At 45.9% G+C, this 130,800-nt stretch overlaps 5 protein-coding genes and 1 non-coding gene across 14 annotated transcripts; all 6 read left to right on the plus strand.

The window, feature by feature from the left end:
- Positions 1 to 10,452: 10,452 nt before the first annotated feature.
- On the plus strand, positions 10,453 to 21,346 carry PORCN (porcupine O-acyltransferase). Of its 5 annotated transcripts, XM_025982374.2 has the most exons (16): positions 10,603 to 10,739; positions 11,055 to 11,167; positions 11,403 to 11,575; positions 12,888 to 13,080; positions 13,422 to 13,465; positions 13,854 to 14,035; positions 14,116 to 14,246; positions 14,362 to 14,379; positions 15,851 to 15,865; positions 15,963 to 16,088; positions 16,251 to 16,351; positions 17,497 to 17,573; positions 17,669 to 17,732; positions 17,844 to 17,929; positions 18,914 to 19,024; positions 20,921 to 21,346. In XM_025982374.2, the coding sequence occupies exons 3-16, from the start codon at positions 11,440 to 11,442 to the stop codon at positions 21,020 to 21,022; spliced, it is 1,386 nt and encodes a 461-aa protein (XP_025838159.1). In that variant the 5' UTR covers positions 10,603 to 10,739; positions 11,055 to 11,167; positions 11,403 to 11,439; the 3' UTR covers positions 21,023 to 21,346. The 5 variants fall into 5 exon arrangements, with proteins under 5 accessions (XP_025838158.1, XP_025838160.1, XP_025838161.1 ...); XM_025982373.2 differs by lacking the exon at positions 11,055 to 11,167 and having other exon boundaries at positions 10,453 to 10,739; XM_025982375.2 differs by lacking the exons at positions 11,055 to 11,167; positions 14,362 to 14,379 and having other exon boundaries at positions 10,453 to 10,739.
- An 814-nt stretch (positions 21,347 to 22,160) lies between these two features.
- Positions 22,161 to 26,924, plus strand: EBP (EBP cholestenol delta-isomerase). Its single transcript, XM_025982377.2, has 5 exons — positions 22,161 to 22,448; positions 23,373 to 23,691; positions 25,530 to 25,566; positions 25,695 to 25,825; positions 26,428 to 26,924. Exons 2-5 carry the CDS (start codon positions 23,391 to 23,393, stop codon positions 26,643 to 26,645), a joined length of 687 nt encoding a protein of 228 aa, XP_025838162.2. The 5' UTR covers positions 22,161 to 22,448; positions 23,373 to 23,390; the 3' UTR covers positions 26,646 to 26,924.
- Positions 26,925 to 30,284: 3,360 nt separating this feature from the next.
- On the plus strand, positions 30,285 to 46,653 carry TBC1D25 (TBC1 domain family member 25). 2 transcript variants are annotated; one of them, XM_072743287.1, is made up of 6 exons: positions 30,285 to 30,662; positions 32,250 to 32,359; positions 33,261 to 33,466; positions 44,321 to 44,448; positions 44,591 to 44,779; positions 45,058 to 46,653. In XM_072743287.1, the coding sequence occupies exons 1-6, from the start codon at positions 30,315 to 30,317 to the stop codon at positions 46,417 to 46,419; spliced, it is 2,343 nt and encodes a 780-aa protein (XP_072599388.1). In that variant the 5' UTR covers positions 30,285 to 30,314; the 3' UTR covers positions 46,420 to 46,653. The 2 variants fall into 2 exon arrangements, with proteins under 2 accessions (XP_072599388.1, XP_072599389.1); XM_072743288.1 differs by having other exon boundaries at positions 33,312 to 33,466.
- Positions 46,654 to 53,548: 6,895 nt separating this feature from the next.
- Positions 53,549 to 57,272, plus strand: RBM3 (RNA binding motif protein 3). Of its 4 annotated transcripts, none has more exons than XM_025982512.2 (7): positions 53,549 to 53,670; positions 54,265 to 54,384; positions 54,803 to 54,909; positions 55,555 to 55,660; positions 55,758 to 55,857; positions 56,291 to 56,376; positions 56,702 to 57,272. In XM_025982512.2, the coding sequence occupies exons 2-6, from the start codon at positions 54,282 to 54,284 to the stop codon at positions 56,349 to 56,351; spliced, it is 477 nt and encodes a 158-aa protein (XP_025838297.1). In that variant the 5' UTR covers positions 53,549 to 53,670; positions 54,265 to 54,281; the 3' UTR covers positions 56,352 to 56,376; positions 56,702 to 57,272. The 4 variants fall into 4 exon arrangements, with proteins under 4 accessions (XP_025838297.1, XP_072599391.1, XP_025838299.1 ...); XM_072743290.1 differs by having other exon boundaries at positions 56,291 to 56,372; XM_025982514.2 differs by having other exon boundaries at positions 56,294 to 56,376.
- Positions 57,273 to 64,798: 7,526 nt separating this feature from the next.
- On the plus strand, positions 64,799 to 73,408 carry WDR13 (WD repeat domain 13). Its single transcript, XM_072743289.1, has 10 exons — positions 64,799 to 64,829; positions 66,975 to 67,054; positions 67,745 to 67,985; positions 68,652 to 68,761; positions 68,881 to 69,011; positions 69,473 to 69,780; positions 70,598 to 70,778; positions 70,886 to 71,027; positions 72,626 to 72,744; positions 73,144 to 73,408. The coding sequence occupies exons 1-10, from the start codon at positions 64,824 to 64,826 to the stop codon at positions 73,326 to 73,328; spliced, it is 1,503 nt and encodes a 500-aa protein (XP_072599390.1). The 5' UTR covers positions 64,799 to 64,823; the 3' UTR covers positions 73,329 to 73,408.
- Positions 73,409 to 93,636: 20,228 nt separating this feature from the next.
- Positions 93,637 to 93,740, plus strand: LOC112907313 (U6 spliceosomal RNA). Its single transcript, XR_003232751.1, has one exon. It is a non-coding gene; the product is annotated as a U6 spliceosomal RNA (small nuclear RNA).
- The last annotated feature ends 37,060 nt before the right edge of the window (positions 93,741 to 130,800 follow it).

Below are 130,800 nucleotides of genomic sequence, written 5' to 3' on the forward strand. Positions count from 1 at the left end.
AGAGGAGGGAATGAAAATCGAATTGGAAGCAGACTCTGCATGGAGAACAGAGCCTGACACGGAGCTCCATCCCACAACCCAGACATCATGACCTGAGCCAAAACCAAGAGTTGGACGCTTAACCAACTAAGCCACCCAGGCACCTCTCTTCTATGTGCTTTTTAAAATGTCCTTTTTACAACCCAAATGGAGGGGATTTGGCATCTAACAAAAATGCATACATGTTTCTCTTTTGCCCCAGCAATCCCACTTCCAGCAATTTGCCCCTGAAGATATACCTCCAACAGTGTGAAACTATATAGGCATTGAAATATGGTTAATAGGGGATCCCTGGGTGGCGCAGTGGTTTAGCGCCTGCCTTTGGCCCAAGGCGCGATCCTGGAGACCCGGGATCGAATCCCACGTCGGGCTCCCGGTGCATGGAGCCTGCTTCTCCCTCTGCCTGTGTCTCTGCCTCTCTCTCTCTCTGTGACTATCATAAATAAATACAAAAAAAATTAAAAAAAGAAGTATGGTTAATAATTGCAAAATATTGGCAAAAATATCAGTTCTTATACATAGGCAGTGGTTGAATAAACTGTGGTACATTAGTTCAATGGAGTCCTACAAAGCCGTAGAAAGATCAATGCTATGAAATGATGAGGAGAGATTCCAGGACATATGTTAAGTGAAAAAAGGAAAGTGCACAGAAGTATCTGGCCCTAAAGGGTATTATGCTGAGTGAAATAAGTCCCACAGAAAAAGAGAAATGCCATATGATTTCACTTTACATGTGGAATCTAAAAAAACAAAATAAACAAACACAGAAATAGACTCATAAATACGAAGAACAAACTGGTGGTTGACAGAGGGGACAGGGACGGGGGATGGGTGAAATAGGTGAAGGGAATTAAAAAGTACAAGCTTCCAGTTATAAAATAAATAAGTCACAGAGATGAAAAGTATAGCATAGGGAACATAGTCAATAATATTGTATGGTGACACATGGTATGTACACTCATCATGGTGAGCATTGTAAAATGTATAGAATTGTCAAATTGCTGTGTTGTATACCTGAAACTAATATAACATTGCATGTCAACTACACTTCAGTTACAAAAAGAGAAAAGTGGGGCCTGTGCCTGGTTCAGTCAGTATAACATGAGACTTAATCTTGGGGTTGTGAGTTCAAAGTCCCACACTGGGCATAGAGCTTACTTAAAAAATAAATAAATAATTTTTTTAAAAAAAGAGAAAAGTATCTACAGTATGCGACCCTTCATGTAAGAAATAAGAGGATTTAAGGAAACACATGTATTTGCATATCTTTACAAAAAGAAACATAGGAAGGATAAACCAACAACTATTAAAGTTGGTTGCCTAGAGATGCTGGGAGGGAGCAGGCTAGAAAGAATAGAATGGAGAAGTGATACTTCCTTGAGTATACTGGTTGGTATATTTCTGACTTTTGAAACCATGTTAATGTTTTACACACTTAAAAAATAAATAAAATTGGGGCACCTGGGTGATGCAGTCAATTAGGAGTCTGACTCTTGGTTTTGGCTCAGGTTGTGATCTCAGGATAATGAGACTGAACCTTATGTCCAGCTCCACGATCAGCACAGAGTCTGCTTGATATTCTCTTGCCTTCTGCCCTTCCCCTCTAAAATAAATAAATAAATAACTTCTTAAAAATTAAAAAAAATAAAATTAACAAGGATGGAGAGGATACTAAAAAGGACAAATTAACCTCCACTGTATTTCATTTTTTAAAAGATTTTATTTATTTATTTGACAAAGAGATAGCATGCATGCAAGCAGGGGGGGTGGCAGGCAGAGGAAGAAGAAGAAGCAGGCTCCTTCCTGAGCAGGGAGCCCGACTCAGGGCTCAGGGTTTGATTCCAGGACCAATCCCAGGACTCTGGGATCACGACCCGAGCCAAAGGCAGATGCTCAACTGTCTGAACCACCCAGGAACCCCACCTTTACTGTATTTCAAACACAGCCTCACTTAAGGAGAGCAGGAAGAAGAACCAACCCAAGTAACTTTTGAATATGGTATCCATTAGGCTAAAGACAAAAAAGACTGTGACAAATATTGACCTTTAGTTGGTAGACTTGTCTTCCTCAGTAGGATTACCTAGTGAATCTGAAACTACTGAATGTGTATCTTAGGATTGAGATAAGTAAATTCTTGTGGATAAAGAGAATCAGGATTCTCACTGCTGGAGAAGGGAGTTAAAAATACAGACAAGGAAAAGGCTAGGATGAACATTCTGGTGTTGGATTGTTATTGTAGATGCAGTGGGAACTCGTAGATTTTAATATATAAGCAGAAAGATAGATGTGTGTATGGAATTACATACGTGTGTGTATGGATTCACTATGTATATGCATCTATATTTACACTCTACCTCTGTTCTCTGAGAGGGCCTAGCATCAGCAACACCATAGAAGCAATGAGCACTTCTAGTACCTAGATCTTGGTTTCCTAAATGCCATTCTCCACTAAAAGGAGAAACAAAAAATGGCTGACCCCCAGGGCCATGACTGGGAAAGTACAAGATAAGCCTGAAACACTCCAATGTGCTCTAAAGGAAAGATGTACTCAAAAAAATGATGGAGATATGTCAAAAGGACACAGGAACCAACTGGAGGAGACTCCCATGGCCAAATCTAGAACAATTTGAGCATTAAAATAAATAATGAGAGTTCTGTTCAACAAATGGTGCTGGGCAAACCGGATATCTACATGCAAAAGAATGAATTTGGACTCTTACATCACATCATATACAAAAATTAACTCAAAATAGACCAAACATCTAAATATAAAGGCTTTCTTAGAAGAAAGCTTCATGACATTGAGTTTGGTGATGATTTCTTGGATATGGTACCAAAAGCACAGGCAACAAAAGAAAGAATTGGTAAATTGGCTATATCAAAATTAAAACCTTCTGGGGATGGGATGCCTGGGTTGCTCAGTGGTTGGGCGTCTGCCTTCAGCTCAGGGCGTGATCCTAGAGTCCCAGGATTGAGTGCAACATCAGGCTCCCTGCATGGAGCCTGCTTCTCTCTCTACCTATGTTTCTGCCTCCCTGTGTGTGTATCTCTCATGAATAAATAAATAAAATCTTTTAAAAAACCCAAAAACCTCTGGGGTGCCTGGGTGGCACAGTCAGCTGAGCATTCAAGTCTTGGTTTTGGCTCAGGTCGTGATCTCAGGATTGTGGAATCAAGCCCTACCTCAGGCTCTGTGCTTGGGATTCTCTCTTTCCCTCTTCCTCTGCCCCTCCCTCTTGTGCTCTCTCTCTCTCTAAAATAAATAAATACAATCTTTTAAAAACTTAAAAATTTCTGTGCATGAAAGGATACAATCAACAGAGAGAAAAGGCAACCCATGGAATGGAAGACAATATTTGTAAAATATATATCTGATAAGAAGCTAATGTGCAGAATAGATAAAGAACTTCTACAACTCGACAAAAACAAAACACAAACAACTCCATTTTAAAATGAGCAAAGGACATTTCTCCAAAGAATATATATAAATGGAGCCAATAACCACATGAAAAGATGCTAAACATCATTCATTATTAGGGAAATACCAGTCAAAACCATAGTGAGATACCACCTCACACCCATTAGAATGGCTACTATGAGTAACAAAAAACAAGTGTTGGAGAGGATACCTTTGTTGGAACCCCTGTGAATGGAATGTAGGAATGTAAAATGGTACAGCCACTGTGTAAAACAGTATGGTAGTTCCTCAGAAAGTGAAATATGGAATTACTATAGGATCCAGCAATTCCATTTCTGAATATATACCCAAAAGAATTGAAAGGAGGGACTCAAAGGGGAGCCTGGGCGACTCAGATGGTTGAGCATCTGCTTTCGGTTCAAGTCATAATCTTAGGGCCCTGGGATCGAGCCCCACTTCAGGCTCCCAGCCCAGTGGGGAGTCTGCTTCTCCCTCCACCTTTCCCTCTGCCTCTCCCTCTGCTTGTGCTCTCTCTGTCTCTCTCTCTCAAATGAATAAATTAAAAAGTCCTTTTAAAAAAATAGGGATTCAGAGGTATTTGTATACCCATGTTCATAGTAGCATTATTCACAATAGCCAAAAAGTGGAAGCAACCCAAGTGTTTATGGATGGACGAATGAGTAAACAAAATGTGACATATACATACAATGGAATATTATTCAGTCTTTAAAAGGAAGGAAATTCTGACACATGCCTGAACCTGGAGAACATTAGGCTAAGTGAAATAAGCCAGTCATGAAAGGGCAAATACTATATGATCTCATTTATATGAAGTACTTAAAAGAGTCAAATTTTTAGAGACAGAAAGTAGAATGGCAGTTGCCAGGGGCTGGAGGAGGGAATCCTGGTATTTAATGCATAGAGAGTTTAAGTTTGGGAGGATGAAAAATGTTCTGCAGATGAATGGTAGCGTCGGTTGTACAAGAATGTAAATATACTTAATATTACCAAACTGTACACTTAAAAATGGCTAAGACCGTAAACTCTGTTGGGGCACCTGGCTTGCTCAGTCAGTGGAGCATGTGACTCTTGATCTCGGGGTTGTGAGTTCAAGCCCCACGTTGGGTGAGGGGTTACTTAAAATGTTTTTAAAACGTTAAAAGAGGGGATCCCTGGGTGGCTCAGCGGTTGAACACCTGCCTTCGGCCCAGGGCGTGATCCTGGAGTTCCGGGATCCCTGCATTGAGCCTGCTTCTCCCTCTGCCTGTGTCTCCCTCTGCCTCTCTCTCTGTGTGTGTCTCTCATGAATAAATAAATAAAATCTTAAAAAAATAAATAAAACGTTAAAAGATAGTAAACTTTATGTGTGTTATATCACAATTTAAAAAACTATGCTCAGTGAGAGAAACAAGACACAAAAGATAATGTATCATATGATTTCATTTATATGAAATGTCCAGAATAAGCAAATCTATAGAGACATGAAGAGGTCAATGACATTGTCTAGGGCTGCCAAGGGCAGATGAGGAGTGACTGCTAATGGGCACAAGGTTTCTTTTTGGGGTGATTGAAATGTCCTAAAAATAGATTGTGGTGATCTTTATACCAGTCTATAAATCTATCTACCATTGCATTGTACAACTAACACAGGTGAGAGTTTTATAGTACTTAAATTATATCTCAATTAAGCTACTTTCATAAAGATAGGAACTGACATTAATCTTTAAATTAAAAGAACTCATGACTCTCATACTTTTTTTAAAGATTTTATTTATTTATTCCTGAGAGCCACAGAGAGAGGCAGCGACATAGGCAGAGGGAGAAGCAGTCTCCCCGCAAGGAGCCCAATATGGGACTCAATCCCAGTATGTTGAGATCACACCCTGAGCCGAAGGCATCCCATGAGTCCCATACTAATACAAATAAACAAATTAATAAATAAAGACATGGGAAGGAAGGGAAAACTCTTCCTTACCATAAAATCCCAGCTATACATGTAAAAGAAAATCATCACTTGGCCACCATCATAGTAGTAATTGCTTTGGGTAAGAATTACCAATGGATGCTAAATTATTTTTTAATATTTTATTTATTTATTCATGAGAGACACACAGAGAGAGAGAGAGAGAGAGAGAGAGAGAGCAGAGACACAGGCAGAGGGAGGAGCAGGCTCCATGTAGGGAACCTGACGTGGGACTCAATCCTGGGTCTCCAGGATCAGGCCCTGGGCTGAAGCCTGAGCCACTCAGGCTGCCCCTGGATGCTAAATTATTAAGTAGAAATTTGAGGAACAGTAGAAGAGTTACATAATCTCAAAGTATGTCCTTACAAGGTACTCATTTATTTTTAAAATATTCTTTCTTTCTTATTTTTAAAATTCACATAGCATATTATTAGTTTCAGAGGTAGAGTTCAGTGATTCATCAGTTGCATATAACACTGAGTGCTCCTCACATCACGTGCCTTCCTTAATGCCTGTCACCCAGTTACCCCATCCCCCCATGCCCTCCCCTCCAGCAACCTTCAGTTTGTTTCCTATAATTAAGAGTCTCTTATGGTTTATCTCCCTCTCTGATTTCATCTTGTTCTATTTTTTTCCTGCCTTTGCCTATGCTCCTCTATTTTGTTTCTTAAATTTCACATATGAGTGAAATCATATGATAATTGCCTTCCTCTGATTGACTTATTTCACTTACCATAATACCCTCTAGTTCCATCAATGTCATTGTAAATGGCAAGATTTCTTTTTTGATGGTTGAATAATATTCCATTACACACACACACACACACACAGACACACACACACACACATCTTCTTTATCCATTCATTTATTGATGAACATCTGGACTCTTTCCATAGTTTGGTTATTATAGACATTGCAGTGATAAATATTGGGGTGCAGGTGCCCCTTTCAATTACTACATTTGTATCTTTGGAATAAATATCTAGTAGTGCAATTGATAGGTCATGGGATAGCTCTATTTTAAACTTTTTGAGGAACCTCCATATTGTTTTCCAGAGTGGCTATACCAGCTTGCATTCCCACCAACAGGGTAAGGTTTCTCTGCATCCTCACCAACATCTGTCATTTTCTGACTTGTTAATTTTAGCTGTTCTGAGAGGTGTGAGGTGGTATCTCATTGTGGTTTTTAAAAAAGATTGTATTTACTTATTTGACAGAGAGAGAGCACAAGCAGGGGGAACAGGAGAAGCAGGCTCCCTGCTGAGCAAGGAGCCTATATGGGGCTCGAGCCCAGGGCCCTGGGATCATGACCTGAGCCAAAGGCAGACACTTAACCAACTGAACCACCCAAGCATCCCTCTTTGAGGTTTTGATTTGTATTTCCCTGATGCCAAGTGATGTTGAGCATTTTTTCATGTATCTGTTGCCCATTTGAGGTCTTTTTGTTTTTTTTTAAGATTTTATTTATTCATGAGAGACACAGAGAGAGAGGCAGAGACATAGGCAGAGGAAGAAGCAGGTTCTCTACAAGGAGCCCAATGTGGGACTCTATCAAAGGACCCTTGGATCACAACCTGAGCCAAAGCAGATCCTCAACCACTGAGTCACCCAGGTGTGCCCTGTTGGCCATTTCTAAGTCTTCTTTGGAGAAATGTCTGTTCATATCTTCTGCCCATTTCTTGATTGGATTATTTGTTCTTTGGATGTTGAGTTTGATAAGTTCTTTATAGATTTTGGATACTAGCCCTTTATCTGATAAGACATTTGCAAATATCTTCTCCCATTCTGTCTGTCGTCTTTTTTTTTTTTTTTTTTTTTTACTATTTCCTTTGCTGTGCAGAAGCTTTTTATCTTGATGAAGTCCCAGGAGTTCACTTTTGCCTTTGTTTCTCTTGCCTTTGGAGACATGTCTAACTGGAAGTTGCTGTGGCTGAGGTCACAGAGGTTGCTGCCTCTGTTCTCCTCTAGGATTTTGATAGATTCCTGTCTCACATTTAGGTCTATACAAGATACTCATTTAATTACAAAGGGGAAATAGTACCTTTACAATTGAGAAACCTGGAAGACACCACCTTAATCAAATGATCAAAGCTAACAACAATTTTGCAATTAACCAATACTTTGAGCTTTCAGATATGCTGAGAAGAACGCAGTCACTGCTGTGGAATTCCTGCCAAAAATGCATAATCCAAATCAAATTCTGAGGAAACATCAGATAAACCCAAATTGAAGGACATTCTTTCAAACTGCCTTGTGCTCTTCAAAAACATTAAGATCATGCAAGTTAAGAGAAGACCAAGACATTGTTCCAGATTGAAAGAGATTAAAAAGACCTGATAACAGAATGTATCTTGTGACCTAGGATTTCCTTTAACTATAAAAAGACATGAGTGAAATAGGTGAAGGGGAGTAAGAGGTACAAACTTCCAGTTATAAAATAAATAAGTTAGAGGAATGAAAGGTACAGCATAGGGAATAGAGTCAATAGTATTGTAATAACATTGCATGGTGACAGATGATAACTACACTTATAGAATAGTCAGATCACTGTGTGTACACCTGAAATTAACCATAACATTGTATATCAACTATGCTTTTTTGTAAAGGACATTATTGACACATTCACTAGGATGGCTATAATCAAAAAGTCAAATAACAGTGACTGCTGGTAAAGATGCGGATAAATTGGAACATTCATACTTTGCTGGTAGGAACAGAAGAAAATGAACTTGTTCTTAGGAAATTCATATTAAAGTATTCAGTTGAAAGTGTTTCATACCCTCAACTACTCCCAAGTAGTTCAGAAAAAAATACAGATAGATATAGGGGCACCTGGGTAGCTCTGTTGGTTAAGCATCTGCCTTCAGCTCAGGTCATGATCTCAGGGTCTTGGGATGGAGTCCCACATCAGGCTCACTGCTCAGCACGGAGTCTGCTTCTCCCTCTTCCTCTGTGCTCTCCCTCTCTTGCTCTCTAATAAATAAATAAATCTTAAATAGATAGATAGATAGATAGATAGATAGATAGATAGATAGATATAGATGATAGATATATAGAAGCAGAGACAGAAAGAAACAGAGATAAATGTGTTATTATTATGAGACTTGGTATTTTTTCCCATCTAATAAGTGAAAAATGGGATCTCGTTGTCTTAATTTGCATCTCTTTAATTATGGGGAGACCATTTAAAATGCCCCAGAATCCATAATCTGGAATGACCACAAAGGCTAAAAGATTTAACAGATATGCCCACCCTCTATAAAGCTCTAGTGATAAAAATATGAAACACCACATCTAGTAGAGGTGAAATGGTATCTGTCGTTTTAATTATGCATTTCACTGACAACTAAAGAGATCAGGTTATCTTTTCGTATATTATACATTTTGGTCACTCCAAGTGTCCTCTGCTGTGCATTACCTATTTGTGTCCACTATCCATTTTTCTAGCGTGTTGTTTGACTTTTTCTTATTGATTTGTAGGTATCCTTTAGATGTCCTAGAGTCTATATGCTAGTTCTTTGTCACACACATCAAAAGACTAGATGGAAACAATCAAGTCTGTGAAGCTCAGGGTCACCTGTAGTGAGGATCTTCCAGTTTAAATGCTAGGTCTTACAACTAACGGAAATATTTCTGGCCTATGCTGTGGGTCATTCTTGACTCTACTCGAGTATGTTTGAAAACTAAGGAAGAAGGGCATCTGGGTGGCTTAGTGGTTGAGCCTCTGTCTTTGGCTCAGGTTGTGATTCTCCTGGTCCTACCATAGAGTCCCGCATCAGGCTCCCTGTAGAGAGCCTGTTTCTCCCTCTGCCTAAGTCTTTTCCTCTCTGTGTGTCTCTCATAAATCAATCAATCAATCAATCTTACAAAAAACTGAGGAAGAAATTACAATGATAATTCAAAAATGCATGGTCTGTATTAAGGGAGAAGAATTAGTGTTTGTGCATCTGGACTATAATTATTCAATATATATATATATATATATGTTCTTGCTGTGTTAAACATTTTTCACTTGTAATACATGAATATTAATTTTATGAGTTAAATGTCTATTTAACTTTATGTTAACATCTTTTAAAGAGATAAGGCATCCATTTCTCTTCAACTGCTACTGGTATTTCCAAGCAAAGAAGTGGTAATCCCCCTCTTCTGTTTAACAGAAAGGCACACTGAAGCCCAGGGAGTGGCTTGCCCAGCTCCATACTGGCAGGTATTAATCTGATTAGATCCTGTTTTCCTTAGCTCCTCAGGTCACGGTGGGGTCCAGCTTGACATGGGCTTCCTTCTCTCTTGCTACTCATGCTAAACATGCAGTATGTGCCCAATAAATGCCCCTTTGTAATAATAAACCTTTATCAGCCTAGGGACAGAGGGGAGTGTCCAGGCACTGCAGGGTAAGGAAGGTAGACAGCAGGTGTTGCATAAATCCTCAGTGTTGGTGCAGATAGAACCCAGTAGATTGTTGGGGGCACTGGAAGTGCCTTTTAAACATGCTCTCTCCCGATCGATGCCCTGTACTAGCCTCCCAGTTCACAGGAAACACTCACTCCTTGCTGGGGTCACCCTCAGGCCAGGAGTGAGTCCAGTAGGGAGTAATGCAAGCATATCAGTTCTCAACGACAAGCCAAGTGCTCACGAGGAATCCCTAGGGGGAGTCCAGGCACCTAATTCCCACTCCTAGGTGACACAGTAATTATGCTTCTGGCCCGTCTCTGGGGGGTGGGCAGCCTTGGAGATTCCTTTAATTCCCTCACCGGATGGGGAAGGAGAGATCTCGATTTATTTTCCCATCTGTGAAACCAAGGGAGGGGGTGTGTGACAAAAGTGGCCAGAAGACCTGCGCGGGTGGGCAGTTTGGCCGGGAGTGGGCTTTCCTTCTCTCTCCCCATCTTTCCCATCTCAGCTTCCACGGATTATGAATTTGATGATTTGAAAGTTTCTTCCCGGACGGCCAGGAGACCTCGCGGCGCTAACCCTCAAGGGGCTGGGACAGCCCCAAGAGGCCGGATAGCTGCCGGCGCAAACGTTCCGCGCGCCGACGTCCTCCCGCGCCCGGCTGCTCTCAACCTCCCGCTCCTCCTTCCCTCGATCCTCTGGCTCCCCTCCTCCTCCGTCCCCGCCCCTCTCCTGCCCTCTCATTGGCCGAGCTGGCCGGCCGGGCCTCCCCAGGATTTAAAGGGCCCGCTCTCCGCGCCGCCCAGGGAGCCGCAGCTGGTCCCGGCCTTGCGGCCTGCGGGGGAGGCTGCCCGGAGGAGGCGGCGACGGTGGCGGCGGCAGTGCGTCCCCGGCCCCCAGGACCGCGGCTTCCTTCCTGCCAGGTAAGTCGCCGGCAGTGCGCGTGCGGCTGCCCCGCTCCCATCCCGAGCCGGCCTCCCCGCGCGGGTCTGCAGCGCGTGTCCTGGGGCCCCCTCTCCATCACCTTTCCCACTGCTCCAATTGCTTCATCCCCTACTGCCAACTTCACCTTCCTGCAGCTCCCGGGCCTGGGCAGAGCTTTGTTGGCCGCTGCAAGAGGCCAGGTGGGGGTGAGATGGGGCGCTCAGGGGATACAGGACACCCCCCACATCTGTAGAAGAAGAAGATGCACACGGCCCCCGAGTGTCACAGGATCTCCCTCTTTGCCTTCCACACAGAGTGACTCTACCTTGGAAACCACGGAGCGCCCCCCCATTTGATATGTGGGCCTAGAATGTACACCATTCAATTACATCGGACCCGGACTGTTCACAGCATACAAGAGACACAGGTCCTTCCTTCACCACCACAGGTCATGGGCTGTGTGTGTGCACCCAGGACACCCATCCACACACACAGTTCGTGGCTCAGTCTGATGTACCTGACATTCACACCCTCCCTCAGTCCCCTAGTACCGTATCTCCACACAGACAGCCCCAAACTGAAAGCTGAGTGTTCAAGTCCATCCTTTGAGCTAGTTCTGCCCCATGGACATCCTGGCTCCCTCTGTGTCCCCACTTTGACAGGTCTATCCATCTGTCCATCCATCCGTGGGGGTCCGCAATGGCCACCTTCAGCCGCCAGGAATTCTTCCAGCAACTGCTGCAGGGCTGTCTCCTGCCTACTGCCCAGCAGGGCCTTGACCAGATCTGGCTGCTCCTTGCCATCTGCCTTGCATGCCGCCTCCTCTGGAGGCTTGGTAAGTGCTTGCCACACTGTATGCCCCCACACCAGGCCATATCATACGTACCACATTCATCCATCCTAAGCCAACATTTTATCCTGCTGCATCTTGCCATGCCAAGCCAGACTCCAACATATCTAGCCCACCACATCCCAGCAGCCCCAGTGCCATTCCACTATACCACATCCTACTATGCCCAGCCACCCCATGCCCCACACCACATCAAGTTACAGCCTGCCATGGCAAGCCACATCTTTCAGTATACCTGGGTTCTGAGATTCTAGAAAGCTGAGGTTCTTGGATCTTGGGATCCTGAAATGTCTACATCCCAAGGTTACAAGATTTGGGAATGCTAATGTCACAGGGCTATGGAATCCCAAAGTACCATGTTACAGGGCTTGGGCATTCTGACAAATTGAAATTCACACATTCTAGGCTTCCAAAAAGCTGGCATTATGGATTTCCAGAAGCAGGGCATGATGAGATTTCTGGATTGTAGGAATCTGGAATGTTTCCACAATTGTGGCAAGCCTATATCCAAATGACAAGATTCCAAGTTCCAAAGGTTCCCATAGGATGCTGAGAATTTTGGAAATCTGGGATTCAAGGGTTCTCTACTTTCTTTTCTTTTCTCTTTTTTAAAGTTAATTTTTTTTGTCATCTGTACATGCAACGTGGAGTTCGAACTCATGACCCGAGATCAAGAGTTGCACGCTCCACCCACAGAGCCAGCCAGGCACCCCCCTCCCTATTTTCTTTTATTTTAAGTGGATGGTTTTTTCCCCCCAAGTTCATCATTTTGAAATATTTCAAAGTTACTTAAAAGTTAAGCTGAATCATGTTATGAGCACCCATATATGCACTACCAGATTCTCCAACTGTCAACATCATGACATGTTAGCTCTTTCTATCTACCTATCATCTTCCTGAATCGTGTGAAGAATGTGTTGACACTTCACCCCAAATCTTTCAGTGTGTGCCCCCAAAGAACAAGGACATCCCCCCCCCAACAAGCACACCCTCAACCATCACCCCTCAAGAAATTTACTCTGGGTCCAGGAATAATTATCTAACATAAGTAGATATTCCGATTTCCCCCACGGTTCCCAAAATGTCCTTTATAGACCTTTCTTCTTAAACCCGGGCCCTGCCACCCCTCCGGCTTCCCAACCCCCACTTCGGGCCCCCTGCAGTCTCACCACATTCCAGCCTCTAGGCCTTTGTCCATGTTGTGCCCTCTGCAGAGATGCCCTTGCTCCCTACCAGCCCACCCAACTTCCCTTTCTTGTTCTCTCTCTCTCTCTCTCTCTCTCTCTGTCACCGGAAGGGTTGCCGTCCTACCTGAAGCATGCGAGCACCGTGGCAGGTGGATTCTTTAGCCTCTACCACTTCTTCCAGCTGCACATGGTTTGGGTCGTGCTGCTCAGCCTCCTGTGCTACCTCGTGCTGTTCCTCTGCCGACATTCCTCCCATCGAGGCGTCTTCCTCTCGGTCACCATCCTCATCTACCTGCTCATGGGGTATGGGTGTGAGTCGTCATCCCCGCGCCCTCGGCAAAAGGGCCAGCGGGCCCCCAGGCTACAGCTGGCGAGGCTGTCCAGGACAGGGAGGGCATAGGGTATTCCTGGAGGTGGAGAGGTGCAGGAGTCTGGGAGACTTGTTCTTTCTGGAGGCTGCACAGGACAGGCTGGGCTTGGGCTCCCCCTGGAGGAGGGAGTACTGGAGAATTATTCCTCCAGGAGATTGTGCAGGAAAGGTTGGGGAGGGGGATAGAACCTTCTCTGCACCTTGGTTTCCCTGCTCCGTGGTCTCTGAGACCATGGGAGTCATGAAGCCAAGACCACCTTTTTTTTTTCCTTAGTGAGATGCACATGGTGGATACCGTGACATGGCACAAGATGAGAGGTAGGCAGCCCTGGCCCTTTCACCTGCCCCAGTCCTCCTATCCTGCTCCACAGCTCCAAATGCCCCAACCCTGTCTTTCCTTCCCCACTTTTCTCCCATATCTGCCCACCCCGGTGGATGTGCAGGCCTCTGATTCCCCTTATATCTATGTCTCTCTCTCCCATGCCTTCCCCCTCCCGTCTGTCTGTCCTTTCTCCCATACATGCCTGGCACTTGAGTAAGGGCATCTGCTTGTCCCGGGCCCACCTGCTCACCTGCCTGTCTGACACTGGGCCCACCTGTCCACCCTTGTACTCCTCTTTTCCTCCCTGTTCTCCCCTGGTGCACCCTACCCCCCCACGTGGACCTGCTCTTCGCCTGTCCACTTGACTGTGGGCGCCACACATAGGGGCCCAGATGATCGTGGCCATGAAGGCGGTGTCTCTGGGCTTCGACCTGGACCGGGGCGAGGTGGGTGCGGTGCCCTCGCCCATGGAGTTCATGGGCTACCTCTACTTCGTGGGCACCATCGTCTTTGGGCCCTGGATATCCTTCCACAGCTACCTGCAGGCTGTCCAAGGCCGCCCGCTGGTGAGGTCCTGGGTGGACAGGTGGGCAGGGACTGCGGGAGCCACCACGGGGCAGTGTTCATGGAGCCTTGATCCCCGCAGAGCCGCTGCTGGCTGCAGAAGGTGGCCCGGAGCCTGGCGCTGGCCCTGCTGTGCCTTGTGCTGTCCACTTGTGTGGGCCCCTACCTCTTCCCATACTTCATCCCCCTCGACGGTGACCGCCTCCTTCGCAAGTGAGCACAGCCTTCAAGGCCTTTACCCAACGGTGCGGGGGGTGGGTAGGGACCTGGGGTCGCCCCAGCTCTGAGCCTGTCTCTTAATTCTTCTATCTGTCTTCTGTTACTACAGCAAGAAACGCAAAGCCAGGTAAATGAGGGCAGGTGCTAAGGGCAACTGGGGCCGACTGGGGGCTGGGGGCACAGTCTGTGGCCGGTTTGTTCTGGGAGTCCGAGACTGTCTGACCGTCTATCCCGTGACTAGACAGAAACCATTTGACCAAGATCGGCTCTGTGACTCTGTGTGACTGACTCTCCAACACAAAACTGAGTCTGGCTATCCACCCATTCCATTGTTGGGGGGGAAGTCACGTGACTACCGTGGGGAGGGACGAGTATGTATCGGTGGGTGATGTCGACCTGACTGTGACTCTGGCGAGGGGTGTCTATGGGTTGTTTGCCTGTCAGACACTCACTCTCTTGTGGGACTGGTGTTCTGGCTGTCCAGCTGTGCCACTGTCAGTGATGGGATGTGTACCTGTCACTGGATCAGGTAAAGTGGGGTCATCTGAGACTCTGCCTGGAAATGGGTCCAAACTATATAGTCTGTTGTGTGCCTGTGTATGATGAATTCTGCCTGTGAGTCTGCCTTCTCTGGCTGCCTGGTGTTGTCTAGCTGAGGGGCCGTGACTAAATGGTTGTCTGTGCCTGTCAGTGGGACTGACCATCTACCTCTAGCATGACTGTAGGATTTCATCCAAGCTGTTTGAGTTCATGACCCAGGGCCCCACTCGCTGGCCACTGATCATGTCTGATGCTGAATGAGGCTCCCAAAGGGTGGAATGGCTTGCCCAGTGTCACCCAGCTCCACAGCCAGGCATTACTCCCAGGCCTGATTCCAGAACTTACACATTTTCCTGGATGCTGGCTGTTTTTCATCATGTCTGATTGTGCAACTGAGAGGATGACTGTCTCGAGGGTAGCAGGGTACTTGGTTTGGTGGTATCTGTGCCTAAATAAAGGACTCTGGTGTGTCTTATGGTCACTGAATCCGACTGGAGAGCTATGAGGCTGGGAGTCTGATGGTGTTTGTGTCTGGCCACGTGGTTGTGTCAGTGTGTAGCATGTTGAGTTCAGGCCTCTGACAGTGTGGCTGCTGGGTCTGGATGTCTGGCCACATGAGGCTATAGGACCATGTCATTTTTTTTAAAAAGATTTTATTTATTTATTTGAGAGAGAGACAGTGCACGTGCACAAGAAGGATGAGGGTAGAGGGAGAAGGAGAAGCAGTCTCCCTGCTGAGCAGGGAGCCCCACTGATGTGAGCACTCGATCCCAAGACCCCTGGGATTGTGACCTGAATCGAAGGCAGATGCTTAACCAACTGAGCCAACCCAGGTGCCCCAGGACTGTGTCACATTGCAAGGCAGCTCACACATCTGTTTGAGGCATGTGAAACTAACAGACGGTGTATGTATGCGTGTGACTATCATAGTACACCTCTTTTGCTGCCATGTTTGTCTTGTCTTGTCTTGTCTACAAACAACTCCAGCCCGCCTCTAGGTCCTCTCTGACTCTCTTTCCTTTCTCCTCTGCTGCCTTCCTGACCCCCGGGGGCCCTAGGGGCACCATGGTAAGGTGAGTCTGCAGAGTGGGGCTGGGGATGCTGACATGAGGTGGGTGTCACGCTGTGGCCTAGGAATGATCCCTCTCTCCCCTACTACTTTCTCCCCAGGTGGCTGCGAGCCTACGAGAGTGCTGTCTCCTTCCACTTCAGCAACTATTTTGTGGGCTTTCTGTCCGAGGCCACGGCCACGTTGGCAGGGGCTGGCTTCACCGAGGAGAAGGATCACCTGGAATGGTGGGGAGGGCTGGGGGGCCCCCTCTCCCACAGGGTGCTGCCTAGAGGAGCTTCAGGGAGGGGGGAGGGAGTCCCAGGGGAGGGAACAGCCAAGACAAAAGTATGGAGGTTCAATGGATGGGTGAGACCCCGAATGAATTTGTATGTCTCTTTTGCCTACAGGGACCTGACGGTATCCAAGCCACTGAACGTGGAGCTGCCCCGGTCCATGGTGGAAGTTGTCACAAGCTGGAACCTACCCATGTCTTATTGGCTAAATAACTGTGAGTCCCCACGCCATCATTCCAAGAGAGTTGGGAGTCTTCAACCAAGGCCCTTTCCCGTTCATATAACAAACATTTACTGAGAACCTATTGTGTACTAGGTACTGGAAATACTGCAGTGACCAGAAAAAAACAAAAACAAAAAACCGAAGTGCCTGCCTCTGGGGAACTGGCATTTTTGTAGGGAGAGCAGACAGTAAGAGAAAAGAAAATACAAAGTTCAAGTGGTGTCAGGTGCTATGGTTAAAAAAAAAAAATGAAGCCGATAAAGATGATCTGGGAGTGTTGGCAGGAGTCCAGGGCAGGGGGAGTGTTGCAATTTTAAATAAATTAACCAGAGAAAGTCCCATGGAGGAGGTGACATTTGAACAAAGACCTGAACAAGATGAAAGATTAAGCAGTGCCAATGTGTGGGGGAGGAGTGTAACAGATGGTGGGAACAGCCAGTACAAAGGCCCTGAGGCAGCACACCTGGCACATTTGAGGAATAGGGAGGAGACCAGTGCAGTGGGAGCAGAGTGACCAAGGGGATCAGTGGCAGGAGGTGAGGTCAGAGAGCTGACAAGGTCCTGTTCCTGTAAGGCTTCACTGGCCATGGGGAGGATTTTGGCTTTTTCTCTGAGAAATGGAGCCATAACAGGGATCTAAGCACAGGAAGACTAAGGCCTGGCTTGGGTTGTAACAGGACTTTCTGGCTGCTATGAGAGCAGATGGGAAGCAGACAAGGGTGGTGGAAGCAGTGAGGAGGCCCCTTCAGTAGTCCAAGCAAGCAATGGCAGTGGTGGCAGTGGATGTGGAGAAGAGGGGTCAGATTCTGGATAAATTCTGAAGGTGGAACTGACAGGCTTTGCTGAGAGTTTGCTTGTGGGAATGGAGGGAGGGCAGCGCAAGGGTGATTCTAGATTTTGTCCCTGAGGAACTGTAAGAGTAGAGTTGACATTGGCTGAACTTGAGGACACTATAGGAGGAGCAGGTTGGGTGGGAAGATCAGGAGGTAAGTTTTGGACGTGTAGTTTGAGGCCATTATAAAGATTTTTGTTCTGGGGGGCTCCAACAGGTTGTGGGTTCCTTGCTTTGCCCTATAGCCCCCCAGGAAGGGCAGAGGGGATGCCAAGAGACTCTTGACCTGCATCTCCCCCTTCCAGATGTTTTCAAGAATGCTCTACACCTGGGGACCTTCTCAGCCGTGCTGGTCACCTATGCATCCAGTGCCCTCCTGCACGTGAGCTGGGCAGAGCGGGACATGGGGTTGGGAGAGCTGGACAGGGTTGGCAGGGCCTCCTCCTTATTCACCTCCTTGCCCCCTGGGCCTTCCAGGGCTTCAGCTTCCATTTGGCTGCGGTGCTGCTGTCCCTGGCATTTATCACTTATGTGGAACACGGTGAGTGCAGAGCACAGCCCAGCAGATGGGATGGAAGGTAGGGGCAGGGCTAGAACCACTATCCCCTGAGGCTAACCTGACCACCCCCTTACCTCCTGGCCCCTACCCTAGTCCTCCGGAAGCGCCTGGCTCGGATCCTCAGTGCCTGCGTCTTGTCGAAACGGTGCCCACTGAACTGTTCGCACCAGCATCGCTTGGTGAGGGTTCAGCCTGGTCAACCTTATGCCCAATACTCCCCCTCAAAAATGTTACTTTGGGGTGCCCAGCTTCCTCTTCTGGTGCCTGAGCCATCCCCGGAACCTCACTTCTATTCACTGGCACCCATTTCATTCACAAACATTTATCAAGCACCTGCTGTATACACACCTGGCATTTGTTCCCCACCCCATTCCCCATGAACATTTATTGAGCACCTGCTGGCATCAGGCACTGCTCTAGGCCTCAGAGACACAGTGGTAAACAAAACTGTTTGTCCCTATGGGACAAACATTTTAACAGATGAGACCGTACATGTGTAAAGAGTCAGTAAAGTATAATAGTTTTTTTTGGATTGTGATTAATGCAAGGAGAAAAGACAAAGGGAAAGGACAGGAAGTATGGAGGGGGGTGAGTGGTTTCGATTTTGAATAGGGAGGTTGACTTTTGAGTTCTTTAACTGAAGGAGATGGGGAAGAGAAGCGTTCCAGGCAAGCGGTGTAAAAGCTCGGAGATGGGAGAGAGCCTGGAATATTTGTCGAACAAGGAGACCAGCATGGCTTTAACAGCCAAGCAAGAGGGGGAGAGTGGTGGGTTCTGTAGGTCATGGTGGGGATTTGTTCTTTTCATTGTCTGCAATGAGAAATCCTGGGCCACCTCAGATATCTCTCCCACCCAGCAACTGATATTTATCACCATAAACCCCCAACTCAAGCCCCTCCATTTTTCCTCCTCTGCCTGAACATTCACATCTCCCTGCCCCAGATGCCCTCACGCTAATAGTACCCTCATCCTTGAATACCTCTTGAGCACCCATGGGAAGATCCAAACCATTTTTCCTACCACAGGGGGTGCCCTGTACCCTGGATGTCCTGATTCCTGGGACCCACTGTGCCTTGTGCATTTACCTGGGCTCCCCTGCCCAGGTGGGGCTGGGGTACAGTGAGCAGATCCAGCTGCCAAGCATATCCATCTGTCCCCCACAGGGCCTGGGGGTACGAGTCTTAAACCTGCTCTTTGGGGCCCTGGCCATCTTCCACCTGGCCTACCTGGGCTCCCTGTTTGATGTCGATGTGGATGACACCACAGAGGAGCAGGTGAGGTGGGACCCTGGGCTGGAGGTTACTTAGGGATGTGCTTCCTACTCATGGGAACCATGAGAACAAAGGTGAAGAGGGCGAGGCATTGAGGACCTCGTGTCACGTGTCTAGCTTGTGAAGCTAGTGTTCCTTGGTCCTTCTTTCCCATGGCCCTTCTGGTTGATTTGTCCTGTTAGGGCTTTTATTAGAGTGAAATGTGCAAACTATGGTTTTTATTTTTACTTATAAAATTTATGTTATAGAGATGGAGTGAAAAATCCAGGTTTTACTTTTTAAAATATTTTTATTTATTTGAGAGAGAGAGAGAGAGAGAGAGAGAGAGAGAGAACATGAGTAGGGGGAGGGGCGGTGGGTGAGGGAGAAGCAGGCTCCCTGCCAAGCAAGGAACCTGACTCCACTCTGGGCTCCATTTGGGGCTCCATCCCAGGACCCCAGAATCATGACCTGAGGCGAAGGCAGCCTCTTAACCGATTGAGCCACCCAAAGGGCCCCAGGTTTTACTTTAAAAAAAAATTAATTCTTTCACCATATATTTATTTAGGTAGAATTCACAAAGTTTCTTTCTCCTTTAATTAAAGAAGTATTTTTACTCAGGTCAAGTGTGCAAACTCTGGATTCTGCTTTAAAAATGTACATTAAAATCTATATACTATTTTTATTCATGTGGAGTATGCATATTCCAGATTTTCCTCCTTTCTAAAGGAAAGACAATTTTTAAAAAATACTGTTTCTTCCTGTGGTTCCTGCAGGATCCAGGTTTTGCTTCTCTTTTAGTTGAATTTTTTATTTTTAATTGAAAATAAAACTTTTATTTCATAGTTTGTCATTAAAAACAATGTTTAATCTTCACTCAGGTTGAGTGTGCAAAATCTGGGTTTTATTTTTATTAAGACATTTAAAAATAGTTAATGCACATATCACAAAGTTCAAAAACAAAACAGTATCCAAGATTTTCAGGGAAAAGTCTTGCTCCTACTGTCTACTTCCTGCCCTCTTACAGGTAACTACTTTTATTCATCTTATTAAAATATCCTTTTAAAGTGTAAGCTCAATAAACAAATATAAATATATATTTTAATTCCCTCCCCCACCCCAGTTTTTATCCTAAAGTGACTCATGAATGGTACTGTTCTGCATGTCACTTTTTTCACATAATAATTCTTGAAAATCTTCCACATAAGTATGTGGCATGTCCTCATTCATTTGTTTCCATTGCGAGGATATGACAACATCATACAGTGTAGTTTGTCCCTTGTCACTGAACACCCAGATGATTTCCAGCCCTTTCCTATTGCAAGTGGTGCTGCAGCAAGTAATAATACCCTTGTACCCATTGTGGATTCACACAGGTGCAGTCAAAACTATAGGATCTATTCTTGATAGTTACAATGGAGAAGTTACCTTTTTGCCTCCCACCAGCAATGTGTGACCATACCTGTTGCCCTACCGACAGAGTGCCTCTCAGACTTCCTGGATATGTTTGCCGGGTTGAGAGGAAGAAAATTAGGAATGAGGCTAAGTATCTTTTCATATGTTTAAGAGCCACTGGGGTTTTTACTCAGTGAAAATGGCATACTCCCCTCCTTTGCCAGTTTTTTTAATTCTTTTTGAAAAATCAATTCCTAGAAGCTCCTTCTGTATTAGGGAGAATACTGGTCAGAGAGTGGAATTGCCTTGTTTTGTTTTTAAAATAATTTTGAAAGAAAAAGAAAACATGAAAGAAAAAAAACCCACCTAAATCTGCTTATCTTTCATATGTACCCAGTCTCTTCTCTGGAGCCTTACCTAGGGTGACCATGGAGTCACAGAACTGTCCTTGAGCAAAGGATGGGTTTTCCTGAGGCCTTTTTTTGTTCTTGCCAAGTGGGACTGTCACTTCTTTCTCTCCCACAGGGCTACGGCATGGCATACACTGTCCACAAGTGGTCAGAGCTCAGCTGGGCCAGTCACTGGGTCACTTTTGGATGTTGGATCTTCTATCGTCTCATAGGCTGAGGCACCCCTGTGGACCCACATAGCTTCCTCAAGACTCCTCCTCAGGGTGCCAGCCCTGATGGGAGATGAGGGAAGGCCCTATCTCTAAGTCTTGACCCCTCTCCATCCTTGACCCCCCTGACACCCCTACACACACACACACAATTTCCATGCCTGTCGATCCCCACTACACCACAAGGCGGGAAGGGGGTGGTCCCTGCTGGGGCCTAGAGATGGAGGATGCTTGGGGAAGCAGAGAGGGGGAGATCCAGGGCCTCCCCGCCTTCCTTCTCCCTTTTTATATACAGTTTGTTATTGTCAAATAAAAGTAGGAAAGATACAAAAGGCTCTTTCTTCACTGCTCAGTGGGGAATAGGATCGACTGAGGAATGGGCACAGTATGGATAAAGGTTAGGAATTGGAAATCATGAAGAGGGAGCAGGTTGTGATCACTTTCTGGTTAATTTGTTATTGCTCAGTTTTGGATGATGAACCTGAGGACTGCACAGCTTGATTTCAGTGGAGCCAGGACAGACTAGATAATTGGATGGGGCGCGGGGAAGCTGATAGTTACTGGCTGAAAAACTGATTGGTTATTCTGACTAGGACGGGGAGGGAGAAAGCAAGACAGATGAAGAGTTCATGCTTATTGGTCCTTAGGACTGAAGCTTGTGGGTTCCTGTTTGTTAGGATAGGTCTGGGTTCTGATTGATTGCCCGGCCTGGGGTGCCTGCTGGCTTAAGAGTTAGGGAGTCGGGATTGCCTCTTCAGAGTTGGCAAAGGCAGACTGAGGGGTCTCAATGACAAATGGCCAGCAAGGCTGAGGAGCCTGGGTTTTGACAAGTTCTTCTGACTTTATAAGTCGGGAGAGGTGGAGATGGCCGCTGAGAAGCTCTGAGCGTCGAGGGAGAGGAGAGAGGCAGTGTACAAGATGTGCTCTGCCTGTCGTATTAAGGTTTTTTTTGCTGGTTTGGGCATTAGGATTGAAGACCGGTCCAGGAACTCATTGATTGCTCTGTCTAAAAAACGAGGGCAAAGGTGAGCGAACCCAAAGCAATGCTGACTCAACAGTAGATGAGGAGGATAAACACCCGGTTTCCGATAAGACTGACAATGGGATAGGGGAAATCAAAGCCAAGACTCGCAGCAGACCCGGCTCAGCCCGAAAACGCCCACCAACCTCCGCGGGTCCCACCCTTCCTGCAGCTCCTGACCGGGCTTCAACCAACAGCGAAAATGGCACCACGCACGGGGGTGGGGCCGGCGGCACACAGGGAGCTCCTATTGGTTAGGAACGGCACTGGCCGCCTTCTCAGCCCCTCCATTGGCCAGCTCCGTAAGGTGAGGAACCTGTGAGGGGGTGAGTCGGGAACGGGATTTTACGCAGCCAGCAAGCTAACTTAGATCCGGGAGTGTGTGAGAGAGGCTGCCGCGACCGCGCCGCTGGGTGAGTGTCCTCTGCTCAGCCTACCACTCCGTCCCCTAGCTCGCTACTGCTAAACAGCCGGCCCTCCGCGCCTGCGCGAGACCCTTCCCGCCGCCCCCCCAAATGCGGGCGCGCCACACACACTCCCACACTCCCAGTCTCCCACCGCCCACCGAACGCGCCTGCGTGAGACACCCCCCCACCCCCGCCAACCGCGCGGTTGCCCAGACGACAGAAGATCTGCCTTCTCATTGGACAGCTAGCCTAGAGGCTTCTAGTCCTAATTGGTGGTCTCTGTGTTTGACCCTCGTTTTCCTGTTTAGACCTATGCACGGGACCCCTGCCTTCCGCTTCCCTCTTCCTCGCATGTTGGTGGCCTTAGGGGCGATTTCAGGAAGGGTCTGGCTCTCCATACACTGAACCCGGGGGTTGTAATTCTGATTAGTTTTCTCTCTTCTGTCCTGCAGTTTCCAGGACTATGGGGAGGGGATAGATTTCTGTTGAAAGATGCTAAACCCTGACCCCTGCAGTGTAGCCCAGCCTGGTCGCTGTGTCTCCCCCAGCCGACTGTGACCCCGGAGGGCGGGGACCACACCAGGCTCCTGTGTGTCCCCTATCAGGGTATGACCAATGAGGGCAGGGACCAGGCCTGGTACCTTTATATTCTCCAGCAAACTATGACCCCTGAGGGCTAGAACGTGGCCTGGTTCCTGTGTCTTCCATATCACAGGACTCCTAGAGGACTGAAACAGCCTTATAGTGATGATTTTAAAACCGCATATAATTGGACTATTTTTAATCCAGTGTATTCACTGATAATTTTAGTCCATTTACATTTATTGCGATAATAAACTATTTGGATTTAATTTTATGATCTCATTGTGTGCTTTCTATATTTGTTCAAGTTCTCTATTTTTTTTCTCCTTTCTGCTTATCCACACACAGCCATCAGCCTACAAAGACATGACCACCAACGCCAGCCCCTTGCACCCATATTGGCCTCGGCACTTGAGGCTGGACAACTTTGTGCCTAACGACTGTCCCACGTGGCATCTCCTGGCCGGCCTCTTCTCTGTCTCTGGGGTCTTGGTTGTGACCACATGGCTGTTGTCAGGTCGTGCTGCGGTCATCCCCCTGGGGACTTGGCGGCGACTGTCCCTGTGCTGGTTTGCAGTGTGTGGGTTCATTCACATGGTGATTGAGGGCTGGTTCAGCCTTTATCACGAAGACCTTCTTGGAGACCAAGCTTTCTTGTCCCAACTCTGTGAGTCCTGAGTTCTTTGATGTGCTGTGGGAGGGGTTTTTCTGGACAGGGATTGGCTTAGATGTTCATCCACCCACCAACTCTAACATTAATTTATTTTACAAATTTATTTAACTTTTTTGTTGGATGTATATTCACATGGGTCAAAAAAACAAACCATTTAAAGAGATGTGCGGTGAAAATCTACCTTCTGTCCACCAAGTTTCTGTAGTTATTAATCAATGTTAATAATTGTGTATGTTTTCTTCCAGGGCTTATTTACACAAAAATTATACAGATAAGCCTCAGTTTGCTATTGTAAAAGAGGGATAACAGTAATACCCAAATATATGTAAGTCACTTAGAACAGTGTTGGCAGGGGTGTCTGGGTGGCACAGTTGGTTAAGTGTCTGACTCTTGGTTTCGGCTCAGGTTGAGATCTTGGGGTCACAGGAGATCAAGCCCTGCATCAGGCTCTGAGCTCAGCACAGAGTCCGCTTGAGATTCCTGATGCACAACGTGCTTGCTCTCTTTCTCTCTCCTTCAAATAAATAAATAAATAAATAAATAAATAAATAAATAAATCTTAAAAAGAAAGACTTTAAGAACAGTGTTGGCAGACAGTAGATGCAATAACTGTTTATCATCATCATCATCATTGTTTTTTCCCCCTGCTGTGTAAACATATGGTAATATGGTATATACACTTCTGAATTTTGCTTTTTTAAAATGAGGTCACGCTTCATCAGCTCACAAAAGGCTTTCAAAGCATAGATGTTACAGAATTATTTGACTTGTCCAGTATTTATGAGTATTTCCCACCAGTCTTTTGCTATTGCAAATTTATTCCCTTTTGGCCTCATGAGTAAAACTGCCATTCTTATATAACACCTTGATCTAACACAAGTCTGTGTGGAGACCTGCTTTCATTTCTCTTGGGTAAATATGAAAGAGAATAATGGTAGATGTGTGTCTAACTTTATGAAAAACTGCCAAAACTATTTTTAAAATTGGCGGCACCGTGTTATTCTCCTAACAACAGCATGTGGAAGTTCTAGTTCCTTCACATCCTTGCGGACACTTGGTATGGTCAGGTGTTTTCTCAGTTTTATTCCTAGTGGATGCGAGTGATATCTCGTTATGGTTTCAATTTGCTTTTTCTTTTTTTTTTTAAGATTTTTATTTATTTATTTGAGAGAGAGAGCAAGCATAAGCGGGGGAGGAGGAGAGGGAGAAACAGACTCCCAGCTGAGCAGGGAGCCCAATGCAGGGCTTCATCATGGGACCCTGGTATCATGACCTGAGCTGAAGGCAGACATTCAACCAACTGAGCCACCCAGGCTCCCATTAATTTGCTTTTTCTTAATGACTAATCAAAGTTTTGAGCATGTTTCATGTTTATTGACCATTTGGGAATCCTTTTTTGTGAAGAACCCATTCTTGTCTCTTGCCTATTTTTATATTGGGTGGTCTTTTTATTAATTCTCTGCTCATTATTTCATTCACTCATCTGTTCACCTTTGTGCTTGCTCACTCGCTTGTGCGTGCTCTCTCATACTCACTGACTCACTCGCTCATTGGCTACTTCACACACCCCATCACCTACACTTCCCTTCTTTTATTCCACATTTATTGAACACCAGACAATCATAGCATTACTTATTGTTCTGTGAGGTTTGTACACATTATCTTGAGTACATCTGTTCACCTTAGAATCCAGACAGCTACCCCATTTCACAGATGAGGACACTGAGGCATGGAGAGGTTATAAAGCCCACCTTACATGGGCCCTCAGCTCTCACAAGTCTGAGTTCCTTTTCTTACCTTTATTCCTCATGTATGTTTCTTATCTTCTTCAGGGAAAGAGTATGCCAAGGGAGACAGCCGATACATCCTGTAAGTGTTTGCCTCCATCAAGGAAGACCTGCACTGATTTAGGGTGGTTGTGAGTCAGGGAACACTAATGGGGTGCCCTGTGGGTAGAGCACAGTGATGCCAGTATCCCCCAATCCTTTCTCCCACAGGAGTGACAACTTTACGATATGCATGGAGACCATCACAGCTTGCCTTTGGGGACCACTCAGCCTGTGGGTGGTGATTGCCTTTCTCCGCCAGCAGCCCCTGCGCTTCGTCTTACAACTTGTGGTCTCTGTGGGTGAGGAGAGGGCCCACACTGGGTGCTGGAGGGCCTGATGAGGGAATCCACATATACAGAGGCATCCCTGCAGGGTACATCTCTCAATTGTGCCTATCTGGGGCTGAGTCAGGCTGAAAGATGTCCTCCTAAGGTTCTGGAAAGCCATGACCATCTCAGTCTGTGTTCTCAAGTGGGAAGGGTTCATTTCTCCTCCTTCATCACAGCATTCCCTGTGAAGGTTACATGAGGTGGCAAGGAGCCCCTGGATCCTCCAGGATTAGGATTCTGAGCTCAATCTGATATTCAGTCCTTTTGTGTTCTTAAATTGCTAGCTTTCTTTTAGTTCTGGAATCCTGAGCTGTCTTGAATTAAGGATTTGGGGTTTCCTTAAGTTCTGGAGATAGGACCTCTCCTGAGTTCAGAAATTCTCGGCTTCTGATTTCTGGAATTCTCACTTTTCTAATTCTTCAAATTTTCAGCTATGTGATTTCAGAATTCTTAGCTCTTGAAATTTGAGAATCCTGAGCTCTGAGACCTTAACAATGATGATGACGTAGGAAATGCCTTGGAATAGCTTTTCCTCCTCACTGGGTTTCTCCTTCCCCTTCTGCCTCCCACAGGTCAGATCTATGGGGATGTGCTCTATTTTCTAACAGAGCACCGAGATGGATTCCAGCATGGGGAGCTGGGCCACCCGCTCTACTTCTGGTTTTACTTTGTCTTCATGAACGGCTTGTGGCTGGTGCTGCCTGGAATCCTCGTGCTAGATTCTGTAAAGCAGCTTGCTCATGCCCAGAGTGTGCTGGATGCCAAAGGCACAAAAGCCAAGAGCAAGTAGAACTAATCAGTAGTAGGCTGGGCTTGAACATTGGCTGATGAGGAACCCTCCACCAGGAAGAAGAATCCAGTCCTTACTCCCACAGGTTGGAGGAACAAAGCAAATTGATCTGTCAAACTCAAGCTAATGGGTAAGGACCAGAAGGACCAAAGGCAGGGGCAAGAAAGGAGTTGTGTGGAGCTACTGCCAGGAGCCACTGGGACAAAGGTGCAAAAGAACCTAGGAGGGCCATGATGGTGGCAGTTTTTAAAATCAGGAAATAAAAGATCTTGACCCTAACACTGACAAATTTGTAATTACTAACCCCAGAGATGCCCTATGATTGACCCCACAAGCCCCTCCCTCACCCATTATACAGACCACCTTTCTCTCAGCCATAGACCACCCCCATTATCATTACTTAGACCTCCAATCTATAACATCACAAACCCCCTATCACTGACCTCATAGATTCCCGTGATGACCAATTAGATCCATGAGACACCCATTATCTCTTTTAAGAAGTGATGATCCACTTGGTGTTCTCTCCAGAACACACTTTCTCATTTTTTGCAATATGGGCAGGCTGAGAACTTTCCAAATCTAAGTTTTTCAATTTATTCAGCCTCTCATATCCTGATCAGGCACCCCACAGATACCCCATCAATAACTCCACAGATCTTTCCTCACTCACCTCAGACTTCCCCATTACTCATTCCAAAACACTCCACCATCACTTACCTCAGAGACCCCACGAAACTCACACAAGACCGATCACTCACTTCACATACCCCAGTCACATACCCTACAACCCCCTGACTCACCCCATAGACCCCCACATCATGTATCACACAGACCCTCCCACTCTTCCCACAAATCCCCCATCATTGACCTCATAGGCTGTCATTACATAACCTATAGACCCCCATAACTCACCTTGCAGAATTTATTTATTTTTTATTTATTTTTTATTTTTATTTATTTATGATAGTCACACAGGGAGAGAGGGAGAGAGAGGCAGAGACACAGGCAGAGGGAGAAGCAGGTTCCATGCACCGGGAGCCCGACGTGGGATTTGATCCCAGGTCTCCAGGATCATGCCCTGGGCCAAAGGCAGGCGCCAAACCGCTGCGCCACCCAGGGATCCCAACCTTGCAGAATTTATTACCTCATACCCCACAGGTCCCCAATCATCCCATAGCTCTTCCATTGTTCCCATTGCTCACCTATATCCTGTCATCCCACTGACCTCCTATCATGTAGCCACAGATTCCCATCATTTACCCAACAGATACCCCTCTCTCTATAGACCCACCCCATCACTCTTCCCAAAGTCTCTCTGTCATTAACCTCATAGACCTTAAGTCATAAAACAAATGGGCACTTGAGGAATTTTGAGGAGATGACAAAGAATGAAAACACTGTAGATACCTGTAGACTGCCTGCAGTATAGCTTTTGAGAAATGCTTCACTGTTCAAGCCAAAGCCAGGCACAGCCCACCTTCTGTCCATTACACTTACTCTCCATGCCACTTACTATCCCTTTGACCTTGAGCATGTTTCTGCCTGACCTTCAGTGCTCTCCTCTGTAAAATTCTTTTTTTTTATTTTTTTTAAGATCTTATTTATTCATTCATGAGAGACACAGAGACAGAGGGGCAGAGACACAGGCAGAGAGAGAAGCAGGCTCCATGCAGAGAGCCCGATGTGGGACTTGATCCTGTGCCCCAGGATCACACCCTGGGCGGAAGGCAGGCCTAAACTGCTGAACCACCCAGGCATCCCTCATCTGTAAAATTCTAATAATAGTACCTACCTCATTGGGTTTTTATGCAGATTCAATGAATTAATATATGTAGACTATCTGGCATACACTTTGTATTTGTTGAATGGAAGAATAAATAAATGAAAGAGAAAGTTCTCCCAGGACTATGAAAAGAACCTCTTTTTTTTTATCTCCTTGCTTCCAGTAGTATCTTTCCATCCAAGGCTCTCTCCACAACCAAGACAGGCATCTGACCACATCATACCCCCATTTAAAACCTGTGCTCTTAAAAATTAAATTAAATTAAATTAAATAAATAAAATAAAACCTGTGCTCTTGGGACGCCTGGGTGGCTCAGTGGCTGAGCATCTGCCTTCGGCTCAGGGTGTGATTCTGGGGTCCGGGATTAAGTCCCATATTGGGTTCCTTTCGGGGAGCCTGCTTCTCCCTCTGCCTGTGTCTCTGCCTCTCTGTGTATCTCTCACGAATAAATAAAATATTTTTAAAAAATAAACAAAACCTCTGCTCCAATGCCATCAGGATTGAACTCCAGAATCCAGACTACTGTTTTACTCATCCCACCCTATGATAATTTTAATGAGAAGCACACTCTCAAATTCCTTATTTCAGAAAATCCAGCAGAGCCATAAGAAGTAAAGTTTTTTACTCAAAGCGCATGGGTCAAAAGATATGTGCCAAAAACCTTTCTTTGGTTTTCAAAAAAAAAAAAAACTCCATTATTTATACCTTCTAGAAAATTGACAACTATCTAATATTAATACCAAGGAAACTATTTAAGAAGATACCAAAATAGGGACGGCTGGGTGGCTCAGCAGTTGAGCATCTGCCTTTGGCTCAGGGCGTGATCCTGGGGTCCTGGGATGGAATCCCATGTCAGGTTCCCTGCATGGAGCCTGCTCCTCCCTCTGCCTGTGTCTCTGCCACTCTGTGCCTCTCATGAATAAAGTCTTTAGAAAAAAAAAAAGAAGAAGATACCAAAATAGGGTCGCCTGGGTGGTTCAGTGGGTTAAGTGTCTACCTTCAGCTCAGGCAGGTCTTAATCCCTGCGTCCTGGAATCAAGCCCCACATGGGGCTCCTTGCTCACTGGAGAGTCTGCTTCTCCCTCTCCCTCTGCTCCTCCACCCCCTTCGTTCTCTCTCTCTCTCTCTCAAATAAATAAAATCTTTTTTTAAAAAGATACCACAATAGAATTGCAGACTTTTCTAAAAAGTTAAGAGTAGCATTCATACAACACTGCAACAATAACAAGTCCAGGCATCTTACAGGACTTCTTTGTTAGAAATTACACTGGTAAGGGCAGTCTGTATTTTGTCCAAACCAGATGGATGTGCAATGAAGTGAAAAGAATGCCTTCATGTATTTTGATTTGAGAAGTCTAAAATATGTTCATTCAGATATTAGTGGACACACACTGTTTAATAATAGGACTGACTGCAACGTGTTGCGAGGATTAAATAAAATGAAGGCAAACTTAAAAAGCTAGGACCTCCAAAGAGTGTAAAAACGGATTTTTTGGAAAGTTATTTATTGAAATATGTCATGCAGATAAAAACTGCAGAAGTCACAAATGAACAGCTCCATGAATTTTCATATGGTGTAAACTATTTTTAAATGATTCTGGAAAAAGGATTATTTTTCCATTCAGCCGACTTGAAGCGAGGGCTACAGGCGGTTTGAAATACATGACATCATCTGCTAAGCAGAAGCGCGAGGCGAGTGGGGCGGGGCGTGGAGACTGACGTCACCGCACAGCAGCTTCTTTTCCCCGCCCACTTCTCTCGCCAGAATAGATTGTCTGTTACACGCGAGCGAATCCGGAAGTGAACTGCCCAAAAAACCGAACCGTAGGCGGGGGGAGGTGGGACCTCAGAAGGCGCCTGCGCAAGGCTGGAAATGAGGCACAATGCTCAGGTTTTGGAGGCGGGACACTTGGCAACAGCATCTGAAGCGCATGCGTAGAGGCCATCTCCACCCTGTGCTTGTTGGGAGGGGCAGTGGGGGAGCGGGATCGCACGGTGGCCTCTGCGCCTGCGCCAGGGCGCAAGGTGGGGCCGCCGGCGCCGGGACTTCGGAGTGCGCACAGTGGTGGGGGGCAACGGTCAACCGTCGCCCTGAGGCGGCTGGCGGCGGGATGGCGTCGGCCTCTGGATCCTCGGACTTGGCCGGCTCTGGAGCGCCCCCACCTGGTGGGGGAGCCCAGGCGGCGGCGGCTGAGGAGGAGGAGCGAGAGGTGGTACGGGTCCGAGTCAAGGTGAGGCTGACAGTTGGTCGGCCTGCCTGCCTGGGGTGCCCAGGGGAGGGGAAGGCGGTGACTCTCCTAGGTTGGAGGGCGGGGCCCGAGATTTGGGGTGTTAACCTGAGGGGCGAGGCTTGAGGGCAGAGTGATGGTGATGGGGACGGGCGAGGGGGGAGGCTGGACCTGGAAATGTTGGGCAGGGCCTGAGAACGTAGGCATTGAAAATGGAGGGATAGGGGCCTAAGGAGATAGGTGGAGATAATGGGTAGAGAGGAGGGACCATAGGGCTGGAGGAGGGGCCTTAGTAGTCGAGGCGTGAGGGGGGCTGTTGGTGTCTGAAAAGGAGGTGCTGAAGTGAATTAACATGTATGTTGAGACTGCACTTTTGTGCCAATTTACAATCTCACCCTGGATGAGCTTACTACATGCATCTCGGGAAGACCGCTAAATAAGTGAGATGTTTTGGACAGTGGTGAATGTCGTGAGGAAGTAACTAAAAAGCTTCTGAACTAGGGAGTTACTTTGGCCACAGTTGTAGCGGGAAGTCCCTAGAGAGGTACTGAAAGAGCAGAGACACCCCCCTTAAAAGGAATCGTCCATGTGCCTATAGGAGGATGAGTGGAAGCAGAGAGACCAGCAAGGGCAACGGCTGGGAAGTGGGGATGAGCTTGGCATATTCCCTTAGGTTCCCATATTGCTGGAACAGGTAGGGAGTAAAACGAAGAGGTAAAAGGGAGGCAGATTGTGAAGGGCCTTTGACATGTATTCTAAGTAATAAAGCTGTTGCCATAGCTGCAGGAAATGAAAACGGTGGCTAGGACTAGGGTGGTGGGACTGGTGTTGATGAAAAGAAAGTAGATTCTGGAAAGAAGTAAATGGATCAACTCAGGGTAATACAGGAGGCTCTAATGTAGAGGTTTGGGAATTCAGAAAAGAGAGGATGCCTGAGCTGTGTCTAGCCGGTTGGAAGAAAGTAGGAAGGACTTTCCAGACAGGGGGATCCACACAAGCAAAGTCTTGAAGCCAGGATGTGTTCAAAATAACTTCCAAGCAGTTTGGTAGTACCAGAGTGTGGAGTTCAAAAAAGCTGACTGAAGACAGGCTGGCCAGAGTCCTATAGGCTTACCTTCTGGGAACCCTGGGGTTGCCTTTGATGAGATTTAAGCAGGGTAGTATGAATTGTAGATACATGAGCTAAATTGGTGCAGCATGGAGTATTGATTTAATGGGGGCCAGACTGGACATGGTGATCCTGACAGCCATCGTTGCAGGGGACAAAGAAGGATTGGGTGCTTAGACTATTGCAGTGGCCTCCTCCTCACTGGACTGCTGCTTTCTCCCTTGCCCCCCACAGTCAGTTCTTCTAAGAGCAGTCAGAGGATCCTGTTAAAAATCCTAAGTCAGATCACATCCCTCCTCTGCACAGAACCCTCCAAGTCTTCCCCCTTAGAGCAACAACCAAAGCCCTCACCAAGGCCCGGAACCCCTGCCTCCATCTGCCCCCCGCCCACCACTTGTCTGACCTTGCCTCCTATCCCTCACTCCACTTCAGCCTGGTGATGCGTGGCCCCTGGTGGCCCACCCTGTGTCTTCTCTCCCCAGAAGTGTGACAGCTTCTTGCCACCGGAGTTCCGCTCTTTTGCCGTCGACCCCCAGATCACCTCACTCGATGTATTGCAGCACATCCTCATCCGAGCCTTTGATTTGAATGGGTGAGTTATGGGTTACTGGGGGACCGACCATGGGGCCACCCACCTCAACAGTGGTTGTTTGGCATTTTTGTTGTTGTTTGGTAGGGTTTTTGTTTGTTTGTTTCATTATTACAAATAATACCATAGTGAACTCCCACATTTGCATATCCTGGAATATTTGAGGAAATCTAGTCATAGGATAAATTCCTAACAGTGATATTACTGGGCTAAGGGTGTATGCTTTTTAAAATTTTCAGAGAGTGTTTCCAAAATGCATCCTGGACAGGTTTTTGCCAATTTATAATCTCACCAGCAGCATATAAAATGCCTGTTTCCCTTGGAAACATTGCTTATTAGAAAACATTGGAAAATTTGCCGACCTGATAGATGAAAAGTGGTGTCTCTTGGGGACAGGTATGATGGTTATTTTGTTGTGGTTGTTATTTTGGAGAAGTACATGTACGTGGTAACAAATTCAAGGAGTACAAAAGTGATGTGTACTTAGGACGTTTCCATGGTTACAGTAGTTACCAACATACTTCATTACATAGTTGCACAAGTGTATCTGAAGAACAAGTACTTAGTTGTTTTTTTATCTTTTTTCTTAAACATTTTTTTTTGTTGTGAAAGGTAACAGACAGATTGCTTTATTTTTTATGCAATAGGAAGGCTGTTTTCTTTCCACTTCTATCCCTTAACTACCCTGTTACCCTCCCTAGAAGGGACCGACATTGCAAGTTTTCAGTGTACCCTGTAGATACAAGCAGGTGTGTATCTGTTATCTGTGTTTGTATAAAAAAGTGGAGATAAACTATCTGACCTCAGACTTCCCACCATCCTTGGCACAGTACCCAATACATAGTAGGGAGTTGTTTGACTTCATCTCTGCCTTCCCTGGCTTTTTGTGGAAACTGGCCCTCAGGCCTCCAGGGCACAGGGGGCACTTGAGAGCTGCCACACCTCCTCTGTCCAGGAAGAAGAACTTTGGCATCAGCTACCTGGGTCGGGATCGGCTAGGGCAGGAGACTTACCTCTCACTCCTGTCTGACTGGGACCTCAGCACAGCCTTCGCCACAGCCTCCAAACCTTATCTGCAGCTTCGGGTGGACATTCGGCCCACCGAGGACAGTGAGTACCTGGCCCCCTGGGGCCACTGCTCTGGGACCCACCCTTTCCCCATAGGATGACTCCACCCCTTCCAATACACTCCCTCACAATGAGCTTGAGAAAAAGGTATCCTAAGTCCATATCCTGGCTTGGCCACTGGGCCTCAGTTGCCTCACCTGTAAAGTAGAAATAATGATATCTTAGGGCCATCATGAGGATTAAACAGGGAAACTCACGTAAAATGCCTGGAACAATGTATGGCAGCGAGGAGAGTGCTCAAAAAATATTAGCTCTAGGTGGCCCAGTTGGTTGAGCATCCAACTCTTGGTTTCAGCTCAGGTCATGATCTCAGGGTCATGAGATGGAGCCTGTGTCAGGTTCTGCACTCACTGTGGAGTCTGCTTGAAATTCCCCCCTTTCCCTCCCCCCTCTCTGAAATAAAATAAATAAAAGTATTTTAAAAATATTAGCTCCATGGGACGCCTGGATGGCTGAGTGATTGAACGTCTGCCTTCGGCTCAGGGCATGATCCTGGAGTTCTGGGATTGAGTCCCGCGTCGGGTTCCCTACAAGGAGCCTGCTTCTCCTTCTGCCTATGTCTTTGCCTCTCTCTCTCTCTCTCTCATGAATAAATAAATAAATCTTTAAAAAATAAAAAATAAAAATAAAATATTAGCTTCAGGGGTGCCTGGGTGGCTCAGTTAAGCGTCTCCCTTTGGCTCAGATCATGATCCCAGGGCTCTGAGATCAAGCCCTGCATCTGGCTTCCTGTTCAGCAGAGTCTGCTTTTCCATCTCCCACTGCCCCTCCCCACTACTCCTGTATGCGTGCATGTGTGCACGCTCTCTCTTTCTCTCTCAAGTAAATAAAATATATATATATATATATATATATATATATATATATATATATATAGTAGTTCTAACAATAAGTATCCTATTATGTTTCCTATTATAACATATAATCTAGTAATATAGGTAATAATTATATAATGCAGCATAACAATAGAGATGTAATATTGTATGTTTCCGTTATAATAACACATAATTAGGGATGCCTGGGTGGCTCAGTGGTTGGGCACCTGCCTTTGGTTCAGGTCATTATTCTGGAATCCAGGATCGAGTCCTACATCGGGCTCCCTGCATGGAGCCTGCTTCTCCCTCTGCCTGTGTCTCTGCCTCTCTATCACAGTCTGTGTATCTCATGAATAAATAAATAAATCTTTAAAAATAATAATAACACATAATTATAACAATGCTGATTATGATAATGATGATTGTATTTATCCATTCATTCATCCTGCACTCATGTTCACCCATTCATTGTTCCTTTGATCTCTCAGCCACTTCCTCTCTTCTCATATTCGTTCCCTGACTCTTACATGTGTTGGTCCCTGGGAATGCACAGATAAATTAAGACATGGGCCCAAAAAATTTGATTATGAACCATATATTAGATGATAATATTGTATCAATGTTAAATGTCCTAAGTATGGTAATAGCATTATGGTTATTCAAGGAAAATGTCCTTGGTCTCAGGAAAAACACAGTTAAGCATTAAGGGGTAAAGTGTCATGATGTCTGCAAATAATTCAGCAAAAAATAATATGTATTGGAAAAAAATATATGTATTGGGGTGCCTGGGTGGTTCAGTCGGTTAAGGGGCTAACTCTTGATTTCAGTTCAGGTCATGATCTCACAGTCCTGGGATTGAGCCTCATGTTGGGCTCTGCACTGGTTGGGAGTCTACTCAAGCATTCTCTCTCCCTCTGCCCCTCCCCTCCACGCACTCTCTCTCATTTCTCTCTCTGAAATAAGTAAATAAATCTTTTTTTTTTTTTTAGTAAATAAATCTTTAAAAGAAAACCACTATGTAGAGGTGTCTGGGTGGCTTACCTGCCCCGCATCATCGGGCTGCCTGCTCAGCAGGAAGTCTGATTCTCCATCTCCCTGGCCCCTCCCCCCTGCTATTGCTCACATGCTCTCTCTCTATTGCTCTCTCTCAAATAAAATCTTTAAAAAATTAAGATAAGGGATCCCTGGGTGGCGCAGCGGTTTGGCGCCTGCCTTTGGCCCAGGGCGCGATCCTGGAGACCCGGGATCGAGTCCCACGTCGGGCTCCCGGTGCATGGAGCCGGCTTCTCCCTCCGCCTGTGTCTCTGCCTCTCTCTCTCTCTCTGTGACTATCATAAATAAATAAAAAAAAAAATTAAAAAAAAATTAAGATAAAATAAAAGAGGGACACCTGGGTGGCTCAGCAGTTGGATGTCTGCCTTTGGCTCAGGGCATGATCTTGGAGTCCCAGGATCAAGTCCTACATCGGGCTCCCTGCATGAAGTCTGCTTCTCCCTCTGCCTATGTCTCTGCCTTTCACTCTGTGTGTCTCTCATGAATAAATAAATAAATATCTTTTTTAAAAAAGATAAAAGAATAATAAAAAACAATATGTGTCTATATGGAGAAAGCAAAAAGAAGCAAATGTGGCAAAAAATGAACAGTTAGGGGAGCTAGATGAAGGATGTATGGGTTTAACTTTATTGTAGATTTGAAATTTTTTAAAATAAAAACTTGGTGCCTCGATGGCTCAGTCAGTTAAGCATCTGTCTGACTTTGGCTCAGTTTGTGATCTTGGGGTCCTGGCATCAAGCCCTGCCTTGGGCTCTGTGTTCAGCAAGGAGTCTGCTTTTCTCTCTCTCTCCCTCTGCACCTTCCCTCACTCGTGCTTGCTTGCTCTCTCTCTCTCTCTCTCTCTCTCTCAAGCAAATAAACTATTGCAGCTCCTAGGTGGTTCAGTCAGTTGATTTTCCAACTCTTGGTTTCGCCTTGGGTAATGGTCTCATGGGTCACGGGATCGGGCCCCACATCCGGCTCCACGCTCAGCAGGGAGTCTGCTGGAAGATTTTTCTCCCACTGACCCTCCCTCCACTCTGTCTCTGTCTCTCTCTCTCTCTCTTTAAAATGAATAAATAAATCTTTTTTTAAAATAATAAATAGGGCAGTGCGGGTGGCTCAGCGGTTTAGTGCGGCCTTCAGCCCAGGGCCTGATCCTGGAGACCCGGGATTGAGTCCCATGTCAGGCTCCCTGCGTGGAGCCTGCTTCTCCCTTTGCCTGTGTCTCTACCTCTCTCTCTCTGTGTGTGTGTCTCTCATGAATGAATAAAATCTTTTAAAAAAATAAAAATAAAAAAATAATAAATAATAAATAAATCTTTAAAGGGACACCTGGGTGGCTCAGTGGTTGAGCATCTGCCTTCAGCTTAGGGCATGATCCCAGTCCAGAGATCAACTCCCACATTGGGCTCCCTGCAAGGATCCTGCTTCTCCCTCTGTCTTTGTCTCTGCATCTCTCTGTGTGTGTCTCGTGAATAAATAAATAAAATCTTTTTATTTATAAGATTTTATTTATTCATGAGACACACACACAGAGAGAGAAAGGCAGAGACACAGGCAGACAGAGAAGCAGGCTCCATTCCATGCAGGGAGCCTGCTATGGGACTGGATCCTGGGTCCCCAGGACCACACCATGGGCTGAAGGCAGCACTAAACCGCTGAGCCACCTGGGCTGCCCTAAAATCTTTAAAAATAAATTAATAATAAAATTAAATTAAAAAGTTGGAGAGTAGGGGGATCCCTGGGTGGCGCAGCGGTTTGGCGCCTGCCTTTGGCCCAGGGCGCGATCCTGGAGACCTGGGATCGAATCCCACGTCGGGCTCCCGGTGCATGGAGCCTGCTTCTCCCTATGCCTGTGTCTCTGCCTCTCTCTCTCTCTCTCTCTCTCTCTCTGTGTGTGACTATCATAAATAAATAAAAATTTAAAAAAAAAAAAAAAAAAAAAAAAAAAAAAAAAAAGTTGGAGAGTGAAAGTCATGGTTCCCAGCCTCAGGGAATTTACATGCCCATTTGGGATGAGAGGTAACATTATAAATAGCTAACATGTGTTGAACACTCAGGACCATTCTACACACGTAATATTTATTCATTAGATTGTCAAAACAATCCTACAGGGTAGGCATGATGGTCATCCCTACATTATAGATGAGGAAACAGGCTCAGAGAGGGGAACAGGACTTGTGCATGTCACACAGTTAGTGGAAGAGCAGGATTTGAACTCAAGTGGTGGCTGAACTAGTCCAGAGTCCTTGCTCTTAACCATTTTATTTTATGAAATTGTGGGCTTATTAAGATTAGCAGCCTAGAGAAAGAGAGAGGTGGAAAGAGAGGAAAAAACTGGAGTCAGAGAGAAAGATAGTGACAAAGATGGGCAGAGACAAACAGAAAAAGACAGGTAGCTGGAGACAGGAACTTTTGCCAGAGTAGCCCTGTGTGCTTGGATCACTCACTTAACTAATTCCCCAAGCTTTGGTTTCCTCACCTATAAAATGGACACAGTGACACTCCTTTGGTAAAGAAATCAAATCTGTACAGCTAATAACATGAAGAAAACCCCAACTGTATAAGAACTGAGAGGAATGCAAATAAAGCAGAGAGACAGACACTTATCAATTTGACAAAAAGACATTTAAATATTCTTTTTAGAGGATTGACTTTGTTTTTTTTTTAAGATTTTATTCATTTATTCATGAGAGGCAGAGACATAGGCAGAGGGAGAAGCAGGCTCCCTGCGGGGGCAGCCTGATGCAGAACTCGATTCCAGGACCCTGGGATCACAACGTGAGCCAAAGGTAGATGCTTAGACACTGAGCCACCCAGATGCCCCTGACTTTCTTTTTTTGAGATTTTTTTAAAATTTATTATAGTACGAGCAGAGGGAAGGGGCAAAGGCAGAGGGAGAAGCAGGCTCCCCACTGAGCAGGGAGCCCCATATGGGGCTTGACCCCAGTACCCGGGGATCATGACCTGAGCCAAAGGCAGACACTTAACTGACTGAGCCACCCAGGCACCTTGAGAATCCAACTTTCCAGTTATTGATGAGTCCATTCTTTTCCTACCATTGTCTCATCTACCAGATTCCTGCCTGCATTTGGGAAACAAACCTATTTCTGAACTCCTGGTCGTCTTATATTGATCTCTTTGTTAAATCCAAATCAGTTCCATGTTGTTTTAATCACAAAGCTTTATGACATGTTTTAAAGTTTTCCTTTTTAAAAATGTTTCTTAAATATTCTTGTGCACTTACTGTTCTTCTCATTTAATAGAATTAGCTTATCAGTCCATTAAAATTCTAATGGGAATTTGATTGAAGTTGCATTTTTTTAAAGGAATTAATTTTTAGGGATGCCTGGGTTGCTCAGTGGTTAAGCATTTGCCTTTGGCTCAGGGCATGATTCCGGGATTGAGTCCCACATCGGGCTCCCTGCGAGGAGGGCTTCTCCCTCTGCCTATGTCTCTGCCTCTCTGTCTGTGCCTCTCATGAATGAATAAATAAAATCTTTTTAAAAAGAAAGAAATTAAAAATTAATTTTTAATTAATTTTAATTACCCAGTAAATACATTTTCCTTATGAAAAATGAAAACATTTCAAATAATGCTGAAGTCTCCTGGAACCACTGTGCCAAATCTTGATCCCCTACCCTTTTGCCCTACAGGAATCATTATGATTAGCTTGATGAGTAATATTGCAGCTCCTTACTCATACACATACACATGTTTATCTACATATAAACATAAATATATTCATATCATATTTGTATATAACCACAAATGGTATATGTTTAACATAAATGGTCTCAAACTATATAAGTATCCAATAGATAGGGCTGTTATTATAAATATTATTAATGATATTCCTGTGATCATGTTCATGACCGAAAGCACCAGGCATGTTGTGACACCTTGGATGGCCAGTCCCCTTTCTGGGAAGAAGTCAGTTTCTGTCACCTCTACAAACGGAAGATTACCAAGCCTAGACCTTCAACCAATTTGTGTTATTGTGATACAAATCCTCTTTATCATATTGTCATATGTACTGCCAATATTTTTTCCCAGCTTATCTTTTGTTTTATGGCTTTGCTTATAGTGTCTTTTTCTTTTGTCCTATTGAAAACTGAAATTTACATGCAGTCTTTTTTTTAAGATTTTATTTATTTATTCATGAGAGACACAGAGAGAGAGGCAGAGACACAGGCAGAGGGAGAAGCAGGCTCCATGCAGGAAGCCTGATGTGGGACTTGATCTTGGGACTCCAGGATCAGGACCTGGGCCGAAGGCAGGCTCTAAACCGCTGAGCCACCCAGGCGTCCCTGCATGCAGTCTTATACATAATATCTATCTCTTCCTTTATGACTTCTGAGTATCTCCCCTTACTTTGGAACATCTTCCCATCCACAAGTTTATACAGATATTCTCCTATGTTTTCTTCTAATATGCTTATTATTTTATTTTTTTACATATAAATCTCTACTCTGTGAACATTGTGATAAGTACACCTAGTTGTTTTCAAAAAATTCCAGAAAAACAGTTATGCCAGCATCATTTATTAAAGAACCACCTTGTTTACACTGATTTGGAATGACACTTTTATTATACACTGAGTTGCCATGTGTACTTGGATTTATTTCTGGGCTCTCTGTCACATTCTACCCATTGGCTCCGTTTGTCTATTTCTGTGCTGACATCATATTTTTATCACACTGGTTTTGTGGTTAATTTTAATAAGGCAAGCATTGCCATCCTCCCACTATTCTTTTTCTTGGCTCTTCTTTTTCTTAACTATTCTTATTTTTTTTAAGATTTATTTATTTATTCATTCAGAGAGAGCGAGAGAGGCAGAGACACAGGCAGAGGGAGAAGCAGGCTCCATGCAGGAAGCCCGATGTGGGACTCGATCCCGGGTCTCCAGGATCACACCCTGGGCTGCAGGCAGCGCTAAACCGCTGCACCACCAGGGCTGCCCCTTAACTATTCTTAAATGTGAATTCTTCCATATGATCCTTAAAGTAATTTTTATCCAGTTCCAGGAAAAACCCAAGTAGATTTCTGATTGGCATTGCACAGAATTTATATATTAATTTAGGGTTTGGGAAGTTTGACAATGTTATAGGAAAATGTAGTATGTATAGCATATATCATGTAATACCACAAGTAGGGCCTGGGACAGCACTCCATAGTGAAACATTTGGATGCTTCTTCAGGGAAATATGTACACATTCACACTTAGTAGGTTATATTAAGACTATATATAGTTCAGATCAGGCTTTGCCACTGGATGAGATTGTGCTTATAGAAATCCTTTGCCCATTCTATTAATGGCTTCTTTCTTTTCTTAAGCAATATAGAATGTCTCTCTTTTCCTGTAATACTTTTGCCCTTGAGCAGTGCTTTTTCTGACATTCACATGGCTGTGCTTGCCTCTGTTGGTGTTTGCCAAGAATACCTTGGGTTTCTTCAGTTTTCAACCATTCTTTGTCACGTAATTTTAGGTATGTCTCTCACAAAAACCCCATACCAGGATTTATGCTTTTTTTACTCAATTGACAGTTAAACTGTTTTCCCTCCAGTCTCTCCCACCCTCCCAGGCCCTTGAAATGGAAGCTTTGGAACACTTTTATTTTTTAAATTTTTTTAAGTTTTTATTTATTTATTCATGGGAGACACACAGAGAGAGGCAGAGACATAGGCAGAGGAAGAAGCAAGCTCCCATGGGGAACCCGAAGCAGAACTCAATCCCAGGACCCTGGGATCATGACCTGAGCCAAAGGCCGACTCTCAACCACTGAGCCACCCAGGCATCCCATGGAACACTTTTAATTCTTACTTTTACTCTGATCCCTAACCTTTAACTTCTGGGTTTGGTTTAGATATTAATTTCTATATATACATATATACATACATATATATATATATATATACACACACACACACACACACACACACACACAGACGTGTGTGTGTGTATTTTTTGTAATGATTTCTTTTTCAATTCCAGGCTATCATTGTTTTTTCTTTATAGTAGATCACTTATGTTTCAGTAATCCTAATGTAATGCTTAATATTATAAACTCCCAATCACAGTACCTTTGTCATTTCATGTTTAACTACACATATTAAAAACTTGTAGCCTGTCGCCATTTACCTTCCCTTTTGCCTTCCCCCACTTGGAGCCTGCATTGTGATTCGGGAGTCATTTGTTTAAAGAACTTCTTGTTCTCCAATAAGGTGCAAGGGTTGGATGTATTCCAGTGACGAAAAACGTCTTTCTCTGGCCAAGATAGATATGTACTGTCTTGGCTGGGTGGGTGGAGCCCTTGCATCTCAAGGCTTTCTTCTCAGCGCTCCATGGGTGCTGCAAACCACTGTCTTCTTGCTTTCAGAGTTGAGGAGCAGAACTACTTGCATCTTGCATCTCCTGGACTTGTCCTCTCCTCGATTTCACTCAAATCATCAAGCTGTAGCTCTGCACCTTGAAGGGGTTCTTCTACTTGGTCTTTCAGACCATTAGTTTGACCACCTTCATTTTATCTGTTAAGTGTTTTAATGTTTTGGGGGTGCTTGGGTGGCCCAGTCGGTTAAGTGTCTGCCTTCGGCTTGGGTCATGATCTCAGGGTCCTGGGGTCGAGCCCTGCGTCAAGCCCCCTACTCAGTGGGGAGCCTGGTTCTCCCTCTCCCCATTCCACACCCCTGCTCATGCTTGCTCTCTCTTTCTCTCTGTCAGATAAATAAATAAAATCTTTTTTAAAAAAGTGTTTTCATACTTTGGAAAGACCACTCTGGCAGCTGTTGGGAGGGAGTGGAGAGGAGCAAAGAGGCAGTCTCAAGTGAAAGATGTGGTGGCTCAGACAGGTGACAAGGTAGAGATGAGAGAAGAGGTAGAATTGAAGTATGTTCTGCATGCAGAAGCCACAGGGCTTAGTGACAGTTTGGCCCTGAGAGTTGAGAGAGTGGGAGGCAGTAAGGATGTCTCTCAGGTTTCGGGCTCAAGCAGATGAACAGATAGAGACACTGTTTACTCCCATGAGGAGCAGAGGAGGAGGCTGTATCCAGAGTGGATCTTGGGCTCTCCTTTTGTTCTTGTTGTTTTGTTTTAAAGATTTTTTATTTTTTCATGAGAGAGACAGAGAGAGAGGCAGAGACACAGGCAGAGGGAGAAGCATGATCCTGCAGGAAGGCTGATGCAGGATTCAATCCCAGGACCCTGGGATCACAACCTGAGCTGAAGACAGACGCTCAACCACTAAGCCACCCAGGTGCCCTGGGCTCTCCTTTTGGACCCCTTACATTTTCTGTGCTCTGTAAGACATCCAGAGAGAGGCAATGACATCCAAATATGGCCTAGGGTTTGCTTCTCCTTCAGCTCTGTGGGAGAAGGTATAGTGGACTCCATCGACAGGCTGCTTAGGAACAGCATTTGCCTGCAAATGACAATGGCTTAAATCAAAGTTGACTTGTTTCGTAGAGTTTGAAGTCCGTTGGACAGGGGTACCTAGGTGGCTTAGTCGGTTAAGCACCTGCCTTTGGCTCAGGTCATGAAACAGGGTCCTAGGATGGAGCCCACCCAGTGGGCTGTCTGCTCAGTGGGGAGCCTGCTTCTCCCTGTCCCTCTGCCTGCCTCTCTGCCTGTTTCTGCGCTCTTTCTCTCTGTCAAATAAATCAAATCTTTAAAAAAAGAAAGAAAGAAACCTGTTGGGACATTGCTGTGGTCAGATTAGCAGCTCTGTGGCACCAAGGCTGACATCTTTTCAGCGTCTCAAATTTCCCTTCACATGGCCACTGCTACTTCAGCCATCACATCACATTTGAGGTGGGAAGTAAAGATGCAAGGGCAAGGAAAGAAGAGAGGGAAGGGATAGACTTCTACTGGTGTTTCAAGGGCCAGAACTGGGTAGAGCCAGTATAACACTATTTCCTCTGTGTATTATCTATGACATTCCTGTTCCACAAATACTTCTAAAGTCTGTCTAGGCTCTGGAACAAGGTTCATATTCAGCCCTACCATTTCCTGGCTGGAGAATCTTGGCCAGTTGTTAATCGTTCCAACCTTTTTTGTCATCATCTACTAAATGAGAATGATCATGGTAATCTATACCAATTGTGGGATGGAGACTAGCATGAATATAAGATTAAGAGTTTGGGCCCTCAAGCTTTGGGTCTGCGCTTCAAATTTAGTTCTTTCACTCACTAGCTGTGAGGTCTTGGGCAACTATCTTATAAAGACTGTGCCTGTTTCCTCATAGAAAGAATGGTGTTAATAATAGCCTAACTGGGGGTGCCTGGCTGGCTCAGTCAGTAGAGCCTGCAACTCTTGATCTTGGGGTCCTGGGATTGAGCCCCATGTTGGGTATAGCTGTAACTTAGAGATAAAAATCTTTTAAAAATATTTGAAACAATAATAATAATAGTGCCGAGTGCCTAAGTGGCTTAGTCCGTTAAGTGCCTGCCTCCAGCTCAGGTCATGATCTCAGGATCCTGTGATTGAGCCCTGCATCAGGCAACCTGCTGGATGGGGAGTCTGCTTCTCCCTCTCCCTCTGCCCCTCCACTCCCCCCTGCTCATGCACATTCTCTCTTTCTCTCTCGCTCTCTCACAAACAGATAAAACCTTTTTTAAAAAAATAACAGCACCTAACTCATGGGAAGGATATGAATATTAAATGAATCAATATTTGTAAAAGGCTCAGAACACTTCTTGGCATAAAGTGGAGCCCTTTTCATAATGGTTGGCACATAGCAAGTGCCACAAAACTATTAATTTATACCATTAAAATACTGCTTAGAGTCTGCTGAGCCATTCTGTGGGACAGTTACCACCAAAGAATTATTATTCATGGTTTTATGTTTTTCCTGATTTAGATGACATGGGAAGAGAGGATGGAAGTCATTCATTGCCCGATGGGTGGCCTGGCTTTGGTAGGAGAGGAACCCAGCCCTGACGTTTGGGACTCTAACGCCCATTCTTGTATTGCATCATTCTGTGTACCTAGGCCCTCTCCTGGAAGACTGGGACATAATCAGCCCCAAGGATGTCATTGGTTCTGACGTGCTCCTGGCTGAGAAAAGGTCATCGCTGACAACAGCTGCCTTGCCCTTCACGCAGTCTATCCTCTCTCAGGTGATTTCAGGGACCCCTGTGGCCAGCTGTAGGGGGAGGGCAGGCCTACCCAGCACCCCAGATTCTGACCAATCTAGGTGGTTGGCACCTTCCCCTAGCCTGCCCAGCTGACTAGTGGTGTTTCTCCTTCCTTCTGTCACAGGTCGGCCGCACCTTGTCTAAGGTCCAACAGGTGCTGAGCTGGTCGTATGGAGAAGATATCAAGCCCTTCAAGCCACCCCTGAGTGATGCTGAGTTTCACACATACCTGAACCATGAGGGCCAGCTCTCCCGCCCCGAGGAGTTGCGACTGCGGATCTATCATGGTGGTGTTGAGCCCTCTCTACGAAAGGTGAGCCTCCTCGGTCACTCATTGGATCCATCACTCCTGCAGTCATGCATAGCTCATGAGATGCATGCGGTGGACCACACTGTCATGGGATGGCTTGGAGAATGTTCCAGGGCAGCAAGCTCTCCTTCAGGAGGGGCTAGGAGGCCAAGGTGGGAAGGCAGACTTTTCTGAAGGAAGACAAAAGCCCCAAGGCAGCAGGGTGGGTGGTAGCAGATATACACTGAGATGTGGTGGCTCATTTGTAGAACCTCAGCCTTACCTCCTTTGCCCCTGGCCAGGTGGTATGGCGGTACCTATTGAACGTATACCCCGATGGGCTGACAGGCCGTGAGCGGATGGACTACATGAAACGCAAGAGTCGCGAGTATGAACAGCTCAAGAGTGAGTGGGCACAACGAGCAAGCCCTGAAGACTTGGAATTCATCCGCAGCACAGTCCTCAAGGATGTGCTGCGTACAGACCGGGCCCACCCCTACTATGCGGGGCCTGAGGATGGCCCACACCTGCGGGCACTGCACGACTTGCTTACCACCTATGCTGTTACCCACCCACAGGTGTCCTACTGTCAGGGCATGAGTGACCTTGCCTCACCCATCCTCGCTGTCATGGACCACGAAGGCCATGCCTTTGTCTGCTTCTGTGGCATCATGAAACGCCTGGCCGCAAACTTCCATCCCGATGGCCGCGCCATGGCCACCAAGTTTGCCCATCTCAAGTTGCTGCTGCGGCATGCCGATCCTGACTTTTACCAGTACTTACAGGAAGCTGGTGCCGACGACTTATTCTTCTGTTACCGCTGGCTGCTGCTTGAACTCAAGCGTGAGTTTGCCTTTGATGATGCCCTCCGCATGCTTGAGGTCACCTGGAGTTCGCTGCCCCCTGATCCTCCAGAACATGAGGTAGAGCTCGTCGGACCCCCCAGCCAAGTGGCAGATGCTGGCTTCAGTGGCCACAGGGGGCGGCCCGTACGACAGAGGCACATGCTGAGGCCTGCTGGTGGAGGAGGCAGTGCTTTTGAAGATGCTGTTGACCACTTGGTCACGACCAGCCAGGGGCCTGGTGGCGGGGGGCGTCTCCTGAGACAAGCCAGTCTGAATGACCTCCAGCAACTCAGGGATAACACAGGCTCCAAGAGGGACCCTCTGGTTCAGCTGCCCCCACCAGCTGCCCTCATCAGCTCCAAGTCCCTCTCTGAGCCTTTATTGAACTCCTCAGACCCACTATTCTCCTCCTCTTCCCACCCTGACTCCCCATCCTCCTCATCTCCACCATCCACCCAGGAGGCCTCTCCTGCTGGTGATGTGGCTGCAGGATCCCCCTTGATGCCAGAGCTGGGCTCCCCACAAGAACCTGGGAAGTCCCTGCCACCCCCGCCCCCACTAGGCCTGCCCCCACCCCAGGAATTTGGCCGGGGGAACCCATTTATGCTCTTCCTCTGCCTTGCCATCCTGCTGGAGCACCGAGACCACATCATGCGCAATGGGCTAGATTACAATGAGCTGGCCATGCACTTTGACCGCCTTGTGCGAAAACACCACCTGGGGCGCGTCCTTCGCCGGGCCAAGGCTCTCTTTGCTGATTACCTGCAGTCAGAGGTGTGGGACTCAGAGGAGGGGGCTGAGGCCACAGCCCCATCTTGATCAGGCTCCTTCCAGCCCACCATCAGCCCCACCAGATCTCTGTTCTTTGCCATGAGAGCCTATACATGAGACCCCAGCTCCCTGCCTGCCAGCCCTAGACCCGTTGGGAGGGCAGGACCCTTTCTCCCCAGGTCTGAGAGTATGGGGCTCTGCTTTGGCACTCCTTTCTCAATTTATGTTGTTTTATTTTTAACAACTGTACTTTGCACACATGAAGGTCATTTGGTCTGTGTATTTCTCTGTGCTTTCTCTGGTTTTTGTTATAGATGGCATCCCCAGGAGCTCCTAACCTGATGGAGCTGAAACACTTCACTTGGTGGAGGGTAGCCCCTGCTTCCCCAGTGGCAGGAGAGTAGGTGCTAAGAATTGGTTCTAGGAAGTGAGCCCAGGTCGAGGGCTGCTTAAGGAAGGCCTAAGGCTGTTTTGTGGTACATCTGTCTGCCGGTAAAGGTCTAGTTCATAGCGGTGAATGTACATTTTCAGGATAGGCCCCCAAATGAGGGATAAGAGAGGGAGTTCCTGAGTCCAAAAGGACAAGTCTCATTACACAGACTAGACAGTACAGGCTACTTATGTTGGGCCAGCCACTTCTCCCATTCTACATGTCACCATTTCTAGGATCCAGACCCTCCCCTGTGAGTCTTATGCACTAATTCTGGCAGTCCTGGGCGGGGGTCTGAGGCTTCTAATTCTTGTCACTTGTTGTGGGACCAGATTGAGAGACTGGATCTGCCCTGCCTAGGGCTCTAAGCCCTCATGAGGGCCTGTCTTAAACCATGTTAGCAAGTGGTTTCTGTTCTCCAGCCCGCTTATGTAGACACACAAATCAAGCACTGATAAAATGCAGGCCCTAAAATAAGTCACTTACTTATTTGGAAGATAATGGTCAAAAGAAGGCCCTTTTCCCACTTACCTTCTCAGAAGGTAGACTCTTTCGTAGGCCAGGTGCTGTCCTCCACAAAGGACATGGCAGATAATGGGTTAGGTAACTGGGTTCCTTCGGGTTATGGCCTGGCTATGCCAAATTCTGGCCAGAAGTTGCTGCTGCACTAGGCACAGAGATGAGAAGCATTGGGGCAGCCATCCTCTCATCTGTCTCCCCCAAGAATGCCATATGAAGCTGGAGATAACCCTTAAAACGTTCCCATCATGCCCCAGTACCAGAGGGGAAGCTGACCATTCCTCCAGTGAGAGCTCGCTTTACGAAGAACAGGACAAGGCCATTCTGTGTCTAGGGTACTCCCAAGACAACGGGTCTAACGTGCAGATAAGGTGCTCAGACACACACATCCCGTCTAAGGGCCATACAAGATATGAGGGTATCTGGCCCTCTGAGGACCCAAAATGTCCCCCTCATCAGCCACCGGCTGACACCCTCTGGGTACATTCTGTGATTAACAAGCTCAGATATTTGAGGAGCCAAACAAGTCAATTCTGGGTATGTCAGCTTGGGACCTCTGAGTCCTTTCTGTGAATAGGAAGCTCAGATCCACTGAAGGGCAGAAACCTCTATTAGTCCCTGAGGATACTTGGGGTTTCTGGTTCCTGCCACAGTGGAAAACAGCACGAGTCACTGACTCTCTTGCCCAAAAGCAACCCTGGAGAAACTACAGAGGGAAATGTGAATTCCAGAAACTGCAGCACAGCTATGAAGACCTATGGCAAAAAGGAAGGCCTATGTTTTGAGTAGCAATGGCTGAAGGCAGAAAATACAGGATAGGTTTAAATTCTTGCTCTTACCTCTCCCCTGTGTTGTTTTGGGAAGGTTCTTGTCTGCCCCTCAATGCAGACATCATCCAAACCACTTGAAGTTGTTGGGGGGGGAGCTGATAGTATCAGGGCAGCAATAACCCTGTTGAGGGGAGGAAATGAGCAACCATAGGCAATCATTTCCTCCACCCATCCCCCTCCAGACACCAGAGCTGGTGGTGACACCTAGGGAGATGGCCTCCTCTATGGTTTAAAGATGAAACCTCTATCAGAGGAATTGTCACGTGGTGTGCTAGCAGAGGGCGTGATAGCTCTACTCTTGTGCCTGGGGCTGCCCGCCCTCTGGCTCATCTCCCCACATGTCTCTTTACCCTTTGAACTCGGGGTGATTAAGCAGAGTCATATCTGGCCTTCAGCCTTCCCGCAATACATCTTATATGCCAGAACAGCTGTTCCCATCAGGGGAACGTGAGCTCACCACCAAAACAACTAGACACTGGGGCCCCATAACTGCCTCCAGACCAAAAAAAAAAAAAAAAAGGTGGAAGTATTAGTAATCTATTGCTGTATAACAAATTACCCCCAAACTTAGCAGCTTAAAACAACAAACGTTGATTTTCTCTGTTTCTGAGTGTCAGGAATCCGGGAGCCACTTAGCTGGGTGGTTTTGACTCGGTCTCATCTGAGGTTTCAGTCAAGTTGTCAGGACCGAAGCTATGACTTAGATGAATGACCCACTTCCAACACGGCCCACTCATGAGGCCGTTGGGAGGAGGCTTCAGTTTTTCACCATCCAAGCCTCTCCACAGAGCTCCTTGCAACACGTGGTCCCAACAAGCAGGCAAGAAACCATAAGCAAGGCAGAACTGGAGTATCTATTATCACTTAACCTCAGAAATTACATATCATCACTTCTATATTTTCTTGGTCACACAGACCAACCCTAGTGCAGCATAGGAGGGAACTACATAGGATGTAAATTATTATTATTAAGGGCTTATTGAGGATTATTAAGGGCTATATTGAAGGCTGGCTACCATATTGCATGACATAAATATCCAAAGCAGAAGTATTGAGACGGGATCCCCAGGTGGCTCAGCGGTTTAGCACCTGCCTTCAACCCAGGGCGTGATCCTGGAGTCCCAGGATCGAGTCCCACATCAGGCTCCCTGCATGGAGCCTGCTTCTCCCTCTGCCTGTGTCTACCTCTCTCTGTGTCTCTCAAGAATAAATAAAATCTTAAAGAAAAGAAGTATTGGGACAGGCATGAAGAATTTTAAGTAACTACAATAAATAAGAGATAAAAGTAGAATATAAAACCAGAACAAGTGATGTAAAAAAACCCAAAGAAAATAGTAGGTGTGAGGATGATAGATAAAAAGGAATAAAAAAGTACTATAAATAGAGAACAGGAAATGGGATGTCAGAGATTTTACTATAATAGCAATCACAAAAATATCTAAAACACAGACCTTCATTGGATTAAAAAAAAAAGGTCCAACAATACACACACACACATTGAGAAATATTGGAAATGAAGGATGAAGAGAGGATATATAGCACACTAATCAAAGTCCAAAGAAAGCTGGGATAGCCATCCCAATAGTTGTTAATAAAACTTAAGATCACAAAAGACAAGTTATATCTACCATAAACACATATACACCAAAGGAGCGCTGAACAATACATTTTTTTAAAGATTTTATCAGCGTGCCACAAGGGTGAGAGGGAGAGGGAGAAGCAGACTCCCTGCTGAGCACTGAGCCTGACATGGGCTCAATCCCAGGACCCTGGGATCATGACTTGAGCCCAAGGCAGACACTTAACCAACAGCCACCCAGGCACCCCTGAACAATACATTTTTAAGCTTGATATGTGTGTGTGTGTTTATACACATATATACATATAAAATGAAGAAGGCTCCTTTTTTGCTTACATTTAACAATTACAAAAATAGACCACATTAGGGCACAAAGCCTCGATGAATTCAAAAGTATCACTATTAAGCATTATCTCTGACCATAATACAATAAATTTAGCAACAGCAAAAAAGCTAAAAAAAACACCCCATTTTTGGAAACTAATATACTAGGGACACCTGGGTGGCTCAGCAGTTAAGTCTGCCTTCAGCTCAGAGCGTGATCCTGGAGTCCCAGGATCGAGTTCCACATCATGCTCCCTCCCTGCATGGAGCCTGCTTCTCTCTCTGCCTATGTCTCTGCCTCTCTCTCTGTGTCTCCCATGAATAAATAAATAAAATCTTGTAAAAAAAGGAAACTAACATTACTAAATAACCCTTAGATGAAAGAAGAAATCATAAAGGAACTTTAGAAATATTTATAACTAGGAGCACCTGGCTGGCTCATTTGGTAGAGCATGTGAGTCTTGATTTTGCAGTCAATAGTTCAAGCTCCACGTTGGGCATAGAGCTTACTTAAAAATATATAGGGGATCCCTGGGTGGCTCAGAGGTTTAGTGCCTGCCTTCGGCCCAGGGCCTGATCCTGGAGTGCCAGGATCCAGTCCCGCATTGGGCTCCCGGCATGGGTCCTGCTTCTCTGCCTGTTTCTCTGTCTCTCTCTCTATCATGAATAAATAAATAAAATCTTTTATATATATATATATATATATATATAGAGAGAGAGAGAGAGAGAGAGAGAGAGAGAGAGAGAGAGTCGCCTGGGTGGCTCAGTCAGTTAAGCATCTGAACAGATTTCGACTCTGGTCATGATCTCAAGGTCCAGGATTTAGTCCCGCATTAGGCTCCATGCTCAGTGGGGACTCTCCTTGGAATTCTCTGTCTCCCTTTTCCTCTGCCCCTCCCCTCCCCATGCTTTCTCCCTCAAATAAAGAAATAAATATCTTTTTTTTAAAGATTTTATTTATTCACTTATGAGAGACAGAGAGAGAGAGAGAGAGAGACAGGCAGAGGGAGAAGTAGGCTCCACGCAGGGAGACAGACATGGGTCTCCAGGATCACACCCTGGGCCGAAGGCGGCACTAAACCACTGAGCTACCTGGGCTGCCCCAATAAAAATCTTTAAAAAATAAAATGCTAAAAAAAATATTTACAACTAAATATAAACACACTACATGCAACATTTGTAGGACACAGCCAAATCAGTTAATACAAGAAACCTGTAGCCTTAAATACATTTATCAGAAAAAAAAGATTGAAAAGATACACTTTAAATCCAAAAACAGTGGTTAACTGTGGGAGGAAGAGAACAATAGTTGGGTGCAGGATTAAAAGAGAACAAAATGAGGAGCTTTTCGTGGAACAATGAAGATGTGTCATGAACTGTAGAATACGATCAGAGCTCAGACACCTTGAAAGGCAAACGGGTACTTTTTTGCATGGGGGCTGATTATTTGAGGGCTACCTAAGACCATTATGTATATGCACAATGTGAAATCTATTCATGTCCATCCTGGGCATAGGAGGTCTGGATATGGCAAAAGCCAGACAAGTCCATTTTGTGGATGCATATCATTCTGTACTCTGAAAATTAACAAATCTAGTATCTATTTGGAGGGCTGACCCTCAGAAGAAGGCTTAGGTCCATTCTATGGATAAGAAATGTAGAGTTTTTGAGATCAGACTAACCCAGTCTTCCTTGACTGGAAACATAGACACCCTGAAAGCTGGACAAGACCAAATCGTGGGCAGTGAGTTCAGCCACTCCTTGCTCTGGATAAGTCCACATTGTGTGCTCTGAAAGTACTTTCTGTGGATCAAAGGCTCAGGAACTCTGAGTGACAACAAAAATTGTTCTATGGATTGGGATTTACTCCGTCTAAAAATTGGAGCATCCTGTTTTTGTAGAAAGCACCTCAGGCAGTCTACTGGCAGGAAAATCAAGAGACACTTTAGGAGGCTGTAGATAAGGAGGCGGGCTGAAGTCAGAAATAAGAGGAATGACACCAGGAAAAAAAGGATCCCATGACAGGCGGCTAGGTGTTGAGCACGGAAAACAAAAACAAAAACAAAAACGTAGGGATCAGCATCAGACACGGAGAAAACGTAGAATCTGACATTATGGACTGTGGGTTAGGACAACAGGGAAAGTGGGGAATAAAACATCGGGCCCTTGGGGTCCCTGGGTGGCGCAACGGTTTGGCGCCTGCCTTTGGCCCAGGGCGCGATCCTGGAGACCCGGGATCGAATCCCACGTCGGGCTCCCAGTGCATGGAGCCTGCTTCTCCCTCTGCCTGTGTCTCTGCCTCTCTCTCTCTCTCTCTCTTCCTCTGTGACTATCATAAATAAATAAAAATTAAAAAAAAAAAAACATCGGGCCCTTGAGGGATATGAGAGGACTGGGAGGTGAAGGAGGTTAGTAATTACGTCTGAGACCCATGGAAGACGACTGAGATGGTGAAGAAGACATCAAAACCAATGGGGGATAGACGTCAAGGACGGCGAGGGTGATGTCAGGGACAGAAAGGGGTGTGAGAACGAAGTTTCATGTGCATAAGTGATGAAGACCGAAGGGCCAGGCAGCCCGGGTGGCTCAGCGGTTTGGCACTGCCTTCAGCCCAGGGCATGATCCTGGAGACCCACGTTGGGCTCCCTGCATGGAGCCTGCTTCTCCCTCTGCCTGTGTCTCTCATGAATAAATAAATAAATCCTTAAAAATAAATACATAAAATCTTTTTTAAAAACTGTACATAGTAAGCTACCATTTTTCTAAGGAAAGAAATATATGTTTATATACACTCATCATGGAAACAATGGAAGAATATACCTTTCAATTTTAATGAATACCTACAGAAGGAAGGAAAAGAATGAAATGAAGGGAAAGAAGCTGAACTGCTTCAAATACACCTTGTTTTCTAGACTCGACTTTGGAACCAAGTATTTTATATAATCATAAAGCAAAACTGAATTTAAAAGTATTCCACAATAATAATATATCCTCATCTGTATTTCTAAACCATTTCCAACCATGAAGTCTTGATTATCAATGATACCAACGTGATTACCTCAATTGATTCAAACCTCTATAGACAGTAGTCTCAGAATAATATTAACAATATTACCATCAGATTTAAGATCAACAGGGCAGCCCAGGTGGCTCAGCGGTTTAGCACCAGCTTCAGCCCAGGGCGTGATCCTGGAGACCAGGGATTGAGTCCCACATCGGGCTCCCTGCATGGAGCCTGCTTCTCCCTCTGCCTGTGTTTCTGCCTCTTTCTCTCTCTGTGTGTCTCTCATGAATAAATAAATAAAATCTTAAAAAAAAAAAAAATAAAGACCGTAGGGCCAGTGAACGGATACGGACGCCAGGGTGCGCTAATCGCACTAAGCTCGCCTCCATTTCCGGAAGCGTGCTGAGCTTATTGGTCCGTTTGCAGTATCGTCCCTTCCTCCCACGCCCTTGCGGGCTTCAGCCAATGAACATGAACGCTGGCACGTGCGAGGGACGCTCCGTGACGTACACGCTGCGTAAGCTTTATCAAGCGACTTCCCGCGCTGCAATCTTCCCAGTCTCTCTGCTTCTCGGCGGTTGCTGTTGCATTGAGCTTTTTGCTTGATTTGCAGGTAAGCAGCACAGGTTTTGTGGGCCGGCTGCTCCTCGCTTCACTGATGTGCGCCGCGCCAGTCTGGAGCTAGGTGCGCGAGTGGGGAGAGCAGCGGCTCCTGACACGTACGCTTGGGCTTTTCTCAAGTGGGCGGGCCCCGTGCTCGGAGATGAAACTTTTCAGTTGGTGGGAGGCTGGCGCGTTCTATCTAAGTGCGAGGAATGCTGGGAGGGACTGGCGACGTCGGTGGCGGCAGTGACAGCGCGACAGCCGAGTTGTGCGGGCGCCCTTCCCCCACCCCCGCGCCCCCACGTGACCGCCGCCATCTTGTTCTGCGGTCGCGGAGAGAACGGGAGCGTGTTCTGGACCTGTGCAGCGCCACAAAATGACGGGCGTGGTGGTTGGTGGAGGACGATACGGGCATGCGTGAAGGCCGCCCCCAAGTGGCTGTCTCCCTGATGGAGCACCGCCGAATCCAGCCTTTTCGGCTTTTGTTTCTGGTCTGTCTTTAGTCGCCTTTTTGTTTTCTGTGGTTTCTCTTTTTTCGTCCTTTTTAAATCTTTTTTCCTTATCTCCGTGGTTTCTCCCACCCTTTTTCATACTCTCTCCGTAGTACTCGAGTTCACTGCCATGTCTTCTGAAGAAGGGAAGCTTTTCGTGGGAGGGCTGAACTTCAACACCGACGAGCAGGCTCTGGAAGACCACTTCAGCAGCTTCGGTCCTATCTCTGAGGGTGAGACGTGGGCCAGATGAATGATGAGCGGAAGTGTTTGTGAAAGTCCGGGGCCCTTGCGTTTCAAGAAAGATAAGGAGAGGGACACCTGGTTGGCTTACTTGGCTAATAAGTTTCTGCCTTCGGCTCAGGACTTTATCCCAGGGTCCTGGCAGGCCCCCTGCAGGGAGCCTTCTCCCCTTGCTTGTATTTTCTTTGTCAAAAGTTTTTTTAATCTGTATTTAAAAAAAAAAGAAACATAAGGAGAGAAATTAGGAACCTAGGCTTACACATATTCCTTTCTCTTTTTTAGGCCTAAGGCATAGTCTTATGAGAACCCCATAACTTCCAATTGATGATTGGTAGGAGGGGCCCATCCTCTACCTGACACTCTTTGTTGCTTATGTTTCTTCTTACATGCATTCTCTTTTTTCCCCAGTGGTTGTGGTCAAGGACCGGGAGACTCAGCGATCCCGGGGTTTTGGTTTCATCACCTTCACCAATCCAGAGCATGCCTCAGATGCCATGAGAGCCATGAATGGAGAGGTGAGGTCTCTTACCTGCATAGGGGCCCTGCCCCCATCTGCCACTTCCACCATTCTTTCTGTTTTTCCCTCTGTGTCTGCTAGGGGCAGCGCGGCCAACAAACCCCGCAGTGCCCACTCACAGGAGCGTGACTGCCTTCTGTTCTAGGGGGTGGAGGGCAGCGGCAGACAGAGCCGGGCTGCCTGGGAGGCGACGACTGGTCCTGCATGAGGCCGAGAAGCCACCTGTGGATGGTTGACCTGCCCTGGGCTTAGGTAGTAGAGTCTGCAGACCTGCGGGCCTGGCCCGGAGAGGACCTCGTGAGTCTTCTGGGATGGACTCTGAAGTCTCAAACCAAGAGAGGTGTCTATCTAGCCCCTAATAGTGGGGCAGCTTATAGGAGTGGGGAGGAGAACTCAGCCTGAGTTCAGTCAAGATGTAAGTAGTAGCAGGGGGAACACGGTGGATTCAGGTCATTTTGTGGGATTCTACGGCTCCTGATAAAAGCCATTCTGGTTAAAGGAGCTTGTTCTGGAACATGGCACCCAGAACCTGGTGCCCACCAAGAGTTTCTGGGCACTTTTGCCCACCTGCCCTACCCATTCTTCCCTCACCACTGCCCTATTTGACCACCAACCCATCCTCCTTATGTCTCCCCACACCTAGTCTCTGGATGGTCGCCAGATCCGTGTGGATCACGCGGGCAAGTCGGCCAGGGGAACTAGAGGGGGTGCCTTTGGGGCCCATGGGCGTGGTCGCAGCTACTCTAGAGGTAAGTGCAGTGGTAAGTTTGAATATGGGGAGAGCTGCTTATTAATAAAGTGACCTACGTCTGGATGGCTACCTGACTTTTTCTTGATGTGCTGTAGGTGGTGGGGACCAGGGCTATGGGAGTGGCAGATATGACAGTCGACCTGGAGGATATGGATATGGATATGGATATGGAAGGTCCAGAGACTATGGTGGCAGGTGGGTAGCCAAGGGATTGGAGTACTCTGGTGGGGTTGCCTACATCTTAAGAGCTCAGCTGCCTGAGGGTTCATACATAACCTCATTTTGGTGTTACTAGTGTTTGCTTTTACAAATTACAGTGAAACTGTAAGTATGGCACTTAACATGTTTTTGAGTTCTACATGATGCACTAATTATGATGTAATATGATAGGCGGTGTTAACACGTTTATCATGTCATGTTGGTTGTAAGTTTATATTGTTAATGTTTACTATGCTGTGTGCAAGTTACATGCCACATAATATGATTTCTGTACAGTATATGTTTGATTTGCATTCTAAATTGTATATGATGGTATATGTAAAACAGAATGTGTAAATATGTGTGGTTTTTAATACCAAGGTATGCATATGATACATTCTCATTAACTGCCATGTATGTTTTTTCTCAGAAGCCAGGGTGGTTATGACCGCTACTCAGGAGGAAATTACAGAGACAATTATGACAACTGAGATGAGGCATGTGCACCTAAAGTAGGTGAGGTTTATATGTTGCCACTGAGTGGACCTCTGTCCACCAGCCCTGTCCTGTTTCACTCAACTTCTCCTCCTGCCTACACTTAATTCACCAGGTCCACATGACACCTCCTGCGTTCTCAGGTGCCTGTCAGGACTAGTCTGCTGTGGGGTAGGGGGGCGGTATCTAAAAGTCTGTCTCCCTTGTAATCTCTTGCTGGGCATGGAGGAGATGAAGCGGCATTGCTGTCATCCAGCCTTCAGCAATCTTTATCAACCCAGGGAGGTGAGCATGTGTGCCTGTGCCTTCCCAACATTATAATTCTCCTCCTTCTTACCATTCTCAGATACACAAGGAATAAAACTTCTGATCCAGGATCATCCTTCCAAATGGCTGTATTTATAAAGATTTTTGGAGCTGCACTGACACATCTGTTCTAGTACATCGAGTTCTATTTTTTAACTGAGCTCCAGAGGTAGTTTGTTACAGAGACCTTTTAGAGAAAGCTCCATGTGATTTCTAAAATTTTCTCCCATTTAAATATTAATCCTGGGACATTGCAGATGCTGGGTATTTTCCAGTTTTTCAGTTTGGGCTCTCAGGATTACTGATTGTGGCAAAAAAAGTGTTTAGACTGCTTTAAAAACAATGTGCATTTAGGGACATTTAAAAGCCTATCTGCAATGTTTATCAAGATTAGGAAGCAATTTCCAAATGCAAATACAAGAAATCATTGATATGATTAGAGGTGGGCTTTTTTTATTATTATTCAAGGTTACCACCCTGAGTATACAGCAGTTAATTAAAAATATTTGTGAATGTATTTTTTAGTACTGGAAGAAAAAATATTCTGTTGTCTCATTGAGCATTTTAGGATGTTCTTCACGGAGCTGATTAAAAAGTTGAAACATGAAAAACTGATACGTGTTGTTTTCCTCGTTAACCCAGTTTTTCCTTTTAAAGATTTGATTAACTTATTCATGAGACAGAAGCAAAGACAGGCAGAGGGAGAAGTAGGTTCCATGCAGGGAGCCCGATGTGGAACTCGATCCCAGGACCCCAGGATCACGCCCTGGGCCAAAGGCAGGCGCTAGACCACTGAGCCACCCAGAGATCCCTTGAACCCAGTTTTCAAACTAAAAATGGAAGATCAGGAAGGGAGGGTTTTAGGAAAGAATTTAGTTGGAGGGGAGTGGGTAGGCAAAAGAGTAGAACTCTGCAGTTTATTTTTTTTTTTTTTGAACTCTCCAGTTTAAAGTTGAGTTTGAGTACATCAAGTGTGGGGGTGGTGGGAGTTATAGAGGAAATATTCTTGTTGGAATTAGGTTTTCTGAGATGGCCTCTTGGTCCTTTTTTGGTCAGCTTGGGAATCCGACTGCTAGGGTTTGAGTCTCCTTAGCTTCTCTGAGCATCAGATGGGTGTCCTCACAGGATTGTTCTGAGTGTAAGCACCTGGTGGGAGTTAAACCATATTATAAAAAGCATTTCCAGTTTCTTTGAAATGTTGGGAGGTGGAAGAAATCTATTAAACTCAACCTTGTCTGAGGAACGTGGAAAAATCCTGATTTGAAAACCAGTTTCTAAGAGCTCAGACTGGACTCGGATTCCAGGACACAAATGCAGTATCTGCTGCCTTCCAGCTATTTAACCTTGGGTAGGACACTTAACCTGTGGTCCTCAACCTCATGAGCATGTCACATTTCTTCATGAGGGTTAAGTACATTTAATAGGCATGTACAGTCCTTGAGAATGGTTAGCAAAGCTCCTTGTCACAGGGATTCAGTCTTCGGTGGTATGAGTCTGGTGGTGAGGTGGTGGCAATGGTTTTGCACTTAGAGCTAATCTTAGTTCCTCAGTCCTACTGCCAGTCCCTTCAGTCCTGGTTCGAGTGGCTACATTGGGAGTCCTATTGGCTTTTATCCCTCCTTTTGGAATTTCTAAATCAGTTGTGTCCATGGCTTCCACCTACTTGATGCAAAGTCGGTACCACCTGATCACCAGTTCCAGGACATCATTAATGCTTCATTTCCTCATTCATGGAGTGAATGAATTCAGTGTGTTCCCTCAAAAGTCCTATGGAAACCCTCCTTTTCCCAATATGATGGTCTTGGGGGGTGATTATCATTAGTTAAGGTCATGAAGAGTGGGTAGTGCCCTCACAAGTCCCAAGAAGGCTTTCCTCTGTTCTCAGCCACATGAGGATACAAGAAATTGGTAGTTTGGAAAAGGGATCTCCCTAGAGCTCTGCCCTGCTGGCACCTTGATAGACTTCCAGGCTCCAGAACTGAGAAGTTGATAAGCTTGCTCACTCTGGTATTTTTAGTTCCCTGAACTGAGATTATAGGTCTGTTGGAAGAGTCCCAGTATGGGAAGTCTGCCTCCCTGGCTCCAGTTGGTTGGAAAGACCCCATAGACCCTTCTACCCAACCAGTCATGAATCTGCTTTGGCAAGTGGATGGAGGCTAGAGAACTTCTCACACCTCTTGATTGGTTCACTGAACCAGGAAAATGGGCCTTGTGGCTGCCACCACTGGTTGATGTTGGGTACTTGGTGTGAGGAAGCATTCTGAGCCTTTGGGGACCCAAAGGCAGTGGGAGCTGGCAGGAAGAGCGCCATTCCTGCCTTGCAGGTAGGCCACAGTGAGGGGGCATCTGCTCCCTGCCTGTCAGGAAGTGAAATGTCATCCTGGCTTTAGGCAAGATTGCATAATCAACTGAAATTTCTGCAACAATGTGATTCCTAAGTGACCTCAACAAAGACTACAGCCTCCTACACCTGTTCTGATCTCCTGATGTAGAAAGTTCCTTGTAGGGACCCCTGGGTGGCTCAGCAGTTGAGCATCTGACTTTGGCTCAGAGTGTGATCCTGGGATCCCCGGATCGAGTCCCACATCGGACTCTCTGCATGGAGTCTGCTCCCTCTTCCTGTGTGTCTCTGCCTCTTTCTGTCTCTCATGAATAAATGAATAAAAAATCTTTAAAAAGTTTCTTGTAGGGGCACCTGGCTGGTTCAGTTGGCAGAGTATGTGATCCTTGATTCTTAGGGTTGTGTTCATGCCCCATGTTATCCAGCCCAGGAAGGCTTAGTCTCTTGCTATTTATTTTCTCTAAGGAAAAGGGCTTAGAGGACTCGGTTTTCTCAGTGTGACTGCTGATCAATAAAATTTCCAGATATAGGACAGTTATTCATGAGAGACACAGATACAGGCAGAGGGAGAAGCCAGCTCCCTGTGGGGAGCCTGACGTGGGACTCGATCCCAGGTCTCCAGGATCACACCCTGGACTGAAGGCAGGCGCTAAACCACTGAGCCACCCAGATACAGGACTTTTAAAACTCCCTTAAAATGCTTATTAGTTTTCTGCTTCCATTTGACCAGAATTTCATTAGTGTGCATGTTCCTCAAGAACCCACGGATATCAGAAACTCCTGTGCAGAGGTTCCTTGAGAACCTCTGTCCCAAGGCCTGTGAAGACCCTTGGGGCAGCCTGGGTGGCTCAGCGGTTTAGCGCCACCTCTGGACCGGAACGTGATTCTGGAGACCCGGGATCAAGTCCCACATCAGGCTCCCTGCATGGAGCCTGCTTCTCCCTCTGCCTGTATCTCTGCCTCTCTCGGTCTTGGTCTTGTGATCTCATGAATAAATAAAATATTTTTTTTAAAAAAATAGACCGGGTCCTTGGTCTGCAAATACTTGTATTTTCAAGCCCTGTATCTTTCCTAGACCAAAAACTTTGATGCAAACCTCTTTTAGACCCCTTACCTCTGTTCTTTTCAAGAATAAATCCAACGCCGTGCCCTTCACCCACCCCATGTGGGCTGCTTCACAGCCTAATTCCTCTGCCTCAGGTTCAACAACTATAAGATGGAAATAATAGTGCCCTCAAGATGGGCATCTTAGGACATGGCAAATTACTGATAGTGCACCCACACCCTTGTCCCACGCACTCCTGGATTTGGGGTTATATGAAACTTTCAAAAGGCTTTTCAAAATAAGTTGCTGTGAATATTTAAGATATTGGGACGCTTGGGTAGCTCACCAGTTAGGCACGCCTGCCTTCGGCTCAGAGCATGATCCTGGAGTACCGGGGTCGAGTTCCACATCAGGCTCCCTGCATGAAGCCTGCTTGCATCTCCCTCTGCCTCTGTCCATGTCTGCCTCTCTGTGTCTCATGAACAAATAAAATCTTTAAAAAAAATATTTAAGGTATTGGAAGAAGGCGTATTGGGTAATGATCAGTAGCCAGTGTTCTACCACTTTGCTTCTCAGGATGAAATCTGTCCTCCAGCTGCATTCTTCCACCTCCCCAACCTTTCCTCAGACTGAGATAGAGGCCATGATCATTTTTCTAATTCAGAGTGCACAAAGACCTGAGAAACTAGAAGTGGGTTTTTTTTTTTTCAAATTTGATACGAGACCTGACACGGAGCTTTTCATAATTTTTTGCTTGTTTTTAAGTCATCTACACCTAATGGGCTCAAACTCAACCCCAAGATTGAGTCCTATGCTCTTCGAGCCAAACACCCCAAAGCTTTTCATAATCTTTTTTTCCTCTTAGTATGAATATGCATACAACATACTACAAAAAATGTTCGGTTATAGAGAGCTGCCCTGGAGCCTGTTGAGCAGTCTTAACAGTGAATGTACCAAGGAAGTTCAGCTTTATAAATTGTCCAAAACCGTCCATGGCGTTCTGTATAAACATTCCTGGTACAACGTTGAGTCAAATTTTTGGACTCAATTTTAAGCTTAAGTGAAACTCTTCTTTGGAATTTTCCTTTGCTTTTTCTAGTTTTTAGTAATTATCTGGACACATGATTTGTGGTCTGTGTTTTAATCCTTATGATTGTAATCCATAGTAACAGGTATGTTTTAATTCACTGGAGTCCAGTCTACCGACTTGTCTCCATAAGGGAAGAAAGGCTTAATGAAAGAAATGTGCCAAGTTCCCTGGTGTTTCCCCACTTTGTTGTGTCTTAACAGCTGGCCCAAACCGCTCCAATGCTTGTGAAGCCCGCAGCTTAAAAAAAAAAAAAAAAACCCGCTGTGTCTGTAATTTTTTAATCTCTGTGATAGATACGTGAAAGTTCGTTATATCAACACTGCTGTAAGCTTGAAATTTTCCATAACAAAAACTCAACTGTTATGGGTGTGGCTTGTTAGACCTCAGCATTGGGGGGGGGGGGGGGCGGGGTTGGGTAGCTATCAGCTCTTTTCTGCTGGCCTGGCCTGTTCCCTAAAGACTTCTCCCGTAGTTAAAGGTGTTTCAACCCAAAAGCCTCAAAAAATTCCATTCTATAAATACTAACCTCTCTTTGTTGGTGTCTGATGTTGTTTTCCAGATACTGGCCCTGAAACCCCATCCTGCTTCCCCTCTCCAGTCACGGATCTCAGGATCCTTCTGGCTTTTCCAGACAAAAGGGCTCTTCCTTTGCCCAGCACCAGAGGTCCTGCCTTCCAACCTCCATAGCCACAACCTCTTAAAACCTTTCTCTTGGCCTAGAAAAGAGAGATAATAAAGGTAGCCCATTATATGAGCTAGACCTAGGAAGCAGCTAGATCAGTGGTAGTTACATATGGTCAATAAATGTTGGCATTTGTTTTTTTAAAGAAGAAAGACTCAGCACAAGTGGGGAGGGGGGCAGGAGGGAGGGGCAGAGGGAGAAGGAGAAGTAGACTCTTCACTGAGCAAGGAGCCAATTGGCTCCTGTCCCAGGACCCTGAGACCATGACTTGAGCCAAGGTCAGATGCTCAAGGAACTAAGCCACCCAAGCACCCAAATGTTAGCATTTGTTACATGTGACAGATAATTGTAGGGGCAGAGCAATGGATACAACATATCTTTCCCTCAGGAATCACATCATGGTGGGATTTAAAGACAGTATAGTAATAAATCAGTGTGTAATGTAGTGTTAGGGAGTGGCGAGAATGAAAGCTGGGGATGTGGAGAGAGATGGGATTTGCTATTTCATGCAAGGTAGTCAGGGAAGGCTACTTGGGAGGTGGCCTCTCAACAAAGACTTGAAGATAGCGGGGGAGAGCTAGCAAGGAAGATACTTGATGCAGAAGAATGGTTCCGCCATAGCACTCCCAAAGGCCTTGCACGTCTCTACATAGGCCACGTAGACAGGCTGACCTAAGTATTGGCAGAACGCCCTGTGATCCTCAGAGCACAAGGCGCTTGTGAGGCCATTCCTCATTCCTTGTCTACCAAGGAGGCCATCATGAGGCGGTTTTGCATCACCAATGGATCTGGTCAGGTATGAGGCTTTTTGTCCCTTTCCTCCCCTGACTTATGGCTGTAGAACTGCCTAGTATGGCATTAGTTCCTTGGCTACAGGGTGTCCTACCATCTGTGCTGCAGTGGTCTGGTCCCTTTCGTTTTGGTGTTACCCAGCATGTGAGACATGGGCTAGCATCTGTGGCTAGTCCTGCTTTTGCTATCTATACGTAATCTCTCAATCAAATGAGGGCTTGTTTCCTTACCATATCTGTCAGTATAGCCTTGCCTTGACATCTGGGAGAGGAGAACTATAGGCAGAAGGAAAAGCAAGCAAGTGCAAAGGCCCCAAGGTGGGAGCTTGTTTGGCGTGTGTGTGAGGAATGGCAAGAAGGTCAGTGTGGCAGGAGCAGGGTGAGCAAGGGTGCCAGTGGCAGGAGGCAAGGTTGGAGAAGTCACAGAGGCCTAGTCGTAGAAGGCCTCACTGGCCACAAGGAGGACCTTGGCCTTTTCTCTGAGAGATGGAGGCTGGACAGGGTTGTGAGCAGATGGAGGCTGAGAGTTGACTTGGGTTGTGACAGGATCCTCTGGCTGCTATGAGAGCAGACAGGGAGGCCTGGGGGCAGAAGCTGTGAGAAGGCCACTGCAGGAGTTGAAGCCAGCAATGGTGGTGGTAGCAGTGGACAGGAACAGGAGAGGTTGCATTTTGGATAAATTCTGAAGGTGGAACTAACGGAATTTGCTGACAGGTCAAACAAGTTGTGGGATGAAAGTACTAATGAAGTTACGAATATACCCTGGAGGAACTTACACAAGGTAATTTGGGAGTCAGTGTTAAACAATGTAGTGGTTAAGAGCAAGGATTCCCAGAGCCGGGTGGCCTTGGTGCAAACCCAGCCCCAGCACTTATTGACTGACTTTGGGCAAGTCACTTCAGCTCTTTCCCATTTCCCCATCTCTAACATAGTATAACAGTACCAATTTCACAGGGTGCTGTGAGCATTAAAGGTTTCCTAGGTCTGTAAAGTGCTTAGGACAGTACCTGGCACAGAGCACTTATTAATAATATCACCATTGGATGAATAGAAGTATTTGCTGAGAGCGCACAGGAAAGAACGTTCCAGAGCCCAAAAACAGTTTGTGCAGTTTTCAAGGATGTGTGAGAAAGCCAGCACGGCTAGAACCTAACCTGATTGAGTAAGAGCAACAAGGGGCAAAATTGGAGAGGAGGCCAGAGAGCTTCTCCTCACAGTAGCTGGGAGCCATTTTGGATTTCCGGGTGGACCTGCCAGTGCTAGAGGCCAAAGAGGAGTGGAATTGATTTGAGATTTGAGGGGATCCCTGGGTGGCGCAGCGGTTTGGCGCCTGCCTTTGGCCCAGGGCGCGATCCTGGAGACCCAGGATCGAATCCCACATCAGGCTCCCGGTGCATGGAGCCTGCTTCTCCCTCTGCCTATGTCTCTGCCTCTCTCTCTCTGTGACTATCATAAAAAAAAAAAAAAAAGATTTGAGATTTGATGCTGGCGATGTACAGAGAGAGAAGAGAGATGGAGCACTGTTGTCAACACTGCTGGCTGGATACCAGGAGTTGGTGGTTTCTGGCGTCCAGGATGATAAAATGAGTCTAGTCCTACTCCTTCCCTGAGTCCAGATGCTAGTTCTTAGGTCTTCTACTTCTGTGACCATAGGCGGTAAATCCCTCCAGGGCTCAGTTTCCTCATCTTCACAGCAGGGCTACGTGTCACACCTACCTCATTAGGGTTGTTTGTGACCATTCACAGAAGATGGATGTAGTGAGAGCTTGGTAAACTCAGGCTGTCACTGAAAGCAGGCGAGGCTGATCTCAGGAAAGCATTGGTGCCTTAATATTTGAAAAGCAGATACAGTCCAGTGTATTGGCAGAAAAAAATTGGGAAGGATCAAGGACTGTGCCCATTTATCTAAATTGCTAGGGTCTGAGGTACCAAACCCAGGGTCCAGTCTTTCCCAGGCCCACAATCTGGCCCTAATTGTTCACCAAGCAAATGGAATTGAGATCTTAAGAGCAGAGCTACCCCAGTTCTAGTGCTGTAAAGGGATTTCTCCCCTTCTCTGCCTCAGGCACTGATCAGCTTCACTGGCTTAGCCACACATTTAGTGTCCAGAGCTGTGTGTAGTTGGTTCCTTTTCATTCTGGTTCCGCCTTAAATTTGTTTCTCCCTCCTGCCTTCTCTCACAGCTCAGCAACACTAACCCAACTCCTGTTTTAATGATAGTAAGTACCAGTTTTTTACTGTTTATCTTTCCCATTACAATGGCAGCTCCATGAAGGCAGGAGCTGTTTGTCTCAATAACTACTATTTTCCCAGTGCCTGGCACCTAGTTAGGGGCTTGACGAATGCTGGTTGAAAGGCTGGCTCTTTGTTTGAGCTTTCTGGGTGCTGCTCAAGTGGTCTGTGAGTCTTCTCCCAGCTGCAGGAATCTTGTTTCTGACTCAGACCATGGAGAATTATTACCATTAAGACTTTGGAGATTAGGAGAACTTTGGCTTCAGAGCCAAACGTTTTCCCAACAGGAAATGGTAAAATTTAAGTTATGACCTCATGTCCCAATCCTCACTTGTCTCATTTAGGAAGAAACTTCAGGGATAAAATAAGTGAATAAGAACTCAGCATCTACAAATATGTGAATAAGAACTCCGGTTACACCTCAGCTCCATATCTCTCATTTTGCTCTTTGGTCTTGATTCTCAGCATATCCTTGTCACCCCAAGCCACTCAGGCTTTCCCTCAAATTATGCTGCTTTTTGTTCCTGAGGATGAGGACAACTTCAGGTTTTGTGTCAGCCTATCTTAGTAATGAAAAGTGGGCACAGCCAGTGTGTCCATTGCTTGCCTTTGCTTTTTTTAAAAAAAGATCTTATTTATCCATAAGAGACACAGAGGCAGAGACGTAGGTAGAGGGAGAAGCAGGTTCCCTGTGGGGAGCCTGATGAGGGACTCGATCCCAGGACCCTGGGATAACGCCCTGAGCCAAAGGCAGACACTCAACCACTGAGCCACACAGGCATCCCTTGCCTTTGTATTTTTAAACTAGGTGGGGACCTACTGGGCAGGAGGTACATGAAGGGGAGAGGAGTCCAGAAAAGACATCGCCCCTATTTCTACCACCACTGGAGTTGCTGTTTGACATGGTGTTCTCTTCAAACAGCTCGGGCTTACTGTCTTTTCCGTTCCAATCTGTTCATTTGGCTAGGATCCTTAACCATCAATCTGACAGTAAAATAGCCCCAGATCCTGTTTGAGTGAGTAGAATTTGTTGGGTTTTTTTAAAAGATTTTTTCTATTGGGCAGCCCAGGTGGCTCAGCGGTTTAGCGCCGCCTTCAGCCCAGGGTGTGGTCCTGGAGACCCGGGTCGAGTCCCGAGTCAGGCTCCCTGCGTGGAGCCTGCTTCTCCCTCTGCCTGTGTCGGTCTCTCATGAATAAATAAGATCTTTTTTAAAAAATCAGCTTATTCCACGCTTTTATTTCTTTTTTTTTAAGATTTTATTTATTCATGAAAGAGAGAAGAGAGAGAGGCAGAGACACAGGCAGAGGGAGAAGCAGGCTCCATGCAGGGAGCCCAACGTGGGACTTGATCCCGGGACTCCAGGAGCAGGCCTTGGGCTAAAGGCGGCGCTAAACCGCTGAGCCACCCGGGCTGCCCTATTCCACGCTTTTAAAAGAAAGTATTCCTAATTTTTAGTGAGTGATTCACATAGTCGCCCCTGTCTCTCTGGGCCTTGTACATTATTCTTGTGTATACATAAAGTGCCATTAGGGACTGGAGTGAGTAGAATTTAAGGGGTGGAGCCTCCATCCTGTGCCGGAAGCTACTGTCCCTTAGAGCGCTTGCGTGGTTTTCCCACGCCCTGGGAAGGATTCCTATCCATTCGCTCTGCGCTTGGCAACTCTTCCTGACAGCAGGCGGCCATCTTGCCTGGAGCCTGAGAGAGGAAGAAGACAGACAGAAGGAAAGGGCGACACTGGTCTCAGGGCCGCCCCGGGGGCCTCAAGAGCTGGAGGCAGCCCCGGAGGTGGTCTCTGATCCCGGTCCCTGCTCTTGAACCCGAGAAGGGAAGGCGGGGGGCGGGGGGAAAGAAGATGGATGGGAAATGCCTAGAAAGATTGCTAGGCGGGAGGAGGGGCGTCGCTATGGTGACCGGGGGGTGGGGTGGGATGAGATCTGAATCGCTGTTGTCAGTCTTCCGGGAGCTGCCCGGGAAGGGCAGGGCTGGGGTGATGACCTTGCTAACTGCTGGGTATTTCGCGACAACCAGGCGTCGAGGGACGCGGTGTCTACGGCAACGATCATCCGGCGGAAGGGGCGGAACTAAATCCCTTCACTTGAAACGCTGACATTCCAGGCCCTTATCCTGCAGGCTCCCGCGGGCGGACACGCCAGAAGAGGAGGTCGGGGAATGGCTGCGGTGTGGCAGCAGGTCTTAGCAGTAGACGCGAGGTGAGGAAAGCGGTCGAAGCCCATGGGAGCGGGTTACTGCGGTGCATGCGCAATGGCGTTAAGTGAGACTGGGCGGAGAACTTGCCTTATGCGGCTGCGTGGGCATACTGGAAGTGAGCATGCGCTGTAGCAGGGTGTGGTGGCTTGCCCGCAGAGAAGGGCTGGCCAGACGGTCAGAAAGAGCATGCTTGGAAAATGCAGTCAGGTTTGGGCATGCGTAAAGAGGCTGTGCTGCCAGAGCCTTTGGGAAGGGGTGATGGAGCTCAGGCTGGTGACTTCCTATTCCCCACCATTGCCCCCACCCCATCCCGCAGACTTCTCTTAACCATCATCACTTCCCCAATCTGACCCCATCACCATCCCGTACTGCCTTCCAGCATTGCCCCACACTAACCCCCATCACCATGTCACGCTGACTTACTGTTGTCAACACTGACTCAGTCACCCTATACCAACTCCAGCAAAGCTGCAGACGGCCTCCATTGTCCCCACAGTGACCTCATCCGCCATGCCCTTTATTACTGTAGACTCACCCTCATCACAGCGTCAGAGGGACCCCCATCATCACTGCTGATCACTTGCCATCCTCACCCCGCACAGCCACACCCCTCATTCTCTTTCCCTGTCCCCTGAGCTGATTGATTCCCTCTATCCTGTGCCTGCTGCCCGCCCTGCCTCCTGCCATCATAGGTACAACGCGTACCGCACGCCAACGTTTCCACAGTTTCGGACACAGTATATCCGTCGGCGCAGCCAGCTACTACGGGAGAATGCCAAGGCTGGGCACCCCCCAGCACTGCGTCGGCAGTACCTGAGGCTGCGTGGGCAGCTTTTGGGCCAGCGATACGGGCCCCTCTCCGAACCAGGCAGTGCCCGCGCCTATAGCAACAGCATCGTTCGCAGCAGCCGCACTACCCTAGACCGCATGGAGGTGAGCTCCTCCCCACATTGCCTGCCATGCACACCACCTGCCTCCATATGCATTCCCTTAGCAGACTTGTCAGGCACCTGCTGTGTGCAAGGTACTGATCCAGGCTCTTAGGATGAGCAGAGGGTAAAAAGAGATAACACATGATAAGTCAATAAATGGACAACAAGCAAGATAAACGCATGTAAACAGGCAATAAACAAAATAGGTCAGTAGACATACGAAACCAGACAGACAAGTCAATAGTTAACATGGCTTATAGTGAGGATGGCTAAGATGGAAAAGTAAAGCTGACTTGGGGGATAAAGTGAGACTCAGATGGGGGACAGAGGGATGCTTTTTCTAATGGGGATGATCAGGAAAGGTCTCTTGGAGGAGGTGACAGTTGAGCTGAAACTTGAATGAAGCAAGAGACTCTGCTGAGTGGTTTTCTGGGGGAAAGTGTCCATTCTTTCTTCACAGAACATTTACTGATTATCCACTAAGTGGGGCAAGGGAGCAAGCAGGGGAGCTAGTGCAGAGGCAACCGCAGTAGCCCAGGCCTTGGTGGCAGCTGCAGTGGGTAGCGTGAGAAGGGATCTGGTTCTGGGTATATTTCTAAGACTCCAGACTTCATAGATTCTTGAAGGCTGGTTTCAAGATGTGCCCACCCTGGCTCTCTGTTTGCAGGACTTTGAGGATGATCCTCGGGCCCTGGGGGCCCGTGGGCACCGCCGTTCTGTCAGCCGAGGCTCCTACCAACTACAGGCACAGATGAACCGTGCTGTCTATGAGGACAGGTATGCAGCAGGGGCAGCTGCAAGCTGGGGATTTGTGAGGGGAAGAGGGACCATTGGGCAACAGCAGACTGAATGCTAGCACCTACCTCCTGTTATCCCCTGCTCTTGTTGGGGCCCAGGCCACCTGGCAGCGTGGTACCCACATCAGTAGCAGAAGCAAGTCGAGCCATGGCTGGGGACACATCGCTGAGCGAGAACTACGCCTTTGCAGGCATGTACCATGTTTTCGACCAGCACGTGGATGAGGCAGGTAAGCCAGCAGGTAGCGGGTCCTGTCACCACTCATTTGCCTAAACTGTGACCACTACTCAGCGTATCTTTCTCTGGAACACAGAGTCTCTGGCCCACCTCTGAAGAAGTTACCATCCATAAACCTTTCCACAAACCTACAAGCCCTCTGCAAAGTAAAGTGGTCTGCAAAATCTCAAGCACTTTGTCTGTTTTAAAAGGGCTCAGTAACTTAAAAGAGGACTTTGCAGAAGGCCTCTGAGGTTATGAGTTGCTTGGAAGAGTTCAAAGCCTTTGGTGGAGACTTTTGGCAGAGGGCCTTCTAGGGTTCCAGCTCCCTTTCTCAGCCAAGCAAAGCCCTTTGCTGAAGCCATTGTGCTTGGTGCAGTGGGTCCCAGTCCCCAGCCCTGTGTCAGAACCTTTTATAAATGAAAGCACCTGGGGAGTGTGCCGAGTCCCACAAATAGCTTCTTGGCATTGCAGTCCCAAGGGTGCGCTTCGCCAATGATGACCGGCACCGCCTGGCCTGCTGCTCACTCGACGGCAGCATCTCTCTGTGCCAGCTGGTGCCTGCCCCGCCCACCGTTCTCCGTGTCCTGCGGGGCCATACCCGCGGTGTCTCCGACTTCGCCTGGTCCCTCTCCAATGACATCCTCGTGTCCACCTCGCTTGATGCTACCATGCGCATCTGGGCCTCTGAGGATGGCCGCTGCATCCGGGAGATTCCTGACCCAGACAGTGCCGAATTGCTCTGCTGCACCTTCCAGCCAGTCAACAACAACCTCACTGTGGTCAGGCTTCAGGGTGCCCGCTCGCCGAGGGTGGGGCTGCTGGGCCAGGAGAGCTGTCCTCGGGAGTCAGTGTGGGTGGCAAGGGGGTGTCCCCTCTAGTCCATCACCATAGTCCTCCTGTGGTCAGACTCAGAGGGACAGGTCTGGGCAGAACAATGATACAGGTGTTGGTGTGGGGTAACCTTGCTGTGACAGACTCCAAGGGGGTACTGGTCAGGAGGCAGAGTCCCAGCTCTGGTACCCCTTCAGTCTTATCAACAGCAGTGCAGCCACTTTACAACCACCAGGGCTGCTGGCTGTGGGGCAGGCTTACTAGTCAGAAGGCTTGTTTCCTCCCAGTGGCACAGCTCCGCTGTGATCCAACCCCAGGATTGAGAATGAGAGGGCAGGGGAAGGAAGTGAAAATTTGGCCTGGCCTCAAGGGGCAGAGAGGGGACCAGCTGAGTGAGCCTGTGCTCTGGGATCCCTTCAGCTGCAGCATCAGCCCCAGTGTAGTCAGGTCTCCAGCAAGGGCCAATCTGGAAGCAGGCCAGCTATTATTACCAGGTCACTATGGCCCTGTAGTTTGCTTGTCACGGTGGTGGTGGTGGGAGTGCTGGCTAAGGAGCAGTGAACTGGCTGTCCTGGTTAGATTGCAAGGGGCTGGCTCTGAAGGATCGCAGGCCCCGGTCACCTCCCAGTCTACCTGCCACAGGCCTACTGGGATTAGACTCCTGTAGGAACCAGCCAGTTCCTTCGACAGCAGCTCCATTATGGTCAGACTCAAGGAGGGACTGGCTGAGAGCAGGATAATGGTATGTGCGGGTCTCACCCACAGGTGGGGAATGCCAAGCAGAACGTGCATGTCATGAACATCTCCACAGGCAAGAAAGTGAAGGGTGGCTCCAGCAAGCTGACAGGCCGGGTCCTTGCTCTGTCCTTTGACGCCCCTGGCCGGCTGCTCTGGGCAGGCGATGACCGTGGCAGTGTTTTCTCCTTCCTCTTCGACATGGCCACAGGTAGGCAGGCCTGAGGCCCGCATCTGGGTGTTCACACTGCCACCATCCCAGCCCACAGCTGTGTCCCCCCACCTTGACTTTTGCCTCCTCTCCCTCCATTGTTGCAGGAAAGCTGACCAAAGCCAAGCGTCTGGTGGTGCATGAGGGTAGCCCTGTGACCAGCATCTCTGCCCGCTCCTGGGTCAGCCGCGAGGCCCGGGACCCCTCGCTGCTCATCAATGCTTGCCTCAACAAGCTGCTGCTCTACAGGTGGGTCTTCCCTGTCCAGGCCACCTCCATCAGACTGGGATGGGAGCACTGTCTGCTTGGCAGAGGAAAACAGGCATCGGGTTAGTTGGAGTGAACAAGGAAGTTGAGTCTTCATATGATAATGACAGTATCAGTGGGAGGAGGAGTAGCAGAAGTGCTAGTGCTAGCATAGCAGTTGCAGGCCCCAGGCCCTGTTGAGGTGCCTCATACATAGCACTCCATTTTCTCCTTGAGACAGCCCTGTGAGGAGGGTGCTCTTACCATGCCCATTTTACAGATGAGCAACCTGAGCCAGAAAATAGACTAGGGTCCCCTGAGAGCAGTGGTCTGTACCCCTCCCTGCCTCCCTCCCTTCCTTCCTTCCGTTTTCGTTTTCATTTTCGTTTTCGTTTTCGTTTTTTTGGAGCGGAGGAGTTTACTGTCCTTGCTCACATATGACATTGACATGTTACCCAAGTGCAGTTCTCAGCCTAGGCTGCATGCCGGAATGACCTGAAGGGCTTCACAGAATCATGACCAGGCCCCACTGTAGGCCAGTGATTTTGGAAGCTCTGCGGCAGGACTGGGCGCACTGGTCTATTGAAAGGTTCCCTTAAGCACTGTCCAGCTGGGCCTGAAAACCACTACCTGGCAGGATGATTTCTGTTTTACTATTTTGTTTTTTGACTCTTTAAAAAAAAGAAAATCACATACACACATACATGTATCTGTAATTCTAAATTTAGATGTAGCCCCAAATTTGGGACTCATTTCCCCATCCTCCCCCTTCCCCACCTTCCTCTTTCTACCACCTTGGCCGCCCCTCTGCTGCAGTAAAACCTGTTAACAACTCTGTACTACCTTCCTATATATTGTTCTCTACCCTGTAACCCAAAGCGTGCATACCCACCCCTCCCCTTTTGGAGGGAGGATCATTGTTTTACAGAGGTGGGCTCCTTTTACATCCTTCACATCTCGCTTTCTTTACCAGATGATGCCCGCGGAAGCGCCCCCAAGTCCCCTGCAGTGCTATTGGTTCATTGGTTCTTTTGTGGGGTTTTATTTAGATTTTATTTATTTATTTGAGAGAAAGAGAGCATGAGAAAAAGTGCATGTGCGAGCAGGGGGAGGGGGATAGGGAGATGTAGAAGCAGACTCTGCTGAGTAGGGAACCAGGATGCAGGGCTCAATCCCATAACCCTGGGATCAGGACCTGAGCCTAAGGCAGATGCCCAACCAACTGAGCCACCCAGGGCCCCCACTCTGTTTTTTCTTTTGGGTGGACTTATCATAATCCACAGCACAGAGGAGTCCAGTTTGGTCATCCCTTTCCTCTCCTTGTGCCCTGTCTTCACACCAAGATCTCTTGAAGAGCCCTAGAAAGAGAAACTAGTGAATCCCACTGCCGGGGCTTCCAATTTCCACCAGTGGGCAGTTTCCAGACTGTCACGAACTCACGTGTCAGCCTATGCTTTATAGGAATATGCAGCTGTCTCAAAACTGGATTCTGTGGACCTTCAAATGAACCTAGGTGCAAGGGTCAGGACACAGAGCCGCCCCCCGTCCATCATCGTCTGGAGCTGAGGCGCCACCCTGACCCACTCTCATCCTCCCCTCAGGGTGGTGGACAACGAGGGGACCCTGCAGCTGAAGAGAAGCTTCCCCATTGAGCAGAGCTCACACCCTGTGCGCAGCATCTTCTGCCCCCTCATGTCCTTCCGCCAAGGGGCCTGTGTGGGTAAGTCCCACAGAGTTGGGGTGTCTGGGTGGCTCGAGAGGGGCAGGGCCCAGGGCTGGTGCTGATCCAGCCCAGACACCACGACCCCATGATGCCCAGACTTTTAAGGGCCTCGAGAACTCCCACATTCCAACAGCCTCCCACTTTGAACAAAGGCCCCGAAGAGTCCAGAAACCTCACAATGTGAGACACAACCCCACCCCCCAGACAGTTCAGAGGCCTCACACCCGGGACACAGGGCTAAAATAGCTAAGATGAGCCCTAAAATGCCTAGGGACCACCACCCCCTGAGACCTCCCCAAACCATGCCAGGACTTCACAACCAGGGCCCCTGGCTTCCTCTGGCAACACCTCCCAAGGGCCTCTCTCTTTCTCTCTCTGTCTCTGTCATCCGGGCAGTGACCGGCAGCGAGGACATGTGCGTGCATTTCTTCGATGTGGAGCGGGCAGCCAAGGCTGCCGTCAACAAGCTGCAGGGCCACAGTGCGCCTGTGCTGGATGTCAGCTTCAACTGTGATGAGAGCCTGCTGGCTTCCAGTGACGCCAGCGGCATGGTCATCGTCTGGAGGCGGGAGCAGAAGTAGGTCCTGCCGTGTCCATCTTCCCACCCACCTCCTGCTCCAGCCTTGTGTTTGTAAATAAAGTTCCTGTGGTTGTGCCCGTGGCTGGCTCCCAGGTCTGCTGGGGGTGGGATCAGGGAGAGGGCAGCTCTAGGATCCGAGATGGAATGGGGTTCACTTCCTCATTGATGCATACAGCCATTGATTGCTTCACTTAGCAATCATTGGTTGAGTGTTTACCGCATCGTAGGCCCCCTGTAGGTGTTTTACTCATCATGCGTTGGACAAATGTGATTGAGCGCCCACTGTGTGCCAAGAACTGTTCTAGGCATTGACAGAAGAGCCTGCCTTCCTAGGGCTTGCATTCTATGCAGGTAGACAGCAGACAAAAACATATCTTAGGTCAGCCAGAGATCAGCGTTGTGAGGAAAAATAAGGCAAGGACAGGAGGTAGAGGTGCAAGAGTGGGCAGTTGCACACTTTTTGGTACTGCAGTCAGGAAAGACATTCCTCATGGTGAAATTTAAACAAAGACCTGAATGAAGTGAGAGGGAGTCGTGGTGTATGGGAGAGAACGTTCTAGGCAGAGAGGAAAGGCAGTGCAAAGGCTGGAGTGTGCCAAAAGTGTTGTTGAAGAGGCCAGTGTGGCTGGACCAGAGTGTGGTGGGAGGTTGGAGAGGCCTGATCCTGGAGGGATTCGTGGCCACAGCGAGGACTTGGACTTTTCTGAGTGAGCTGTGAGTTGCCCAATTGAGCAAAGGAGGAAGGACACAATCCAGTTTGGTTGTAAGAGGACCCCTCTGGGTGCTGTGAAGAGAACAGACTTGGGGGTGGGGCCATCAGGAGGCCCTGCAGTAGTCAAAGTGAGCAGTGATGCGGACTTGTGCCAAGGTAGTGGCAGTGGGGGAGTTGAAGGGGAATGTTGGCTTCTACCACAGGGGTTTCATGCTGCTAGTCTGCAGTGCTCTGCTGGCTTCCTCAGGAAGGCTGAGGTCCCAGCTCCCCCCAACCCCATGCTCCAAGGCTCTTCCCCACAAACAGGGTGCAGACATGTTGAGGATGTGGAGTATGAAGCCCATGCAGAAACAACCATGGACCCCAACAACCATGGACCCCAAGATTGAGCTAGTGGCTCATGCTGGTGGGGGTGGGGAAGGAAGATAGATTCTCCATCCCAAGGGAAACCCCAGACCACCCCTAGCTCCTTCCATATTCCCTCAGGGCCCAAATTCAAGGCCTGGAATAGCTCAGAGTCTGTAAAGTGATGTTCAAATTTGAGGGGAGCCCCAAGTGAGGAGAGAAAGCTTGGGATATAGCCAGGGAGCTAGAGAAGCAAAATCCCTTGTCGATGACTTGAGTCACTAGGAAGCGTCAAAGTTGCCAGAAATGGCAAGGATGCTCTCGCTCCTCCCTCCCTTCCAGCTCCTCCCTCTCTCCCCTCCAGCTGCATAGGCTGCCATATCCAGATGCATTAATGGGAACTGTGGCTACCAGTTTGAGACCTCGAGGTCAGTCCACAGAGCACCCTGGCCCAGTATTATTGAGCTACCAAACGAACACTAGCAGTCTTGTTGGAGGAGGAAAAATAACTGGTTTGTTCAAGCCACTGTTATTTTGACAGTGTGGTTACTTACAGACAAGCATTTCTAAACTGTACTTCTATCTGACCTTAATGTAAATACCAGAGAGCTGGACGTTCATGATGCAGTTCATGCTTCATAGGTTTCACAGACCACCCAAACTCCATGATTTGCTGGGAGGACTCTTGGTCTCAGCATACAGTTGTATACGTAGTTATGATTTTTTCCAGCAGAAAGATACAGAACACAATCGGCAAAGGGATGTGGTACCCAGGGCAAAGTCCCGGGGAGACCAGGTACAAGCTTCTAAGGATTCTCTCCCAGTGGAGTCACAAGACATGCTTAATCCCCCCCATCATGGCTCCTGACAGCCCAGAGTAGCTCATTATCAGAGGTTGAATGCCTAGGGTTTTCACTAGGGGCTGGTCACATTGCCCCCCCCCTCTCCAACCTGGTGCATACTCAGCTTCCAGACTGTCCAGGAAGGAGAGCAGATGTTCAGCATAAACCAGAGTGCTTGTGTGAACTGCTGAGGCGCAGTGAGACACTCCTGATTTAGAGGATGGTGAGAACCCTCTGAAATCTTAAGTGTCCAGATGCCAGCCAAGGACCATCCTTGAAGCAGGCCTTTCCAAGGAGAGAAGTTCAGGCCTGCTGGGTTAACTCTTTCTGCACACGATGCAATACCGAAAAGGTGCTCGGTTTCAACCAAGGTCAGTGGATGGGCAAGATCGCTTGGAGGAACCTCGTTTTTCTCTAGCACCTTCATTTCTTCACATTCTTCATGTTGTTTATTGAATCTGGATTCAAGAGGGCTAATTGTGGATGTCATATGTCATTTGGGGGTTTCTTTCTCAGGAAATTTTGAGGTGGCAGAGTTGACATTCTGCTTTGCTTTATTTTTTTTGAAGTAACTCTGTCCCCAATGTCAGGCGTGAACTCAGGACTCCCAGATCAAGAGTCACATGTGACTGAGCCAGCCAGGCACTCCAACATTCTGCTTTAAATTCATTTTCATGATACCTTTTCTTGACTTATAACTACGAGGAAATAAGTAATGAGCAAACAATGAAAAGATAATCCTATTGGTCAGATTTGGGCCTCTGTTAACTTGTCCATCATCACTGTGCCTCCAGTTTGACATCTACTGGAACTCTTACCATTCTGCCGTCAGTGCCGCACTAGCCTTGCCTCAAATCCAGGCCTCCACTAACTATTCTGTTAGTGGGGTTTAACTTTGAACCCCTGTGTTTGCTCCGAGAGCCTCTCCAGTCTGAGTTTGAGCAGAGCCTTTGTTAGTTATTACCTCATCAGTGTACCACCGGTTCAGTATCAAACCAGGGTTCCTGTATAATGTTCCACCAGCTGTTGTCTCCTGATGACCTTGAATTTGGGATTCTGTTAATTTGTGATCAGTGCCGCTTTGCTTCAGCAAGAATTCCAACCAACCTTTGAGGACCCTTGGTCCTGATCTTGAGTCTGGGCCTCTGTTAGTTATTGTACCATGAATCCCTGTGTGGCCCAAACTTCCACCCAGGCCTCGGCTAACTATTCTACCATCACTGTCTCTGATCTGACCTCAAGTCTGGGCATCTCTTAACGTTTCCTCCACCAGTGCCTCACTGGTGTGACCCATACCTGGCTACTTTTAATTTTACCACCATTGGCATCCACCTGGTCTACCCTCAGACCTGGGCTTCTGTTAATGTTTGCACCATCAAGACCCCTGGTTTTCCTTTGAACTCGAGTCTTTTTAACTCTTCCACAATCAGGGCTGTAGCAGTTTAAACTCCAGCCTGAGACTCTATTTATAATTCCACCATCGATAAGTCTTTGCCCTTGAATCCAAGCTTCAGGTAACTCATTACCAATGCACCTTGGGCCTGAAACCTGAGTGTCTGCAAACTTTTCCACACTCAGTGCTCCTCTGGCTTGACCCCAAGAAACTATTCCATTCTCTACTGCTATGATCTCACTTCAAACCGTAGCCTCTATTTACTATTTTTCTATAATTGCTTCTTTGATCTGACCTTGAACTTAGGACACTGGTAAGACTTGTAGCACACAGACCTCAGAACCTGTGTGCCTGTGAACTATTCCATTATCATTCCTCTTCTAATCTCATTTTGAACCTGAGCTGCTGCAAACTATTCCACTATCAGTACCCCTCCAATCCTATTTGGAATTGAAATTCTGCTGACTATTCTTTGGTCCAACTGAGTCTGGGCCTCTGATTAATACCCACTGTTGCTGGCTTTTTGCTCTGACTGGGCCTTTTTTAAAAAAAAATATTTAGGGATCCCTGGGTGGCGCAGCGGTTTGGCACCTGCCTTTGGCCCAGGGCGCGATCCTGGAGACCCGGGATCGAATCCCACGTCGGGCTCCCGGTGCATGGAGCCTGCTTCTCCCTCTGCCTGTGTCTCTGCTTCTCTCTCTATCTCTCTGTGACTATCATAAATAAATAAAAATTTTTAAAAAAATTTATTTATTCATAAGAGACACACAAAGAGGCAGAGACATAGGCAGAGGGAGGAGAAACAGGTTCCATGCAGGGAGCCCAATGTGAGACTTGATGCCAGGACTCCAGGATCATGCCCTGAGCTGAAGGCAGACACGTAACTGCTGAGCCATCCAGGCGTCTCATGACTGGGCCTTTTTGAACTCTAGAACCATCAAGGCATCTCCGATCTGACTTCAAATCCAGACTCTTAGCTTTTACTCCATCAAGACCTCCATCTTTTTTAAAGATTTTATTTCTTTTTTTTTTAAGATTTTATTTATTTATTCACGACAGACACAGAGAGAGGCAGAGACACAGAGGGAGAAGCAGGCTAAGATTTTATTTCTTTAAAGTAATCTTTATGGGGCACCTGGGTGGCTCAGTGGTTGAGTGTCTACCTTCAGCTCAGGGTGTGATCCTGAAATTCCCAAGTCCGGCATCGGGCTCCCCACAGGGAGCCTGCTTCTCCCTCTGCCTGTGTCTCTGCCTCTTTCTGTGTGTCTCTCATGAATAAATAAAATCTTTTAAAATAAAGTAATCTTTACATCCATCATGGGGCTCAAACTTAACAACCCTGAGGTCAAGAGTTGCTTGCTCTACTGACTGAGCCAGACAGGTGCCCCAAGACCACCTTTGATCTAAATTCTCACATGGAAAATAAAATAAAATAAATTCTCACATGGGTGTCTCTTAACTAATCCAACATGACAGGCTTCTCATCAACCAAAACCCAGAGGTTTGGTTTTTTTTAAAGATTTTATTTATTCATGAGAGACACAGAGAAGCCAGAAACATAGGCTGAGGGGAAAAACAGGCTCCCTGCTGGGAGCCTGATGTGGGACTCAGTCCTGGAATTCGAGGATTACGCCCTGAGCTGAAGGCAGACATTCAACCACTGAGTCACCCAGGCATCCCAAAACCCAGAGCTTTTTTTTTTTTTTTTTTTATAATAGTCACATAGAGAGAGAGAGAGAGAGAGAGAGAGGCAGAGACACAGGCAGAGGGAGAAGCAGGCTCCATGCACCGGAAGCCTGATGTGGGATTCGATCCCGGGTCTCCAGGATCGTGCCCCGGGCCAAAGGCAGGCGCCAAACCGCTGCGCCACCCAGGGATCCCCCAGAGCTTTTATAAGCTATTCCATTACTGGTGCCTATCTGCCCTGACCTCAAATACAGACCTCCATAAACTGTTCCATTATCATCAGCCCTCAAAATTGAGGCCCTGATCTGGTTTTGAACTATTCCAAGGTCCCCACCTCTCTGGTGTGACCTTCTCTATTAATGATTCCACCATCAATCCCCATTTGGTCTGCCTTAATAACAAGAGTCTTTTTCAAGTATCCTACCATCACTGCTCCTCTTGCATGACCTTGAACCCAAGCTTTCCTTTCCTATTCTAACCGAAAGACCCTTCTGGTCTCAAATCAAACCCAGACCTCTGTTAATTCTTCATCCAAGAATGCTACACTGGCTTCACCTGTGCTTCCTTTTAACTATTCAACTTTTAATCCTCTCTGATCTGACTTTGAGCCCAGGGCATTTTAACTCTTAAACCACAGTGCTCCACTGGTCTGCCCTCAGACTGGTCTGTTATTAACCACTATGACATCAATATCTTTCTAGTCTGTTCTCAAGCCAGGAGCTCTTTTATTGTCATCCAGCCTTCAGTGTCATCCTGTTCCCTAATCAAAGCTCTCCACTATCCTTGCTCTCTTGTCTGATTCTCAAACAGGACTTGTTTACTTTTCCATTTTCAGAGATAGACTGGTCTAAAATTATCCAACACAGCCATTTAAGTCATCCAAAATCCTTCCATTGCAGTCCTGTCCTCAAACCCAGTCCTCTGTTAAATTTACCACCCTCAACTCCCCCTGGTTTGACCTCAAACCTGATCCTCTGATAACTACTGTGTTGCCAATGCCATTGAACTTGTACAGATACCTCTCCCAACATCAGTGCCCTTAGGTTCTGAGCTCAAACCCTAGGCTCTGCTGAATATTTTAGAATCTATTCCCCTTTTGACTAAACTCAAACCCAGATATTTATTCAATTGTTCCCATCCCTGATTTTCTGGTCTAAAACAGGGCCTCTGCTAAGTATTACACCACCAACGCCCCTCTAGTTTTGAGTTCAAGCATTTGCTAAGCATTCTAACATTAATATCTCTGAACCTCAATATTTAAACTGTTCTATTTGAATTGTTAATTACTTGTTAACTAATTAAAAATCCTGGCCCCTCCTACCTTGACTTCAAACCTCTCTATTCCACCATCAGTACTTTTCTGGTCTATTATTGAACCCTGCATACTAACTCTTCTACCATCAATGCTCCTCTTATCTGACTTTAAACCACAGTCCCGGGATCCCTGGGTGGCTCAGTGGTTTAGCGCCTGCCTTTGGCCCAGGGCGGGATCCTGGAGTCCTGGGATCAAATCTCACATCAGGCTCCCTGCATGGAGCCTGCTTCTCCCTCTGCCTTTGTCTCAGCTTCTCTCTCTCTCTCTGGGTCTCTCGTGAATAAATAAAATCTTAAAAAAAGAGAGAGAGAAACCTACTTCATGACGGTGTGAGAAATAAATAAGTGAGATGTCTATGATGGTGTCACAAAAAAAAAAAAATATTTAAAAAAATAAATAAATAAACCACAGTCCCTGTCAACTCTTCCACTGTCAATTCCCCCCTGGTGGTGTTGCCTTTCACTGATAAGACTACCACTGTTCATGCTTCCTTGGCATTAGTTAAATGAGGTCTTTTGTTAATAACTTTACCATCAATACACTGTTGTTTTGGAGGGTTGCCACTGACGTGTGTTAACTAATCCATCATCCATCCCCTATCTTCTGATCTTTTTTTTTTTTTTTTTTTTTTTTTTTCCTATCTTCTGATCTTAAGCCTGGACTGTGGGTTAAATTAAGTCTTTCAAAATCTGTGCCCCTTTGGCGAGATTTCAAACCTGGGCTTATAGCCAGTACTCTGGCAATAGTGGCCTCCTGGTCTCTCATCTATAGGAGACAAACAGCTACTAAACCTATAAGGACTTCAAAGTGGTCGCTACCAGTGAAATACAGACTGCAGACAGATATAATGGGGTGAGGGATTACAATGTAGACAAAACTGTTGAAAGAAATAAACGAGGACTCTAGTGTGCTCCTGGACTGGGACATGGACACTCAAAATCTATACCTGATTCCATGTGACCCACGAGTGTCTAGATTCCAGTCTTTGTGACCCCAGGAGGTCCATACCCCAGTATGTATGTACCCAGAAGTATCCACATTCTAGTTTTTGTTACGTGAAGAGTGTTGAGACCCCAGTCTGTGCAAGCCCAGAATCGTTCATAGTACGGTCTATATGACACTGTGTGTGTATACCCAGTCTGTCTGACCCCAATGTTTCCAGATCGTACTCTGTGTGACTCGTGAGAGTCTATATCCCAGTCTGCATTACCCTAAGTGTGCTGACACCCCAGTCTGTGTGACTTGGAATGTCCAGACTCCTGTCTGTGTGACCGCAGCAGTGTTCACACCCCATTCACAAAGAAGAGGAGAAATGAACAGATATTCTTTCATTCCTGCTGCTGATAACTAGATATATGTAGATTCAAGTAAGTTTTTTAAAAACTTACAGGTACTCATAAGTTGAATGAAAAATAGGAGCTAGCACTTCCAAATCACTTGAAAAAATTATTCTGTAACAAAAGTACACCTCTAAGAAAATACCAAGGAAGCATTAAAAAATACTGAAAACAGAGAATACACCTGGCTAGCTTGGTCAGTGACACATACGACTCTTGATCTCAGGGTCACGTTTTGAAAATTTAAATTTTTTTTAAATTCAAAAGCCAAATAATATCTAAATCAAAATGATTCAGAAAGATTTTTTTCTATGATAAATACAAATGTGGGGATGCCTGGGTGGCTCAGCAGTTGAGCGCCTGCCTTCGGCCCAGGGCATGATTCTGGAGTCCCGGGACCGAGTCACACATTGGGCTTCCTGCATGGAGCCTGCTTCTTCTGCCTGTGTCTCTGCCTCTCTCTCTCTCTCTGTCTCTCATGAATAAATAAATAAGACCTTTTTAAAAAAAAGAAAAAAATATAAATACAAATGTGTGAGGAAAGAGCAGTTGCAATATAAATTAAAGATCAAATTAAGGGAAAACAGTAAACACTCAAAAAGGACCCTTTTTATAAATCAAGGGCATGCTCAACATTGAAAGTATAATAGTCATGAACTTCTATAGTCCACATAACAGAGACCAAGCTTTTAGCTAAAGGAACAGAAGACAGCCAATGGAATCCTTGCCAACTTACTCATATGGCTGGAGCAAGTGGAACAGTATTCACACCAGCCATTAAAATATGAACAGTATTCACACCAGCATTAAAATATCCAGTAAATTAGGTTTAGTGGATAATGAAGGAAAATAGAGGAAGTGGACACATGGTCTACCCATTTTCCTGCCCCTGGACCTGAGGATGGATGCTTTTATGGCCTTGGATGCTCTCTCTTGCAGCAAATATGAGTGGCCACAGGTACCGTGTTGAACACTCCTATTAGATTTTGACAACCCTAGGTCCATCTTCGGGTGCTTGGTCAATGGGAGAAGTCACTGATGATCAGATTCCACCTTCAGCCTCATCTGAATAAAAAAAGATGTGTGCCACCCAATTACTGAACCACGAGGCACCCTCAAGGTATTAGAAGAAAAATTATTCTGCGAAGTCTCTTAAAGGAACTCCATTCCGATTGACATGTAGAGATAAATATGCACTTGTACAAATCAATATTCCCCAAATTCCAAGAAAATGAAGACATGGAACTTTTTTTAAAGATTTTACTTATTTATTCATGAGAGACACAGAGAGAGGGAGAAGCAGGCTCCATGCAGGGAGCCAGACGCGGGACTCAATCCCAGGACCCCGGGGTCATGCCCTGAGTGGAAGGCAGATGCTCAACCGCTGAGCCACTCAGGGACCCCAAGGACATGGAACTTTTAATACTTTAAGCATGCTAGATTTGAAAAAGATTCTTTTAGAAACTCAGAGAATCCAAGGTCATGTAATTAAGGTAAATCTTTGGCAAATGAGACTAGTTTAATAGTTTGGTTTAATAAAAAAAAATCATGTTTTCTCTAATTATTGATGTCTGGTATAATACAAGTATCCATTTTATTCTACTTGGGTTTGTTTTTTCCCAAATGTGTGCAGGTTTGGTGATCAAATGAGCTACTACTACTAAAAAATAATGTTTGAGGTTATGAAAAACTGAAGACTTCACTGGGTCTGGGGCGAGAGGTTCACATCTGAGAAGTGCCACTCATGTGGCTGGCAACAGTGCTCATGGCTGCTGGCTGGGGTCCCTCATTTCTCCTCCATGTACCTTCCCATCCTCCAGAGCTCTCTTTCATGCGGCCTTTCCAACAGGATAGCCTGGACTTCTTTACATATTGGCTGGGCTCAAATTGAAGGAGGGAATGAGAGAGAGAGAAAGCAAGCCAACAAGTGAGAGAGTGTTTAGTGGATAATGAAGTTGCAGTCTTTTTATAAACTAGCCTCAGAGATGATATCCCATCATTTCTGCCATTTTCTGTTTGTTAGAGGCCGGTCGATAAATTCAGGCCACACTTCAGAGGAGGAGATCACACAAAGGCAAGAACGCCAGAAGGCAGGGATCATTGGGCACCATCTTAGAAGGTGCCTTCCAGGGGCAGCCCCAGTGACTCAGTGGTTTGGTGCCTGCCTTCAGCCCAGGGTGTGATCCTGGAGACCCGGGATCGAGTCCCACATTGGGCTCCCTGCATGGAGCCTGCTTCTCCCTCTGCCTGCATCTCTTTCTCTCTCTCTCTCTGTCTCTCATGAAGAAATAAATAAAATCTTAAAAAAAAAAAAAAAGAAGGTGCCTGCCACATTGCCCCTAAGGTATGTGGGACCCCAGACAAATATATTTTGCAGGATCAGTCTATAGAAACAATTTGAATAAGAAATGTATTAGAAAGTCATGGATCCATATGAGTAATTGTGATTTATTGATGAAGATTTAGAACAAAGTGTAGAGAAGAGACACTGCTGTATTTGCTTATTGTGCAATCAAGGCACCTGAAGAATCCTTAGTGTCTAGGCCCTGTCTCTTCCTGTTCAGGTGTAGGAACCAATTCCTTATGTTCTTTATTGTAAAATGTGCCTAAGAAGGAAAAACAACCAGGTTTTAACTTCTATGTAGAGAAGAACCTCTCTCTGGCTTCCAGAGATGACCCCTACAGAAGCTGTCTCTATGCTTGGTTGATAAGGACCACAAAAGCGAGTGTTCAGCAGTGTATGCAGGAAAATGTAAACAATATCTCATTTTCTGGTCATGTTAAATTTACTGTTTGGAATTTTATAGCAAAAATATAAAAACACACATCTTCCAACCATATCTTCCCGTGAACTCTTTGTTTATTTTTATTTTTTTCTTAAAGATTTTATTTATTCATGAGAGACACAGAGAGAGAGGCAGAGACACAGGCAGAGGGAGAAACAGGCTCCCTGCAGGAAGCCTGATGCGGGACTCTATCCCGGGTCTCCAGGATCATGTCCTGGGCTGAAGGCGGCGCTAAACCCCTGAGCCACCTGGGCTGCCCTCCCTTGAACTCTTTAAACAGTAATCACTGCATTCCTAGGATGCGATCTACTGCAACCTTAATTGCACCCCTGCCTTCCACATTCCACCACCAGTGGGGATGATAGGTAGGGGGCCCAAGGCAGTGAGAAGAGAAGTCCCATTTGTACAAAGGATGTCCTTTCCTCATCTGGTATGGCTTGAGACTGACCTGGGGGAGCATGATGTCACCACATTGATGAGCAAAGACACCCCATTGGAGTTGTGGAGACATAGTCTCAAAGGCCTCAAAGGAGGTAGACATAGCCAAGAGGACTACCCGATGCAGAGCCCATGGAAGGAATGACTTCTCTGAGTGCCAGTGGCAGGGGACAGACAGGGTCCTACCACCACCTCCACCACTTTTGGGTGCTCTAGACTGGAGGCGGCCCCACAGTTGGAATGATGACATGTAGGGATTGATACACATGCCTATGTATGCAACTCAAGCCTAAGAGTTGGCAGTGGATTGCTCAAACCTAGAGCTTTGAATGTGGCCCATAAACAATATGACCAAGAGTCACACAAAATCACGTCATCACCATTCTGATGGCCCAGTCTCATGAGATCCTGTGAAGGAAATGTCACACTAGTCAGCAGGAGCAATCTCTTGCCAGGTCACCCCCCTGGAGCTAGCCATGGAGCACTGGGGTCAACACCATAGGTATAAGAACCAGAGTTCATCAGGGCATCTGACCCCATACGTAAGGTAGAGGGTGAGAAGGCATCTCCAAAAAAGGAGAAATGGGGATCAGGTCCCACAGGGGTCCCAGGCAAGACCTGGGGCCTCTCACCTGAATTGGCACTTCTGGCTCCAGCCAGTCCCAGCCACTAGAGGGGATTTTAGACCCCTTAGGGGAAGGCATTCCAAAGCGTGGGCCCTCTTGGGCTCAGGGACCAGAGCAGCGGTCCTACTTGCACTGCCTGGGACTTACATGTACAATATATATTACATATAAGATATAAATTCCATATCATCTTTCATTAGGAAATTATTAAAGTTGGCTTATAATATATTAGAGTGGTGGTTTTAGAATCCCTGTGTGAATTCTTTAATATTCCTCCACCCAGGGATGCCTGGGTGGCTCAGTGGTTGAGCATCTGCCTTCGGCTCAGGTCGTAATCCTGGGATCTGGGGGTTGAGTCCCACATGGGGCTCCCCATAGGAAGCCTGCTTCTCCCTCTGTCTGCATCTCTGCCTCTGTCGGTGTGTTTCTGATGAATAAATAAATAAAATCTTTTAAAAAATATTCCTCCACCCAAGAGACTGTACTTAATTCCTCTTCCCTTGAGAGTGGACTACCCTTAGTGTCTCACTTTTAATGAACAGAACTTGGTGCAGTGACAGTGTATAACTTCCAACAGTAGCCCATAGAAGGCATCCACTAAAGCTTCCTTTTTGCTTGTTCTACTGTTCCTACATGCCCTATCACACTCACTCTCTCTAACTCTCTCTCTCCCTCCCCCTTGTTACCTGCTATAGGGGAAGCCAGACACCTTATTATGAGGACAGATTAAGAAGCCCTATGGAGGGGCCCATGTGGTAAGGAACTGAGCCTTCCTGCCAACAGTCATGTGACTAAGCTTGAAAGCAGACCCTTCTGGGCAAATGAGCCTATAGGTGAGGCCACAGCCCCAATCACCATTCTGGCTGACACCTCATGAGAGAGCTGGAGCCAGAACCACCCAGTGAAGGCACTCCTGGACACCTGGTCCTTTGAAAATGTGCACGATAATAAGTTTTTGTGGTTTTAAGCCACTGAGTTTTGGGGGATGATTTGTTACACAGCAAAAGATAGTTATTACAAATGCTATTGGTTACACATGTTCAATAAAACTTTGTAATTTCCGGTGTCCAGTTCAAAGGTAGGATGAAGCAGAGAAAATGGGGGAAATATATTTGCCTTTCTGAAGAGGAAAGATCTTCATGTTTAAGTTTGTCAACTGCAAAAAAAAAAAAAAGTTTGTCAACTACTACCATTTATATAGATGTCGTGCTAATAATAGTTGTGTATCATTCTTAAAGCCCCCCCCCAAAGAATTGTTGAGTAATTCTCATTCACTATGAGTTATTGGATATATTTTAAAACATGAAACTGCATTCAAAGACTATACTTAAATTATATATATATTTTTTAATTTTTTTTTATTTATTTATGCAGGCTCCATGCACCGGGAGCCCGATGTGGGATTCGATCCTGGGTCTCCAGGATCGCGCCCTGGGCCAAAGACAAGTGCCAAACCGCTGTGCCACCCAGGGATCCCTACTTAAATTATATTTAAAGCTTGCAAAGAGTTTACTCTTGTTTTCCTTCCAGCTAATCTAGATAAGTGTTTGTTTATATTTTTGTACAGAGGTTGCTTTTTTTTTAAAGATTGTATTTATTTATCCATGGGAGACACAGAGAGATGCAGAGAGAGAGGCAGAGACACAGGCAGAGGGAGAAGTAGGCTCCATGCAGGGAGCCCGATGCGAGACAGGATCACGCCCTGGGCTAAAGGCGGCGCTAAACCACTGAGCCACTGGGGCTGCCTGAGGTTGCTTTCCATAGACACACTTAATGATGTAGCAGAGTTATTACACAGCTTGGTGGATAAGGCAGAGCTATGAGATGTCAGGAGCTAGGATCCCTGAGTCAAGGATTGGAGGAGAGCCACTTCCCCATTAAGAATCCTCATTTTAGGGGGGCACTTGGGTGACTCAGTGGTTGAGTGTCCTCCTTTGGCTCAGGTTGTGATGCTGGGGTCCTGGGATCTAGTCCCCCATCAGGCTCCCTACGGGGAGCCTGCTTCTCCCTCTGCCTGTGTCTCTGCCTCTCTTGTGTGTCTCTTATGAATAGATAAATAAATAAAATCTTTTCAAAAATAAAAATAAAATTATTTTTTAAGGGCCGCCTGGGTGGCACAGTGGTTGAGCGTCTGCCTTTGGCCCAGGGCCTGATCCTGGAGACCTGGTATCGAGTCTCACATTGGGCTCCCTGCATGGAGCCTGCTTCTCCCTCTGCCTCTCTCTGTGTGTCTTTCATGAATGAATAAATAAAATCTTAAAAAGAGAGAGAGAGAGAGAGACATGGAGACATACATGGAAAGAGTGTCACATGATGATGGAGGCAGAAATCAGAGCACTGCTAGGAAGCACCAAAGATTACTGGGAGTTACCAGAAGCTGGAAGAGGCAAGAAAGAATCCCCTCTTAGAGCATTCAGAGAGAGCTTCGCCCTTCCAACACCTTGATTTCAGACTTCTAACTTTCAGAACCATTAAATAATACATTTCTGTCTTTTGAAGAAAAAAAAGACTCAGCAGACATTTACTGGGAGCCTCCTCTGTGCCAGGCACTGGAAATAAGATGGTAAACTAGGGTAAGGACACTGCCCCTGAGGAGCTGACAGCAATACAGGCAGCAAAGCAATAAAGGGAGGGGTTTTGAGAATGATGGTGTGGTACTATGTAGAAGATGCTTTGTGTCCAGGGACCCCAAGACCACCCCCAGGTCCGATGATTCACTCTGAGCGACTCCATGTATTTGTACTCATGGCTACAGCAAAAGGACACAAAGCACCATCAGCAAAGAAAGGGCTCATGGGGCCTGGTCTAGAGGGAGCCAGGAACAGCTTCTAAGATCCCTTTCCCATTGGAGTCACACGAGACATGCTTAATTCTTCCAGCAATGGGGGCGCCTGGGGGACTCAGTTGGTTAAGCATCTGCCTTCAGCTCACATCATGATCCCAGGGTCCTGGGACCGAGCCCCATGTCAGGCTCCCTCCCTGCTGCTCCCCCTGCTCATACTCTCTCTGTGTCAAATAAATAAAATCTTAAAAAAAAATTCTTCCAGCAATGAATTGTGACAACAGATCTGATATATTGCTTGAAGGGAAACTCCCCTGAGCCTAATAGTCCAAGATTTTTACCAGGAGCCAGTTAGGTAGGCACCCTCGGCTAGCATGTACAAAAATCCCAGGTCCCAAGAAGGAAAGCAGGTATTCAGCATAAACCACAGTGTTTGTATAGTTTAGGCATGGGGAGCCACTCATCATTTCGACAATGGTGGGAACCCTCCTGAAATCTGAGTTCCCAGATGCCACCTGTGTTAGCTCACACTGCAATACAGGGACTGGAAATAACTTAAGCAACAGAATATTTTTTAAGATTTTATTTGTTTATTTGAGAGAGAGACAGAGAGAGAGAGAGAACGAGCAGAGGTGAGGGGCAGAGAGAGAGGGAAAAGCAGATTCCCCAAAGAGTAGGGAGCTCCATGAGGGACTCAATCCCAGGGCCCAGGGATCACTACCTGACGCGAAGGCGAACACTTAACTGAGCCACCCAGGTGCCCCAACAGAAATTTATTTCATCACAGTTCTGGAGGCTAGAAGTCCAAGACCAAGGTGTCATCAAAGTTGGTTTCTGGGGCAGACTCTCTTCTTGGCTTATAAACAACCATCTTCTTGCTGTGTTCTCATGTGACCTTTCTTCTGTGTGTGTATGGAAGAGAGAGATCTCTGGGAGAGATCTTTTTAAAAGTTTTTTTAACAAAAAATAAAAGTTTTTTTAAAAAAGATTTTATTTATTCATGAGAGACACACAGAGAGAGGCAGAGACACAGCAAGAGGGAGAAGCAGGCTCTCTGCAGGGAGCCTGATGCAGGACTCGATCCCAGGACTCTGGGATCATGACCTGAGCCAAAGGCAGATGCTCAACCACTGAGCCACCCAAGTGCCCTAAGATTTTTTTTAATTTATTATTTATTCATGAGACACACACAAACACACACACACACACATACAGGCAGAGACACAGGCAGAGTGAGAAGCTGGATCCCGGCAGGGAGCCCGATGTGGGACTTGATCCTGGATCCTAGGATCACACCCTGAGCCAAAGGCAGATGCTCAACCACTGAGCCACTCAGGTGTCCCAACCCCAAGATTTTTTTAAAAGATTTGTTATTTATTTATTTGAGAGAGAGAGAGAGAGAGAGAGAGAGAGAGAATGAGCAGGGGAGGAGCAGAAAGAGAGAGGGAAGCAGACACCTCACTGAGCAAGAATCCTGATGTGGGGCTTGATCCCAGGACCCAGACATTAAGATCTGAGCCAAAGGCAGATGCTTAACTGACTGAGCCATCCACGCAAGATGTCTTTTAAAGTAATCTCTACATCCCATGTGGGGCCCAAACTCACAACCCCAAGATCAAGAGTCTCATGCTCCACCAACTGAGCCAGCTAGGCATCCTGGTGCTTGTAATCTACATTATAATAGCTTTTTCCCTGTATGTTGGGAACCCTTCTGCCACCTTGGCCACATGTGGCCTGGATGTGTGAGCAGAAGGCAGCCCTACATGGACACAACCTAACAACTCACCCCAATAGGGAAGTGCGTATTGAGGTGGCAGTGATCAAAACCTCCCTTGGAGAAGTGACAGGAGAGGAAGGCATGGTAGACAGCAGTTGATGATGTGAACTTTGGAGTAAAACAGTGAAGTTCAAGCTGGATTGGACTTCTGGCTCTTTTGACATGACCCATGCTGCTATTTAACAAGTATTTGAAGAAAGATTTATATATGCTTTAAGATTTTATTTATTTAGTTTGATAGAGAGAGCACAAGCAGGGGGAGTGGCAGGCAGAGGGAGAAGCAGACTCCTGGCTCCGCAGGGACCCAGATGCCATGTGGGGCTTGATCTTGGGACTCTGAGATTATGACCTGAGCCAAAGGCAGATGCTTAACCGATTGAGCCACCCAGGTGCCCCAGAAAGCTTTATTTTAAAAAATATGTTACGTTAAAAAAATAAACGTGTATATGTTATGTTATTTTATTTTTAAAGATTTTATTTATTTATTCATGGGAGACAGAGAGAGGCAGAGACACAGACAGAGGGAGAAGCAGGCTCCCCCCAGGGAGCCCAATGTAGGACTCCATCCCGGGACCTGAGCCAAAGGCAGATGCTCAACCGCAGAGCCACCCAGGCATCCCTAATATTTTATTTTTAAGTAACCCCTACACCCAATATTTGAAGAATGCTTTATTTTTTTTAAGATTTTTATTTATTCATGATAGACATAGAGAGAGAGAGAGAGAGAGAGAGGCAGAGACACAGGAGGAGGAAGAAGCAGGCTCCATGCCGGAAGCCCGACACGGGACTCGATCCCGGGACTCCGGGATCGCGCCCTGGGCCAAAAGCAGGCGCTAAACCGCTGAGCCACCCACCCGGGGATCCCCCTGAAGAATGCTTTAAATGAATGTTTATCCTTTGTGAAGTTAATTTGTAAAGTCTCAGTTTCATCATCTGTAAAACTTATGATGATAATATTCTCACAAAACTGTTCAGTACGTTCAAGGATTAAAAGCACTTCTGATTCCTGACTCAGAGTAAGTTTTGAAAAAAAGACTAGTATTAAATATAGTCAGGAGACAAAGGACCATGAACTATGGGTCAGATGAATGCTGGTGATTTCCCAATGATGCTGAGCTGTTCTGGAGTGCACTAAGCCATTGGTTTGGAGGTGATGGAATTACAAATGACTGGGTGGTGATGAGACAGTAAGAATGTTCCCGACCTTACCATATGTTCTCATGAATCCTTGTAAAAAATCTCCAGCACTAACCACATGTTTAGATTTGTAGTAGTTGGATTCTTGGAAGCCCAAAGAAAAGGAGCGCATAGGGGCACCTGGGTGGCTCAGTGGGACTTGATCCCAGGTCTCCAGGATCACACCCTGGGCTGAAGGCCAGTCCCATCGAGAATGGGACTCGATTCTTTTTTAGTAGCTTGGGAAAAGCTTTAAAAAATATCTCTCTTGGGGCCGCTGGGTGGCTCAGTCAGTTAAGGGTCTGCTTTTGGCTTGGATCATGATCTCAGGGTCCTGGGATGGAGCCCCAGCTCAGGCTCCCTGTTCAATGGTGAGCTTGCTTCTCCTCCTCCTGCTGCTCCCCCTGCTCGTGCTCTCTGTCAAATAAATAAATAAAATATATAAATATAAATATGAATATGAATATGAATATAAATATAAATATAAATATAAATATAAATATATATGGATCCCTGGGTGGTTCAGCGGTTTACCGCCTCTCTTTGGCCCAGGAGATGATCCTGGAGACCCTGGATCAAGTCCCACATCGGGCTCCCTGCATGGAGCCTGCTTCTCCCTCTGCCTGTGTCTCTGCCTCTCTCTCTCTGTGTCTCTCATGAATAAATAAATAAAATCTTAAAAAATATATATATACATATGTATGTATACATATGTATATATATATTAACTCTTGCACCAATGTATCAATAAATCAAAATTTGCAAGAAATTTAGAATAATAAAAATTTAAATGTCTCTGAAATGAGAAAATTACATATCAAAATGTACAGGGTATAGCTAAATGTGATCTCAGAGCAAAATTCGCAGATTAAGATATACTATATCAGATATTGTTGAGAGGTTCCTAAAACACTAAATATACCAAACTCCAAGTCAATTGACAAGTGATGAGCTGGGAGAAACCCTTGCAGTACAGGAAAGATGACAAAGGGTGTGATATTGTGATTTATAAGGGATTTGGTCATTCATTTCTTTTTTTAAATATTTTATTTATTTATTCATGAGAAAGAGAGAGAGGCAGAAGCAGAGACACAGTTAGAGTGGGGAAGTAGGCTCCTTGCAGGGAGCCTGATGTGGGACTCCATCCCGGGACTCCAGGATCACGCCCTGGGCCAAAGGTGGGCGCTAAACCGCTGAGCCACACAGGCGTCCCTTGGTCATTCATTTCTCACATGCATTTGGTCTTTGTCCATGGTCCCTGGCTCACAGCTCCCCAGAGCCTTGGAATTTCCTAAGGGGAGGAAGTGATCAAGATGTCTTTTGTTACGTTAATGGGGGACTTTAGAAAACACCTTAGGATGGGGGGTGGTTGCCAGGGGAACTAAACCTGTATTTTGAGGGTTGGAAATTTCAGCCTCTTTCCCCTCTCCCCACAGCTTCCGGGGTGGGGAGGGGCTGGAGATTTCCTGCCCCAACATCAGATATCAGATATTTAATCCATGAAACCTCCATAAAAACTTAAAAGAACGGGGTTTAGAGAGCTTCTGGGTTGGTGAACATGTAGGAATTTGGGGAGAGTGGCATGCTCAGAGAAGGTTTAGGAAGCTCTGAGCCTTTCCTTCATACCTCGCCCTATATATGTCTTCCATCTAGCTATTCCCAAATTATATGCTTCTGTAATAAACCAGTGATCTAGTGAGTAAAATGTTTCTGAGTTCTGTGAGCCACTCTAGCAAATTAAGGGAACCCAAGGAGGAAATGGTGGGAACGTCCAATTTGTAGCCAGTTGGTCAGAAGCACAGGTGATTCTGGACTTCTGACTGGTATTGAAGTTGGGGGTGGGGTGTGGTCTCCTGGCACTGAGGCCTGAACCTGTGGAATCTGATGCTATCTCTGGGTAGTGTCAAAATTGAGTTGAAATTGTGGGACGGGGCACCTGGGTGGCTCAGTGGTTGAGTGTCTGCCTTTGGCTCTGGTCGTGGTCCCAGGGTCCTTGGATGGAGTCCCGCATTGGGCTCCCTGCATGGAGCCTGCTTCTCCCTCTGCCTATGTCTCTGCCTCTCTCTGTGTGTCTCTCATGAATAAATAGAATCTTAAAAAAAAGAGAGAGAAATTGTGGGACACTCAGCTGGTGTCCGGAGAATTGCCTGTTGGGTGTGTGAAACACCCTTCTTCCTACAGTGGATTTGGGTCCAGCAGCACCCAAAAGAATGAACTGCCTTTGTTAATTTATAAATCAATAAGAGAAGACAAAACGTGAATAAAAATGGACAAAAGATATGAATGGAAAGTTCACAAAAAATAAAAAGGAATAACCAAAAACATGTGAAAATATGCTCAATTTCATTCGTAAGTGAAGAAACGCCAACCAATGTGATATTTTTTTCATGTGTCAGATTGATAAAAATATATATGTTTCATAATATTCAGCAAGGACAAGGGTATGAGGAAATGTGACAAGCATAGTAGGCAGAAGTATAGACTTGAACAAGTGTTTTGGAGGAAGTTTGGCAATATTTATCAGTTTTCAATTTGTGTACATTATGATCCAAGAATTCCATTGCTAGGGATCCCTGGGTGGCGCAGCGGTTTGGCGCCTGCCTTTGGCCCAGGGCGCGATCCGGAAGACCCTGGATCGAATCCCACGTCGGGCTCCCGGTGCATGGAGCCTGCTTCTTCCTCTGCCTGTGTCTCTGCCTCTCTCTCTCTCTCTGTGACTATCATAAATAAATTTAAAAAAAAAATTAAAAAAAAAAAAAAAGAATTCCATTGCTAGAAAGTTACTTTTTATTTTTAATTTTTTTCTTTATTTGACAGAGAGAGAGAGAGAGAGAGAAAGAAAGAAAGAAAGCACAAACTGGGAGAAGGGGCGGAGGGAGAGGAAGAAGCAGACTCCCCGCTGAGCAGGGAGCTCCAGGCAGGCTTAATCCCAGGACCCTGGGATCAAGACCTGAGCAGAAGGCAGATACTTAAACCACTCAGGTGCCCCAGGAATTACTTTTTAAACTTACTTTTTAAAAAGTAGCTGTCTCTATATTTTTAATAGGGTTAACCAAAAATATGTAAATAGCTGTTTTTTAAAAGATCCAATAGAGTGCTCACTACGGCAGCACACATACTAAAATTGGAATGATACAGAAATCAGCATGGCCCCTGTGCAATGAAGACACACGAATCCATGAAGCATTCCATATGTATTGTTGAAAAGAAAACCACAGGCCCAAAATGGTGTCACTTATGTTAAGGCGCCACCAGTAAACCAAGACTTCATATCTAATCAACTGCAGTTTCAACCACCCCTCTCCAGAACTGTGTTTATTAGAACCCTAATAATTCTACATAACATACAAAATGCAGTACTGCACAAATCCTAGTCTGTCTCTGCTAGAAAAAAGAGAGCTAGACGTGGGCTGAGTTGCTATTTCCTTAACAGGAAGGAGGTGCCAGGGACTTGGGTAATGACTCATAAGGGGTGACATGACTCAGGATCCTATGAAACTGGGACATGTAAAACTTCATTAAGTCACATTTGGTGCAAGCAGTATGTATATTGATTATATAACTAAAGTATGCTCTAAGAGTGTGTTCAAAGCTAGCTCTGATGAAGGGCACTGTGCTTCTAAAAGGAATAATTCCAGGGGCGCCAGGCTGGCTCAGCAGTTGAGTGTCTGCCTTCAGTTCAGGGTGTGATCCTGGAGTCCCAGGATCAGGCTCCCTGCATAGAGCCTGCTTCTCCCTCTGCCTGTGTCTCTGCCTCTCTCTCTCTCTCTCTCTCTCTCTCTCTCTCTCATGAATAAATAAATAAAATCTTTAAAAAGTTAAATAAATAAATGGCATGATTCCAGGGGTGCCTGGCTGGCTGTCAGTGGAACAGGTGACTCGATTTCGAGGTCATGAGTTCAAGCCCCAGATTGGGTGCAGAGATTACTTAAATAAATAACTTTAAAAAGAAAATAAAAAGAAGAAAAAGAAACATTCTACAAGTCTAGAGAACAGCAAAAATGGACATTCTATACTCATCACACAACTTGGACCCTTCTGTACTCATGGCCAATCTTATGTCATCTATATCTCACCTACTATGCACCCCTCGGATTATTTGAAGCAAATTCCAGACATTTTTTAAATAAGGAATATATTTTTTTAAAGATTTTATTTGGGGACGCCTGGGTGGCTCAGCTTGAGCATCTGCCTATGGCTCAGGGCGTGATCCCGGGGTCCTGGGATGGAGTCCCACATTGGGCTCCTTGCAGGGAGCCTGCTTCTCCCTCTGCCCATGTCTCTGCCTCTCTCTGTGTGTCTCTCATGAATAAATAAATAAAATATTTAAAAAATAAAGATAGGGATCCCTGGGTGGCGCAGTGGTTTGGCGCCTGCCTTTGGCCCAGGGCGCGATCCTGGAGACCCGGGATCGAATCCCACGTCGGGCTCCCGGTGCATGGAGCCTGCTTCTCCCTCTGCCTGTGTCTCTGCCTCTCTCTCTCTCTCTGTAACTATCATAAATAAATACAAATTTAAAAAAAAATATTTAAAAAAAAATAAAAAATAAATAAAAAATAAAGATAAAGGCGCTAAACTGCTGAACCATCCAGGGATCCCCACCCCTCAGATTATTTTGAAGCAAATTCCAGACATCATATTATTTCATCTAGAATGTCAGTGTTTTTGAAAGATAAGGACTCTTTAGAAAATCTAACCTCAATATCATTTTCTCATCTAAAAAATTAATAATAGGGGTACCTGGCTGGCACAGTCAGTTAAGTGTATGCCTTCAGCTCAGGTCAAGATCCCGGGGTCCTGGGATCCAGACCCACATCAGGCTCTCTACTCAGCGGGGAGCCTGCTTCCCCCTCTCCCTTTGCCTGGCTGCTCCCCTTGCTTGTGCTCTCTTTTTCTGTTAAATTAATAAATAAAATGTTAAAAAAGGAAACTTAAAAAAAACAAGTAAAAAATTAATAATAATTTGGGGCGCGTGGGTGGCTTAGTCAGTTAAGGGTCTAACTTTGGCTCAGGTCATGATCTAATGGGTTCTGGGATCCATTCCCCCCCACTTTGACTCCCTGCTCAGCATGGAGTCTGCTTCTCCCTTTGTCCCTCTCCCTGCTTGTGCTCTCTCTCTCTCACTCCCTTGCTCTCTCAAATAAATAAAATCTTAAAAAATGATTTATAAATATCATCAAATACCCAGCTTTCACATTGCCCTAATTTTGTATATATATTAAGGAAGGCTTCATAAGGATGCTGTGTACCTCCATAATTAGGCATGTAACTGTTGGTTATTGTTTTTCTGTGATATTGTCAATCACTGATGAGCAGTGCCTGTATCATTTATTCACAAGGGGTGACAAAAGGGAATGTTCTGATTCCCTCCTTCCTTCTTCATTTATTAGCCCAAATATATCTATAAAGGAGAACTTCCCCTGGCCAACTCTGGCATATATAAGAAAAACAGGATAGTTGCTGATTCTTGCCTGGTATTTACCAGTTTTCAATATCCAGAGTTGTTTCCCTGAGCATCCTCTCAAGATAAACAATGAGCTGTTTTTACTTAATGAGCTATTATTAATTCATAAACTTGTGGATTCCATTTTAACTTTTTAATTTTAATTCCAGTATAGTTAACCTACAGTGTTATATTAGTTTCAGGTGTACAATATAGTGATTTAATAATTCTATATATTTCTTTTAATCTCCTTCACCTATTTCACGCACCCCTCCACCCACGTCCCCTTTTGTAGCTATTTGTTTGTTCTCCATAGTTAATTAAGAGTCTAACTTGTGGGAAGCCTGGGTGGCTCAGTGGTTGAGCGTCTGTCTTCCACTCAGGGTGTGATCCCAGTTTAGGGATTGAGTCCCACATCAGGATCCTTGTGAGGAGCCTGCTTCTCCCTCTGCCTGTGTCTCTGCCTCTCTATGTCTCTCATGAATAAATAAATCATTTTTTAAAGATTTCATTTATTCATGAGAGTCACGCAGAGAGAGAGAGAGAGAGGCAGAAACACAGGCAGAGAGAGAAGGAGCCCGTCGTGGGACTCCAGGATCACACCCTGGGCTGAAGGCGGTGCTAAACCGCTGAGCCACCTGGGCTGCCCAATCTTTTTTTTTTTTTTTAAGTCTAACTTGTTAATTTTACTTTATTTATTTTTCTTTGGAGTTTATTTTTAATCATCTCTACACCCAAACGTCAGGCTCGAACTTAACGACCCTGACATCAAGAGTTGCAGCTCTCTGGGGCGGAGCCAGCAAGGCGCCCCTAGCTTGTGAATTTCAAACACGTTTGTATTTAAGGTGTTTCAACCATCGCAATCCTAATCCCCGTGGACGCTCCAATTGTCCATCTACAGTCAGTGAGATCCTTCTCAGAACCGACGAATTTTCTGCTCTAACAAAGCATTCCTTTCTTTCTGGTGTTGCTGGCTCATCCGGCTTGCCCACACGGCTTGAGGCTTTGTCAGTTTCCTCTTGGTGACACTGTTGCTCCACAAATGCCGGGAAGCCCGCCATCCCTCACCCCACCCCCATCTCCACGGGGCCTCTGCTCCCGCCCTTGGGTCTGAAAAAAAAAAAAAAAAAAAAAAGCCAAGGATCCTGAAAACCTCGGGAGAGGAGGCTACCTGCTGCCTGATTTGCAGGCTGCTGCGGGGCTTGCCGAAATCAATCTTTGATGCTGAAATCAATCGGAGGTCTAAATGGCAAACTCTCATCACACATCATTTCTAGGATTCCATTTCTGCTTGTCCTAGGCTCTGGAAGCCCGCCTTGGTAGGCTCCACCTAGGATCGCCCGCAAGGTAGTGGTGTTGCCAAGGAGGGCTGGAAGCTAAAGGCTTGGAGGAAAGAAAGCCTCCCTCACAAACCTTCCAGGCCCCGGGCGTCCGCCTCCAGGTGCGGATCCAGACACCCAGGCCCGGGGTCTCACAGTGCGTTGGGTGGAGAGCAGCGTCTGCGTCTCTGGGAGCTTAGTAGAAATGCAAATTCCCCGACCCCAACCCCCCAGATCCGTTGAATGGGAAACTAGGGAGCCAGTAGATTCGGAGTCCGTGCACCAGGCCAGGTGTGCTCAGTGGGGAGTAGCTATCTGGGACAAGACTTCGGAGGACCGCTCAGACGGTCCCGATCGCCTAGTCTGTGGGCACCGGGCGCTCCACGCGGAGGAGAAGGACAGTTTTGCCTGGTGGTTTTATCGCTGATGTTGGAACCCGAACCCTTTCTCATGCCTTTAAATAGCCTTCTATTGCCTCCCATTTCCTTTACTTTCATTTCAGAAAGAGTGTTTAATAGTATCGTTAGAAAAGCGCACGCCCGTAGAGCCTGGCTATCTCAGCCGGTGGAGCCTGGGATTTTCATCTCGCCCCCAGTTCGAGCCCCACCTTGGGGGGTAGAGATTGCTTTAAAAAAGGAAAGTTAGGAAAAAAAAAAAAAGGAAAGTTGGGAAAAAAAGGAAAGTTAGGGCACCTGGGTGGCTCAGTGGTTGAGCGTCTGCCTTTGGTTCAGGGCGTGATCCCGGGGTCCCGGGATTGTCTTTTTTTTTTTTTTTTTTAAGATTTTATTTACTTATTCATGAAAGACACAGAGAGAGGCAGAGACAGGAGAAGCAGGCTCCACGTGGGGAGCCCCATCCGGGACCGATCCCGGGATCACGCCCTGAGCCAAAGGCAGAAGCTCAACCGCTGAGCCACCCAGGCGTCCCTGGGATTGAGTCTTGCATCAAGTTCCCAGCAGGGACCCTGCTTCTCCCCCTGCCTTTGTCTCTGCCTCTCTGTGTCTCTCATGAATAAATAAATAAAATCTTAAAAAGAAAAGAAAGTCCATGCTGCTCAAAAACTTTTCAGAAAAGAAAGGACTACATTGTAGAAATAAATGGCAAACATGAACCCAACATCCCAGGAATCCTAGGAATTTCTCGTTTCTTTACATGTTCGTGCAAACTTTAATGTTTATTTATTTCTACATTTCTATGTTTATATTTACATAAATATGTTTTTATAAAATTGGATTTGCGTCTCCATATTATTTTAAATTCGTGTTTATCATTGAAGTGTTATGTTTTTTCAGCTGTACAATAGAGTCATCAATAATTCTATACATTACTCCGTGTTCATCAGGGTAAGTGTAATCACCATCTGTCACCAAACTACATGGTTACAGTAATATTGACTTTATTCCCTATGCTGTACTTTTCGTCTCTTATTTATTTTGTAACTGGAAGTTTGTACCTCTTAATCCCCCGTATCTATTTGTACATATCATTTTTTAAAAAGATTTTACTTATTCATGACAGACACAGAGAGAGAGAGGCAGAAACACAGGCAGAGGGAGAAGCAGGCTCCATGCAGGGAGCCGGACTTGATCCCAGGACCACGCCCTGAGCCAAAGGTAGACACTCAACCACTGAGCCACCCGGTATTCCTGTATGTATCATTTTGGATACTACTTTTTCACTTCTGTTTGTATTGTTACATAATACATAGTTTTCCACTAACAATAACTTGTGAAGAGATATTTTACAATTTTAAAATAAAAATGTATTAATCATAGTAAAAAAATGAGAAACAATGTATTTCTTTTTTTTTTTAATTTTTTTTTAAATTTTATTTATTTATGATAGTCACAGAGAGAGAGAGAGAGGCAGAGACACAGGCAGAGGGAGAAGCAGGCTCCATGCACCGGGAGCCGGATGTGGGATTCGATCCTGGGTCTCCAGGATCGCGCCCTGGGCCAAAGACAGGCGCTAAACCGCTGCACCACCCAGGGATCCCCGAAACAATGTATTTCATTAAAAAAAATATTTTATTTATTTACTTAACGAGAGATACAGAGACAGAGGTAGAGACATGGGCAGAGGGAGATGCAGGACTCAATCCCAGGACCCTGGGATCATGACCTGAGCCAAAGGCAGACACTCAACCATTGAGCCACTCAGGTGCCCTGAAAGCAAGTATTTCAAATCTCAACTTTATAGAACTATATCCAGTATTGTTGGCTTGGTTTGCATAATTTCAGAATCTACTTATATGCAAGCATTCAATTACATCTGCTATATATGAGCAGGATTACAAAATACACAGGGTTCATCTGTACAATCTATATAATCATCACTCAGCTTGTAAGATATATTTAAGTATGTATGTAAGCATGCTAATAAACAATACACATTTTTTCTTTTATACAGTTAAGACCATGTCACATACAGTGTTCATGCCCTGAATTCATCATTTACCCCCACATTATGACAATGTCCCTTATAGCTATTGTCAAAGTGCCTGCAATTTATTTTCTATAGATTAAAAAGTAGTGTTTATTCTAACTGGAAATTCAACACCTCCATTGGCGAAGTTTAGAAAAGTTAGAAATGATTTCATAAGCAAATTGTTTACTTTTACCCCCCATATAAAATTACACATTAATTGTGTAATTATGGGGGCTCAGTGGTTTAGCACCTACCTTCCACCCAGGGTGTGATCCTGGGGTCCCAGGATGGAGTCCCTGCATGGACCCTGCTTTTCCCTCTGCCTGTGTCTCCACCTCTCTCTCTGTGTGTGTCTCTCATGAATAAATAAATAAAATCTTTTAAAAAAAAAATTAGGCTCGGGGATCCCTGGGTGGCTCAGCAGTTTAGCGCCTGCCTTTGGCCCAGGGCGCGATACTGGAGTCCCGGGATCGAGTCCCACGTCCGGCTCCCTGCATGGAGCCTGCTTCTCTCTTTGCCTATGTCTCTGCCTCTCAATCTCTCTCTCTTAAAAAAATAAATTAATCTTTAAAAAAAAAACGTTAGAACACCTTTTAAAAAAATAAATAAAAAATAATAAAAAAATTAAAAAATTTAGGCTCAAGGGGAACCTGGCTGGCTCAGTCAGTGGAGAGATCCACTCCACTCTTGATCTCAGGGTTGTGAGTTTGAGCTCCCAGTTGGGTGTAGATATTACTTAAAAATAAAATCTCGAGGGGTGCTGGAGTGGCTCAGTAGCAGATCTCAGGGTTGTAAGATCCAGCTCAAGTCTGGCTCTGAGCTCAGGCTTGAGATTCTTTCCCCCTACCCCTCCTTCCTCACTTTCTCTCTAAAATAAACAAATCCTTAAAATAAAATCTTTAAAAAATAAATACACAGGGACACCTGGCTTGCTCAGTCGGTGGAATATGCAACTCTTGATCTCAGGGTTGTGAGTTCAAGCCCCATATTGGGTGTGGAGACTACTTTAAAAAATAAAATAAAATAATAAATAAATAAAATTATAAGTTCCTTTCATTTTAGGCTTTTATATATGTATTTCACATAAAAGTGGAATTATTTTCTACTGTTTTATAGAATATTTCTCTATCATGTTATGATCATTACTTATAAGTTTGTATTCCCAAAATTATCCAAAAAATAAAGCCGATGGGATCCCTGGGTGGCTCAGTGGTTTAGAGCCTGCCTTTGACCCAGGACGTGATCCTGGGGTCCTGGGATCAAGTCCCACATCGGGCTCCCTGCATGGAGCCTGCTTCTCCGCCTCTCTCTCTCTCTCTCTCTCTCTCTCTCTGTGTGTCTCTCATGAATAAATAAATAAAATCTTTAAAAAAATAAAAATAAAAAAAATAAAGCCAAAACAAGCTAATCCTATTCTTCACACCTAATGACTTTTTATTTTTTTTTTAGTTTTTTTTTTAAATTTTTATTTATTTATAATAGTCATAGAGAGACAGAGACAGAAACAGGCTCCATGCACCGGGAGCCCGATGTGGGATTCGATCCCGGGTCTCCAGGATCGCGCCCTGGGCCAAAGGCAAGCGCCAAACCACTGTGCCACCCAGGGATCCCCTGACTTTTTAAGTTAATCGGCAGCATGATTTTAATTTAGTACAACCCCTAATTTTAATATATCCATATATAGCTATAAATATTTTTACAATAAAATATCCATCTATTTGTACATTTGTTTCACTTCCTGGATTGATTTAGGGGTTTTTATTCCCTTTTTCTCCCAATGGCTTGGAAGTTATATTTTCTATTCCTATTATTTTAATCTTTTTTTTTAATTTTATTTTATTTTTAATTTTTATTTATTTATGATAGTCACAGAGAGAGAGAGAGAGAGAGAGAGGCAGAGACACAGGCAGAGGGAGAAGCAGGCTCCATGCACCGGGAGCCTGACGTGGGATTCGATCCCGGGTCTCCAGGATCGTGCCCTGGGCCAAACGCAGGCGCCAAACCGCTGCGCCACCCAGGGATCCCTATTTTAATCTTTTTTAAAAAAGATTTTATTTATTTATTCATGAGACACAGAGAAAGAGAGGCAGAGACACAGGCAGAAGGAGAAACAGGCTCCCTGCAGGGAGCCCGATGCAAGACTGGATCCCAGGACACCTGGATAACAACCTGAGCCAAAGACAGATGCTCAACCACTGAGCCACCCAGGTGCCCCTATTGTTTGCTTTTATATTTTTATCTTTATTTTTAAAAGAGATTTTATTTATTTGAGAAAGAGAGTGAGCACGAGAATGGTGGGGAGGGACAGAGGGAGAAGCAGACTCTAAGCTGAGCAGGGAGCCTGACTCAGGGCTGGATCCCAGGACCCTGAGATCATCACCTGAACCCAAGGCAGACACCCAATTGACTGAGCCACCCAGGCACCCCATCTGCTTTTTTTGTTTTTTACTTTAAAAAAAAAAAAAGATTTTATTTAATCATGAGAGTCACAGAGAGAGAGAGGGGCAGAGACACAGGCAGAGGGAGAAGCAAGCTCCATGCAGGGAGCCTGACATGGGACTCTATCCCAGGTCTCCAGGATCACGCCCTGGGCTGAAGGCAGGCACTCAACCACTGAGCCACCCAGGCGTCCCCTATCTCCTTTTTTAAAAAAGGTAATCTCTACACCTGCTTTTCTGCCCCAATCACCATCTTTCAGTAATTCGCCAAAATGATCAACACAAGGGGAAAGGGGAGAGGTACCGGCTACATGTTCTCTAGGCCTTTTTGAAAACATGGAATTGTTCCTTTGGCCACATACACATGAATGTACAATAAAGGTGATATTGTGGACATCAAGGGAATGGGTAGTGTTCCAACAGGAATGCCCTGCAAATGTTACTAGGGCAAAGCTGGAAGAGTCTACAGGGCTACTTAGCATGCTGTTGGCATGGTTATCAACAGACAAGAGCCAGATTCTTGCCAAGGAAATTGATGTACGTAATGAGCATATTAAGGACCCAAAGAGCCGAGATAGCTTTCTGCAGCGCGGGAAGGAAAATGACCAGGGAAAGAAGGAAGCTGGGACACCTCAGTGGCTCAGTGGTTGAGCATCTGCCTTTGGCTCAGGTTGTGATCCCCGGATCCTGGAATCGAGTCCTGCATGAGGTTCCCCACAGGAGCCTGCTTCTCCCTCTGCCTGTGTCTCTGCTTATCTCTGTCTCATGAATAAATAAATAAAATCTTTAAAAAAAGAAGGAAGCCAAAGAGAAAGGGGCTTCAGTTGAACTGAAGCTCCAGCCTGCCCCACCCAGAGAAGCACACTTTGTGTGAACCAATGGAAAGGAGCCTGAGCTCCTGGAACCCAGTTCCTATGAATTCATGGCAGGATAAATATTTAAAAACAAAACAAAAACCTCAAGACTACGAAAAAAAAAAAAAAAGTAATCTCTACACCGAACATAGAGCTTGAACTCATGACCCTGAAATCAAGAGTCACATGTACTTCCAACTGAGCCAGCCAGGTGCTCCTCTTTTTTCTTTTTAATTGGAGTATAGTTGACATATTTGCTTCAGGTGTACAACATAGTGATTCAACAACTATATACACCATGAAATGCTCACCACAGTAAGTATAATCACCAGGCATTACTACATGAAGTTATTATAATATTATTATTTTTTAAGTATTTATTCATTTATTTAAGTAATCTCTACACCCAACATGGGGTCCAAACTCAGGATCCCTGATTAAGAGTCATATGCCCCACCAACTGAGTCAGCCAGGTGCCCCTATTTCCTGCTTTTTATTTTTTATATATTTATTTTATTATTTATTTATTTGTTTGTGAGAGACACAGAGAGAGGCAGAGACACAGTCACAGGGAGAAGCAGGCTCTCTGTGGGAAGTCCAATGCAGGACTTGATCCCAGGATCCTGGGATCATGACCTGAGCCAAAGGCAGATGCTCAACCACAGAGCCACCCAGGTGCCCCTAAAACTATTTTTTTAAAGATTTTATTTATTTATTCATGAGAGACACATAGAGAGAGAAAGAGGCAGAGACACAGGCAGAGGGAGAAACAGGCTCCATTTAGGGAGCCCGACGTGGGACTCGATCCCAAGTCTCCAGGATCACGCCCTGGGCTGAAGGCGGTGCTAAACCGCTGAGGCACCAGGGCTGCCCCCCATGAGAGGTTTAAGATCAACAAAAATGTCTACTCTTTTTCTTTCTCAAAAATATATTTTTTTAAAGGGGGATCCCTCAGCGGTTTAGCGCCTGCCTTCGGCCCTGGGCGTGATCCTGGAGTCCGCAGATCGAGTCCGCGGATCGGGTCCCGCATCGAGCTCCCTGCATGAAGCCTGCTTCTCCCTCTGCCTGTGTCTCTGCCTCTCTCTGTGTCTCTAATGAATAAATAAATAAAATCTTTTTAAAAATACATTTGTTTGGCTCTTCAAAAAAAGATATTCTTTATTTATTTGGGAGAAAGAGAGATAGCAAGAGAGAGCATGAGCAGTGGGGGGGAGGGAAAAGCAGGCTTCCCACTGAGCAGGGAGCCCGACATGGGTCTCAATCCCTGGACCCTGGAATCATGACATGAGCTGAAGGCAGGTGCTTAACCAGCTGAGCCGCCCAGGAGCCCCCTAAAATTATTTTTATCACAAAATTTATTACACACAAAAATAAAAGGGAAATAACTGGAAAAGTGTACAGAAATAAAAGCCAAAGGGTCAGTATCCTTAATACATAAAGAGTTCTTACAAACAAACAAAAACATTCAAATTTTTTAAATGGACATTGGATGACAAATTATTTTTTAAAAAACACAAGTGGCAAAAAAAAAAAAAACAAAAAAAACAAAAACATAAGTGGCCAAAACACACATGAAGATATATTCAACAGCGGCCTAATAATCAAAGACATGTTACTTCTCTGTGATGCCTTCCTTGATTCATCCTCCCCCAACTGATAATCTCTTCCTTACTCTGTGCTCTCACAGTACTCTACACATAGCTGACTTATGTATTGTATATGTCTTTACCTCCCACTTCCTGACTGATCTGAATACTGTTTAGGGCAAGGGTTGTGTCTTTTATTTTAGTGACCATACCACAGAATTGACACTTTGTCTTTTACTGTACAGTTCTATGAATTTTACTACATAGAGATATTCATGTGAGCACCACCACAATCAGGATATAGACATCTCCATCACCTCAAGAAACTCCTTCATACTACCCCTTTTTTCATCATGCCCCCTCCCCTACTCACTATAAACCATTGATCTGCTTTTATCACTCCTTTTGTCCATTCAAGAATGTCACATAAGTGGAATCATAAAGTTTGTGACATTTTCAGACAGGTTTCTTTCATTCCCCATAATGACACTGAGATTTATCCAAGTCATGCTATATATCAATAGTTTGGAGTAATACTCCATTATATGAATATAGTACAACCACAATGTGTCTATCCAGTTATATATTCATGGTTATTCAGATTATTTCCAGCTTTGGGAAACTATGGTTAGAGCTGCTATAAACGTTCATGTACAGGTTTTTGTGTGAAAAGATTTCATTTCTCTAGGTTAAATATGCAGGAGTGAGATTGCTGAGTCACAAGGTAAGTATATGTTTAACTTTATTTTTATTTATTTATTTTTTAAAAGACTTTATTTATTCATGAGAGGCACAGGCAGAGGGAGGAGCAGGCTCCATGCAGGGAGCCCGATGCAGGACTCAATCCTGGGGCTCCAGGATCACGCCCTGGGCCGAAGGCAGGCGCCAAACTGCTGAGCCACCCAGGGATCCCGTGTTTAACTTTACAAGAAATTGCAAACCACTTTCCAGAGGGGCTGTGCCATTTTGCTTTCCCACCAGCAATGTATCAGCAATCTAGTTTCTCCACATCCTTGCCCACATTAGGTGTTTTCAATGTTATTCATTTTAGTTATTTTAAACTTGCACATATCTCATCATGTTGGGAATCTGCATTTCCCTGATGGCTTCACCAGTTTTCATTCCCACTGACTGGGTAAGAGGGTTCCTTTTTCTCCACATCCTCGCCAATACTTGTTGTTTCTTGTATTTTTGGTTTTAGCCATTCTTACAGGTGTGGGGTGATATCTCATTGTAGTTTTGATTTGCAATTCCCTGATAATAAGTGACGTTGAACATCTTTTCATGTGTCTATTGGCCATCTGGATGTCTTCTTTGGAGAAATGTCTGTTCATGTCTTCTGCCCACTTTTTAAATTGGATTATTTGGTTTTTAGTGTTGAGTTGTATAAGTTCTTTATATATTTAGACATGAACCCTTTATTGGGTATATCATTTGCAAATGTCTTCTCCCATTCCATAGGCTGCCTTTTAGTTTTGCTGATTGTTTCCTTTGCTATGCAGAAGCAATGGTTTCAACACTTTGTTGAGAAGACTCTCCTGGCTCCATTGAATTTCTTTTGCATCTTTGTCAAAAATCAAATGTCAGTATTTGTGTGAATCTATTTCTGGGTTCTTCTGCTCCATTGATCTACGTGTCTGTTCCTTTGCCAATACCACATTGTCTTGGGTACTGTAGTTTTGTTTTGTTTTGTTTTGTTTTGTTTTGTTTTAAGTAGGCTCCACACCCAACATGGGGCTTGAACTCATGATCCTAAGATCAAGAACTACATGCTCTGCCAACTGAGCCAGGGAGGCGCCCCTTGGTTACCATCACTTTACCATAATTTTAAAAATTGAGTAGTGTGATTCCTCCAACTTTATTCTTGCTTCTCAAAATTACTTTAGCTACTCTAGTTCCTTTATCTTTCAGTATAAATTTTGGAATCTATTTGTCTATCTTTACACAAACTCCTGCTGGGATTTTGATTGGTATTGCATTAAATATTTAGACCAATTTTGGGGAAAACTGGCATCTTTCTTGTGTAGAGTCTTCTACTCACTGAACACAACATGCCTCTTCATTTATTGAGCTATAGTTGATTTCTTTGCCAACATTTTGTGGTTTACAGTACACAGTCCCAGTACGTGCTTTATTAGGTTTATAACTATTTCATTTTTATTGAAGCCATTGTTCATTTCTTTGGTTTCCAATGTGATTGAATTTCCTTTGTTGACCTTGTACACTGTGACCATGCTAATAAGCTTACTCATTAGTTCTAGGAGGGGTTTTTTGCTTGTTTTTCTTTTGTAGATTCCTTGAGACTGTCTACATAGACAATCTTGCCTGTGAATAGAAGTAGTTTAATTTCTTCTTTTCCAGTCAGTATGTCTTTTATTTATTTTTTTTTTGTAAGTTCTATGCCCAATGTGGGGCTGGAACACTCAGAACTCCCAAATCAGGAGTCACATGCTCCACTGAATACCAGGCACTCCTTACATTTTTTTAAAGATTTTATTTATTTATTCATGAGAGACAGAGAGAGAGAGAGAGAGAGAGGCAGAGACACACGCAGAGGGAGATGCAGGCTCCATGCACACAGCCCGATGTGGGACTCTATCCCAGGACTCGAAGATCATGCCCTGAGCCAAAGGCAGACGCTCATTAGCCACCCAGGCATCCCTCTTTACCTTTTTTTTTTTTTTTTTAAGAGACGGTAGGGAGAAGCAGAGGGAGAGGGATAAACTTAAGAAGGCTGCATGCCCAGCCATGGGGCTCGATCTCACAACGCTGAGATCATGACCTGAGCTGAAATCAAGAATAGGATACTTAATTGACTGAGCCACTCAGGTGCCCCAAGGTCTTTGTTTTCCCAAGAAGTTCCTGAGTGACCCTTGATTGCTTCTGATCTGAATATGCCTTTTTAAAAAGATTTTATTTATTTATTCATGAGAAAGAGAGAGAGAGAGAGAGAGAGAGAGAGGCAGAGATATAGGCAGAGGGAGAAGCAGGCTCCCTGCGGGGAGCTCCATGCTGGACTCCATCCTGGGACTCCATGATCACGCCCTGAGCCAAAGGCAGACACTCAACTGCTGAGCCACCCAGGCATTCCTGAATATGACTTTAGAAGGAAACAAGACTTTACCAAGCAGTTTCTTTTTTGTGTTCCAATTTAATCGTACTAAAGATCAGATGATTTGGAGAAAAATTAATTTGTGCAAAACATAACCAAGGGAAGTTTAGTTAAATTATAGGCTTTCTTTTTGTAAGAAAAAAAATCTATTAATTTGAGAGAGTGTGCAAGCTAGAGGGGCAGAAGGAGAAGAAAAGAGAATCTCAAGCAGACTCCGAGCTGAGTGCAGAGCCCAACACAGGGCTCGATCCCATGACCCCAGGATCACAACCTATGCCAAAACTAAGAGTCAGAAGCCCAATTGACTGCACCACTCAGGTGTCTCTATAGGCTTTATTTCTGCACTCTTGGTTGACAAACATAAAATTCATAAGCAATGCAAGTACCATCCAGAGACCTCTAAGTATTTAATGATTAGAGATCAAACCTATTTGTGGTAGATTGTAGAACTGGCCCTAATTCTCCACTCTTCCCTGTATCCATGACCCAGTACACTGTGACTTCACAGTTTCTCCCATCAAAAGGTAGAGTCTACTTCTTCAACATTTTTTTTTTAATTTTCTATTCATTTATGATAGTCACAGAGAGAGAGAGAGAGAGGCAGAAACACAGGCGGAGGGAGAAGCAGGCTCCATGCACCGGGAGCCCGATGTGGGATTCGATCCCGGGTCTCCAGGATCGCGCCCTGGGCCAAAGGCAGGCGCCAAACCGCTGCGCCACCCAGGGATCCCCTTCTTCAACATTTTAAAAAAAAGATTTTGTTTATTTATTCATGAGAGAGACGGAGAGAGAGTCCGAGACATAGGCAGAGGAGATCCTGATGCAGGACTCCATTCCAGGAACCCAGGATCACGACTGGAGCCAAAGGCAGACACTCATCCACTGAGCCACCCAGGCTCTCCTTCTTCAACCTTTGAATCTAAGCTGGCCTTGGACTTGCTTCGGCCTACATGACAATAGCAATGTGATCTAAGCGGAGGCTTGAGACATGCTTACATGTGCTGCTCTTGGGAACTCAAAGCAAGCCTAGGCTAGTCGGCTGGAGCAGGGTTGAGCCAAGCCAGTAGAGGCCCCTCTTAGATTCATCAGCTTGCCATCTGACAGATATGTGAGCAAGGCCACTCTTTACTCTCTAGCCCCAACTGAGTTGGCCCATATCCAAACTACCCAGCTAACCCACAGAATCATAAGAAAAAATTTAATGTTTATTGTTTTAAGTCACTAAGTTTGGGGACTGTTTATTATACAGCAAAAGCCAACTAATAGACAATTCTTAGAATGATTTATATAACACCAACATAAAAATGGCAAAATATTTTTAAATTTTAAGTAACTCCTTGATGTAATTTGAGCATCATCAAAAAATATCTTTGCATAGAGTTTCTTATTGGAAGTAAAGGAAAAGTTTATTTCATCGGTTTCAGTAACAAGGCAAGGGTGTCTGTTCTTGCCATTTCTATTCAACACTGTAATGGAGGTTCTAGCCAGTGCAATCAGCCAAAAAAAAAAAAAAAAAAAAAAAAATGAAGTGGGGATTAAAAGCATGCACATTGGAAAGGAAGAAGCAAAACTTGTCTTTATTCACAAACAACATGATCCTATATGTAAAAAATCCTGTCCTAAAGAATCTGTTAAAAAAAAATCACTAGTTTAGCAAGGTTTCAGGATACAAGATCAACAAATGAAATCAATTGCAGTTCTATATACTAGCAGTGAACAGTCCAAAAGTAAAATTAAGAAAACAATTGCATTGACAATTGTATCCAAAAGAATAAAATACTTTGGAATAAATTTAAGGAAACCCATGATTTGTGCACTAAAAACTTAAAACATCACAGATAGAAATTAAGGATCTTAATAAATGGAGAAACTATTTATGTTAATGGGAAAGACTCAAAATTATAAAGACGCAATTCTTCCAAAATTAATCTATAGATCCAAAGAAATCTCTAGGAAAATTCGAGAGGACTTTGTTGTAGAAATTGACAAGCTAGGGAAGCCCTGGTGGCTCAGCAGTTTAGCGCCATCTTTGGCCCAGGGTGTGATCCTCGAGACCTGGGATCGAGTCCCACGTCAGGCTCCCTGCATGGAGCCTGCTTCTCCCTCTGCCTGTCTCTCTCTCTCTCTTTCTCTCTCTCTCTCTCTCTCATGAATAAATAAATGAAATCTTTTTAAAAAGGATGTGGAAAAGCTAGAACACTTATACATTATTGTTAGAAATTAAAAATGGCATAGCCATTTTGGAAAGGAGTATGACAGGTTTCTTGAAAATGTATTCATAACCTAATCATGTGACCCAGCAATTTCACTCTTAGGAATCTATTCAAGAGAATAAAAGCATGTGCACAGAAAAACTCATATGCCTATATTCATAGGAGCGTTATTCATAAGAACAAAAATCCAGAAACTGTCCATATGTCCATTACTGATGAATGGATAAACAAAATATGGTGTATGCAGGGGCTCCTGGGTGGCTCAGTCAATTAAGCATCTCCCTCTGCCTGCCGCTCCCCCTGCTTGTGCTCTCTCTCTGTCAAATAAATACAATCTTTTTTAAAAATGTGGTGTATCCAATACACAATGGATTACTATCAGCAATAAAAAGAAACAGAATACTGACAACATGGATGAACCTCAAAAACATTACACTAAGTGAAAGAAGCTAGATACAAAGTTCCATATGTTGTATGATTCCATTTCTGTGCAATGTCCATAAAAGGCAAATCCATAGAGACGGAATGGTCAGTGGTTGCCCAGGACTGGGGGTCGGGAGCATGCAGTGACTGCAAGTGGGCTCTCGGAAAATTGTGGAGGTGATGGAAAAGTTCTGAAACTGGCTTGTGATGATGTTTGCACGCAGCTGTTAATGTCCACTAATCATTGAAATGTACACTGACAACGGGTGAACTTTATGATATGTAAACTCTACCTTGATAAAACTGTAAAAATGTGCCCAGCACCAGGAAAAATGCACAGGTTTTATCTTGCTCCAGCAGCCACAGCAACGCCAGCCCACTGTGTGTGCCCGGAAACAAAGACCAGGGTTCACCCTTGTGCCACAGATGAGAGAGGGAGCTGGGGAATGCTGTAGCCACCACTGTTCTCCTGACCAGAGACAGCCAACTTCCCCCAAAGACCTGCCATTAGAAATGTGAGAAGCAGGGCACCGGGGTGGCTCAGTCAGTTAAGCATCTGCCTTCAGCTCAGGTCATGACCTCAGGGTCCTGGGAGTCCCATGTCAGGCTCCGTGCTCAGTGGGGAGTCTGCTTCTCCCTCTCCCTCTGTGCTCTCTCTTAAACAGATAAACAAAATCTTTTAAAAAGACTTCCCATTTTTAAAAAAAAAAGGAAGAAAGAAATGTGAGAAGCTTTTCCAGAAGTCTTTGCAACAAAATATTTCTTTTTCTTGGCTTGAAATCAGACTTTTCCAGGCTTCCACAAATAGACCATGGTTTCTATGCTATCTCCCCATTTCCCCCCAAATCATTATTGATGACAAATGGGATATGGCCACACCAATTTCTTAAACCAAGAAGGGATCACAGGTACTGCTGGACCTTAACACCACCAAAAAGACCCTTCATTTGCCTTTGGCAAGAAATTCCCATTTCTCCCAAAAGGTCTTCTGAAGTTTTACCAGTACCCCCAAATTTCCTTAGCCCCTCAGCATATGTCCCATTTTATGTTATGGAAAAGTGGAAGTTACCTTCTCTCCTTCTGCTCAATCTGTAATATTTTCACACCCATTTTTTTTTTAACTAGAAGTTTGTTCCTCTTTATCTTTTTGACCTATACTACCCATCCCTCCACCCTCCTCTCCTCTGGCAACCACCAGTTTGTTTTCTGTATTTATGAGTCTGTTTTGTTTTGTTTTGTTTTTCTTTTGTTCCTTTTTGTTTTTTAGATTCCACATGTAAATGAAATCATATGGTATCTGCCTTTTTCTATTTAATTTCACTTAGCATTATACCCTGTAGGCCCATCTATGTTTCGTAAATGGCAAGATCTCATTCTTTTTTTTTTATCTTTTTTTTTTTAATTTTTATTTATGATAGTCACAGAGAGAGAGAGAGAGAGGCAGAGACACAGGCAGAGGGAGAAGCAGGCTCCATGCACCGGGAGCCGATGTGGGATTCGATCCCGGGTCTCCAGGATCGCGCCCTGGGCCAAAGGCAGGCGCCAAACCGCTGCGCCACCCAGGGATCCCCCTTTTTTTTTTTAATTAAAGATTTTTATGTATTTATTCATGAGGGACAGAGAGAGAGAGAGAGAGAGAGAGAGAGGCAGAGACATAGAGGGAGACACAGGTTCCCTGCAGGAAGACCAAGGTGGGACTCATTCCCGGGACTCCGGAATCACGACCAGAGCCAAAGGCCAGACGCTCAACCACTGAGCCACCTAGGCGTCCCAATGAATAAAATCTTAAAAAAAAAATAGCTGTTCTGACAGGTGTGAAGTGAGATCTCATTGTGGGTTTGATTTGCACTTCCCTTATGATGAGTGAGGCTGAGCATCTTTCCATGTCTGTTCTTCTCACCCATTCCTGCTTCCTTCTCTGGATCTCTGGAGCCCCAGAGGATGACATGGCTATATTCTGAGATTTTGGCCTTCCTACTTTTTTTATGTGAAAAAAAGTGTTCATAAAATGATGGTGAAAATAGTTAGAAGTTGAGGCCTTGTTAGTTTTTTTTTTTCTTCCCGGTGCATGGAGCCTGCTTCTCCCTCTGCCTGTGTCTCTGCCTCTCTCTCTCTCTCTGTGACTATCATAAATAAATAAAGATTTAAAAAAAATGTTTAAAATAAAAGAAACACAGGCGAGGGACAAGCAGGCTCCACACAGGGAGCCCGATGCGGGACTCGATTCCGGGTCTCCAGGATCCCGCCCTAGGCTGAAGGGGGCGCTAAACCGCTGAGCCACACGGGCTGCTGCCCCCAAAGCAATTTCTTTCTTTCTTTCTTTCTTTCTTTCTTTCTTTCTTTCTTTCTTTCTTTCTTTCTTTCTTTCTTTCTTTCTTTCTTTCAATATTTTACTTATTTATTTATGAGAGGCAGAGACACAGGCAGAGGGAGAAGCAGGCTCCACGCAGGGAGCCCGACGTGGGACTCGATTCCTGGTCTCCAGGATCAGGCCCTGGGCTGAAGGGGGCGCTTAACCGCTGAGCCACTAGGGCTGCCCCCCAAAGCAATTTCTAACCTCTTTGGAAACACTGGAGAATGGCAACCGAACAAAGGTGGTAGGACTCGGCTGATGTTTACGGGGAAGGTTTCAGACACACGTCAACTGATTAGTAAAGGCATTAATTAAAGGGACGAGTCTTCGGCAAGATCCCAATGTCTTTTCCCCTTTGATTCCAATCAAACATCGACTTTGGTTACTCAGTTTTTCCAGAGGGTGGCAGCGGGAATGTCTTCTTTGCCCTGGCATTGCCAAGAGGCGGCCCTCAGGAGGTCACTCTGTGACAGGGGGGGTAGCAGGTGCAGTTTCGCCATTAAAGAACCCAAGCCTGGGGACGCCTGGGTGGCCCAGTGGTTGAGCATCTGCCTTTGGCTCAGGTCTGATCCTGGGGTCCTGGGATCGAGTCCCGGTATGGGGCTCCCAGTAGGGAGCCTGCTTCCTCTTCTGCCTGTGTCTCTGCCTCTCTCTCTATGTCTCTCATGAATAAATAAAAAGTATTAAAAACAAAACAACCCAAGCCTGGGCCTCAGCTCCAAGGCCCTGATTTCTTCTTTCTTATAGGAGTGTGAAGGGTGGCGCCTGGGGGAGCCGTGGGGAGAAGGGCGAGCAGGAGGCGCTAGGGGAGCAGGGGGGAACTGGGATCTCCTTCCAGCTGTCACCCAGTTAGAAAGCCAGCGATTTATCAGAAGGCGAGAAGACTCACAGGGCCCGAGGAAGGCTCTCTTTGTTCCACCTCTTTTCCCATGCCAGAACCAAAGGGGGGAAAAAAAAAACCCATCTTGGAGGACAAAGAATTAATGGTGTCAAACAAATACCATTAGAGACAGAGGCTTCTCAGTCTGTGATAAGAGCTGTGCTGCTTGGCCTGAGGCTGAAGTTCATGATGCCTTGGGCAGAGACAAACCCCTGCCGCCTACTGGAGTGAGACCCCCCAACTGCCAGACCAGGAAAATCTGAATTAGGGTCTACGTGCGAGACAAACGCGGATGTGGACAAACAGTCCACATTTATAGGAAAGCAAGACATTATCCATCAGGCACCTATCCTACACCTTCCTCCATCTTTTGGTCTGACCCTCCCCAAATGCCATGGACGGAAGACAAAAATATGAGCCACTCGTTATTGCTGTTCCCATGTAGCCTCCAGCCTTCTCAGGGAGCTCATCCCTGTACTGTCCAAAAAGAGAACTAGCAGAGTGAGGATCGGAGCTGGGAGTCAGGACGAAGGGCAACGTGTGACCACGGGAGCAGAGACAAGGGGACAAGTGGCGTGCAAAATGCCTCGGAACTGCTGGCAAGTAATAGATCACCTGCAAGAATTCTCCCTTGTAAGTAATAAATCGCTCGCAGGTAAAGGTGTGCGTGTTCAGCCTGGACATCAGCACCCGGCTGTAACGGTGTGAGGCTTGGGGCGCCTGGGTGGCTCAGTGGGTTCAGCGTCAGACTCTTGGTTTGGGTGCAGGTCACCATCTCAAGTGGATCCAACCCGGAGCGGGGCTCCACGCTCTGGGCGCTCTGGGCGGAGTCTGCTTCTCCCCCTCTGCCCCGCCCCCTGCTCACGCGCAGGCTCTCTCGCGCTCTCTCCCTTAAATCCATCTTTCTAAATAAATAAAGGTGTCAGGCTCAATTCTCCAGTCCATGATTTATATCCGTGTAATTGTACTCATATTTGGATTGAGAAAATTATTTGAATGAAACAAACTATTTGTTTTATCTCCGATGATACCAGTTGATCTTCCTTCCCTCAGCTGCCCTCCCCCACTCGGTCCTCTCCTCTGGCTCTGTGTTCCCATCATTTTCTGGAATGTCTCCCTAACTGGCAGTGTACCCACAAGGGCGGGGGTCCTTCGTGTCTGTACTCTGTCCCCCACCCCAAAGGGCTCAGCACTGACTTAGTCCTATGTAAGGAAGGATACTGTGTGGTACAGGAGACTGGAGGGGGGTTGTGGAAAATCTTTGGAGTGCATCATTCATACCTTCATTTAGCTACTTATCTGACAGCTATTTTTTTTAAATATGATTTTATTTATTTATTTGAGAGAGAGAGGGAGCTCGCTGGGAGGGGGACAGAAGAAGAAGCAGACTTCCCTGCTGAACAGGGAGCCTCATGCAGGGCTTGATCCTAAGACCCCGAGATCATGACCCTAGCTGAAGGCAGAGGCTTAACTGACTGAGGCACTCCCCACCCATAGCTACTTAAAAAAAAAATTTAAATAGACTCCATGCCCAATGTGGGGCTTGAACTTACAACCCTGAGGACAAGAGTCATATGCTCTACCGACCAAGCCAGCCTGGCCCCTCTAATAGCTAATTCTTTAATGTCTCTCATACACCTGAAACTGAAATAAGGCCAAAGTCCCTTGCCTAGTTACTGATTACAGAGGAGGAATACTTAAGTTTGTAGTAAATGCGTTGGGGCAAGTCCAGGAAGCCGGGGAGCACACAGGGGAGGCAAGAGAACTCAGAGTGCCATGAAAGGAGTTCCCGGGAGAGTGGGATCTCAGCTAAGATCTGAAGGATAAATAGGAGTTTGCTAGATGAATGAGGTGAGAGGCAGGTACTAGGAGCCAGGTTTTAGAGGATAGGGCCCAGCCTTATTTGTGCTGCCTTTGTGACCTTAAGCAAACAAGTCACCTAAATTCTCTGAATCTCAGTTTCCTCATTAGTAAAATGGGGATAAAATAGCCACTTCGTGGGGTTGTCATGAAGGTGAAAGGAGAGAATATAGATGGAGCACCTGACAGAGTGCCTGGCATGTTCAATAGACATCTGATAGAGTAGAGGTACTGCAATGATTCATCAGGTCAACCCTACCCATCCTCAGCAGGGATAGAGCTCTTGTTGGGGAAGGCATCGATGAGAGTTGACCAAACCAGCAGCTGGTTACTACAGTTGCGGGCCATCAGGCCATGTTTCACAAGTTATATATTCCACCAAAAGGGAAATCAATCCTGAAAGTTTCTTTTCTTTTTAAGATTTTATTTATTCATGAGAGACACACAGAGAGAGGCAGTGACATAGGCAGAGGGGAGAAACAGGCTCCCTGTGGGGACCCTGGGATCACAACCTGAGCCAAAGGCAGATGCTCAACCACTAAGCCACCCAGGTATCCCAATCCTGAAAGTTTCAATTTATGGATGCAGAGATGCACTAAAGAAATCTCCACCCCGGGATCCCTGGGTGGCTCAGCAGTTGAACGCCTGCCTTCTGCCCAGGGCGTGATCCTGGAGACCCGGGATTGAGTCCCACATCGGGCTCCCTGCATGGAGACTGCTTCTCCCTCTGCCTGTGTCTCTGCCTCTCTCTGCGCCTCTCATGAATAAATAAATAAAATATTTTTAAAAATAAATTTATTTAGGGGATCCCTGGGTGGCTCAGCGGTTTAGCGCCTGCCTTTGGCCCAGGGCGCGATCCTGGAGTCCCGGGATCGAGTCCCACATCGGGCTCCAGGCATGGAGCCTGCTTCTCCCTCCTCCTGTGTCTCTGCCTCTCTCTCTCTCTCTATCATAAATAAATAAATAAATAAATAAATAAATAAATAAATATTAAAATAAATAAATAAATATTTATTTGAGCATCCATGAGTAGGGGGAGGGGCAGAGGGAGAGGGAGAAGCTGACTCCTCATTGAGCAGGGAGCCAAAGCACAGGGCTTGATACCAGGACCCCAGGATAATGATCTCATCTTAAAAAAAAAGACACAATTCTGGGGTGCCTGGCTGGTTCAGGTGGAGGAGCATGCAACTCTTGATCTCCAGGTCATGAGTTCAAGCTCCACATTGGGTGTAGACTTTACATAAATAGATAAATATTTTTTTAAAAAGACAATGCTGTAATGATGCCTTTTAAAAAGATTTTATTTATTTTTAAAGATTTTATTTATTCATGATAGACATAGAGAGAGAGAGGCAGAGACACAGGCAGAGGGAGAAGCAGGCTCCATGCAGAGAGCCCGACGTGGGACTCGATCCCGGGTCTCCAGGATCATGCCCTGGGCTGAAGGCAGGCGCTGAACTGCTGAGCCACCCAGGAATGCCCCTGAAAGATTTTACAGTAATCTCTACACCCAGCAAGGACCTTGGGCCCACAACCATGAGATCAAGAGTCACATGGTCCACCCACTGAGCCAGCTGGACGCCCCTGTAATGATGTCTTGAGAATGAGATTGTAGTTGCCAGGAGTTGGCAGGAGGGGAGAGGTGGAGGAAATGGGAAGATGATGGTTAAAGGATACAAACTTCCAATTATAAGATGAGTTCTGGAAATCCAATGTACAGCAAGGTGACTCTACCTAACAATACTGCATTGCATACTTGACATTTGCTAAGAGAATAGAACTGTTTTCTACACACACACGCTCAAAGTAGCTCTATGAGGTGATAGGATGTGTTAGTAACTTTTTAAAAAAGACTTTTAATTATTATTTTTATTTATTCATGAGAGACAGGCACAGGCAGAGGGAGAAGCAGGCTCCATGCAGGGAACCTGATGTGGGACTCAATCCCTGGTCTCCAGGATTATGCCCTGGGCTGAAGGTGGCATTAAACCGCTGAGCCACCGGGGCTGCCCTGGATGTATTAGTAACTTGATTGTGGTCAACATTTGACAAATAAAAACCATATACATTTAGGGCATACAATGTGATGATTTGATATACAATACATTGTGGAATGTTTTTCATTTGTCAATTCTTTTTTTTTAAGATTTTATTTATTTATTCACGAGAGACACAGAAAGCGAGGCAGAGACGTAGGCAGAGGGAGAAGCAGGCTCCCCGCGGGGAGCCCAACGTGGGACTCAATCCAAGGACCCCAGGATCACGACTTGAGCCAAAGGCAGACAATCACTAAGCCTTCTAGATGCCCCTGTTTATCAATTCTATCTCAGTAAAGCTGGAAAAAAAATGAATGAGAGATCATTTATTCACTTAACTAATCATGAATTCCTCATTTAGAGCCAAATAATCAATAATTGCCTGGTGACCTATCTTCCTCTCTAGACAGCGGCTTTGTGAGGGCAGCCGCTCTGCCCAGGTTGTTTACCATTGGGCTGAACACAGTGCCTGGGATAGAGCTGGCACTCACAAATACTTGTTGAATGTTGGAGTGCCTGGGTGGCTTAGTCAGCTGAGCATCCAGCTCTTGATTTCAGCTCAGGTCATTATCTCAGAGTAATGAGATGGAGCCCCACATTGGGCTCCATGCTCCATGCAGAGTCTGCTTGAGACACAGGCAGATGGAAAAGCAGGCCCCATGCAGGGAGCCCAATGTGGGATTCGATTCCAGGACCCCAGGATCATGCCCTGAGCTGGAGGCAGACACTCAACCACTGAGCCACCCAGGCATCCCTAAAAGATCTTTTTATAACATTGCATTAGAGAATGTCTTTGAAAGTCTTCAGCAGAAATCATATGTCTTTGGGGGCACCTGGGTGGCTCAGTTGGTTAAGATTCTGCCTCTGGCTCAGGTCATGATCCTGGAGCCCAGGATCAAGCCCTGCATCATTCTCCCTGCTTGCCGGGGAGTCTGCTTCTCCCTCTGTGCACACCACCCCCCCAGCACCACTTGTGTTCTCTCTCTCCAAATAAATAAAATCTTAAAAAAGAGAAATCACATGTCTTTCTGCAAAGAGGGATTTCCCCTCGCCCAATGCTAACAAGTTGCTGATGGAAATTATGATGCATTTTAATGTTATGGATTTGGTTTGAAACCAAGCAAAAATTCCGACTACTCTTTGGCAGTAAAAAGAGCTCTGTAATACACTGAGTGTATGTATTCAAATAATCAGGCGATTTCAATATTTTTCTCTCTGGATCTTGAAGAATGCTGCTTCCACATTTAAAATTATACAGCACTTTCATCTTGGTTATTCAGAATAATAACTAGGTATTCAAATGATATACTATCACTTCCAATCATAAACCTTGTAGTGAACATTTCCTGGGTGAAGACTCATAATTGCTTAAAGAAATTTTTTTTGCTTCAGAGAGTTGGAACAAATCATCTTAAGATTTGTGTGGAATCAGAAAAGACCCCGAATAGCCAGGGGAATATTGAAAAAGAAAACCAGAGCTGGGGGCATCACAATGTCGGATTTCAAGTTGTACTACAAAGCTGTGGTCATCAAGACAGTGTGGTACTGGCCCAAAAACAGACACATAGATCAATGGAACAGAATAGAGAACCCAGAAGTGGACCCTCAACTCTATAGTCAACTAATATTTGACAAAGCAGGAAAGACTATCCACTGGAAGAAAGACAGTCTCTTCAATAAATGGTGCTGGGAAAATTGGACAGCCACGTGCAGAAGAATGAAACAGACCATTCTCTTACACCATACACAAAGATAAACTGAAAATGGAGGAAAGATCTAAATGTGAGATGAGAATCCATCAAAATCCTAGAGGAGAACACAGGCAACACCCTTTTTGAACTCAGCCACAGTAACTTCTTACAAGATACATCCATGAAGGCAAGAGAAACAAAAGCAAAATGAACTATTGGGACTTCATCAAGACAAGAAGCTTCTGCACAGCAAAAGAAACAGTCAACAAAACTAAAAGACAACCTACAGAATGGGAGAAGATATTTGCAAATGATGTATCAGATAAAGGGCTAGTTTCCAAGATCTATAAAGAACTTATTCAACTCAACAGCAAAGAAACAAACAATCCAATCATGAAATGGGCAAAAGACATGAAGAGAAATCTCACAGAGGAAGACATAGACATAGCCAACAAGCACATGAGAAAATGCTCTGCATCACTTGCCATCAGGGAAATACAAATCAAAACCACAATGAGATACCACCTCACACCAGTGAGAATGGGGAAAATTAACAAGACAGAAAACAACAAATGTTGGAGAGGATATGGGAAAGGGGAACCCTCTTGCCCTGTTGGTGGGAATGTGAACTGGTGCAGCCACTCTGGAAAACTGTGTGGAGGTTCCTCAAAGAGTTAAAAATAGAGCTGCCCTACGACCCAGCAATTGCACTGCTGGGGATTTACCCCAAAGATACAGATGCAGTGAAACGCTGGGACACCTGCACCCCAATGTTTATAGCAGCAATGTCCACAATAGCCAAACTGTGGAAGGAGCCTCGGCGTTCATCGAAAGATGAATGGACAAAGAAGATGTGGTCTATGTATACAATGGAATATTACTCAGCCATTAGAAACGACAAATACCCACCATTTGCTTCAACGTGGATGGAACTGGAGGGTATTATGCTGAGTGAAATAAGTCAATCAGAGAAGGACAAACATTATATGGTCTCATTCATTCGGGGAGTATAAAAAATAGTGAAAGGGAATAAAGGGGAAAGGAGAGAAAATGAGTGGGAAATATTAGTGAGGGTGACAGAACACAAGAGACTCCTAACTCTGGGAATGAACAAGAGGTGGTGGAAAGGGAGGTGGGCAGGGGGTTGGGGTGACTGGGTGATGGGCACTGAGTGGGACACTTAGTGGGATGAGCACTGGGTGTTATGCTATATGTTGGCAAATTGAACTCCAATAAAAAAAGAAACCTTTTTGGGGGAGCCTGGGTGGCTCTGTGGTTAAGTGTCTGCCTTCAGCTTAGGTCATGATCCCAGGGTCCTGGGTTCGAGCCCCGGCATCTCATCACATTGGGCTCCTTGCTCAGGATGAATGATAAATAAATCATTTATTTGGCAGAAAGAGAGAGAGCACGTGTGAGCCTACAAGCAGGGGGAGCGGGAGAGGGAGAAGCAGACTCCCCATTGAGCAGGGAGCCCTACGCAGGGATCAATCCCAGGACTCCGGTATCATGACCCGAGCCCCAAGCAGATGCTTAACTGACTGAGCCACCCAGGTGCCCCAAATAAACACCTTTCTTTGTTTTGGGACTTTCCAGTGGTCATCACCACATTTTCAGAGACAGCAAAGGCTACTACTGACTCCGAATCTGGGGAAAGAGAATTGAAGCAGACAAGTGCTGAGCGTCACACTGAGGCTCCTAGCCCTGGGGGGACTGGCCGTCTGTCTGCTTGCACCAGTTGCTGGCCTGCCAAGGATTGGTCCTCTGGCTGCCAAAACAAGATCTGCCCTTTGGGAACATTATCAGGTTCACTCAGCCCTGTTCAGGGAGAGGAGAATGCTGTGCCAGTTCATTTCCTGTTGCAATGTAACTGCAAAACTTCGTGGCTTTGTGTTACAAAAGGGGATTTGCTCCCAATCCTGTAGGTAGGGAATTTTGGAGCTGGGATCAGCTGGTGATGCCTCTCTTAGATTTTCCTCTGCTCTATTCTGTGGGAGGGTCTGGCGATTTGGTGCTGGCTGTCATTGGGAGTGTCTTGGTTCTCTGCCACCCTTCCTCTCAATCTCCAGCAGGGCTGTGCTCCTCCATGGCCAAGGCAGAAGTTGCATGCCTCTTTTAAGATTTTATTATTTATTCATGAGAGACACACAGAGAGATAGGCAGAGACATAGGCAGATGGAGAAGCAGGCTCCCTGTGGGGATCCTGATGTGGGACTGGATCCCAGGGTCCCAGGATCACCACCTGAGCTGAAGGCAGATGGCTCAACCACTGAGCCACCCAGGCATTATTTTATTATTTTTTAAATAATTTTTTAAAAAGATCTTATTTATTTATTTGAGAGAGCAGGTTGCTGGATGTGGGCCTTGATCCCAGTATTCCAGGATCGTGACCTGAGCCAAAGGCCAACACTTAACTGAGCCACCCAGGTGCCCTGAAGCTGCATGCCTCTTGAGGGCTAGGCTCTGGGTCTCACATAATTACATGCTGTTGGCCAGAGCAAGTCACAATGCCAGCCTGAGTTCAAAGGCTGAGGAAATACGCTCCACCTCTGGATATGGGAGCCACAAAAATCACAGTGCTAAGGCATGACTACATATCTGGAGGACTGTTGGTGGCCATCTGTATGAATCAGCTAGGACTGCTCCTACAGAACACCACAGGCCGGTTGGCATAAGCAAGAGAACTCTTTTTCTTCACAGTTCTAGAGGCTGCAAGTCCAAGATCAAGGTGTAGGCAAGTTTGGTTTCTTCTGCACTCTCTCCTTGGCTTGCAGATAGCCTTTTCTCTACACACACATCTCCAGTGTCTCTCTCTCTTTTTGAAAGATTTTATTTATTTATTCATGAGACAGACACAGAGAGAGGCAGAGATATAGGCAGAGGGAGAGCAGACTCCCTGTGAGGAGCCCAATGTGGGACTCGATCTCAGGACCCTAGGATCACGACCTGAGACAAAGGCAGATGCTCGATCACTGAGCTATATCCAGGTGCCCCTTTTCTGGTATCTCTTCCTCTACTTCTAAGGACACCACTCCTCTTGGATAAGGGTCCCCACCCTTGTGACCTCATTTGACCTTAGTTATCTCCTTAAAGTCCCTATCTCCAATACAGTCACATTAGGGGTGAGGGCCTCAACATACGATTTCCAGGGATACAATTCAGTCTATCACATCATCTTCGCAAACAATCTACCCAAATACATTTAGTTATAAATCGATTTCGAGGTATTTTATTCTGGTTAGTTGTTTTGATTTCAACACATGGTTTCTTACTTCTGGGAAAACTTTATCTTTGGAGTGAGGCTCAGAAGCTGCCTGGCCACTCACTGCACTGTATCCTGGCACCTACTTTTACTGTCTTTGAAATCCCAATAGCTAGGGCATTCAGGGATTTCACAGTAGATATTCAGAGCCTTAAGGAGGGAGGAGAGATTCTGTTTGGTATCTGGCCTCACCCAGTGCCAAATACCATGCACCACTATAATTCTTAATTTTACAGTTTTATATATTTTATAATTCAAATTTTACACAGTTCACCTATCTTTGATAAGACTATTACTAATTAATCAGGGGAAAATTTTTTGAAAGGAGGATTTTTTTTTTTTTTAAATCCCTGCCCCCCAAATGTCCTGGCTGCGCAGCCCTGCCCCCACTCCACCCCATCCCACTCTGTGGCTAGCCCCCAAGCTCAGCCTCCTGAGTATTTGTAAACATTCACAAAATATCTTTCAGTCACAAATTTAAAAAAATCAAAAGTGAAAAAATAGTTTTACGAGATTTTGCTTTTTTCTTTTTTCTTTTTTAAAGATTTTATTTATTTATTCATGAGAGAGAGAGAGAGAGAGAGAGAGAGAGAGAGAGAGGCAGACACAGGTGGAGGGAGAAGCAGGCTCCATGCAGGGAGCCCGATGTGGGACTTGATTCAGGGTCTCCAGGATCATGCCCTGGGCTGAAGGCAGCGCTAAACCACTGAGCCACCCAGGCTGCCCTGCTTTGATTTTAAAGGACCATTGTTGGTCAAAAATAAATACATTTTTAAAGCTTCCTGACTCTCTTGGAGGACTCATGCAAATTATGCTAACACTATGTATTTGTGCATATTTATCACCCAATTTCCTGAAAGCTCCATTGATCATAAGATTCTAAACACACATGCATTGTATTTTCCCATAGTTGCCAAACCTAGCAAATAAACACAAAACAACTTTTCTCAAGTTGCTTGTAATCTAGATCTAACTTGGGGCTGCTGCTGAAGAAATTCGTGTAATTGAAAGGGCTACCAGCATACGATGCAAGCTCCATTCATTGGATGTTTTCTTTCAGCATTTTATTTTTTTCAAATAGGCTCGTTCTTTTATTTATAAGTTGAACATTTTTTGTTTCCCTCTGTCTTCTTCAATTGTATCACTTTTGGTGTATTTCTGGAAAGACACTGTAGAGCTATTGCATGTTGGGTTACACCATACTACAATCATTAGGGCAAGATCCCAAACAAAAACAATTTACCAGAAAAAAAAAATACCAATTTACCTCTCACTAACAATTGCCCCTAGGTGAAGATACTAAACTAACGCATGTTATAAACCCAGCCACCATCAGAAACATTCAGTGATGACAAAGTACCCACGCTGTAACCGAACCTTTGATTTGTTCTACCCAACACCCCAAGCACCCATGCACACACTCAAAATAACAATCTTCCTGGGATCAGAGCTGATGAAAAGTCCAGATGGGTTTTTAGCAGTGGAGGCAGTGTGGGCATAGATTTGGAGTTTCCAAGCAAATTAAGGGAAATGTCCCCCACCTGGTAAAGGCAGGGGGCTCAGGACTCAGAGTTCCTAAAATTGAGAGCACCACGTGAAATTATCAAGTTATTTGGCTTTCAGCATGTGACTGACCCAGGACAGTGAACGGAGGCCCCACTCCTCTATCTACATAGTCTATATCCCTAGGACTTATCTATTTATAGTTATTTATATGTATTTTACAATGCACACCATATATACTTATATGTTTTTTGCATACATATGTGAAAATTGCAAACTTCAAAGCAGGTAACTGGCTATAACACCTACGATGTATATTAAATAACATGTTAATTGCAACAATCCTGTCCCCTCTGGCCAGGCCTAAAGCTCCAAAACCATCACTTTGTGCAACAAAAACTTGGGAAAGTATTTATTCTCTTAAGCATACTTCGTCAAATCCCTCGCCATGACAAACTTTGTACCCGCTTGCCAGAGGAGTAAAAGTAATAATTTTAGTACACTGAATCCAAAGACCATCAGACGTTCACTCTGCAATTTATGGTCTTGGGAGAGCCAGACACCCTACCTGTGCCCATCCTAATGCGGCTTAATTTTAACATAGTAACTTCTGAGAGTATTTTCTAGAACCGAAACGCAACACCCTTTATTTCGTGTTAACCAGATAAGTGAACGCAAGAACCCTTGTGTGCAGGCATCAAAACCCTACCGGATTTATTAAGAGTTTACAATCTGGAGTTTACACGGGGCGCCGCGGCCCCCTATGTAATTTCCCTAACCCCCCACGGGAAGCACCACCTTCTGCCCCTTCTTACAGTTGAGCCCCTCTCACTCCCCCACCAGGCGATACTCGAACCCAAGACCGGAAATCTCCAAAGCCTAGTTTCAGCCGCGCGCACCGGGGGCTGGCAGCCACTGCACGTGCCCCGAGTGCGTGACCAATGGGCGCCCGGCGCGCGCGAGCGGAGGCGGACTAAGTTAGTCTTCCCGGACCCAGGAAGAATTCGGCCATCGTCCAATCAGAGCCCACGACAGTCTCCGAGCCGCTCGTCCGCACCCTGAGCCAATTGGGGGCTCGGGTATAATGACAGCGGCTTCTAAGAAATCGAGGGGGGCAGGGAGGCTAAGATGGCGGATGTGAAAGAGGTTGGGGCGCGACCGGAGCGTGAGGCGCGCCTGAAGCGGGTGGGAGTCGGGAGTTCGGGACGTGTTCTTGGGATAAGCAAGATTGCGACGTTCCCCTCTCCATTAGGGATTGAGGCAGCTGTCGTGATCCTCCCCCACAAACAAATGGTATGCTGCAAGGTGGCTGTCCCCTTCCTAGTGGCACGGTCCGAGGCGGACTGTTCCGTTTTGCGTTCCTCCCCACGCCCGCTGTGGTCCATTCCAGGCTGCACCGTTAACACTCATAGGGGTTTACACGGTCAAGGATGTGGGCTGCCCTTGGGACACACAGACCGGGAAGTGGATACTCCCGGTTTTGGACCCGCAGGGGGGTCATACACACTCGGGTGTGCGCAATTCTGGTGTCACAGACGCTGCGGTGCAGGGAGGTAGTGAGCACCTATCTAGGAAGAGTTGGTGAATTTGAGGGTGTGGGCAGTGGAGGGACTAGGACTAGAAGGGGACCTTTGGCTTCCCGGCTGGTCCGAGGTTAGCAGCCACAAACCCAGAAGGGTAGGGGAGGGCTGTTTTCCTGTACAGGTTGGAGAGCAGGGCAAGAAACAAGTGGTGGGTGGTACGTCCAAGATTGGCAGGGAGGGCTCCAGGACCGTGTCAGGGTCCTGGAGGAGTCCGGCTGGGGCCCACGGAATGGATCTCAGATGGTCTTTGCAGTGAGGGAGAGTAGAGAAAGGGCAGCGGAAGGTGGTCAGGTGTTCTGGGTCTCTGACCATCCACCAAGGGCGGTGGGACCTGAAAATGCTATGGAGGAGGGTGAGGAGAGGATTAGGGCGAGGGTGGGAGAATGCTAGGCTGAGGGTTGATAGTTCATTCATCCAATTTCAGATAAAACAACAATAATGCATAATTATAACGTCCTAATCACTTTGCATGAATTATCTCATTTAGTCTTCCCAATAATCTCAACTGCTATTCTTTTCACTTTATGGATGAGCTAGGTGAGGCACTGAGAGGTTCCCAGACCTTTAAACAGTTCCTAAGTGGGGTCACCTGGGTGGCTGAGTAGGTTAAGCGTCTGCTTTCAGCTCAGGTCATGATCCCAGAGTCCTGGGATCCCGCCCCATGTGGTGCTCTCTACTCTGGGGAGTCTGCTTCTCCCTTTCCCTCTGCTCCTCCCTGCCCTGCTTGTTCTCTCAATATCTCTCTCTCTCTCTCTCTCTCTCTCTCTGTCTCTCTCATAAATAAAATCTAAAAACAAACAAAAACAGCTCCTAAGTGGCACAGCCAGAGCCCGGCTGTGGGGTTCTAGAACCTGTGGTTCTAACCGCATTTTTTCTTTCTTATTAAAGTACACTCTACGCCCAACATGGGGCTTGAACTTATGACCCTGAGGTCAAAAGTCACATGCTCTACCCACTGAGCCAGCCAGGGGCCCCACCACTGAACCATTCTTATCTTTCCAGGTGTCTCTGCTTTTCTGTGCACCCCCATCCTCATTCCACCTCCACCAGAACTAGAAATCAGCCCCTCTCCTTAGGACCCCTAAAAAAGCACTCTTGCCCATAGCATCCATGAACAGTTTGGACACCTCTGTGGGAGAGGTTGGCCCCTGCACTGAGTTTTCTTCCCCCTTTCCCCTGAAGAGCAAGCAGGGGAGCCGTGTGGAAAGAGGGCAGTAAATCACAGCACAGATAACTTGACTATATGATGATTATTCCACAAAGAGTGATTGAACTGCATGCAGCGTCTTGTGCCAGGATGGTGGGCATAAGGCAATGAACAAGGCAGAGAAGAGTCATGTTCCTTCCTGCCCTGGGGGTGTATTTATGGAATTCCTGGTTGGTAGACTGTGGTTGTCACAATGATGGGGGTGCGTTGACATTGAATGGGAGGGGGCCTGGGGGGATAGCCCCATACCACTGAGTCTTATAATGTATCTGAATGTCATTCCAGGATGGTCAAAGGATTGGGTCGGAGGGTTGGGAACTGCTGTTTCCTTAGGCCTGACTCTAGGAAGGACCCCTTACCCTCAGTCAGAGGCACAGAGGACCACGGGAGACAGGGACATAAGGGGAAGGAGAAAGATGGCGTGGCAAAGGAAATTTTGCCATCTTGGCCTCAGTTTGGTCTTAGAGGACAACAGTAGGAACCTTACCTGTGCCTACATCTCCTCCATGGACTCAGTTGTGTGGTAGGGCCAAAGCATGGAAGACACCCCCATTTCTCATCACTGGCTGTGTGTTATTTCCTACTCAGGGCTTGAGGTGTGGCAGCCAGGATCTTGTAGACAATATCCTTTCAGAATAAAGCAAAATAAGCACAGGATATAAACAGGAAATGGTTCTCCATCTGGTAACCCTGGTGGGGAGTGCAGTGGCAGGAGGAGGTGGCAGAGGGACATCAGGATGGTCTAAGTTATTGGGTATATCTTGGTTCTTGGGGGTTTCTGGGGATTTGCTGGCTTACTAAGAAAAATTTTTAAAAGATTTTATTTATTTATTCATGAGAGACAAGCAGAGAGGGAGAGGGAGGGAGACAGAGATACAGGCAGAGGGAGAAGCAGGCTCCATGGAGGGACCCTGATGCAGGACTCGATTCTGGGGACTCCAGGATCACACCCTGGGCCAAAGGCAGGTGCTAAACGACTGAGCCACCCAGGGATCCCCTTAAGAAGTAAATTTGAACTGCTGCTCCTGGCTGTGGTAGACTGACTCATATTGGACCCACCCTCCTGCTGAGAACCATAGAAGCTAAATTAAGATTTTTGTTCTTTCTTTTAAGATTTTATTTATTCATGAGGGGGAGAAAGAGAGAGAGAGAGAGAGAGAGAGAGAGAGAGAGAGAGAGAGAGAGAGAGAGGGAGAAGAAAGCTCCATGCAGGGAGCCTGATGTGGGACTTGATCCCGGGTCTCGCCCTGGGCCAAAGAAGGCACTAAACCACTGAGCCACCAGGGCTGCCTTGTTTTTGTTTTTAAATCTCTGTGAAGGTCCTGGAGAGCAAATTACCTTTGAGGTTACCTCATCAGCAAATATTGTCATCCAGTGCAGAAAAGCAAGAATAAATGGGGCTACATAAAAGTGAAATAAGCTAGCTCCCAAGTATTTATGCAGGTCAACAAAGTGATTCAAGAATCTGGATAATAGGGCAGCCCCGGTGGCCCAGCGGTTTGGTGCTGCCTTCAGCCTGGGGCGTGATCCTGGAGTCCCGGGATCAAGTCCCACATCAGGCTCCCTGCGTGGAGCCTGCTTCTCCCTCTGCCTGTGTCTCTGCTTCTCTCTCTGTGTGTCTGTCATGAATAAGTAAATAAAATCTTGAAAAAAAAAAGAATCTGGATAATATGAAAAATGATTACAAAATCACTATATTCCAGGGTGGGGAAACTCATTCCGTTAGGGACTAAAACAACAAAACCCTACTTTAGGTTTTTTTACTTAGAGAAAAATATAAATTTTAAAGCTGTCTGCTACTTAGAAGAACAGGAAATATGTAACTTTTTTAAAGATTTTATTTATTTATTTGAGAGAGAGAGCATGAGCAGGGGGAGGGACAGAGGGAAAGGAAAAGCAGACCCCCAGCTGAGCGGGGAGCCCAATGTGGGGCTCCATTCCAAGACCCTGAGATCATGACCTTAGCTGAAGGCAGATGCTTAACTGACGGAGCCACCCAGGCACCCTTTGTATTTTTTATTTTTTTAAAAGATTTTATTTACTCATTCATGAGAGACACAGAGAAGCAGAGACAGAGGGAGAGGGAGAAGCAGGCTCCACGCAGGGAGACAGACGTGGGACTCGATCCCTGGACCCCAGGATCATGACCTGGGCTGAAGGCAGGTGCCAAACACCCAGCCACCCAGGAGTCCCAGGAACCCTTTTTAAAAGAGATTTCTTTATTTATTTGAAAGGAGGGCAGAGGGAGAGAGAAACTTAAGCAGACCTCCCACTGAGCTGGAAGCCACTCAATTCCATGACCCTAAGATCATGACCTGAACTGAAACAAGAGTCAGATGCTCAACTGAGGTGCCCTGGAAATATAGAACTTTTAAATGTTAATTTAAAAAACAACTAGTGAGGCGTCTGGGTGGCTTAGCCAGTTATGTGTCTGCCTTTGGCTCAGGTCATGGAATGGAGCTCTGCAAGGGGCTCTCCTGCTCAGTGGGGTGTCTGCTCCTCCCTCTCCCTCTGCCCCTTCCCCCCTGCTCCTGTTCTCTCTCACTCATTCTCTCACTCAAATAAATAAATAAAATATTTTAAAAAATAAATAGCCAGCAAATGTAGCAGAGGCTTAAGGCCCACTGGTATAGACTTAAGGGAGACAGATCTAGGGGCAGAGAAAGAAGGAGGAGGAAGGTGGAGAACAAAAGACACAGAAGGAGCAGAAGAATTTTCTCTCTACCCCCATGTGGCACTTGACAGATTAGGAATCATTTGTCACTTATTTGGCCTCAGCACCACCATTTACGAGCTGGGTGATCTTGGGCAAGTTAGCTAATTTCTCTGGGCCTCAGCTTCCCTATCAGTAAAATGGGGATAAGAGTAGTGCTTACCTCATGGGGTCACCTGTGAATATGAAATGAGTTAATAAACATAAAGCCCTTAGAAAAAGCTCAGAAAACACTGAATCAAATTAGACACTAAGCCCTCATTGATTCCTTCAGTAAACATTTATTGAGTGTCTAGTTTGTGCCAGATACCGGAGATAGGCATTGCACGTGGCAAGAGCACGATGAGCAGTATTAAAATGAATGCAATGGCTTTTTAAGGAATAAAGCATGGTCTTGCCCCAAGAACAGGCTGGAAGGCACTCCAGGCTTGGAGGTACAAAATTGTCTGGTGAATTGTGGGTGCCAAAAGGTAAATTGTGAGGAGGGGAAGGGAGGGGAGGGGAGGGGAGGGAGGTGGGAATTGCCACACCAGAAGGGAACTTCAAGCCAGGTTTCCTGGCAGGACTGTGGGTGCCATCTTTCTTTTTTTTTTTTAATTTTTTTTTTTATTTTTTTTTTAATTTATGATAGTCACAGAGAGAGAGAGAGAGAGAGAGACAGAGACAGAGACAGAGACACAGGCAGAGGGAGAAGCAGGCTCCATGCACCGGGAGCCCGACGTGGGATTCGATCCCGGGTCTCCAGGATCGCGCCCTGGGCCAAAGGCAGGCGCCAAACCGCTGCGCCACCCAGGGATCCCCAGGGTGCCATCTTTCTAAGTGCTGTTTCCCTTCAGGTACCCAGAAATTTCAGTCACACCCCAGGGAGATGTTAGCTCCCCTGGACTGCTGTATGAAGCCGAGAGCTTCATGTCTGCAAACGGTAAAGCAACTGAGGCCTAGGGAGGTATGAGGACTGAGCTAGCATCCATTTGGGGGAACAATCTGGAATGATCTGGTCATTCTGGAGATGGACAAACCCTATAGGTCCCCCAATTCCCCTTCCAAGTGTATGTGTGTGCCCATGTGGATCAGGAGATGTGTACAGGAGTACCCACAGCAGTGTAGCTCCTCACAGCGAAAGCCAAAAATGGCCTAAATATCTGTTAACAGGAGAATATGAATAAACAGATCATACAGTCAAACAAAAGAATATCGTGTAGCAGCGAAAAGGAGTGGCCACTGTTATAGGCAGATCCAGATTTTACCAGAGAGAAGGCCTTGGAGCCCAGTAATGGGAAGTGTGCACTCTGGACCCAGCCTACCTGGTGTGGGATCCATCGGGCCCCATCACTTGCTAACTGAGAGCTACTGGGAAA

This window comes from Vulpes vulpes, chromosome X, assembly GCF_048418805.1.
Source record: "Vulpes vulpes isolate BD-2025 chromosome X, VulVul3, whole genome shotgun sequence".
Classification (NCBI taxonomy): Eukaryota; Metazoa; Chordata; class Mammalia; order Carnivora; family Canidae; genus Vulpes; species Vulpes vulpes.

What these genes read in the sequence shown, in the direction of transcription:
- PORCN (XM_025982373.2), top strand. Translation starts at nt 11,440, where the DNA reads ATGGCCACCTTCAGCCGCCAGGAATTCTTCCAGCAACTGCTGCAGGGC. An exon ending in CTGTCCAAGGCCGCCCGCTG is followed by an intron (nt 14,036 to 14,115) that starts GTGAGGTCCTGG and finishes TGATCCCCGCAG; the next exon opens with AGCCGCTGCTGGCTGCAGAA. An exon ending in TATCACTTATGTGGAACACG is followed by an intron (nt 17,733 to 17,843) that starts GTGAGTGCAGAG and finishes CCCCTACCCTAG; the next exon opens with TCCTCCGGAAGCGCCTGGCT.
- EBP (XM_025982377.2), top strand. Translation starts at nt 23,391, where the DNA reads ATGACCACCAACGCCAGCCCCTTGCACCCATATTGGCCTCGGCACTTG. An exon ending in AGCTTTCTTGTCCCAACTCT is followed by an intron (nt 23,692 to 25,529) that starts GTGAGTCCTGAG and finishes TATCTTCTTCAG; the next exon opens with GGAAAGAGTATGCCAAGGGA. An exon ending in GGAGACAGCCGATACATCCT is followed by an intron (nt 25,567 to 25,694) that starts GTAAGTGTTTGC and finishes TTTCTCCCACAG; the next exon opens with GAGTGACAACTTTACGATAT.
- TBC1D25 (XM_072743287.1), top strand. Translation starts at nt 30,315, where the DNA reads ATGCTCAGGTTTTGGAGGCGGGACACTTGGCAACAGCATCTGAAGCGC. An exon ending in CATTCGGCCCACCGAGGACA is followed by an intron (nt 33,467 to 44,320) that starts GTGAGTACCTGG and finishes CTGTGTACCTAG; the next exon opens with GCCCTCTCCTGGAAGACTGG. An exon ending in TTGAGCCCTCTCTACGAAAG is followed by an intron (nt 44,780 to 45,057) that starts GTGAGCCTCCTC and finishes GCCCCTGGCCAG; the next exon opens with GTGGTATGGCGGTACCTATT.
- RBM3 (XM_025982512.2), top strand. Translation starts at nt 54,282, where the DNA reads ATGTCTTCTGAAGAAGGGAAGCTTTTCGTGGGAGGGCTGAACTTCAAC. An exon ending in TGGTCGCAGCTACTCTAGAG is followed by an intron (nt 55,661 to 55,757) that starts GTAAGTGCAGTG and finishes GATGTGCTGTAG; the next exon opens with GTGGTGGGGACCAGGGCTAT. An exon ending in TCCAGAGACTATGGTGGCAG is followed by an intron (nt 55,858 to 56,290) that starts GTGGGTAGCCAA and finishes GTTTTTTCTCAG; the next exon opens with AAGCCAGGGTGGTTATGACC.
- WDR13 (XM_072743289.1), top strand. An exon ending in GTCTTAGCAGTAGACGCGAG is followed by an intron (nt 67,055 to 67,744) that starts GTGAGGAAAGCG and finishes CTGCCATCATAG; the next exon opens with GTACAACGCGTACCGCACGC. An exon ending in CCTCTTCGACATGGCCACAG is followed by an intron (nt 70,779 to 70,885) that starts GTAGGCAGGCCT and finishes CCATTGTTGCAG; the next exon opens with GAAAGCTGACCAAAGCCAAG.